The following is a 144,179-nucleotide window of genomic DNA, read 5'->3' as shown; positions in this document are numbered from 1 at the left end:
ACTGGGCGCAGCTTCTCAGACGGGGCAGACCAGGCAGGTGACGAGGTGGAGCTTCCTCCTGCAGCATGGTGCAACTAAAGAGACTATTCTGTTAAAAAAACTGAATTATCAGAGGCCTTGAGGGCGAATTAATCAAATTAATTTGATTAGTCGCCCTGCCCTAAATCAAGTCTATGAGGAATCTGTAAAATCGGGACCTACGCGGATGCAAACCGGCCGTGGGAAATAAGCCCTTAGGAACAGGTTGGTCCACAGCTATTTCCAGCCTCAAGCAAAAGGAGGGAACATGGCTGCAGAGACAAGTTAAGAGATGCTTCTACTACAGGATGCTGCAACTACTGGAATCAATTCTTAAAATATGATGGATTTAGCCAAGGTTGTTTTCCGTCCAAGATTGTGGCACCTGTTGCAAACCAATGTTTACGGCAATAAGCAAAACCTTTGCCTTCTGCGCGCCAACTGTAAAGTAATAAAATTTATTATCCATAAAATGAATAAACTCTTCTTGCCACAAAAACCGACCATGATAATCATTCAAAAAATTGGTACACTTTAACTGTCTTTTTTTCGGGTAATCTGAACTCCATTGCATCAGAGTTAATAGTAATGCCAAGGAAATCTAAACATGTGACTGGACCCACTGTTTTCGCTAGGAGATCACCAGAATTATCTAAAATCTCACTAAATTTCTCTATAACCCGACCACAATCCGTACTGCCTATCCAAATATTGTTGGATACCTCCTATACCAGCCTCAAAATAAGAGCAGGACAAGCGGCATCCTATGGGTAAAGGGCAGCATAGAGTAGTGACAGAGACCCTGATTCCATCAATGTATTACTTTCAATGATCAGTAGTTTTTATAAAATTCACTTTTTGACCTGTAGCCAGTATTCATGAGCTGCGGCTAGCCCCGCCCTTCTGCCGATGATTGACAGCTTTCTCCCCACAGACAGTTTCTTCCCTATGCACAGTATGGGAAGAAAGCTGACAATCATTGTCAGGAGGTCACAGATAGCTGCAGCTCATGAATACTGGCTGCAGAAGATAATAGTGAGTTTTATCAAAACTACTGCTCATTGAAAGTAAGTAATACAGTTATTAAATCAGGGTCTGTGGCACTACTTTATGCTGCTCTCATGCCAACCTAGCATTGATCATAGTTAACAGTAAATGTCTAATAAAGAATCTAACCATGTGTTCAAAAGTGGCATAGGAGATCGATGGTTCTTATCAATATCAGCATTGAGTTATCCACCTTTTGGAAATGAGAAATGATGTGCAGTATAAGCCTGAAAGAGTCTAGATCTTTTTTTTTAGGGACCAGGCCAAGTGGTGAAATTTCGATATTATCAAAAGGAGCATGCAGAAAAGGAACTACCATTTTACCTTCATTAATTTCCTTAGCATTTTTGATTGACTAACTTCAAATCATGTCAGAACCTAAACAGCCAAATCCATTAAAAACAGGTATTCTGAAAACTTTCTCAAAACCATCAATTATGAAAAGGGTCATCTGTCTGTCCGGATAATCCTCTAGCCACGGATGCATTCTTTCCAGACTCATTGGCGTCAAGACTCTTAAGAAACAGTTCTCTAGCGAAGACGGCCTGACACAGTTGCTTTTTGAATACACTTAGACACCGGATGATTTCCTGTGCAGTAAGCACATTGATGCCGGCGTCGTGAATTGGTCACAGCTTTGCATGAACTATAATTATATGCACAGCATACACCTTTCTTAAAGTTTTGTATTCTTAGTTGTTTGTGGTCTCGCTTGGAACTTCTGTGGTAACATTAAAGGTGTTGTCCGAGATAAAATGACTGTGTAAATGCTTGTAATTTATTAATGTAAATACATTTACAATATACTTACATTTTCCAAAGTGGCCCATCTTCCAGATCCTGCCGTGGGATACCTGACGGATGATGTCACTCTCTGGCCGCTGTGTTGAACTTCAATTTTTTCCGGGTATACGACACGTCACTTGTGACGTGCCGTTTAAGGGCTGTTCTGCTGTACAGCCCGTAACGCGCATGTGCGGTCCCTGCTGTTCTCGCGGTCCCGCTGTTCTCGAGATAACAGCAGGGACCGCGCATGCGCATTATGGGCGGTACAACAGAATAGCCCATACACGGCACGTCACAAGTGACATGTCGTATACCCAGAAAATAATTGAAGATCAACACAGCGGCAGAGAGTGACGTCAAGTACCCCACGGCAGGATCTGGAAACGGGGCCACTTTGGAAAATGTAAGTATATTACAAATGTATTTAAATGAATAAATTACAAGCATTAACACATAGTCATTTTATCTTGGACAATCCCGTTAAGATCAGCCACAAGCCCTATTTGTCGCACCTTTTTTTCAGTCTTAGATGCACTGCTATTTTCTGGCGAACAGTTTCGTTGCACGGGAACAAAGCCTTTCCACTAAAGTTATGGTAAGTTTCCAATTCTATATCCAAATACCGGAACATTTATCAGGTCTGAGGTAACATAACTGGCCACTTCTGACTGGGGCATCCTTTCAATGTTAGGTCCTAATTTCTCCTGACCTTTTCTTGATCTGGCTCCACTGCTCCTATTACTGACTTGTCTCGCAGGGGAAGGTGAATAGGCTCTTCCCCTCCCTCTTGACCTTCTCCTCACGGAAACTACTGCAGTCTCCCCCTCAACTCCATCACAGACCTCTCTGCTCAGTCCTTCTCTGTGATGCTCTGCACAAAGGGAAGCTCCTGTATCTATTCTAGGCACTACTGCATAGTGACCAATCACTAATACCCAGCACCTGTTTCTATGCAACTGGTCCGCAACATAAGACAGTACAATTACTTTCCCCTTTCCTTCCTGCGCAGAGGAGCAGGATAGGAGGACATCACAGCCGCTGACCCCATGAATGTCCCCAACAAGGGGATGGGTCAGCGCCTGACTTTAAAAGGGTTATCTGGGACTAACAAGTAACAAACAAGTGACATTTATTTTTGTTTTATTTGCAATGAACACAGTAAGTGCTTGTTATTTACAATACTTAACAACTGACAAGTCTGTAAACATATACTGGAGCCAATTAGTGGACTGCGTTTACTGCCACTTCTATATATGTTTATATGGGAGTGTGCCCACAGACTCCTTTATTGCTCCAGATAGACAAATACAGGAGTGACTGTAGATGCATTTCTTGGAAACCAAACGGCAGTACAGGCCGGACCCGGGAGAAGGCGATAGGGGGAGGCCACCATGAGCAGGGATATAGGCAGGGAAGGAGTTAAGGGAGTTAGGAGGGGTGGTTAGGAGGTAGTGGGAGCGGAGCTTAGTGGGGCGAGGCTGGGTGTATTTAAGGGTGGGGAGAGAGGAAAGACGCCATTACTGAGCAGAACAGTGAAGCTTGTGCACTGTCTGCTGCATTGAGGATGGAGGCCCTACTTACTCAGCTCCGGGCGGCCGTGGCAGAACGAGGGATGGCGTGGCTGGCTGAAGGGCTGGGGCTATCCGGCCCGTTGTCGGCAGGTCCGAGCTCGGCAGTGAGCGGAAGTGGAGAGGAGCTGTTGAGGCCTTCTGCTCCAGTGGCAGGAGCAGTGGATGTGTCGGCTTGTGGATCCGGGGCTCCGGCGGTGACGTTATTTCCTCCTCGGCGGCGGCGGTCCCGTCGCACGAGGCCTCCGGAGTGCTTGAGCCCTGATGTCCTGCCGCGAGTGAGGCGCTGGGTAAGGAGCCCCTCAAGGGATCCTCCAGGCCGGGCTCCCCGCTCTGCTGCCAGGAGCAGGACAGCCCGGTTTGAGAAGAATCCTGTTAGCCGGCCTGGCTCAGGGGAGGTGGGGGGGCAGGCTCCCTTGCATCTGGGACCGCCCTCTGCCTCCAGTCGTCGGGATCCTGGATTTGCGGTGGGCCGTGCTGGCGATGATCCAGTCGGGCGGCCCGCCTGTCTTCTGGATGAAGGACCGGTTTCCAGACGTGTGCCACGGTTGGTGGTGACACGGCGGGCAGGTGGGCGGCTACCTGCGGGCCACGGGATGGACGAGGCCCCCAACCGTCGGGCAGAGAGGCCCAGTTCGTCCGCGCTAGTCCAGAGCACTTCCATGGAGAGTGGGGAGTGTCGGTTGTGTGGCGCTTGTCCGGGTGCGGCCGGTCCGGATGAAGCTGCCGACTGGGAGGTCGGTGGACAGGATTGAAGTCTGGATGAATCCTTCGCCCCGGCTGGTGAGGACACAGCACCTACGCAGCCCGGTGAGTTGATATCCCCTACATTTTCATTGCCTGCTATATTTCGGTCCCCGGGGGTGGGGGGTGGGTTTCCACTTGCGCCGACAGGGTTGCCGGGGTGTAGCGAGGGGTCGTTCTGGTGGTGGGGTGTGTGATGGGGTGAGATTCGTGAATTGTTGGGTTGTGTGTGGGAGCTGTTGGTGCGCTACAGGGGGGTCGTTGGGGTCCCCTTCTCCTGTTTCGGCGTGGGTGCCGCCATCGGTTGGGCCTGCAGTGGGGGATAGTACGTCGAGCGGTACTGGGAGTGTGGCTAGGGAAGCGGGTGTGGAAGTGTCGGTGCAGACGGAGACGGATGGGGCGGTTGATGAGGTGCGGTTGGATTATAAAGCGAAAGGTGAAGTGTATGTCTGCTTTGAGGGCCCGTGAGGTGCGCATCTGAGGCCTGAAGTCAGGGAAAAAATATGGAAGGACGAATACGTCTAAATTTTTTCATTGTTGCCGTTAGAAAAGTTCAACTTAGATAAAGGAAAATGGTTGGAAAGTGAAAAGGAGAAGGAGGAGAAATGACGCTATCGCTTGATTCCCCAAACTTTTGTTAATTGGTTGCAGGCGTTTGCGATTTTGGCAAGTGTGATAGGTCAGAAGACGCCGGAGCATTGTTCCGGGCTTTTTTGTTATATGGATGCTATCGGGGAAGGTCATCGAGCTTACGGCGGGCAGACATGGCTGTGCTATGATGAGCAGCTGCGGCAGCACAAAGCTGTGCGGCTTGACATTAGATGGGATAATAAGGATATAGGGTTGTGGTTGCGGGTCGTGGCTCCGGTGCGTTATGGCCAGTCCTATCCTGCGGGTGGGGCCGGTTCAACCTTCTAGTGGGGGGGTCAGGTGGGGCTGAGGGAAACCCGGGTTATGCTGGCAGTTTAATGAGGGCCAGTGTAAGTTCGGACAGGGTTGTAAGTTTAAACATAGCTGTTCCTCCTGCGGCGGGACTTCCCATGGGTCTGCGAAGTGTTTTTGGAAAGGTAAGGGACGGGGGGCAGGTGGCGTTATTCAAGGGCCTGACTCCGGCGAAGTGGGAAGAAATGGAGCCTTTCCTAAATAGATTCCCTGATAGAGTGCGGGCGATTTTGTTGTTAAATCGTTTTCGGGTTGGTCTCCGTATCCCTGCCCCCTCTCATAAGGTTCCGTTTTCCTTGTGTAATCTGCGTTCAGCGTTGCAGTATGCCGGGGTGGTTTGGGATAAGTTGCGGAAGGAGGTTGAGTTGGCAGTTCCATTTGTGGATTGCCCTTTGTCGGATTTAGTGGTATCACTGCTCGGGGTGGTGCCCAAGAAGGAGCCGAATAAATTTCGGCTCATACATCATTTGTCTTATCCGCGGGGACGGTCGGTTAACGATGGGATCTCTCATGAACTATGGCTTTTCGCCTCCTCCTGGTACATTCTGATAGCATAATGCTGTTAGGGTGTTATTGGGACGGGGCTTTTTTTGCGGATCGCTGCCTCCCGATGGGTTGTTCGATTTACTGTGCATAGTTTGAGGCCTTTAGTCCCATCCTGGAGTGGGTTGTCTGTGATGTGGTGGGCATCTCGTCGGTCATACACTACTTAGAGGATTTCCTATGTGTTGGTCCGGTGGGTTCCTCGGTTTGTTCTAATTTGCTGAGCACGATTGAGTGGGTGGTGAGGAGGTTCGGTGGACATCTGGTCCTGGACAAAACAGAGGGGCCTAGCTCCTGTCTGGTATTTTTGGGAATCACAATTGATTCCTTGAGGCTGGAGTGCCGGCTTCCTAGGGATAAGCTTGAGGCTTTGCGGGCGGAGGTGGATCGGGCCAGGCATTTGCGAAAGATCTCCTTGCGGGCGTTGCCGTCCTTGTTAGGCAAACTCAATTTTGTTTGTCGGATTATGCCCATTGGTCGGATTTTTAGTATACGACTGTCAGGAGCGACGGCCGGGGTGACGGCCCCACATCATTTTATTCGGCTGAATAAAGAGCTCAGGGCGGATTTGGCGGTTTGGTTTGAGTTTTTGAATAAGTACAATGGGATGTCCTTTATTATGTCCCCAGTGGTGAACAGTGTTGATTGGGAGTTATTTACAGATGCGGCAGGGGGCGTGTGTTTTGGTGCTTACTGCAAGGGGCAGTGGTGCGCTGCTCGCTGGCCGCACAAGTGGGTGGATTTGGGATTGGTGAAGAACCTTGCTTTCCTTGAACTCTTTCCTATTCTGGTTGCGGTGGAGATTTGGAGTGAGAGGTTTCGGGATAGCAAGCTCTGTTTTCATTGTGAAAATTTGGGGGTGGTGGTGGCCATTAACAATGTGTCGGCTTCTTCCCCCTGGTCGTCCGGCTGTTGAGACACTTAGTGTTACGTTGCCTGTCCCTGAAAGCGTGGACAGTTGCAGTTAATGTGTCAGGGGTCCAGAATGACATCGCGAATTCTCTTTCTTGCTTGCAGTGGGATCGTTTTCGCTTTTTAGCTCCGGAGGCGGATTCGGAAAGGGATCTCTCACCCCGAGTGGCTGTGGGGGCTGGGTTACGAGCCGCTGGAGGATTGATTCGGTCTTCTCTTGCACCTGGGACTTGGTCTGCTTAGGACTCTGCGTGGCGGGATTGGGAAGGTTGGCTGGCGTCTCTGGATCGTGTAAGGACGGATGACGATCGCGTGGTAGCGCTGCTGGTTTTTCTGGGACAGGTTTCTATCGCGGTCTGGTCCAAGGTTAGTCGTTTTGTGGTAGTCCTGGCCTTTGGTTTTTAGCTCTGGGGGTGCAGGGATATTACAAAAAGTTTTTGGGTTGGCCAGGCCTTGAAGGGTTATAGGAAGGGGAGAGTGTTACCTGATCGTCGACGCCCTGTATCTTTCGTGTTATTGGAACAGTTGTGGGGGGTGTTGGTGGATGTTTGTTTTTCTGAGTTTGAGGTGACCTTGTATAGATTGGCGTTCTCGTGGGAGTTTTTTGGGGCCCTGAGGTTGGGGGAGCTGGTGGCGCCTAGCACTAAGAGGGCTGGGGGGTTGCGGATGGAGGATGTAGTACTGGCAGACAGGAGTGTGGAGTTCTGGATCCGGCATTCTAAGACGGAACAGGGTGGACGCAGTAAGCGCGTGGTGCTAGGGGCAGCGGCGGGGGCCAGGATGTACCCGGTCGCATGCTTTGTGGGTTATAAGGATGTTTGGCCGGTTGTGAGTGGGCAACAGTTGTGTCATGTGGATGTGTCCTTTCTGTCCCGTTACCAGTATACTTGGGTTTTGCGTAGGTGCCTTGGGCATTTGGGGTTGGATGTGTCCTTGTTTTCCCCCCATTTCTTTCGTATTGGGGGGCCGACGGAGGCGGTGTTGGGGGCGGACGTGGTAAAGCGGATAGGTCGGTGGGATTCCCGCCGGTTTCAGATATATGTGCGCTCACAGTTTTTATGATGATTATGTGTGTGCTGGTCTTCACCCCCCATTTTTTTCCCCTCCTTTTCTTCCTCTTTCAATTCATATGGTTCCTTTTATTGCATTTCTGCTTTTATCATCTTAGGTCTCCCTTGCTGGTTGGTGTGGATTGTCGGGCTTTCTTACGTGCATTGGGGTGCTGAGCTGGCCGATGTTCGTCCGGACGGGTGGCAGTTGGGTTTTCGGCGGGAGGCGGTATTGGTTCGGTGGCTGGGGAGTAGAGGGATGGTGTGCAGTCGGGTGTTGCCTGATGTCCATAGGTTTGCCCAGATGGATAGAGCCCCTGATGTTCTAGTTTTGCACATGGGGTGTAATTATTTGGGTAGTCGTCCTTTTCAGGAATTGATTAGGGACATTATGTATGATCTACTTAGGTTGTGGTCCAGTTTCCCGGGGGTTCGGTTGGTTTGGTCTGAAATTGTACCACGTAAGGCATGGCGGCATGCTAGGTCTGTGGTGCGTTTAAATAAGGCCCGGGTAAAGGTCAATAGGGCGGTTTCGGGGTTTGTAGTGAGGAACGGGGGCATCTTCGTGCGTCATTACGACTTTGAAGATGGCCAAGGTAATTTTTGGTTGGGTAATGGTGTGCACCTGACTGCTGTGGGGATTGACCTTTGGACTCTGCACCTGCAGGAGGGGATTGAGCGGGTGGGGGCTCTCATGCTTAACGTATGTTCCTGTGGCGGATTGAGGGTCCTTGGAGTTGGTGGCAAATTGCTGAGGGGGGGATTCATCGGGGGTATGGTCCCATCCTAATTTATTATGGTTCTGTGGTCTGGTCAATTTGGGCTCCTGCCGGGTGGTGTCCCGGGGAGTGGTTGCAGTTTAGGTCAGCCAACTGCAGGTATGACGGTGCCCCTGAGCCTGTAGGGTGACGGCTGGGAGTAAAATACGATGCAGGTTGGCTGTTTTTGTTGACAGACTTTTGTAGCTCCAAGGACTCCCTTTCCATTGTTATGTTTATATGTAAATTGTTGTTTCCATTATGTTTGTTTGTAAATAAAATTGCTGCTGTGGCCAAATTTTATCCAACCCAAGTTGTCAGTGTTTTTCCTTTTAGGCGAAGGGTGGAGGAAGGTGGAATGGCCACTAAAAGGGGGTGAGGTAGTAGGCATAATAACATTACTCTGAGAGTGAACGCACTCTATAGTCCCCTTATCATGTAGTATATTACAAAGTGTAAAACTCCTAGTGTGCTTATGGAGCCTGTAAGGCAGCACACAGAGTCCCTGTAGCTCATTCACACTGTATTATGGAGACATTCTCCCCTAGAAACAATACACAGTAATACCGCATCTGCTGAATGTTTGGGGTGAGTGGTGTATATAGACTCTGGTAGGTATGTAGGCTCTGTTCACATCACGTCTGAGCAACGCGCCGGAGCTGTATGTCGGGAGTATTTTCCAACATATGCCACTGACGTAAGGCTCTGACGTATGCCTCCGTAAGACTGCCCACTTGTCAATTTATTAATAATTTAGCATATATCGGCTGATTGCAGACGAACCAAGGTACATGCAAACACGAAGTGAACGGCGCTGGAATTAGAGGAACGGCTGCAGGTATGGCCACAGACGAACATTTCTTGGGACATTACAGGTCGTCTTTAAAGTGTTTACACACAGTGCAGTTTAACCCCTCAGTGACCAGCCTACTTTAGGCCTTAATGACCAAGCTATTTTTTTTAAGTTTTTACATTGTCTCATTCAAAGAGCTATAACTTTTTTATTTTTGCGTCGACATAACTTTATAAGGTCTTGTTTTTTGCAGGACAAGTTGTATGTTTTAATAGTACCATTTTGGGGTACATTTATTGATTAACTTTTTTGGGGGGAATAGAAAGAAAACCACAATTTTGCCACTCTTTTCGCATTACTTTCAAATTTTATACAATACAAAATAATTGTTAATCAATTACTTATTTTAACTAATATAATAATACTACATTACTATAATAATGCTACATTATTATAACAATACGACATTACTATAACAGTACTGTTACTACAATAATGCTACATTACTATAATGCTACATTACTATAACAATGCTACATTACTATAACAATACTACATTGCTATAATAAAACTACATTACTATAACAATACTACATTACTATAATAATACTAGACTACTATAATACTACATTAGAATAAGAGTACCACATTACTATAATAATACTACTATAATAATGCTACATTACTTTTACAATACTACATTACTATAATAATACAACATTACATTACTATAACAATACTACACTACTATAATACTACATTAGAATAACAGTACCACATTACTATAATACTACATTGCTATAATAATACTACATTACTATAATAATGCTACATTACTATAACAATACTACATTACTATAATAAAACTACACTACTATAATAATACTACACTACTATAACAATACTACATTACTATAATAATACCGCTAGGTTTAAACTTAACAGAGTTTTCTCCACATGCTTATTTTAACAATCCGGTTTAAGTGACGCTAAATGCAGTCCGGCAGCTCAATTGGCAGCATTTGGCAGACACACGAATGTCAAGATTGGTCAGCCCCTTTTTAGATAGTGCCACATTGCCCTCTGTAGATACTGCCACAGTGCCCCCTATAGATACTGTCACACACCCACCCGTAGATAATGCCACAGTGCACTCTGTAGATGCTGCCACAGTGCCCTCTGTAGAGGCTGCCACAATGCCCTCTGTAGATGCTGCCACAGTGCCCTCTGTAGATGCTGCCACAATGCCCTCTGTAGATGCTGCCACAGTGCCCTCTGTAGATGCTGCCACAGTGCCCTCTGTGGATAGTGCCACACACACCGCCAGTAGATAGCTCCATTGGGGCTTCCTCTAGGATTTCCCGACGCTTTGGCCGGGGATTCCTCTGATGGAGGTGCCCCTGTCAGTGGATCCTCCTGGACGAGAATGTGATGTCAGGGGAAACCCCAGAGCCGGTGTCCCAGAGCAGAGCACTAGTATAGGCTCTTTAAGGGTCCAGCTCAGGCTAAGATTCTTAGCTTTAAGACCTAAATCGCAGCTCTAGCTGCTATCTAGCCTGTTAGAGCAGATTGAAATGGGAGCTGAATATATTTGCAGCTCTAACTTCAGCCTGTGTTGAGGAGAGGGGGCAACCAACGACAAGCAAGCAGCGTGCTGCAAGAGGAGAAGAATATGTAATCCTCCTTTCCCTGTATGGCTGTAGATGACTCCAGGGGGGCGGGTAACATGAACTCTTATTCATGTTATCAACCCTCCCCCTTATTAATCAGAGAGCATACTTGCTCTCTGTCACATATGGGGGAACTCTTTTTGAGAGAAAGAATAGAAAGATGAGAAGTAGTTCATCTAATTACCCATCTGTGCCTCTTTAGTAGTCAATCTGGGCGTTTACCAGGATCGGATCGTGGCGTCAAATAAGTCGCACCAAAATTCAGTGAAAAAGGTTGTGTGTATAAATTAATAAGTTGTGTTTTATACAAGTTATGCTATGCACTCGGTGACATCTGTGACTCTGTGACTTATTGTCTTCACCACATCAAGCAGTGTTACAACAAAAACATACAAAATAAACCCTAGGCCGTCCAGCCTCTTACTAACACATTCAGTGTCCCTCACTACGAGACACTGAGCCTTGTGCCCAGCACCTCACAACATAGGCAGCTTTACCTTACACGTTGGTGCCTCACAGGCTAGCATGCCCGTCTTCCCCAGACTGAGAGCCCCTTAGGCTGGATTCACACGAGGTCATTACGTCTGTAATTGACGGACGTATTTCGGCCGCAAGTCCCGGACCGAACACAGTGCAGGGAGCCGGGCTCCTAGCATCATACTTATGTACGATGCTAGGAGTCCCTGCCTCGCTTCCGGACAACTGTCCCGTACTGTAATCATGTTTTCAGTACGGGACAGTTGTCCGGCAGCGAGGCAGGGACTCCTAGCATTGTACATAAGTATGATGCTAGGAGCCCAGCTCCCTGCACTGTGTTCGGTCCGGAACTTGCGGCCGAAATACGTCCGTCAATTACGGACGTAATGACCTCGTGTGAATCCAGCCTTACACGTTGGTGACTGTCACAGGCTAGCATGCCTGTCTTCCCCAGACTGAGAGCCCTGTGTGAACTGCACACACCTGAATTAAAGAGCCGTCTCAGGTGAAGCCTAACTAAGCTCAGCAGACAGCCCAAGACATGGACTGTCTGTATGGAGTGGAAGCCGCCTTTCTTCACACTCCAGCAAACCAGGCCCTATTCCAGGTTTTACTCCCAAGCAACAGCAGAGAAAACCCTCTCTGTGTTACATTTTCCATGGTTGCTTGAAACTCGACAGTTTCTGCACTGTCCAGTAGCTGCACTACGACAGCTCTCAAAAAAATGTAGATTTTGGTAGAATAGCATCTGTTTGCCATGTGTAGTATATATTTTTAACACATTTGTGGATGATGGCCAAATATTGCATGGCCGCTGTTTTAACATTTTTGAGAGCACAAGTTCTTGTTGATGTAGATCATTGTGCTATATATTAAATTTGCACACCTTGTTGCATTATTTTTACATTGTTTTTACGTAGACCTCTACTTGTATGAGTTTTAGGAGCAAAAGTATGTTTTCATTTTATTTTTTTTACTGATTCCCGTTGTTAGGTATGTGAAGATAGACATGGCTGCTAACAGCCAGGTTGTCTACCCTCAGGAAATATATAGTGTTTGGGGCACTCACTTTTAAGGTGTGTAATGCCCGTATATATGTTGTTCCTTTTTTTTTTATTTCCAGCTTAAAACCACATTTTTGGTCTCTTCAATTCTGGCGATTTTATGCAAATATGTGCATGTAAACATAGACATAATGTAAAGGATCTGTCAGGTACAGCTTCTGTGTCAACGACCATAGGTAATCAGTCTGCACCTGCTTCTATGTCTGTGAGAGTGACTCTATCTTCCACCACTCAGGATGGCAGGCTTAGGAGTGGGAGAGCCTATCGCAGCCTGGCCAGACAGAGCTAGCTCCCGCTACTCCTAAGCCTGCCATCCTGAGTGGTGGAAGATGGAGTCAGTCTCACAGACATAGAAGCAGGTGCAGACTGATTACCTATGGGCGTTGACACAGAAGCTGTACCTGGCAGATCCTTTACACATAAGTGATATATATGAACTTTGCACATATTAAATGTTTTCTTTTTTTTTTAAATAATTTTTTGGTGACTTTTAACTACAAATATACATTTTTATGCATTTTTTTTAACAAAAATTACACTTTGACACAAAATTGCATGACGGTGCCTGTGTGTAATTTTGTATCCAGAGTACCATTTTGACAATGTGCCTGCTGTCTACTTTTAGAGAACATATAGGTATGTGGGTTTAGTTTGATTTTATTTATTTTTTTGCAAATTAGGTTTTATTTGTACATGTCAAAATGTGAAAATTGCCCTCACTACCAAACTTGCAAAATTTCCAAAAACCTTTGGCAGAGAAAGGGTTTTTACTACACAAAACTGTGCTGTATGAAGAAAGCTAAGGGGCGATAATACTATGTGAAGCTAATATAGAGTTCTATGGAGATTTTTAAAGCGAAAGAATTGCTGTTATATAATAAAATTTCCCTATGTCTAAGGCCTGTTCACATATGTCCGTTGCCCCATCAGTTTCCCTCCGGTGTGTTGCCGGAAAGCCGGAGGGAAACTGATGCTAGAACGGATCCCATAGCTTTGTATGGGTTCTGTTCTGGCTTATGGGACATACGTTGTTCCACCGTACGGCGCCGGCAGCGTTTTTGGGTCCGGCTGCCAGGAAGGTCAGGCGTTGTATTCTATCTAATCCATTGTTAGCCGGATGAATGCCGGGTGCTGCCGCATCCACCTTAATGCATCACCCGACGTGGGAATCCCTGGCCAGAGCATTGTCGACGCTCTGGATGGGGAGCAGGAGCTGCCACCCACGCCCCACCTGTAGATAGCTCCACCCATGCCCCCCCTGTAGATAGCACCGCCTCCATGTATATATCGCCATCCCCACAGATAGTGCCACTGTAGCTCCCTCTGGACTCTGCTAGACGTGGATATGGACTCTATCATCTCATCATATCAGCAGATGCCATGGAAATAATCAGCGCTCTTTACTATAGGAGGCGCCCTGCTAGAGACTTGACCCTGGGGTTGTATTGTACAGCTGTGTGGGCTGCCTGCACAGAGAGGCCCCCAGGCTGCCTGCCCCTTTAAATAAACTGTTTCCTATAATGAAAATATCATCATCATCATCCACAAATATTATTGCATGTTTCATGGCCCTTGTGTCTAGAACCAATGGAGCCTGGATTGTGCTGACAGCGCAGGCAGGAATCTCATTATGGGTCTCTAGAGAGATCACCCCCAGGGCCGGATTTAAGGGGTGGCAAACTGGGCAATTTCCCAGGGACCCCGTCTTCTAAGAGGTGCACTACGGACGGGACCCCCTGGAAGCAACCAGAATTTATCATTGACCTTCAACCTGCTCTAAAATGAACCCCTTCACTGACTTAAACTAGGGAGTTTACAATTAAGCATTTAATTCAGGGCTGGCATGGATGGCACTATCTACAGGGCGGGCACTGGGGATTCCGCTTCTGGAGGAGCCCCTGACGTCACTGTCCATATGGACAGTGATGTCTGGGCTCCTCTTGCACCGCAATCCCAGGCTAGAGTTTTTAGACCCTAGACTACCTTTTTGGTAGACCATTGTGGTAAAAACTCATGTTAAAAATGGATGGTAAAAACTGATGACAACTAACGACAACTGATGGTTTTGTAGTAAAAATTGTGAAAAAGCCTGTCAGTAACTGAGGGTAATTTCACACTAGCGTTAGTATATGTTTACCTCTCTTCCTCTAATCGAAAGATTAAACGGAAAGCAACGGTTCTGTTAGAATTACCATTTATTTCAATGGTAATTCTTTTGTTTCAGTTGCTTTCCGTTTTTCTCCATTCGCTAGGTTTCGGTTTTTTTTTGATGGAAGCAAAAGTGAAGTCTGCAGAACTTTTGTTTACATGAAAAAAACGGAAACCTAGTGAATGGAAACAAACAGAAAGCAACTGAAACAAAAGAATTACCATTGAAATCAATAGTAATTCTAACGGAACCATTCCTTTCCATTTAATCTTTCGATCCTCTGTTCCTCTGACGGAAGAGAGGTAAACGTATGCTAACTCTAGTGTGAATTTAGCCTGATACATTTTTGCATCACTTTTTGCATCAGTTGTAATCTGAGATTAAAAGAGAGATAACAAAAACAAACTGATGCTGATACAACTGATATATGTGAACGCAGAGTAAAAGAGCTTTTTTTTTTAAGTCATACAATTAAATATCTTTTAATAATAGAACACTGACACATAATCTTGACAGGAAAGCAGCAGCTACCTGAGAAAGTGAATGGCAGAGTCCTGACTCAGTGATTTTAAAGCAACAATAATACACAGATAGCAGCACTTTTGTATCCGTGACCTACAGCAATGTTAAAATATGACAGCAGTTTTATCATTAATGACTATAAAAAAGACTTGCGATGCAAATCTCAGCTACAACAAGCAGGAAAAGCCCCCAGAATCTCCAGGAGTGAATTATTGGGGGGAGGGGAGGTTGTTGGCAGGGGCACTAACAACATTTGCTGTTCATACTCTGCTATGAGGATATAATTTACTCACAATTGTCTGTCTTGTGTTTTCATACAAAACTTGTTATTTTATGTTAAAGTTTAGGTTATAATTAATTAGTTTTACACTATAGTAGTATTTAGTATAGTACAGTAATGTACAGTAGTATTAGTTTACAGTAGCGTATAGTTTACAGCTGTTACATTAAAAGGGGGTTTCCAGTCCCTAAAAATTGATGGCCTATCCTCAGGTGCTTGAAATAATTGTCTTCTGTTAATCATGGTTACCTCCAAGGAAACACGTACAGTCATCAATGCTTTGTATCAAAAGGGCTTTACAGGCAAGGGCATTGCTGCTTGTAAGATTATCCCTACATCAACGATTTATGAGATCATCAGGAACTTCAAAGATAGAGGCTGTGAGGAAGGCTTCAGGGCACCCAAGAAAGTCCAGCAAGTGCCAGGACCATCTCCTAAAGAGGATTCAGCTATGGGATCGGTTCAACACCAGGCATGTATTAGTATATCTGCACGCACAGTGAGGCAAATGCTTTTGGAGGCTGACCTGGTGTCGAGAAGGGCAGGAAAGAAACCACTTCTCTCCAAGAAAAACATCAAGGAAACACTGACATTCTGCAGGAAGTACATGGACTGGACTGCAGAGGACTGGGGTAAAGTTATTTTCCTTGATATAACCCTCTTCAGACTGTTTGGGACATCTGGAAGAATGGTTGTCTGGAGAAGAAAAAGGTAAGCGCTACCATGAGTCCTGTGTCATGCCAACAGTAAAGCATTCTTAGACCATTCTTGTTTGGGGTTGCTTTTCATCCAAAGGAGTGGGCTCACTCACAATTTTGCCTAAGAACACATCCATGAATAAAGAATGGTATCTAAACATCCTCCAAAAGCAACTTCTCCCAACGAACCAGGAGCAATTTGGGGATGAACAATGCTTTTTCCAGCATGATGTCACAAGGCAAAAGTAATAACTAAGTGGCTCGGTGAACAAAACATTACAATTTTGGGTCTGTGGCCAGAAAACTCCCCAGATCTCAATCCCATTGAGAACCTGTGGTCAATCTTTAACCCTTTCCCATCACAACCATTTTTTGGATTTTCGTTTTCATTTTTTCCTCCCCACCTTCCAAAAGCCAAAACGTTTTTATTTTTCCAAAAGGGGAGTCCCCGCTACTGCTAGCATCACATAACGACCATCACATGGATTGCTTTTTCTCAAAAAAGGCAGTTAAAAACTGATCCATTGAGTTCTATAAGGACCGTCGGGCCGTGAAAACTTTTTTGACAGCTAGTATTCACTCTCTGTTTAAATAAAGGCTGTGTGAATACACCCATAGAACTTCATTGTTCTGACGCACGTTAAAAAGACGTTTTCCACGGTCGTGTGAATATAGCCTTATATTGTGGTAAGTGCTGTGTATTTTGTGCCAAAACATGATTGGATTCTGTCATAGCAGAGCAGAAAAAGCTTTGGCAGGATTAGATCAAATCCCACAGTTGGCACAAAATATACATCTCTCATACCAGCCACTAGTATGAAATGTTAAACTTTATTAATAAAGGTTGAAGGGGTTATCTCATGAATCATTTTCAGACCAAAAGTCCAGAAATGCTGTTAATAGCGGTTTTAAAATAATTAGCATTATTTTTTTTAGCATATAAAAATACCTTTGTTTGCTTTTGTGTCCACCTTGGCGCTGCTGCTAATCTGTACTGTTGATGGAGAGGCTTTGAGCTGAATCATTTCCTTCCCTATCTGGCAACTGACAGCATAGTCCCATCTTACTTTCCCTGCAGATAGGTAACATGGCATCTAGAGTAGTGAAGGCAGTGGAGGATCATCATAAGGGTGGATATACATTACCTACAGCCGGGATGTGATGTGTATTCAGAATCCTGACCACTTGTGTAGCGTCTCTGTGAGATTTAAAGCAAGGCAAACGGAATCTCGTTTGAAATGACAGGTTACATCGCAATCTCGCGAGATTACGCTTGCCGTGCTGTAAATATCACAGAGACGCTACAGAAGTGGTCAGGATTCTGTATACATATCACGTCCTGGCTGGAGGTAATGTATATCCACCCTTATGATGATCCTCCACTGCCTTCACTACTCTAGATGCCATGCTACCTATCTGCAGGGAAAGTAAGTTGGGACTATGCTGTCAGTTGCCAGATAGGGAAGGAAATGTATATTCATTGTCATGACACTGCAGTAATGTTATAGTGTGTTTATGTGGCTGCACATAGCGATATAGCTATATCGCTATCTGCAGTGTAACTGAATGGAGAGAAGTGTATGACGCTGATTGGTCACTAAATGGTCAGCGTCATACACTTCTCTCCACAACGCCCACTTGGCCATATAGTAAAACACGCCCAGTTGTCCATTGAGAAACTCATTAGCATAAAGCTAATATAGGTCATAACTCCGTCAAAAATGATCGTTTTCCTAAATAAAAAAACACTGCTGTAATCTACATTACAGCGCCGATCACATCATGTACAATATAGGCCACTTATAATGTGGTGACAGAGCCTCTTTAAGGGCTATGTACACCTATTTTTACATATATATATATATATATATATACATACATATATATATACACTACCGTTCAAAAGTTTAGGGTCACTTAGAAATTTCCTTATTTTTGAAAGAAATGCACAGTTTTTTTTAATGAAGATAACATTAAATTAATCAGAAATACACTCTATACATTGTTAATGTGGTAAATGACTATTCTAGCTGCAAACGTCTGGTTTTTAATGCAATATCTACATAGGTTTATGGAGGCCCATTTCCAGTAACCATTACTACAGTGTTCTAATGGTACATTGTGTTTGCTAACTGTGTTAGAAGGCTAATGGATGATTAGGAAACAATTGAAAACCCTTGTGCAATTATGTTAGCACCGCTGTAAACAGTTTTGCTGTTTAGAGGAGCTATAAAACTGACCTTCCTTTGAGCTAGTTGAGAATCTGGAGCATTACATTTGTGGGTTCGATTAAACTCTCCAAATTGCTAGAAAAAGAGAGCTTTCATGTGAAACTCGACAGTCTATTCTTGTTCTTAGAAATGAAGGCTATTCCATGCGAGAAATTGCAAAGAAACTGAAGATTTCCTACAACGGTGTATACTACTCCCTTCAGAGGACAGCACAAACAGGCTCTAACCCAGACATGGGCAAACTACGGCCCGCGGGCCACATACGGCCCGTTAGGCTTTTTAATCCGGCCCGCCGAACTTGTCCAAATCATAGTAAAAACCTCCTTTTTTTTTCCCCTTTCCCTGCAATGCCCACGTTTTCCCAATAGATGGCACACTCAAAACACATTGACCGTTGTCCTTAACGCCGAAGGACGGATATATCCGTCCTCAGCAGCTGCTAGTTCGCGCAGGAGGACGGATATATCCGTCCTGTGATGGCGCGGGTACTGCCAGTGTACCCACGCGATCAGCGGCAGGAGCACGGCTGTTATACACAGCCTGGCTCCTGCTGCAACTGCCGGAATCGAAGCGCGCTCCGATTCCGGCAGTTTAACCCATTAAATGCCGCTGTCAATAGTGACAGCGGCATCTAATGTGTTTGACAGAGGGAGGGAGCTCCCTCTGTCACCCGATCGGCGCCCCCGCAAACAAATCGCGGGTCGTCGTCGGGTTTCCATGACAGCCGGGGGTCTAACAAAGACCCCCAGGTCTGTCTTCCGCAACTGCCTGTTTGGCGATGCCGGAGGCATGACCTAACAGGTTGCCTGTCAGTTTTACACTGACAGGCAATAATGCTTTGGTATACTAAGTATACCAAAGCATTATATATGCGATCGGCACATCGCATAGTGAAGTCCCCTGGTGGGACTTAAAAAAAAAATGTCAATCAGTTAAATAAAGTTTGTTGAAAAAAAATAAAATAATTACAGTCAAAATCAAATAAAACTACTTTTTTTGCCCAAAAAGTGGTTTTATTCAGTAAAAGTGTCAAAACAAATAACACATACACATATATGGTATCCCCGCGATCGTAACAACTTGACCAATAAAATGAACACATTAATGAAACCGCCGGATGTACGGCGTCCAAAAAACCCGCAAAAAACAACGGCAAAATTCTCTCTTTTCTCCCATTCCCCCCATAAAAAATAAAATAAAAGTTAATCTATAAGTCCTATGTACCCCAAAATAGTACTAATGAAAACTACGCATTGGCCCGCAAAAATCAAGCCCACATACGGTCACATCGACGGAAAAATAAAAAAATGATGGCTCTTGGAACGCGGCGATGCAAAAACAAGTAATTTTTTTCTAAAAGGGTTTTTATTGTGCAAACATAGGAAAACATATAAAACCTTTACATATTTGGTATCCTCGTAATCGTGCCGACCCGTAGAATAAAGGTAACATGTTATTTATGCTGCATAGTAAAGGGCATAAATTTATAACGTGAAAATTAATGCTGGAATAGCTGCTTATTTTCAATTCTCTCCTAAAATAAAGTTAATATAAGTTAATCAATATATTGTAAGCATCTAAAAATGGTGCAATTACAAAATACAACTCGTCCCGCAAAAAACAAGCCCTTATACGGCTATGTCGACGTAATAAAAAAAAAGTTACGACTCTTGGAATGCGACCATGAAAAAACAAAAAAAAAATCCTTGGTCATTAACGTGCAAAATGGCCCGGTCATTAAGGGGTTAATGTGGCGCGTATTTCTCTTTATTTCACTTTCATTTTCACTTCGTTTCACGTCACCATTAAGCCCTTCGGTTTTCAAAGAGTACAATATCAGCCGTCACTTTGCCACGAAGCATGCAAACTATGCTAGCAAGCAGTCAACACAAGAACGGGCGGCTACTGCTCAGAGGTTGGCAGCTAATTTACAGAGTCAACAGAACTTTTTTCTTGATAAATCACAGTGCGTATGTTATTTTAATCTATTTACATTTCCTCCTCCCAGTATCTGCGAAATAGTATGTAAATGCCATATCTTGCATATTCCTTGAGACAAATTTATTAACTGATAAGGGCTATTTTTCACATTTGAAAGACAGTTAATAAATTGGGTTGTAGTGTTCTTACTGTGCTATGAGGTTTGCACACACTACATTTAATGCTTTAGTATATCCGGCCCAAACACTCCCTCCAAATGCTCCTGGCCCGGCCCCTCTGTCAAATTTTAGAACCCATTGTGGCCCGCGAGTCAAAAAGTTTGCCCACCCCTGCTCTAACCAGAGTAGAAAGAGAAGTGGGTGGCCCTGCTGAACAACTGAGCAACAAGACAAGTACATTAGAGTCTCTAGTTTGAGAAATAGACGCCTCACAGGTCCTCAACTGGCAGCTTCATTAAATAGTACCCGCAAAACGCCAGTGTCAACGTCTACAGTGAAGAGGCGACTCCGGGATGCTGGCCTTCAGGGCAGAGTGGCAAAGAAAAAGCCATATCGGAGACAGGCTAATAAAAGGAAAAGATTAATATGGGCAAAAGCACACAGACATTGGACAGAGGAAGATTGGAAAAAAGTGTTATGGACAGACGAATCGAAGTTTGAGGTTTTTGGATCACACAGAAGAACATTTGTGAGACGCAGAACAACTGAAAAGATGCTGGAAGAGTGCCTGACGCCATCTGTCAAGCATGGTGGAGGTAATGTGATGGTCTGGGGTTGCTTTGGTGCTGGTAAAGTGGGAGATTTGTACAAGGTAAAAGGGATTTTGAATAAGGAAGGCTATCACTCCATTTTGCAATGCCATGCCATACCCTGTGGACAGCGCTTGATTGGAGCCAATTTCATCCTACAACAGAATTATGCAAGAACTATTTAGGGAAGAAGCAGGCAGCTGGTATTCTATCTGTAATGGAGTGGCCAGCGCAGTCACCAGATCTCAACCCCATAGAGCTGTTGTGGGAGCAGCTTGACCGTATGGTACGCAAGAAGTGCCCATCAAGCCAATCCAACTTGTGGGAGGGGCTTCTGGAAGCATGGGGTGAAATTTCTCCCGATTACCTAAGCAAATTAACAGCTAGAAGGCCAAAGGTCTGCAATGCTGTAATTGCTGCAACGGGAGCATTCTTTGACAAAAGCAAAGTTTGAAGGAGAAAATTATTATTTCAAATAAAAATCATTATTTCTAACCTTGTCAATGTCTTGACTATATTTTCTAGTCATTTTGCAACTCATTTAATAAATATAAGGCCTCATTTACACGAACGTGATATACATCCGTGCGACTCGCGTGCTTTTCACGCGGGTCGCACGGACCTATACAAGTCTATGGGGGCATGCAGACAGTCCGTGAGTTTTGCTCAGCGTGAGTGCGCTGAAAAAAACTCACGACATGTTCTAAATTTCTGCATTATTCGCGCATCACGCACCCATTGAAGTCAATGGGTGCGTGAAAACCACGCACTTCCGTGCGAACTGCGTGATTCGCGCAAGAGCTGTCAAACTCTGAATGTAAACAGAAAAGCACCACGTGCTTTTCTGTTTACTAACATCCAAACGGAGTGTCTTAGAGATGAGCGAACCGTCCGAACCGAACCGAACTTCACCGGGTTCGGCCGAATAGTGAGGGGTCCCCCAGACTCCTTGGCTGTATGGGGCCCAGAAATTTCTGAAGGCGGCCCTGGCTACATTCACACAACAGTGAAAAAAAATGTCCATTAAAAACTGATCAACTGTCAGTTTTTCGTGGCCGTTTTGCATCAGTGTGTCTCTAAATTTTCACTCATTTCCAGTCCGTCTGTCCGTTTTTAATGGCCGTTTGACATCCGTTTTGCATCAGTTTTTCATGGCCGTTAAAAAAACTGATGAATTTCATTGGTCAGGCTTTTTTTGTCTCAATCCCCTGAAAACACCCAAAGGAAGGTCACATGTTCACCTAGACACTATTTACAGCCTTCCTGTATATGATGCCACACACCTCCGTGTATATGATGCCACACACCTCCGTGTATATGATGCCACACAACTCCCTGTAGATGATGCCACACAGCCTCCCTGTAGATGATGCCACACAGCCAACCTGTAGATCATGCCACACATCTCCCTGTATATGATGCCACACACCTCAATGTATATGATGCCACACAGCCTCCCTATATATGATGCCACATAGCCTCCCTGTATATGATGCCAAACAGCCTCCCTGTATATGCCACACACCTCCCTGCATATGATGCCACACAGCCCCCTTGTATATGATGCCACACAGACCCCCTGTATATGATGCCACACACCTCCCTGTATATGATGCCACACAGCCTCCCTGTATATGCCACACAGACACATTGTAGATGCCACACAGCCTTACTGTAGATGCCACAGCCCCCTGTAGATGCCACACAGCCCCACTATAGATGCCACAGCCCTCCTGTCTATGATGCCACACAGCCTGACATGAATGCCCTACATACTCACCGATGCAGCGCTGTCTTCTTCAGGTAAGGCCTCTCGTCTTACATGATGACACATACTCACCGATGCAGTGCCGACTTCGTCTGGTCTGGTCGCTAGTCTCGCGGGATCTGCGAAGGCGATGACGTCATCGCGCCGCCTTCGCAGAACCCGCGAGACTAGCGACCAGACCAGGACAAGTCGGTGCTGCATCGGTGATTCGGTGAGTGTGTGTCATCGAGCCGCCGATAGCCAGCAAGGGAACTAGTAGTTCCCCTGCAAATCCCCATCCCACAGATCAGTTTTTAACGGTTGTTACATGTATTGACAGCTGTTAAAAACAGATCCATTGACTTCTATGGGGGCCGTCAGAACAGCCAAAAATAGGACATGTCCTATTTTTTGACGGCCGTTATTCACTGGCCGTTAAAAAAACGGCCGTGTGAATACACCCATAGAACATCATTGTTCTGAAAATGGCCGTATGGCGGCTGTTAAAAGAACGGCCGTCACACGTCTGTTTATCACTGTCGTGTGAATAAGGCCTTAGAATGCCAAAACCTCACTTTTACTTTCTTAAATATTCAGGTTTCAGATTTATTAACGTTTTGGATTTAACGACAGCGCTGTAGTTGCTCAATAACAAAATTAATCCTCAAAAATACAACTTGCCTAAAAATTGTGCACAGTGTATAGCGAGACCGCCCTGTAGATACTACCCCCTTGTAAATAGCGGCACCACTCTGCTATAGATAGCATCTCCCCTTGCATATTGCACCACCCCCTTGTAGATTGCACCCACCCCCCTTCTACTAGATAGCGCCACTGTAGCTCCCACCAGGAGCTGAATCCCCAGTCATAGCGACAGCAACCTCAGGCCGGGGATTCAGTTCCTAGTGGCAGCTACAATGGCGTTGTCGACAAGGATGGGGTTGGGGGGGGTTCGGGGTGCGATCTACTTGTGGGGGTGCAATCTACAAGGGGGAGGGGTGGTGCTGAGACCTACAAGGGTGTGGTGGTGGTGCTACGATCTACAGAGGTATAGCGTTCACCTGAGCACTTCTGCCACTTTGTTTTCGCGATCGGTGGTGGTCTCAGTGCTCGGACCCACTATGACATGTCAGAATTTTTTTAGAAGTTTAGTTACACATTAAAGTGGTTTTCCCATGAGGGACATTTATGACATATCCACAGAATATGTCATAAATGTCAGATAGACACCTCTTGGACCCGCACCTATCTCAAGAACGGGGCACTAAATCCAGATCTACATCTTTCTGTTCTCACTGCCTCCCAGCCAATTCCTGACTTCATGGTCGGGAGTTACGAAAACAGCGTAGCTTGCATGTTACTGTAGCATCCATTACCGTGGGCCGTCGGGTTTACTCACCTCCCGACGCCCGCAGCCATGGATCGGTGAGCACTGGCCCCTGTCTCCTTCCTAGGAGACACCAGCGCTCACTTCCGCTCCGTCCTGCTGTGTTCCGTAGGGCGGGCGCGCTCGCGCACAGCCTTAAAGGTCCAGCGCGCACACAAAAGGATCGTCATCATCATTTCCTGGTCTATAAGAAGGCCCCAGGCCTTCTGATCCTTGCCTGAGCGTTGTTAGTCTATCCCAGTCTGTCTCGCAAATGGTCCCTTAGTGTTTCCCCGTTCCAGTTGTTACCCGTGCCCTGTTACCTGTTCCTGTATTCCGTATTGTTCTAGTTCCTGTGCCTACCAGCGTTGGAGTCGTGTCTACTGCACCTGCTGTCGTTTGCCACGTCCAGTGTCGTCTGCCACGTCCAGTGTCTTCTGCCACGTCCAGTGTCTTCTGCCACGTCCAGTGTCGTCTGCCAAGTCCAGTGTCGTCTGCCACGTCCAGTGTCTTCTGCCACATCCAGTGTCTTCTGCTACATTGGATACTGCCCGCCACGTCTGGCGCCACCTGCCGCACCAGCCTCCATCCATGCTGAAGCCACAGCCACCGTCTGGACTAGTTCAGGTACCCAAGCATCGCTGTCTGCCATTGATTTTCGTATAGACTGTGACCTGGTCAGCTGCCTCCCCGCTACGGCGCAGCGGCCTAGTAGGTCCACATACCCTGTGTTCGTGACAGTACGCTCAGGCCATGAAACCCGCTGGCCAGCCCAAGACCGCAGTCCAGAAGATACAGACAGAGATGCATGACCTACACACACGTCAGGATCAACTCCTTGAGGCGGTGAATTCTATCCTGGTCCGCTTGGATCTACTCGCTGTTCCACCTCCGGTTCTTCCTCCTGAAGCGGTTGCTGTGCCACTGCCCGTTGCTCCTCCTGTTTGTTCCGGATCCACAGTTCCTCTGCCTCTTCCTCCTCATTACGACGGTGATCCCAGAGCATGTAGAGGATTTCTTAATCAATGTACGGTTCATTTTAGGCTACGGCTTCATCTCTTCCCCTCCAAAGAGGCCAAAGTGGCGTTTATTATCTCCCTCCTCGCTGGCTAGGCCCTTGCATGGGCAAACCCAATCTTGGAGCAACAAGGACCTGTATCCGCGGACCTAGCCTTGTTCCTGCAGTCCTTTCGTGCCGTATTCGAGGTGCCGGGTCGAACATCCTCTGCCGCAGGCACTCTGTTGACCCTCAAGCAAGAAGGCTCCACAGTAGGGGAGTATGCTATCTCCTTCCGTACCCTAGCAGCCAAGCTGGCATGGAACAAAGAGGCACTGGTGGCGACCTTCTGGCAGGGACTGTCCTCTCACATCAAGGACGTACTGGCGGCCCGCGACCTACTTTCTACCTTGGATGCCCTCATCCTGTTAGCCACCCGGGTTGATATGAGAATCCGGGAGCGCTCTCAAGAGGTTCGACAGGAGAGCCGGGTCCACAGACCAGCACCCTCGGTCCAGAGACCACTATTGTCTTCTCCTAGTGCGCTACCTGAAGAACCCATGCAGGTAGACATAGTCCGGTTATCTGAACAGGAAAAGCAGCGCAGACGCTCCCCTGGACTATGTATGTATTGTGGCCTTAAGGGTCATTTTGTGCGCCAATGCCCACAGAAACCGGGAAACTCCAGTACCTAGGGTTGATTGGAGGTGAACTCTAGGTGAAACGTCTCCAAACGTTAAAACCTCTTCCAGATTATCGATTCCTGTGGCCATCGTCACTGGAGAAACATCACATCCTTCCTCCGCCTATCTTGACTCTGGAGCGGCTGCTAATTTCATCCAGCAGGATCTAGTGGATCGTTTTCGTCTACCCACAGTCCGTCTGGAGAGACCCCTGGCTGTTGCCTCTGTGAATGGTCTACCTTTGCCTGATCCGATCATGCTCATCACAGAGCCGTTGACACTACGGGTCGGAGCTCTTCACTCAGAACAGATCACCTTCCTGGTACTACCTAAGGCTATCAATCCTATCCTGCTGGGTCTACCATGGCTCCGTCTACACGCCCCGACCCTTGACTGCAATTCCGGAGAGGTCCTTCAATGGGGTTCCAGATGCCATAGCCATTGCATGTCACAAGTCCGTCCTGTTGTGCCCCCTCTGCCTCAGTCACTTTCCGGTCCACCATCTCAGTATGCCAGTTTTGTGGATGTCTTTTGCAAACGAGAGGCTGAGACGTTGCCTCCACATCGGAATTATGACTGTCCCATTGAACTGGTTCCTAATGCTTCTCTTCCCCGTGGACGAGTATATCCTCTCTCCTTGCCAGAGACTTTATCGATGTCAGCCTATATCAAGGAGAACTTGGAGAGGGGTTTTATTCCTCCCCGGCTGGGGCAGGCTTCTTCTTCGTTAAGAAGAGAGATGGATCTCACACTCATTTCCGAGCTCTTTGATCGCATACGAGGAGCCAAAAAATTTTCTAAGCTAGATCTGCGGGGGGCGTATAATCTAATCCGGATTCGCCGGTGTGACGAATGGAAGACGGCATTTAACACCCACGATGGGCACTACGAATACCTAGTGATGCCCTTCGGACTTTGTAACGCTCCCGCAGTATTTCAGGAGTTCGTTAATGATATCTTCCGAGATCTCCTCTATATGTGTGTTGTAGTTTATCTCGATATTTTAATTTTCTCCCCAGATCTGATGACCCATCGGAGGCATGTTCGTCAAGTTCTTCTGCGACTGAGGGTATGTGCACACGGTGAGAGGCTTTTACGGCTGAAATGACAGACTGTTTTCAGGAGAAAACAGCTGCCTCGTTTCAGCCGTAATTCCTCCTCCTCGCATTTTGCGAGGCTTCTCTGACAGCCGTAAATTTTGAGCTGTGCTTCATTGAGTTCAATGAAGTACGGCTCAAATTACGTCTGAAAGAAGTGCCCTGCACTTCTTTTGACGAGGCTGTATTTTTACGCGTCGTCGTTTGACAGCTGTCAAACGACGACGCGTAAATGACAGGTCGTCTGCACAGCACGTCGGCAAACCCATTCAAAGGAATGGGCAGATGTTTGCCGACGTATTGTAGCCCTATTTTCAGACATAAAACGAGGCATAATACGCCTCGTTTACGTCTGAAAATAGGTCGTGTGAACCCAGCCTAAGAGAGAATCGCTTATATGCCAAGTTGGAGAAGTGCGCCTTTGAAAAGAGGTCTTTGCACTTCCTGGGCTACGTCATCTCGGATTAAGGTCTTAAGATGGACCCTGAGAAACTAAAGTCTGTCCTGGAATGGCCACGTCCTCAATGCCTAAGGGCCATACAACGGTTCCTGGGATTCGCCAATTTCTACCGGCAGTTTATTCCGAACTTTTCTTCTCTGATGGCTCCCATCTCTACCCTTACCAAGAAGGGTGTGAAAGCCAAGGTGTGGACTCCAGAGGCAGAGTCCGCATTCATTAGCCTCAAGAAAGCCTTCACTTCAGCTTCAATCCTCCATCACCCTGACGTATCTCGGCAGTTCTCACTGGAAGTGGACGCTTCTTCTGTTGGTGCTGGTGCACTTCTGTTCCAGAGGAGCTCCAAAGGAAAGGCAGTGGTATGTGGCTACTACTCAAGACTTTTTTCTTCTGCTGAGCGCAATTACTCCATTGGAGATTGGGAGCTACTGGCTATCAAATTGGCTCTGGAGGAGTGGAGACATCTTCTAGAAGGCGCAGCTCACCCCATCTTGGTCTACCCCGACCACAAGAACCTCACCTACCTTCAGTCCGCTCAAAGACTGAAGCCTCGTCAAGCCAGGTGGTCGCTGTTCTTCACCCGTTTCCAGTTTCTGCTCCACTACCGTCCGCTGACAAGAATGTGAGGGCCGATGCCCTGTCCAGATCATTTGAGACGGAAGACACGGTGGAGTCCCTTCAGACTATCATAGACCCATCCTGCGTTGTCACCGCTAATCCTCTGCAGCTTAGAGACATCCCTCCGGGGAGAACTTTTGTTCGGTTGGCAGACGGGAAAATAATTCTCCGCTGGGGACAAAGTTCTAAACTGGCTGGGCACGCTGGTGTCCATAAAACCCAAGACCTGATTGCTCGTCACTTCTGGTGGCCCACGCTACCTAAAGATGTTCTGGACTTTGCCTCTTCTTGCATGGTGTGTGCCTCTAACAAGGTGACTCCCTCCAAGCCTGCCGGCCTGCTTCAACCTCTGCCCGTACCCAGTGCCCCATGGCAGCACATTGCAATGGACTTCGTCACAGACCTTCCTCCCTCAGCTGGATGCAACATCATCTGGGTGGTGGTGGACCGGTTCTCTAAGATGGCACATTTTATCCCGCTGACCGGCTTACCTTCTGCTCCCCAACTGGCGAGTCTCTTCATTCAGCACATCTTTCGCTTGCATGGCTTGCCTCTTCACATTGTGTCCGACCGGGGGGTTCAGTTTACCTCTCAGTTCTGGAGAGCCCTCTGTAAACTCCTGGATGTGAGTTTGGACTTTTCCTCTGCCTATCACCCCCAATCCAATGAGCAAGTGGAGAGGATCATGGAAAATTATCTCCGCCACTTCATCTCTTCACAGCACGATAACTGGGTATAGCTTCTTCCGTGGGCCGAGTTCTCATACAACAACCACACAAGTGAGTCCACCACTTCCACTCCGTTCCACATTGTGCACAGTCAACATCCTAGAGTCCCTCTTCCTGTGTCGACTCTGCATATGGGGACTTCCTGCAAATCTGGCAACAGACCCGGTCCTCTATTTTGCTGGCAGTAGATCGCATGAAGCGAAAGGCAGATACTAAGAGTAGAGAGACGCCTCAGTATCTTCCGGGGACTAAAGTCTGGCTGTCCTCTCGGAACATACGCTTGAAGGTACCTTCATACATGTTTGCTCCCAGGTTCCCTGGTCCTTTCGAGATTCTGCAACAGATCAACCCTGTCTCCTATAAACTGTGGCTGCCTCCTACCCTCATAATCCCTAACTCCTTCCATGTGTCCCTCCTGAAACCAGTGGTCCTGAACCGCTACAGAAACACTTCTAGTTCCAGAGTTGCTCCCGGCGGTCCTTCTGATGTATTTAAGGTAAAGGAGATCCTGGACTGCAAAAGGGTAGGAGGAAGGACTTTCTATTTGGTGGACTGGAGAGGGTTTGGTCCTGAGGAGAGGTCCTGGGAGCCAGAAGAGAACCTTAGTGCTCCTGCTCTTATTAAAAAGTTCCTCTCTCGCTCTGGTCCCAAGAAGAGGGGGCGTAAGAGGGGGGATACTGTAGCGTCCATGGCCGCGGGCCGTCGGGTTTACTCACCTCCCGACGCCCGCAGCCATGGATCCGTGAGCGCTGGCCCCTGTCTCCTTCCTAGGAGACGCCAGCGCTCACTTCCGCTCCATCCTGCTGTGTCAAGTAGGGTGCGCGCGCTCGCGCACGGCCTTAAAGGGCCAGCGCGCGCACAAAAGGATCGTCATCATCATCAACTGCCATGATTTCCTGGTCTATAAGAAGGCCCCAGGCCTTCTGATCCTTGCCTGAGCGTTGTTAGTCTATCCCAGTCTGTCTCGCAAATGGTCCCTTAGTGTTTCCCCGTTCCAGTTGTTATCCGTGCCCGGTTACCCGTTCCTGTATTCCGTATTGTTCTAGTTCCTGTGCCTACCAGCGTTGGAGTCGTGTCTACTGCACCGGCTGTCGTTTGCCACGTCCAGTGTCGTTTGCCACGTCCAGTGTCTTCTGCCACGTCTAGTGTCTTCTGCTCTATCGAATACTGCCCGACACGTCTGGCGCTACCTGCCGCACCAGTCTCCATCCGTGCTGAAGCCACAGCCACCATCTGGACTAGTTCAGGTACCCAAGCATTGCTGTCTGCCATTGACTTTCGTATAGACTGTGACCTGGTCAGCTGCCTCCCCGCTACGGCGGAGCAGCCTAGTGGGTCCACATACCCTGTGTTCGTGACAGTAACGCTGTTTCCGTAACTACCATTCAGTTGTATGGGACTTACGGAAACAGAGTAGCTTAGCGAGCTACGCTGTTTTTGTAACTCCCAACCATGAAATCAGGAAGTGGCTGGGAGGCCGCGAGAGCAGAAAGAGGTAGAACGGGGTTTAGGGGGCTCCGTTCCAGAGATAGGTGTGGGTCCCAGAGTTGGGAACCGCATCTATCTGACATTTATGATGTATCTTGTGGCTATGTCATAAATGTCCCTCGCCTCAAGGGGAAACTCCCTTAAGTAGTCAGACACCCCTCCCCTTGTAGTAAAACAACTCAGGGCTGTATGGGGGCGATTATATTGCAAGGGGAGGTCAGATTGTCGGACTGACTGCTGGGGGGTCTGAGTGTCTGACTCTGATAACTCTGTGGGGGGGGGATATACCTCTGTTAGAGACCTCAGCAGTTAGTCGCTCAGACCCCCCCTATAGAGCCCCCAGCAGTCACTCAGATAATCTGACCACCCCTTGCAATATTTTAGTAACTACTGAGGGCTCTATGGGAAGGGGGGATTATACTGAAAGGGGGGGGGTCTAAGCATATAAGTGACTGCAGAGGATTCTATGAAGGGGGGTATAATGCCCCCAATCCCCCATAGAGCCCTCAGTATTTATTATACAGCAGGGGGGGGGGGTAGGATTGAGCGTCTGACTGCTGAGTGCTTTATGGGGGGAAATTATTATCAGTTAGATGGACCCCCCCCTTGCTGTATAATTAATCCCTCCCTAGTGTCGGCTGATCAGTTTAAAGTTGGCTGGGCCAACACTAACCTCACCGCATGACCACCGCCCTGCTTTCCTTTTCCTCTCTGGCGGTGCGCGCATCGTCAGAGGGGAGTGATCTAACTTCTACCACTAGCAGATGTGCCTATCGTGACGCACTTCTGCTAGCCCTATCCCACCCCTGCAAATGCGGTCCCTCCCCTAGGGCCAATTCTAGCTTTTCTGCTGCCTGAGGCGAAAATTGAAATGGCACCCCCAGATTGTCAATATGGCATGAAAAGGTAGGTTTGGAGGCAGGACTATGTGACTCTTCAGGATGCAATCGAAGAAAGAAACTGCAGCATTCAAGCATGCTTGATAAAGACCCATTTATGGGTTGAAACGTTGCAAGTGTTTTTATGCTTGGTGAATAAATCAAATACACTTCTTTAGATTATCTTGAGTGCTGCAGTTCCTTTCTTTGATTTCATATTGATTGTCTCCCTTGGACCTGGGAGTCTTTGATGCGTGCACCATTCATGTTTGGGGAGTTGTACTTTCACACTGAAGAATTTTTTGTGACTGTGCTGCTGTTTTCCTGAATATCTGACTCTTCAGGATAGCGCAGCCGCCCGATGACCCTTTAATGAGTAATTAGCATATAGTGTGCGCCGTTTCAAAAGTTGATTTTATAGATTTTGCTGCATCTGAAAAAAACATACAGGGGAATGTTTGGAAATATTGTCGGGTCATTTATTACTGCATGGTGGTGGTACAAAGGGTTAAAACTACCTGACAGGTTCCCATTAAATATACAATGAATTGAAAACAATTCCATCTGCCCTGCAATTTTGTTATTATAAATATATCCTACATAATTACAGCATCAGAACCAAGCACTGACATATACAGTTCCAGAACCAAGCACAATACATATATACAGTACCTCAGCCAACCTTAATACATATATACAGCCCAGGACAAAGCTCATACATATATACAGCACCAGAATAAAGCTCAGTACATATATACAGCACCAGAACAAAGCTCAGTACATATATACAGCACCAGAACAAAGCTCAGTACATATATACAACACCAGAACAAAGCTCAGTACATATATACACAACACCAGACCAAAGCTCTGTACATAAATACAGCACCAGAACAAAGCTCATACATATATACTGCACCAGAACAAAGCTCAAATAATATATACAACACCAGAACCTAGCTCAGTATATAAATACAGCACCAGAACCAAGCTCATACATATATACAGTACCAGAACAAAGCTCCGTACATAAATACAGCACCAAAACCAAGCTCATACATATATCAAACACCAGAACCAAACTCAGTACATAAATACAGCTCCAGAACCAAGCTCAGTACATATATACAGCTCCAGAACCAAGCTCAGTACATAGATCATATAGTGACTACAGTACTGATTAGAGGTAGAATAAACATTTACATTAAGTGACTCACCGGTGACGTCTTTTCAGATTCTAGTTGCTCTTTTCTCATTTCTTCTCCATCCGGTCCAGACCTCTATGATGACTTCTCTTGGCCACAGCCCATTTCTGCAGTTTGCTGCACAGATGTCTTCAGATGTCTTCAGCTTCTCACTTTTCAAACGATTCTGCACCTAAAAACGAAGATAAAATTATCGTGGTGCCACACACTACGCCCCTAAATATAGAAGCACAGTACACTGTGTCCCTGATCATAACAGCATCATACACTGTGTCCCTTATTATCGTAGCGTAGCAACATACGCTGCGTCCCACAAACACAGTGCTTCCTGTAGATATTGCCCCCCATAGAGTCCCCTGTAGATAGTAACCCCTGCAGACAGGGAGCAAAAAAAGACCCTCCTCCTCCTCACATGCACTCTGCACTGTGAGGAGGAGAGAGCGTGAGCGACGGAATACATGGCCATCACTCAGGACACATTCCGGTGATGGCCGTGTATTACCCGGCCCCATAGACTTCTATGGGAGCCGGGCGGCCGGGTAAACGGGCGAAAATAGGGCATGTCCAATTATTTGACGGCCAGGTTTCCCGGGCCGTCAAAAAATCGGTCATGTGAATAGCCCCATTAGGGGTCTATTGTTCCTAATGCAGCCATATTTTAAGCAAGTCGCATTTTTCGTGGCTTTTTTTACGGCTGTTTTTGGAGCTGTTCCATAAACGGCTCAAGAAGTGACATGCAATTCTTTTTGTCTTGAAAAACGCCCGCGTAAAAAAAGGCACCGTCGGAACAGAACGCCGTCTTTGCCATTGAAATCAATGGACAAAGGTTCCGCTTCCGATTTTTCGGCTGTTAACGGCCTGAAAATAAGCTATGTGAACATACCCTTAGGCCCTGTTCACACAGACTTTTGACATGTTTTTTGACGCAAAAGGCAGCGAAATCATTTTCCGTGGTATTTTTGCCCGCGGCGTTCAATGGTCGAGGGCAAAAAACGCGGCAAACGGCATGCAGGCAGGTCAAAATCTGCCTGCAAAACACTCAGTGTGAAGAGGGCCTAAGGCCTCATGCACACAAACGTATTTTTTTCCTCCCGTAAATACTGGTCCTTGGTCACACGTATTCGACCCGTATTGCACCAGAATTTACGGACCCAGGACCGTAAATACGGGTCCGGTGTCACCAGTATTCCACCCGTATTTACGGGCACGTTTTCGCTGAAAAAATTGTACTGCAGGATAAAGAGAAGGGGCAGCCCTTTCCGTAGTCAAAGTAATTCATACTTACCCGGCCGTTGTCTTGGTGATGCGTCCCTCTTTCAACATCCAGCCCGACTTCCCTGGATGACGCGGCAGTCCATGTGACCGCTGCAGCAATCACATGGGCTGAAACGTCATCCCGGGAGGCCGGACTGGAGGAAGATGCAGGGAGTTCTGGGTAAGTAAGAACGTCTATTTTTTTTACACGTTGATCTATATTGTGATCGGAAGTCACTGTCCAGGGTGCTGAAAGAGTTACTGCCGATCGTTTAACTCTTTCAGCACCCTGGACAGTGATTATCCCCTGACGTCGCCTAGGAACGCTCCCGTAATTACGGATACACACACGTAGTCACTCGTAATTATGGGAGCCCCATAGACTTCTATGGGCCTGCCCGTACCATAATTACGGCCTGAAATAGGACATGTTCTATATTTTTCAACGGCACGGGCACCTTCCCGTAAGCATACGGGGAGGTACCCGTGGCCAATAGAAGTCTATGGGCCCGTAATTACGGGTGTTTTTATGTTCGTGTGCATGGGGCCTAATACAGGATCTCTTGGAACTATCCAGCAGCAGGTAAGGAAAATGTGCTGACTGGATTGTGTGTACCAAGATGTCTGACATAGGTGGAGTGGGCAGCCTAAGGGTCTGTTCACACAACCTATTTTCGGCCGTTTTTCGGGCCGTAAACGCCCGAAAAATCCAAACATCTGCCCATTGATTTCAATGGGAAAATGGCGGTCTGTACCGACGCAGCGTTTTTCGCTGCGTTTTTTGACGCGTAAAAAGACGGCCGCGAAAAAGAAGTGCAGGACACTTCTTGGGACGTTTTTGGAGCCGTTTTCCATAGACTCTATTGGAAAAAATTCCAAAAACGGCCGTAAAAAACGCAGCAAAAATCGTGAGTGGCACAAAAAATGTCTGAAAATCAGGAGCTCTTTTCTCTTGAAAACAGCTCCGTATTTTGAGACGTTTTTGACTCTGCCTGATAAATGTAAGGGTATGTTCAAACGCAGTGAAAGGGGTGGGGAGGGAGATGGGTGCCTGTACTTAGATCAGGGATAGATGGAGGCACAAAGGATAATGATGATTATTAGTGTGTTGGACAGCGTGCAGGGTGGGAGTTGCCTGGAATTAGAGCAGGGAAGGACCTGTGAACATAGAGGGGCGTGGCAGTATGCAAATAGTGAGATGCTTTGGAGGAAGAGGGGATGCAAGCTGTCTCCTCAGATGCAGTAGGGGATCATGGGTATAGTGGGTTACAAGACAGGAAACAGCCAGGACCAGAAGCAAGGGACATAAACAAACAGAAAGAGCAGCAGTGACGATGGAGATCAAACAGAAACTGGTTAGAAGTTTAATAGGGGAAGGCAAACCAAGGCTGGGGGACACTTTTAGAATTATTTTTTTCCAGGACAACCCCTATAAGGCTATATTCACACGCGTAAAAAACACGTGTAAGTCTGTCCGTGTGCGTTTTGCATCAGTGTGCTTTGCGTGTGGCAGGCGTTTTCACGCACTCGCAAGCACTTTTTTTTTTATGTAATTAATGCGTAAATCACGGACAGCACACGGATGTGGATCCGTGTTCTGCCCGTGGTTTTCACTCACCCATTTGACTTAAATGGGCGACTACGTGCGTGAAAACGCACCAATATAGCACATCAATGGGTCAATTAAATCAATGGGTCCGTGTGCTGTGAGTGATTTCCACGCACAGCACACGGACAAGATTCACGTTTGTGTGAATGGGCCCTAAGACTTATGTATTTATATCATGGGTCACCATAGATGGGAGAGAACGTTTTTTAACCCCTTCCCGACATCCGCCGTATATATACGGCGCACGCCGTGTGGGGGAATATGGAGAGGGCTCACGGGCTGAGTCCACTCCATAGAGCGAGTGTGTCGGCTGTGTGTTACAGCCGACACTTCCGGGTTACGAGCGGGATCGCGCTTTAGCGCGATCCCACTTGTTTAACCCGTTAAATGCCGCGTTCAATAGAGATCGCGGCATTTAAATTACTAAAAACAGGGGGGGCGACCCCCTGTAACGTCTCAACGGCACCCCCGCGGCGAGATCGGGGGGAGCCGTTGGTTCACACGGCTGCCTGGGGGTCTGACGAAGTCCCCCAGGTCCGCCATCTTGGTACTCCTATGAAGCTCTGCCTCCGGCAGGGCTTCATAGGAGACTGTAAGAATCACGATATACTGCAATACATTAGTATTGCAGTATATCGTGCAAGCGTTCTAATGATCGCTGGTTGAAGTCCCCTAGGGGGACTAATAAAAAATGTAAAAATGAGTTAAAGTTTTTTTTTGTGTAAAAAAAATTTTTTAATTAAAAGTTCAAAAAAACCCCCTTTTCCCATTTTCCCCCTAGAGCATAGTAAAAAATTAAATAAATAAACATAATTGGTATCGCCGCGTCCGTAAAAGTCTGAACTATCACAATATATCATTATTTAACCCGCACGGTGAACGCCGTAAAAAAAAAAAAATTGTAAACGCCAGAATCTCTATTTTTTGGTCACCTCATCTCCCACAAAAAATGAAATAAAAAGTGATTAAACCGTCACATTTACACCAAAATGGTATTAAAAACTATAGCTTATCCCGCAAAAAATAAGCCCTTATACAACTTAAGCTTTATTTTTCCGTCGAAGTTACGGCTCTCGGAATTTGGCGAAACAAAATAAATTTTCTTTTTTACACTTAGGTTTTTACTTGTAAAAGTAGTAAAACATAGAAAAAACTACACATATTGGGTATCGGCGTAATCGTATTGACCCATAGAATAAAATGAACATGTTGTTTTAATTGTACAGTGAATTCCGTTAAAATGGCGCGCAAAAAACTATGGCGGAATCACTGTTTTTTTTCATTTTCTACCCCACAAATAATTTTTTTCCCCGTTTCCTAGTAAATTATACGGCACAATAAATGGTGCTACGAAAAACTACAACTTGTCCCGCAAAAATCAAGCCGTCATAGTACTATATCGACGGAAAAATAAAGGCGTTATGGCCTTTGGAAGGTGGGGAGGGAAAAACAAAAATGAAAATCTGAAAAAGGGCTGCGGCGTGAAAGGGTTAATAGAGATAGTTTTGTACATCTGGCTACCTGGATGTGTGTAAATGTTTTGCAGCAGATAGCATCTAATGTCCTTTATATGCCCGGGTAGGATGTCCATAATACACCTGCAATCAATCATTTACTACAGAATAGTAAAATGTATATGTTAGATGCATGCCATTACTAACCATGCCTAACACAGGACATTGACACTTCTCACATAACTGCCATTAGGATAAACCTGAATGATACCGTGGCTATGTTTAGCCCGATCTTTTTTTTTCTTTTAAGGGTATGTGCACACGGTGTGTTCAGGGGTATTTCAGGGCGTTTACGAATACGGATGTAAACCACGTCATCTGAAAGAGGCCTAACTCACAGTTCAGGTATGATCGTATAGTTTTATAAGTTAGGATTAGCTTTGACTATGTCCCTTCGAACGTTCAATTTAAAGTTTCTCATTCTAGGTTAAGCAGTTGATTGGCTGGTATATCCTTTTTCTGTAGAACGTTTAAAAGGTGGTTTTCAGATATTTATGTAATTTTTTTTTACATCGAATAAAGGTACTTATCAATATTCTCACATTTTTTTATATCCCTTCTAAAGCTCTATTGCAGGAGTGGTCATGTGATTGCGCGGGACTGTGTTTTTTTCCATGACGGATGACGTAACGTACATCCATCACTTGTCCCCACTCAGTAAAAGCACTCCCAACATCAAATATGTACCATACAGTGAAGGAAATAAGTATTAGATCCCTTGCTGATTTTGTAAGTTTGCCCACTGTCAAAGACATGAACAGTCTAGAATTTTTAGGCTAGGTTAATTTTACCAGTGAGAGATAGATTATATATAAAAAAAAAAAAAGAAAATCACATTGTCAAAATTATATATATTTATTTGCATTGTGCACAGAGAAATAAGTATTTGATCCCCTACCAACCATTAAGAGTTCAGCCTCCTCCAGACCAGTTACACGCTCCAAATCAACTTGGTGCCTGCATTAAAGACAGCTGTCTTAAATGGTCACCTGCATAAAAGACTCCTGTCCACAGACTCAATTAATCAGTCTAACTCTAACCTCTACAACATGGGCAAGACCAAAGAGCTTTCTAAGGATGTCAGGGACAAGATCATAGACCTGCACAAGGCTGGAATGGGCTACAAAACCATAAGTAAGACGCTGGGTGAGGAGACAACTGTTGGTGCAATAGTAAGAAAATGGAAGACATACAAAATGACCGTCAATCGACATCGATCTGGGGCTCCATGCAAAATCTCACCTCGTGGGGTATCCTTGATCCTGAGGAAGGTGATAGCTCAGCCGAAAACTACACGGGGCAACTTGTTAATGATCTCAAGGCAGCTGGGACCACAGTCACCAAGAAAACCATTGGTAACACATTACGCCATAATGGATAAAAATCCTGCAGTGCCCGCAAGGTCCCCCTGCTCAAGAAGGCACATGTACAGGCCCGTCTGAAGTTTGCAAATGAACATCTGGATGATTCTGAGAGTGATTGGGAGAAGGTGCTGTGGTCAGATGAGACTAAAATTGAGCTCTTTGGCATTAACTCTACTCACCGTGTTTGGAGGAAGATAAATGCTGCCTAGGATCCAAAGAACACCGTCCCCACTGTCAAGCATGGAGGTGGAAACATTATGTTTTGGGGGTGTTTCTCTGCGAAGGGCACAGGACTACTTCACCGCATCAATGGGAGACTGGATGGAGCCATGTACCGTCAAATCCTGAGTGACAACCTCCTTCCCTCCACCAGGACATTAAAAATGGCTCGTGGCTGGGTCTTCCAGCACGACAATGACCCGAAACATACAGCCAAGGCAACAAAGGAGTGGCTCAAAAAGAAGCACATTAAGGTCATGGAGTGGCCTAGCCAATCTCCAGACCTTAATCCCATCGAAAACTTATGGAGGGAGCTGAAGATCCGAGTTGCCAAGCGACAGCCTCGAAATCTTAATGATTTACAGCTGATCTGCAAAGAGGAGTGGGCCAAAATTCCATCTAACATGTGTGCAAACCTCATCATCAACTACAAAAAATGTCTGACTGCTGTGCTTGCCAACAAGGGTTTTGCCACCAAGTATTAAGTCTTGTTTGCCAAAGGGATCAAATACTTATTTCTCTGTGCACAATGCAAATAAATATATATAATTTTGACAATGTGATTTTCTGTTTTTTTTTTTTATATATAATCTATCTCTCACTGGTAAAATTAACCTAGCCTAAAAATTCTAGACTGTTCATGTCTGACAGTGGGCAAACTTACAAAATCAGCAAGGGATCAAATACTTATTTCCTTCACTGTACATGGGGAAAGCCTAGGTTTCTAGAGCTACTCAATCCATTACAAATGTACCGCACATGGGTACTACACTAAACAGAGCAGTGGGAAAGAAGGCATCAAGGGAAGCATACAGACGTGCTGGGAACAGAAATACCGGTAAGACATTTTTTGTTCACAAAATATTTGCTCCACTACATCTGCTAACACAGTCTAGTAGATTTAGGACTTTTTTTTTTTTCAGAGCCTGTAAAGTTATTTTAATGTTAAACCCGTTTATAGCATCTCTTCAGTTAAACAGGCTCTTGAGGGCTACAGAAAACATTTTCATGTCTACGATTCAAGAAGACTGATTACTTTTGAAGTGTTTAGCATGGTTTGTTAAATGGTTTGTCGCCGTCAGGTTGACCAGCCAGGATGGTCGCACCCCCAGAACCTCTGCATGGTGGAAATAACGGTTCGTCCCCCTCTAGGTTGGGCAGATTTTAGCTGAGCAATCTCTTCCTTCAGGGCTTGGATGGTATCTCTGATAAAAGACCTGGAAGGCAGCTTGACTCATTTCTGGCTTAAGCTGGAGTTCCCTCCTCAACAGCCCTTGGGAATAAACACTTGCGGTATCCTTTTCCCACTGTCAATGGCCTCACATATCACATCTGCTAATGAGGCATCTTCCTCCAACCGTATAAAGGGTCTAAAAGGCTAGATATCAAATAATTCCGCAAAGTATGGTCGGGCTCAGTGATGGCACCCCTATTGATCTTTCTTACATAGTCAGTTCAAAGAGCAAGAGGGCCCACAAAATACTCCTGTATGTTCTCCCCTTCTCTTTGGCTGAGTGTATAGAACTTTTTTTCTCAGATCAGGCACAGGCGTATTTTCTTATAGTGTTTTGAGTGGTGATGATGCGATCAACATCAGCTTACTGGTTTGGAGGAAGCACCAATACTACTTTGCCTGCATCCCATTCAAGTAGGCTCAGGGTCAAGTCTGCCTGATGTGTAATAGGGATTTGGCAGAGGTGGGCAGCAGCACGAAAGTGTTCTGTCCAGTTCACCAAGGTCACATTCACTCCATTAAATTTGGCCAGTGAGCATGGACGTACCTGTCGATATCAAGGGGACTCTGCTCGCAGCACCAAAGTGTAAAGCTGTAGTTTTTATATCAGGCAAGTTGGAGTTAAATTTACACCACTACTGTATTCTTGTCAAGGATCTTTTTATATTCAGAGTGATAAATCGCCACTTCATAACTTAGTGTAATGAAGTAACATCAACAATGAATTTTGGTAAAAGAACAGTCACTTGAAAATATTTTTATAATAACGGATTTGAACTGTAGAGGGCTGCAGCACAACAGACCTGAAGTATGAAACACAGGAGTCTTTTTCTAGCTATGCTCCTCTTTTGGGACACTTAGTTTAACTATGATCACAGTCCTGGATTGTAAATTTTTAGAGAGTAATCCAGGATCTCAAGCTTCTCTCTTAGATTCCTCATAGATGACCCTCTCACGTCAAGCTTCTAACATGGCGTCTGCCTCTCACACAAGAATAATAGCGGTTACAACTTTATTTTTTAACTCCTTCTCTCCAACTGACACACAGCACATAAAGACATTGGAGTCTCAACTGTTTCTGTCCTGCTACCACTCTCCTAATTCGCCAGGTCCCTCTAGAGGGGAGGAGCAGCAAGCAGGACTTGACCGAAGTCACAGCTCCCATCAGCCAAGTGCAGTTGGGCTGCGCCCCATTAAAACCAATGTAATAAAACTAATACATAAGAGGGAACCATTACAAAAGGAGGGGGCATGATCCAACCTGTGCAGCATGGCTACAGGTAGCCTACAGTCTAGGAGTCCTTAGTAGAGTATTACACACTTTTAGACGTGTTAGCACTTATTAGGTGATTTGGTCACTCAGTAACTAGTGGAAAGGTGATCTATTGCTTCATTCAGAGGTGTAACTAGTGCTTATGGAGCCCCCTTCCATTGCAACAGATACACACATACTTATACACTTATAACAACACATATGAATGCACATACAATATATGGGCAAAAGTCTTGGGACACCTCTCAATCATTGAATTCAGGTGTTTAATTCAGTCCCATTATCACAGATGTATAAAATCCAGCACCTAGCCATGCAGTTTGCCTCAACAAACATTTGTGATAGAATGAATCATTCTAAAGAGATCAATAAGTTCCAGCGTGGTACTGTAATAGGATGTCACCATTGCAGCAAGTAAGTTGCATCTCAGAGACAAAGTGGCAGATTATGTAAAGTTTCAGAGTGGGGTTGCGGAGTACTGAGGCACACAATGCATAAAAGTCGCCAACACTCTGCTGACTCAATAACTGCAGAGTTCCAAACCTCCTCTGGCATTGACATCCGCACAAAACCTGGGTCCCGGGAGCTTCATAGCATGGGTTTCCATGGCCGCGCCGATGCATGCAAGTCTATCACCAAGCACAAAGCTAAGCGTCGGCTGGAGTGGTGTAAAGCATGATGCCACTGGACTCTGGAGCAGTGGAAACATGTTCTGTAGAGTGACAAATCACACTTCTCTAACTGGCAGTCTGATGGATGAGTCTGAGTTTGGCAAATGCCAGAAGAACATTACCTGCATGGCTGCATTGTGCCCACTATAAAGTTTGGTGGATGATAATGCTATGGGATTGCTTTTCAGGGATTGGCCAAGGCCCCTTAGTTCCTGCAAAGGGAAAACTTAATGCTTCAGCATACCAAGAAATTTTGAACAAATGTATGCTTCAGACTTTGTGGGCAAGGCCCTTTTCTGTTCCTGCATGACTGCGCAATGCACAAAGCAAGGCCCATAAAGGCATGGTTGGGTGAGTCTGGTGTAGAAGAACTTGACTGGCCCGCACAGAGCCTTGACCACAATCCCATCAAAGAGGTTTGGGATTAACTAAAACGGAGATTGCGAGCCAGGCCCTATGACCTCACAAACGCTCTTCTGGATGAATGGGCAAAAATTCCCACGGAGACACACCACAATCTTGTAGAAAGCCTTCCTAGTAGAGTGAATGCTGCTTTAGCTGCAAAGCGGGACGAACTCCATATTAATGCCTATGGATTTAGAAAGGGATGTCATAAAATCTCCTGTAGGTGTATTGTGTAGGTGTGCCAATACTTTTATCCATTTAGCGTATACACATAAAAAAAAAAAAATCATACACACATGTACAAAAATGACACATGAATACATCTCTTAATACACACACAAACTTCACATATATCAACACATACTCATACACGAAGGCACATATATAAATAAAAAATACAAATGTACACAAATGTACAAAGATACACAGGCAGTACGGCACTGGCTTCATGCGGTTTGGTATTAATGGCTTACACAGGATTACTAAAAAAAAATTGGAAGATTTACTGCTTGTTTACTTAAAGGGGTTCTCCCATCTTGGACATTTATGGCATGGCAACAAGATATGCCATAAATGTCTGATAGGTACAGATCCCAGAGGTGGGCCCTATATCTATCTCTAGACCAGAGCCCTCTGACCCTTGTCCTACCTTCCAATCTCCGATCTCTAGAACAGAGTCCAAGATGGGAAATTGAATGATAATCTTAACGAAGTAATAAAAAAAATATTTTTCATCTATAATAAAAGAACCTTGGCAATTTCTTGCCATCAATACAGTGCATGCGTTTTAGTCAGTGGGAAGAACAAACCGTATTTGGCCTACGGTTACATAACCCCCAGTGTTTAAAGAACCATTACAACAAAATGTAAAAGCTCATTTTGAGGTGGAATCTGAATGCACATTCTACATGTCAAATTTACTTGGTGTCTGGAATCAATTTAGGGACAGACATTTTGATTTAGTGAATACCCATTGCCCCTCTCAATTTTCTATTCAGATGACCAAATCTCTAAGTTTCTCTTCTCCAAGAGACAATGATTCCGATTTTGTGAATCTGAAATATGCCAAATCCATTCTCCCATCTTATATAGAGGAGCACATAGGTCTTCTCCATCAATTCCTCAGAATATGAATGTTAAAATTAGTCAATTCTTTTTATGCTCATCCCTGGTAGACTCAAAAAAAGAAAAATATTGGGAAAAGGGGAACACAGCCCAATGATTAAATTAACCAGTTACTGGTTAACGAATTACCGAACGTAGACAACAGTGTCCCATTCTGGCAGTGAGGGTCTGAGTTAGTGCAATTGCACACGACCAAGATCGGGCCGTGAAAAACGGTCCAAGTGTCGACTGGATTTCCCGGTCCGAGTGACCGGGACTGCTGGCATGATAGACATTTTATGATGCTAGGAGTCCCTGCCTCCGCACAGAACTGCCGTTTCATGCGGAACATCAGTCCTGCCGGCATGCAGGGACTCTTATCATAAAACATCTCTGTAACGTTCGCCTGTACTGTGGTAGGGCTGGGAAATCCAGCCGACACTCAGGCCGTTTTTCATGGCTCGATCACGGTCGTGTGGAAGAGCACTTAGGCTGTGATAACACATCACAGTTAATTGACGTTTTTTTCCAATATATAATAATTGGGGCAAAAAACGTGATGCGGCCGCAACGTGTGAACACAGCCTCAAAAGCCCATAATTGGCTATTAATGCACTTCCGGTCCATGGTCCCCCTCAGGTCTGCGTTGACATTAGCTAAAACTGTAAGAGCAGCAGTCAGGTGGCGTGCGGTCACGGACATTACCGCTGTGGCCAATGATTTGATGGAACGGTCGCATGTCAGTATGACATATCACATCTTCAGCCAATGGCAGGGAACCATGGACCAGTGGTGCTGGAGTGACAGGGAGCTAAAAGGAGAGTATGGTCTTTTTTATAAGGCATCACATATGTAACTCAAAGTTTGTTTAGAAAGCCTGGAAAACACATTTTAAAAAACCCAAAAACTTGTACTTTAGGGCCTGTTCACATCACCGTTATCTTTCCGTTGAGAGGTTCCATTGGAAGTTTTCATCAGAAACCTTAGAAACGTTTCCGTCACCGTTGAGAGCAATGGTGATGCAAACGGAAGCGAATGGTTTACGTTTGTCACTGGGTTGTAACAGGGTTCCATTGTTTTTGACAATCAATAGCGCAGTCGACTTCTAGAAGGCGTGCGGACGTTGAACCTTACATTATTGAATTCCGGAATCCACCTGTGCATTTTACTGAGGTCACTGAATTGCTGCCCGACTACTTTCTACACATGATGTAAGGTTCCTGTCGACCACTCATCTATGTCCCTCTTTGCAGTGGGCTGGAGTTATTAGACACAGCTTGTGACATGCATGCTGTTGAATAGTCTTCAGACTTTGTTGTGCCGTAGACCTACATATGTGCCTCTCCAGCATCCTGATTACAATTTAAAATAAAGACATTTTGGTGAAATACTTAAAAATAATGATATTTTGATAAGATAGACTAAGCTTTTCATATTCTTTATAATTGCCATTTCTGTTCAAGGGACCTGTGGAATGATATTCTAGCTCTCCAACAGATGGCCTGCATGTGACGTTAAATGAATACTTGTTTTACAATTTGGGATAAAGACAAAAATTCAGCCACCTTAATTTACAATTACTGTAAACTTCATAATTCACTGCTAAAATAGTATTTCTGCCTCAGTCAAAACATCCTTTTTTTGTTTTTTGCTGTACTTTGGAATACTAAAATGTGATGCGACACAAACAACTATGAGAACATTTGCAACATACAATAGGCTCAACAAAAACAAATTCTGATGGGTGAGCGGAACACAGGGTTCACATTTAAAGATTGAATATTTGCTCCTCTTTATAAACTTAACAGAATATAAAATTAGTAGAGGGATAAAGAAAAGAAAGAACATGACAGAAATACAATCTGGTCACTGATACAGAACAGATGCTCTATTTTTCACATCATCTATGCAGGAAAAGAGTAATAAGTGTCAAATTGACTGATAACCGGAAGCACAAGAGTCAGAAAAGAAATTACAAAAGTTTAATTCAAATGTATATTTATGTAAAAAATATAAAATGAGTATTAACACTTTCTGAAACAGTCTCTGTGGGGGGAAATTATTAATTCTACGCCAGTTTTCTGGCATAGAAAAGTCTCAAATGCCTCAAAAGTCAAAATTAGAAGCTCCTTAATCCAGCGCTCTGTAGATTAAAGATTTGAAACACTAGACTTAATAAATACCCCCCTATATGATCAGGGAAGGAATTACCTTTTAAATACAATTAATAACTACAGTATTATAGCGTTTTGTTCTCCAACAACATCCTGTATGTTTTATTATTTAAATGGAAACTAACTTTTCAAACAATTTATGCTACTCTAATAGTATACTGGATATACACTTCACGGACAAAAATATTAGGACACACCGCTTAATCATTGAATACAGCTGTTTCACTTAGTCCCATTGTCACAGGTGTATATAATCCCACACCTAGTCATGGAGTCGCCTTTACAAACATTTGCGAAAGAATGGGTCGTTCTAAAGAGCTCACGGAATTCCAGCGTGGTACTGTAATAGGATGCCACCATGAAACTTCTTCCTTCCTAGATATTCCACGATCAACTGTGAGTGGTATTAAGTAGAAACGTTTAGGAACCACAGCAACTCTGCTACGAAGTGGCGGATCACGTAAGCTACAAAGAGGGGTCACCGAGAGCTGAGGCGCATACTGCATAAAAGTCACCAACGCTCTGCTGACTCAATAACTGCAGAGTTATAGACCTCTTCTGGCATCAACATCCGCACAAAAACCGTGCGCCAGGAGCTCTATGGCATGGGCTTCTATGGCCGAGCAGCTGCATGTAAGCCTTACATTCCCAAGCACAATGCCAACTGTTGAATAAAGTGGTGTAAAGCACGGTGCCACTGGAGTCTGGAGCAGTGGAAACGTTTTTCTGTGGTGACAAATCACGCTTTTCTAGCTGGCAGTCTGATGGACGAATCTGGGTTTGGTGGATGCCAGAAGACCGTTACCTGGCTGACTGCACTGTGCCAACTGTAAAGTTAGTGGAGTGGGGGGGGGGGGGGGTGTCTTCTTTCAGGGGTTGGCCTATGCCCCTTCGGGAATTCTTAATGCTCCAGTATATCAAAACATTTTGGACAATTGTATGCTTCCAACAAATGTATGGGGATGAGCGATCGGAGTAACAAGCACTTGTCCCCATACTAGCTGCCTCGTTGATCGGTGCTAGTTTACGTCGGGCCGTGTAATAGCACCTTAAGATGGTTGGCAAACAAAGAAGGTAGACTCCAACACAACGGGTCTTTAAGCCTCAGACAGTTTTATTATGACCTCATGCAGAAAAGGACAAAACACATCAATAGTACAGGAAAATAAATCCTGGGTCCCTCACCATCAGACTACCGCCCAGCACTTACAAACACAATTTTGGTCTTGATCAGAACTTCTTGACTCCCACAGCCTGGCAATACCGGCTGCCCCCAGGCTTTTGTCTCTCTTCCTCCCCAGTCTGAGAGCAGCTTCTGACTGCCTTACTCTATTCTTTAAGGGATTTCAGACTGGGCCTAGCTCCCTCTGTAAACCACTTAGATGTGACCACGGCACCGAAGGTTAAAACAGTCATAATCGAAGGAAACTTTGATCGCTACCGTTAGAGCAGGAGCTGGGCTATCATCAGACAGCTGAGCACCCGCTCCAGCCTGCGCGTGGCACCCATGCAGGAGTTAGACTAGGCTGCCGTAAACCGGCAGAGGCCTAGCCTAAGGACTGTTAGGGACCGATGTGTAGAAGCGTATTGGTGGCCACCAACAGGTTAAGCCAAACAGCAGGAATGGATCCAAAAAGTAGTAATAGTATAAGGCCACACCACACCACACCACACCACACCACACCACACCACACAGTTTTTTTGAGCCAAGCACATGAAAAGAAAGGAGCTGAATCATTCTTTTCATTATACCTTTCCTCCTTTTGGATCTACTTCTAGCTCGGACTTAAAAAACTGAGCCAACAACTGCAATAAAACGGTGAACGGTGTGTGATCCTGGCCTTATAATGTGGTGACAGTCTCTTTAAGTGGCCTATTCCCTACATAAGGAGATCGGTGCTATAATGTAAGCGACAGCAGTGTTTTTTTTATTTAGAAAAACTATTTTTACCACATTAGGAGCGATTTTAGCTTTATGCTAATTAGTTTCGTAATGCCCAAGTGGGTGTGTTTTTACTTTAGACCAAGTGGGCGTTGTACAGAGGAGTGTATGACGCTGACCAATCAGCGTCATGCACTTCTCCCCATTCATTTACTCTGCGCATAGTGACACTGCGTTGTTCGCTATTTGCTGGCTTATACGGATACATTAATGTTACTGAAGTGTTTAGACAGTGAATAGACATTCATTCCAGCCAGGATGTATATTCACAATCCCGGCACTTCGTTAATGTTTCTGTGGTATTTACAGCAGAGCAAAGCGTAATCTACCTGTCATTTACAGCAAGATCTCGCGAGATTACGCTTGCTCTGCTGTAAATACCACAGAAACGTTAACGAAGTGCCGGGATTGTGAATAGACATCCCGTCCTGGCTGGAAGGAATGTCTATTTAGTGTCTAAAGTAACTTTCAGTAACATTAATATGTCAATATAAGACAGCACAGTGAACAACTATGCGCTGACTAAATGAATGGAGAGAAGTGCATGACACTGATTGGTCAGCGTCATACGCTCCTCTGTACAACGCCCACTTGGTCCAACATAAAAACACGCCCACTTGGGCATTAAGAAACTAATTAGAATAAAGCTAAAATCGCTCCTGAAGTGATTCCAGACTCGTTGTACAAGGAAAAGCTATTATGTTTTAAATTCCACACCATTTTCATTTATCTGTTTGCGGTCTTATGAAAACTACCCTTGTTTAAATCCAGATGATGAAAACCCTTGCAGACTTGATACTCATCACAGCTGAGAGTTTGCTACAATTGTATCCACTTTAGACCTGTGAGCTAAAAAGAACAGCAGCACAAATCTCTCTTGCCCTGATAGTTTGCTACAAAGTATCAGTGTAGGCAAAATGTATCAACCTGGGGTTTAGACTATTAATGCTGGATTCCCACAGTGCAGATTTTGAATGTATTTTTATTTATTCAAGCCAAAACCAGGAAAAGGAACCTGAATAATAATAACACTATTTCTATTTTTGCAGATGACACCAAACTATGTAATATAGTTCAGACTATGGAAGATATTCGTGAATTGCAAGCGGATTTAAACAAACTGAGTGTTTGGGCGTCCACTTGGCAGATGAAGTTTAATGTAGATAAATGTAAAGTTATGCACCTGGGTACGAACAACCTGCAGGCATCATATGTCCTAGGGAGCGCTATACTCGGGGAGTCACTTGTTGAGAAGGATCTGGGTGTACTTGTAAATCATAAACTAAATAACAGCATGCAATGTCAATCAGCTGCTTCAAAGGCCAGCAAGATATTGTCGTGTATTAAAAGAGGCATGGACTCGCGGGACAGGGATGTAATATTACCACTTTACAAAGCATTAGTGAGGCCTCATCTAGAATATGCAGTTCACTTCTGGGCTCCAGTTCATAGGAAAGATGCCCTGGAGTTGGAAAAAATACAAAGAAGAGCAACGAAGCGAATAAGGGGCATGGAGAATCTAAGTTATGAGGAAAGATTAAAAGAACTAAACCTATTTAGCCTTGAAAAAAGACGACTAAGGGGGGGACATGATGAACTTATATAAATATATTAATGGCACATACAAAAAATATGGTGAAATCCTGTTCCATGTAAAGCCCCCTCAAAAAACATGGGGACACTCCCTCCGTCTGGAAAAAGAAAGGTTCAACCTGCAGAGGCGACAAGCCTTCTTTACTGTGAGAACTGTGAATCTATGGAATAGCCTACCACAGGAGCTGGTCGCAGCAGGGACAGTAGATAGCTTTAAAAAAGGCTTAGATAATTTCTTAGAACAAAAAAATATTAGCTCCTATGTGTAGAAATTTACTTCCCCTTTCCCATCCCTTGGTTGAACTTGATGGACATGTGTCTTTTTTCAACCGTACAAACTATGTAACTATGTAATAGAATATATAAAGTAAGACCTTATAGGTCTGCTCTCCTGGATCCAATTCTGTGTTTGGCTTACAAAACGCAGGCAAAAGCAGCAGCAATTCTACATTGTGGGAACCCAGCCTTAGGCCTCATGCACACGCCCGTAATCACGACCCGTAATTACGGGCCCATAGACTTCTATTGGCCACGGGTACCTTCCAATATGCTTACGGGAAGGTGCCCGTGCCGTTAAAAAATATGGACCATGTCCTATTTCAGGCCGTAACAACGGCACGTGCAGGCCCATAGAAGTCTATGGGGCTCCCGTAATTACGGGTGGCTACGTGTGTGTGCACCCGTAATTTCGGGAGCGTTGCTAGTCGACGTCAGGGGATAGTGACTGTCCAGGGTGCTGAAAGAGTTAACTGATCTGCAGTAACTCTTGCAGCACCCGGGGCAGTGACTACCACTGGAGATAATAGTATTAAATATTAACTAAGGGCCTGTTCACATCACCGTTCGCTTTCCGCTCCGGGGTTCCGTCGGGTGAACCCCGCAACGGAAAGTTAAAGTGAAACCACAGCTTCCGTTTCAGTCACCATTGATATCAATGGTGACGGAAACATCGCTAATGGTTCCCGTTCGTTACCATTCCGGCAGGTTTCCGGTTTTCCGACGGAATCAATAGCGCAGTAGACTGTAAATACCACAGAAACGTTAACGAAGTGCAGGGATTGTGAATAGACATCCCGTCCTGGCTTGGAAGGAATGTCTATTTACGGTCTAAACTCTTCAGTAACGTTAATATGTCAGTATAAGACAGCACATAGTGAATAACGCAGTGTCACTATCCGCTGTCTAAATGAATGGAGAGAAGTGCATGACGCTGATTGGTCACTGATTGGTCAGCGCCATACACTCCTCTGTACAACGCCCACTTCGCCTAAAGCAAAAACACGCCCAGTTGTGCATTAAGAAACTAAATTAGCATAAAGATAAATCGCTCCTAACGTGGTAAAAATAGATTGTTTTTCTAAATAAAAAGCACTGCCGTCACCTACATTATAGGGCGATAGGGCACTTATAATGTGGTGACAGAGCCTCTTTAGCACGCGGACCCACACCGATCCAAACTTCATAGATCTCTGTGACATCAAAAGTTTGATAAAATTGCAGTATTTACATGATAAGTTTGTTTTTTCACCATTGTCCCCCACTAAAAAAAAATGAATCAGAGTCCAAAAGTATCAGATCATGACCCCTAAAACAAAACCTAAAGAGTAAACATTTAATAGATCAGATCTAAAATCTGAAAAACTGCAAGGTTTATTGGAATTCATTAGCAACATGGTTTTACAGGAGAAAAATCAAAGAAACCCATCAGTAACGTTCAACAAAGCTGTGCTCTATTATATACATAGTGAAGATGACATGATTTTTGTTGGTACATTGTTACAAATATGCATCAGGTAAGTACTTTATTTAAATAAAGAGTTAAAAAAAAAAAATCATCCAAGGCACAAAGAAATCAGCTGTAACTTTAGTAATTATTAATCACCAAGAATTCATTCTATATAGTGAAGTACAAAAACTTTAATGAAGAAGGTAACAACGAGTACAATTCATTTTTTTTTACATGTTTTGGACAACACAAAAAAAGTTACTTGTGAATGTCAGGTAAATATGAGGCAACACAAATTTCAGGAATTCATTGTGAAGTCAACGGTCAACCCACAGTGAGGTGAGGATCTTATGGAAAAGTGATCCGACAAGGCTTTCCTAGCGAGTATGCACATAAAATTAGAATAGCTTAAAAAGGTGCAGTGATAATCTCACCTCTAAAAAAGAAAAAATCTCACGTTATGGGAATATCTTCATTTCCAGTGGGGGCTACAACATTATACCACCCAAGAAGTTTGCAAGGATGAAGGAATGATCAGATTGTAAGACAAAAAGTGACAGTGAGGCAATTACAAAGACAGCATCACAAAGCCAAACATTAAAACGGAATATAATGGAGTCACCCGGCTGCACATTTCCATGGAGAAGCGGAGGTGTACTAAAATGTAGCACGTATGTGGAATTGAAGTCTATACAAAGTACTGCCATGGTCAGCATGCCAAGTACATGATTCCTCCAACAATAAGGTCATCAATCCCAAAATGTTTGTTTGCATTTCAGCAGCCCACAAAATGTTCTGGACAAACACCTGGAAAAAAAAATCTATTTACAAATAAAAGATTACTTGATTTTTAAAATGTATAAAAAAAATGCAGTTTTGGCACCACCTGTAAGGCAATGCACAAGAGAACTATTACATAATAAAAATGCACAGTGAAGGCTCAGGCCGACATGATGATTCTGTGTTACATGCCCCAGGATTGTGCAACTGTAAGGTGTCCAGATTTCATTCTGCTTCATTATATATATATTTATATCTTACAGGCTTGCAAGGAGTCATTGCAGAACACAGAATAAGGCAGCATGCATGCTTTAAAGGGAAAGAAAAATATACATTGTTTCTTTAAATAAACTAAACAGGCGAGAGAGAGAAAAAATGTCCTCTAGCTGCATTTCATAAAAGAGGATCTTTTTTTTTTTTTTTTTTTTTTAAACAATTCAAATTATTAAAATAGTCTGTTCAATGTCTGTACAAATAACATTCCTACAATTACAGTATACATACAATCAAGATACCTTCTCCATTGTGTGGCCTAGTAAATAGCAGATACTTTTGAAAATTTACAAGACATGAACATAAATAAAGCTAATAAAACTGGCAAAGTACAGTACTGGTCCGCCATTCATAGAGAGTCTTAAATCACTCCAAAAGCCATCAAGCTATAACAGGGTGAAGTCAAATGCAATCTACAGGAGAGAGAGTAGATATGATCATCATTAGTCTTGTGAAATACTGCGATTTATTACACTTTTTTTTATGAAATTATTTTCTAAGCTAAAAAGGCTCTTTGGGACAAACTATGTGGGCACAATATCATTTGTAATGTACTATACAGAGCACGTGGGTCTCAGAGACTGCAGGTTTTTTTTTTGAGAGGCTGCCGTCTTATCACCCCTGACTATAGTATGAAGGTGTGTGTGTGTATGTAAAAAAGAAAAAAAAAAAAAAAAAGTTAAATAACCAGTTTATAAAAAATTAAAAAAAACAACTGTGCGGAAAAACTTTTAGTATGGCCTCAAATATATACTTTAGACTATACGATCGTAGCCGTCGACATAATATATCATATTGAATTATCACCTGAAGGGTCCAGATGAACTCGAACGTTATGTTGCAACAGTATTCGGTTTTCAATGGCAGCTCAGGTGACTGACACATGAGCTGCAGTTGAGGCTAAACTAAAAAGCTCATACTATTGCAATTTGAGGCCTATGTAGACGAATGAAACTTTTTATTTTTTTATGGGAAAACCTACCTTCTTTATATTGTTAAAAAAAAAAAAAAATGGTCTCAATAGTGGAGTAATATTTTGCATGGCGAGTTCTACCTGTTAAACATTGAAACATCTTACCATATAATGACATGTTTTAGAAAAGGCCACAGTCTTTGAGATTGTTTTTTATGATGACATCAGTGACTGCATCAAATACAAACTGCACGTTCTTGGTATCTGTCGCACATGTAAAGTGGGTGTAGATTTCCTTTGTGTCCTTTCTTTTGTTGAGATCTTCAAACTGACACTGAATATATGCAGCAGCTTCTTCATACGTATTTGAACCTGGAAACAGAATTAATATATAATAAACATAAATATATATATATATATATAATAAATATATACATAATAAATATAAATATATAATAAATATAAATATATATATATATATATATATATATAATAAATATAAATATAAATATATATATATAATAAATATAAATATATATATATAATAAATATAAATATATATATATATAATAAATATATATATATATATATATATAATAAATATATATATAATAAATATAAATATATATATATAGATATATATATATATATAGCTATATATATATATTATTCACTACAAAATAACATTCACTACAAAACAACATGTCATGAATAAAGGGGTTGACAAAGAGTTAAACAGAAATTAAAACGAGCGACATCAAATGTTATAATCCGCTGAAGCAAGAAACAAAATAAAAAGCAACATTCCAAAGGATGAAATTTTGCGCTGTGCATCAACGCCTGAAAAAGACCCTCGGTCATGAAAGGGTTACGTTCTGATGACAGGCGCAAAACAATGGCTTCACATAGCTGGAGAGACTGGTGCTGCTGAGTTTTAAAGCAGTTCCGTCCTGTTTTTCCACTGATGCTGAAAACAAAGGGCTCATACAAATGGACCCGACAAACATTTGTTCTAAGTAAAATTCAGTAACATGTACTGTACATACAAAGAATTGGATTGTACGGAGTTAAAGAAACATACCTGCATATTCTGGATAACAAATAGTTAGTGGACTCCTCTTGATTTTTTCTTCAAACAGATCTTTTTTGTTTAGAAACAGAATAATGGAGGTGTCTGTGAACCACTTGTTATTACAGATGCTGTCAAATAACTTCATACTTTCGTGCATTCGGTTCTAAACAAAGGAGCAAGAAAATTAGAACTGCAGATCTCCAAAAAGAACATCCGTAAATTGTCACGATTATGCAATGCAGAAATTTGATAAAAGTTATAGAACAAAGGGTTTTTGCTTCATACATAAGAGAATGTTGATTTATAAAGATTTAAGCACAGGTTGTGTGTGGTATTACAGCTCAGCGACATTTCCTTCCTAAAATCTGAGCTCCAATTCCAGACCACTCATGGACAGGCGTGGCGCTGTTTCAGGAAGAAAGCAACCATGTTTCTAATCCGGTAAAACCCTTTAAATACAGGAGGCAGATATTCTGCCGCACAGATCTCCGCAGATGCAGCCATGAAGATTTATAGCAGGTATTGCCCACCATAAGTGGATTTCTTTAATACGGTGAGCACAGAACACTAGATTTAACCACAGAATGTACTGGCACAGTAACTCGACGGTCATGGAAATAATAGGTTCTTAACTATTCGAATTCATCATTGATCATGTTTGATGCTTTAAACGCATTAAATCCTATTAAGTGTCATTTTGAAACCTAAGATCTTTATTTGGAATAGCAGGTGTTATTGCCAAACTAACAGAAATGAACACAGAAATCCACTGACGCTACATAAGATCAACAGAAATATGAAGCTGCAAAATCAGTGTTTCCCAATAAGCCAGCTATACCTTGCAGGGCACAGCCGCTAATTCCTTATCAGAAGCTAACATGTCCACGAGGCTTATGACATTCAGCTTGGCAAATGAGGGCTCGAGGTGTTATTTTACACTGAAAGTAAATAGGTCACAAAAAATCCTCAGGACTACATTAAAAACGGTTTACAATTTTATAACTGAAGATTTTGTACACACTTTCAGAGGAATCGCATCTTTGCAGGTTGTCACGTTGAGTAATATGCTCTAAAACGGATTAGCTTCATTGTAACCAACGTAATTCATCCAATATCAGAAAGAAGCAGCCAGCAGTCTGCGCATGTGCAGCGTCCTCCCTGTCCTTATACTCTCCTACTAGCTTTCTTAGGCTTCGTTCACATCTGCGTCGGGGTTTTGTCAGACATGTCCGTCAGGGGAACCCACAAATGCAAACCATAGCTTTCCGACAGCATTACCATTGATTTCAATGGTAACACTTCCGTTGCTAATGGTCTACTACAGACTACATAGTTTTACTATTAATTCCATCCAAAAAAGTGGAAAACTTATGGAACGTAGACAAACAGAAACCATTAGCAACGGAAGTGTTACCACTGAAATCAATGGTAATACAAACGGAAAGCTATAGTTTCCGCTTGTGAATCCCCCTGACGGAAAGGTCTGACGGAACCCAGGAACGGAACCTAGACGCTGATGTGAACAAAGCCTCAGGCCCCATGCACACGACGGAAAAAAAATGTCCGTTAATTGCGGACCACGATTATGGACACATTCATTTCTATTGTTCACGGACATCTTCCTGTTGTTTCTAGTTCCACATTGTTTTTAGTTCTGTAGGGTCATACAATCTATAGGACCCTCAACCTGCACAGCCTATAAATGTATAAACAGGTAAATGGGGAGAGGTTCGACAACACTTTTCACGGTCATTCATGACAGGTCAATAAGAGCATCAAGTGGGAGACTTGCAACTCAATAGTAACACTATAAAACGCTGTCGTTTCTCTTGAAGCAAATTTGTGCATGTTGCTAAAATCACTACATATCTAGAAGTGTGACATTTTGCTGCCGACATTGTGACAAAACAGATTACAGTAAAATGTTAAATCAGAAACATCTGAAGGTGGCCGATAGCTGTAAGAAGTATAAGCCATAAAGCCCAGCAAATAGTTCTGTCCATGTAAATAGCATCGCCTGTCCTTCTTAACCTTCATACATACCATTTCTTCATCTTCAGCTAGAACCAAATCGTAATCACTCAGTGCCACACAGAAAATGATTGCAGTAACTCCCTCGAAGCAATGAATCCACTTTTTTCTTTCAGATCTTTGGCCGCCAACATCAAACATCCTGAAAAGAATGCAAGGAAAAACGATCAGCACAGTCACCGCTAAATGTGCTGATGAATCGGAGCTTTAAAGTCTTAAAAAAAACTAACTTATTTCTATCAACGTTTACCATAAACACATACATCTATGCTATGGGATTATTGGGCAGCATTCTTCACATACTATTATCAAGGACAATTTCACACTACAGACTAGATCTTTGAAGTGGACATGTTGGCGTGAATGTCTGATCTAATTAAAACTGGTCAATGTCATCTTGATTATTTTCTGCTATTTGCACGCTAAGCAAACAATGGGCAGAGACACAGAAGTAATGCTGAAAATACAATATTTCATTAAGTTCAGGATCCTCATCTCTTGGCCAGGGTGGACAGCGTTTAATAAAGGGCGTCTCTCCCTTTGGAGGACTGTTGTCCTGTATTACACAGACTACCCATTAGTATTATGGACACTGTGTAATTCTTAATTTCCCCTATGATGGCGCTGCAGGGAAATGTAACACCTACCGCCAGGTTGCCCTACAGATTACAGCTGATCGCTAAGAACCCGAGTAGGGGGAAACTTTATAATCTGCTTAATGTCAAGGGGACCTTCTAACAAGTAGGGATTGCGCAAAGCAATCACTTTAAAGCATATATTAAAGGGGTTATCCGGGGACCACCATTTTTAAAAAAATTGCTTTGGATTCATATTTTTATGCACAAAGAAGTCACTTACTAATGTACTTTAACTAAAAATTCGGTACTAAATGGTGCCGTTCAAACCCGGTGAATTGTTCCCGGAAGTCCTGTAGCTTTTCTAATATTGATGACGCTCCGACACGGCCCCAACGTGACTAAGGGCCCGCTTCCTGTGCTGTTCATGTCGGCGTGTTATCAATGGCATGGCTGCAAGGGGCTGTTACATTGCCTATTGCTGGAGTCCCCGAGCAGAGCATCAGCTAGCGGTTTGCTCGGGACTCCAGCACTGCTCCCAACATTTGGTCAGTGACTTCAGGGGTTTCCTACAGCTAGAGTTCCCGAGCAGAGAATCAGCTGATGCTCTGCCCAGGGACTACAGCACTGCTGCCACTGTCCATATATAGACAGTGACAGCAGTACGGGAGTCCCCGAGCAGAGCATCAGCTGATGCTCGGCCTGGGGACTCCCGTATTGCTGCCAACGTCACTTTCCATATATGGACAGTGACGTTGGCAGAAATGCTGAAGTCCCCAGGCAGAGCATCAGCTGATGCTCTGTTCTGGAACTCCAGCTGTAGGAAACCCCTGAAGTCACTGAACAAATGTCGGAAGCAGTGCTGGAGTCCCGAGCAAACTGCTAGCGGATGCTCTGCTCAGGGACTCCAGCAATAGGAAATGTGACAGCCCCTTGCAGTCATGCCAGTGATGACACGCCGATACGAACAGCACAGGAAGCCCTCAGTCAAGTGGGGCCATGTCATCCATATTAGAAAAGCTACAGAGCTTACAGTACATTTGTAAGGGACTTCTTTTTGCATAAAAATATGAATGCCTAGGAATTTGTAATAATTTTTCGTCCTCGGATAACCCCTTTAAGTATTTTTTTATTACTCAAGATAGACACTTCTTAATATACATTAAAATACAGTGCCTAATGCCTTTATACAGATTGAGTCTCTCGGGTGATAAAGGCATTCTAGGACAGTCTAAAGTCATACAAATGAATAGATATAGCTGGCTTAATGTATTGAAAATAGTTAAAACAAACCAGCTTCCACCTGTTCAGCACAGGTAATGAGCGTTCCCCATTATGTCTTCATTTATGACAGATCCTCTTATTACAGGTAGTTTTATGTATTGCAAACAGGTCCACTTCAAAGGGAAAGATTTTATTTAATCCTAAGGGATCAACGTGGAGACTATGGCTAAACATAATGTCCTAAAAGCTGGAACTAAAACCAGTAAAACAAAACATACGTTCAAATTGGAGATTATTAGGCTGGGAAAGAAAGAAACAAAAAAAAGACTGTGAAACACAATAAAACAAATCAGTAATTAAAATACAATAAAAGGAAAAACAGTTATGCCAAGGCACAACAAACACCCTGGTTCCCAGCTACCTGTATGATCGTGTTAAATTGAACTAAAATATAACTTTTAATGACTTAAATAAGACACTTACAAATAGGACATATAAGACACGTTTAAAAGTAGCCAATGTTAGCTAGCAGGATGTGGTAAGTAGGAATACGTAACTACAATATATTAGGTTAGTGCATGCGTGTATCGGTGCAAACAGCGGCTGCAGTACTCTGTGCCAGCACTAAATAACGAAGGGATTTCCAGTACAACTACTAGCCTAACAAAGAATTTAAACGCAAAGCAGCCCTCCCCCGGACATGTTTAGCTACAAACGTATCGTCCTCAGGGGTATAATGGGGCGAATGACGGCGTGCTCGAGTTTCCCGTCTCTTGAAACCTCGGCATGACGTATCGGAAGGTGCGTCCCTGTGTGGAGCCAATAGAAATGCCTAAAATGGGGCTCACCCCCGTCTAGTGCAATGGACATATGCGCTGTCCAATCAAAGGGACAGCTCCATCCAGTCAGTAAGCTCAGGAGGCGCATGCGCACAACAGCGGAAGCTCTGTCCTACGAGCGATTAGGGGAAAAAAAGTCCATATGCGCATGTCTAGGCACTTAGAAAAACCGTAGCCTGTGCTTAACACAGGCTACGAGGCTTAATAGTAAACAAGCGGCATACACAAGCTGCTCCCTCTTAGAAGGGTAAATTACTAAGTATAAGAATTTTCAGAATGCTCATGTCAGAATACTTTGAAATCCTGAGAAAATATAATAAGAAATGACTATGCATGCCCACAGCCATAGAGTCCCACAACTTATCGATGTATTGAAGTATAATATTTGGAGTCAAATGAACGACAAAAAGGTAAATTATAACAATTGCAGTCGAATGAATGACCCTGTTTATCGTGTTGAAAAGAATAACATTGTTGCGAATAGGCATTTTAGAAAATAAAAATAAATATTTAAAGAGGTGATGAAAAAAAGAGGACAGAAAAATAATAAATAAAATATCAGATGTGATTAGAGGCCTAGATGGAACATACTTTGACCATGCTGGTATTTCAATAAGTATAGACTCTATAGTAATGACCATAATGATAATAAAAATTCCTGGGTGATGAGTAGGAAGATTAATGAAGGATCAAAAAATTATTCTAAGACTAGAGATAATCTAAAAACAGCTAACACTCAAGTGTCAGAGTATGGCAGGTAAGTATTTTCAAAAGATCTTTTTTAAAGAAAAGCGACAAAGGTAAAACCCTCGTTAAGCCCATTAGGGCTCAGAAAATTTAGGCTATGAATCCATCGTGCTTCTTCAGTTTACTATTAAGCACAGGCTATGGTTTTTCTAAGTGCCCAGACATGCGCATATGGACTTTTCCCCCCTATTCGCTTGTCGGACAGACCATCCGCTATTGTGTGCATGCGCCTCCTGAGCTTACTGACTGGATGGACCTTAAGTTCCTTTAATTGGACAGCACATATGTCCATTGCACTAGACCGGGTCAAGCCCCGTTTTAGGCATTTCTATTGGCTCCACACAGGGACGCACATTCCGATACGTCATTCCGAGGTTTTAAGAAAAGCGAATCTCGAGCACGCCGTGATTAGCCTCATTATACCCCTGAGGACGCTAAATGTCGGGGGGAAGGGGCTGCTTTCCTTTTAAATTCTTTGTTAGGCTAGTAGTTGTACTGGAAATGCCTTCGTTATTTAGTGCTGGCACAGAGTACTGCAGCTGCTGTTTGTTGCACCGATACACCCATGCACTAACCTAATATATGGTAGTTACGTATTCCTACTTACCGCATCCTGCTAGCTAACATTGGCTACTTTTAAACATGTGTGTTATATGTCCTACTTGGAAGTGTCTTATTTAAGTCATTAAAAGTTTATATTTTAGTTAAATTAACATTACCATTTAGGTAGCTGGGAACCAGGGTGTTCATTGTGCCTTGGCATAATAGTTTTTCCTTGAATTTTCATTGCCCGCCAGCTACTGGGGTCTTTCTATTTTTCCATTGTAAAATACAATAAATGCTTAGAAATCACATGAATGAAAGTAATGTACTATATGCAGGAGATTTATCAAAACTGGTTCAAAAGGAAAAATGAAAAGTTGCCCGTGGCAACCAATCAGGCTTCTATTTTCATTTTTAAAAACCTCTGCAAAATGAAAGGGGGAATCAGATTGGTTGCTGTGGGCAACTACTTCACTTTTCCTTTGAACTCGTTTTTATAAATGTGCTCCAATGCTCTTCTAGAACTTAAACTGAAGAATAAGGGCTATTTCACACAGAGTATTTTGGCACTGGTTTTGACGCAGAAACCGCACCAAAAAATGCCCGAAATTGCCTCCTATTGATTTCAAGAAGCAACATGCCCTTTCTTCGGGCGTTTCTGTGTCTGATCTGCGCTCAATTGCCGTGGAGGAAAAATGCGGCAAATGTTCTGCCGGCAGGTCAAAATTGCCTCAAAATTCCTTCAGGGATCTTGAGGCAGATTTTTCCGCCTGCAAAAAAAACTCAGTGTGAACCGGGCCTAAGCTGGAATGTGCAAGGTTTATGTATAACTTGCCGTCTGCAGTCAAACCCTGCTTTAAATTAAGGGGAACGGTCATGCCCCCAGAAAAGGTTGTCTGCACTATACCTGTATTGCGCCTTGCCCGATTTCCGTAGCATTTATTAAAAGTCGCTAGGTGCCTCCGTGCCGCTGCAATCAGTCTCTGTTCCCCCGAAATCAGCCCATTAATTTCTGACAGAGCGCTTAGATTCACGCCTCCTTGCCGCTGGGCAGAGGATACCATCGATGTCAATTTACTCAAGATTTAGCACATAAGACGCCAAAGGAGGCACCTAGCAACTTCAAATAAACGGCGCTGAAGGAGTCGAGGGCAAGCAATACAGGTTTGGCGGCACATAACCTTTTCTGGAGACATGACAGGTCATCTTTACTGCCTTCTTATGTAGTATGACAAGACCACACAATTTTGCATTACAAGAGACTAGGTTAGGCCACGTGCCCACGCAGCAGATTTGTGGATTGGACAGAAATCCATGGAAATATTCCCACGTTACATGTTTATTTTGGCATGGATTTCTATGCAATTGGTGAAATCTGCAGCATGCCCTAAAATCAGTGTGGATGTTTTTTCGCTGCATGCCACACTTGCATGCATTGTACCATCATTCAGCAGCACTGAAAATCCAATACTGAATTATGTGCGCAAATTCCACTGCATTTATAGTAGCAGCAAAGAGGATGAGTTTAAGAAAATCATGCCCACGCTGCGAAAAGAAAAAGAAAACCTGCGGCGTAAACGTTAATAAATTGACCTGCTGTGCGGAGTTTTTCTGTTGTGGGTTTCCCCCATTGAATTCAATGGGGATGCAAAACCCGCAACAGAAAGCCAAGCGTTGTGACTTTTGCTCCGCAATGGCAGCGATTACTGCGCAAAAATTGCACCTCTGGGGGAAAAAAAAAACAAAAACATACTTACCCAGAACACTCTCCTCTTTCCTGCAGTACGGCCATCGGGGATGGCATTTCATCCCAGGTGACCACTGTAGCCAATCACAGGCTGCAGCATCCCATGGCTTGCAACCTCATCGTAGGAGGCCGGACTACGTGCAGAGAAGAGAGGGGGTAAGTATGGACTGCTTTTTTCCCCACCACAACGTGGTGTGTTTTTTCGGGCGGAAGGTTCTGCGGGTTTCAGGTCGGATACTCGGCGTGATTTTTACACAGCGTATCCAACCAGTGGGAACCTGGCCTTAAAGTTCCATCCATTATACCGGTTACGAATGAAAAAATAAATAAAATATATATATATATATATTTATTGTTGAGTGCCTCAATGAAGTACAGAGCATTGCTTGCGTCTTGCAGAATAATAATCTACAGTACAGTAAACAGATTGCAAACCCAAGGAACAGCGCCTGTCCACAATGGGGCTCCATAATATAGCTTCCTTATTACTAGCATCTACAGTTAAGGGAATGAGAAAGAACCATCTGGAAAGTCTTCATTTTTACTTCCGGTCAACATCCAATCTTGTTTTTGAAAGCATATACTTAGGTAATATATAGGTAACAGGATGCCACTGTTGCAACAAGTCAGCTGGTGAAACTTCTTCCCACCAATATATTTTACGATCAACTGTAAATTGTATTAATGCAAAGTGGAAGCGGGTAAGGAATCACAGCAACTCAGTCACAACGTGGCAGACCACATAAAGTTAAAGAGCGGGGTCGCCAGGTGCTAAGGCGATTGGACTACTTTTATGCACTGACTTTCCTAACCTCCTCTGGCATTAACATCAGCACAAAAACTGTGTGCCGGGAGCGTCAATGCTGAGCAGCTGCAGGCAAGCCTTACATCATCAAGCACAATGACAAGAATTGGATGGAGTGGTGTAAAGCGCACCACCACTAGAGTCTAGAGCAGTGGAAACGTGTTCTGTGGAGCTATGGATCACGCTTCTCTATCTGGCAGTCTGGGTTTGGCGAATGCCAGGAGAACGTTACCTGCCTGACCGAGTAGTGCTAACTTCGTTCCAGTGAAGGGAAATCGGAATGCTTCAGCATACCAATACATTTTAGACAATTCCATGCGTTTGGGGAAGGCCCTTTTCTGTTCCAGCATGACTGCGCCCCAGTGCACAACGCAAGGTCCATAAAGGAATAGTTGGGTGAGTGGTGTGGAAGAGCTTGACTGGCCCGCGCAGATTTTTTTCTGCAGCGTGTGGATGAGATTTGTTTAAATCTCATCCACTTTACTGCTACGGTAAATGCTGCCTTTCTTTTTGCACAGAATTCCGTTGCGGATATTGCGCCGTATTTACGCTACGTGGGAACCCGGCCTAAAAGTTCTGCTTACCATGAAATTGCCTAATATGCAATCTTCTGTAGCCTATAAGCCGAGGCGGGGATTTGATAACACAACAGCGTAAGAGAATTCCTTATATCCTTATTGAAATATTCTCTAGAGATCTTTCTGCAGAGTGTAATGTGCATTTGAACTAATGAAAATATATTTTTAGTAAGCAATTTTACTTGGGTATTCCTGGTTTTAATCCTCTACACAAATTGTAGCTTGTGGTGTTTCTTGAAGTAAATCTTACTTCCGTCTCAAAAATGATGTCGGATTTTCATTTTAGCGGTTCTATAATGACTAGAGACACCCTATAGACATTCAGCGCTGCATGTTTATAATGGCAATGACACCAGTGATACCCAATATTGTTAACACAGAGGACGGCACATATAGTTAGGCATTCAATACTGCACTAGCTTTTTTTTACAAGTCAGTTGAATGAGCATTTTTTTTCAAAAACTATTCATAATAAAGATGAAATGCAATTATTTGCACAGACTGAAATCTCTGCTTATAAAATGGTAATTTTCATCAATAGCAAGCGACACTTTCTAGCACTAGATACATAGTGACACATGAACAGTTGTATTCAGTGTCTAAATGTTTCAAGTCCCTGGATGATCATATAAGGGGAAGGGAGAGGGGAGGCGCTCAGGATGTTAGGGATTTGTGTATACAATGCTCATCTGTATGGAGGGGACAGGAAGGCTGGGTTCACATGGAGTTTTTTGCAGGAGGAATATCTGCCTCAAACTTCCGTTCTGACTTTTGAGGCAGATTTTGCTCTGCCTGCACGCAGATTTTCGCTGCGTTTTTCGCCAGCGGCAATTGAGCTCCGCGGTCAAAAACGCCACGAAATACGCTTTTTCTGCCTTCCATTGATGTCAATGGGAGGTCAGAGACGTAAATGCCTAAAGATAGGGCATGTCGCTTCTTTTTCCCGCGAGCCGTTTTTCCGCTCGCGGGAAAAAACGCCTTCACCTCCCATTGAAATCAATAGGAGGCATTTTCGGCCATTTTTGGCACGGTTTCCGCGTAAAAAAAACTCAGTGTGAACTGACCCTTACGTTGTTCTTTAACCCCTTGGAGACCGATACAATTTTTCTTTTTAATTTTTCCACCGTCACATTCCAAGAGTCATAACTTATTTTTTTTTTCCCGTCGACGACAAATATAATGTACTCTAGAAAATGGATACGGCACCAAAGGGTTACAAAAATTTATTTATTTTTTAGTCCCCCGAAGGGACTTTACCATGCGATTTATAGATCGCTTATGCAACGCTTCTGTATTGGAGTGTATTGCCTTTACCGGTGTACTAGTATGAAGCCTTGCCTCACAACGGATTGGTGCCCCGCAATTCATAGGATAGGTGGAGGGGGTGACGTTCAGGGAACAGAAGGCACTTGACGGGTTAAATGGCCAGGATGAGAGATAAACGTTGCATGCGGGTGTCAGCTGTTTAAAACAGCTGGCACATGCCGCATACTGTGATGACACACATCCGACATAACTGTACGTCAGATTTCACCGCTGGGTTAAGAAATATTTATATAAAATATCCATTAAAAAAACAAAACACTATTACAGAAAATGTGTTGTCAAATTTGCCACTTTCAATCAACATTATTGCATTTAATTACTATACATTTTTGTAAGTGGCTATAAAAGAAGTGCACACCTGTCCATAGGTTCTGTAGGGTGTTGCAGCTTAGCCACGTTCACTGCAATAGAGCGGAGCTGCAATACCAGACACAACCCATGGACATGACTGATGTTTCTGGAAGAAAAAAAAATAAGTCATGCTTTTTTTTATTCCTGTTCGACCACTTTAACCCTTTCCGTCTGGTAAAAACGGCATGCTAGCTTTATTCTGCAGGTCAATAAGATTGCAGTGATGACAAATTTATATCGTTTTTTTTTTTTCAATATTTTACTACTTTTACAAGGAAAAACTGGATTGTTAATAATTAAATGTGAGTTTTGTCGCCATAGTCTGAGAGCCATTTTGGGCACATGAGACTTTTTGATCACTTTTTATAGGAGATGAAGTGACCAAAAAAAAAAACAAACAGCGATTCTGCCGCTTTTAATTGTTTATTTTATTACGGCGTTGATCGTGCAGACTAAATGATGATATATTATAATAGTTTGGACTTTTACGGACATGTCAATACCAGCTATGTTAATTTTTTTTTTACATTGTGCTTGAGGGAAACTGGGAAAAGTGTTTGTTTTTTTTTATAAATGGAAAAAAAACCCTTTATTTTACTGCTTTTTTAACATGTCCCCCTAGAGGACTTAAACCAGCGATCGCTTGCACGATACACTGCAATACTGATGTATTCCAGTATATCGTGATACTGACGCTCCTTATTCCCCCACCAGACATGCGCCATACTATTTACACCTTCGGAAGGTTTTTTTTTTGTTTGTTCTTTTTTTAAATAAAAATGTCAGAGTGTGTTTGGTGCAACTTTCAAATTTGTTTTTAACAACAACTATTAACTTTTTGAGATACAGCTGCTCTGTATCCTGCATACAGAGCAGGTGTATTGTTCGCTGAATCCTGTACCCGTCAGTTCCATGGGACTGACGGCTTCAGTTCACAGACCTGACGGTTTCAGGTATTAGCGAACGATACAGTTGCTCTGTTCTCAGCAAACCAAAAAGTAAAAAGACATTTTAAAATCAAAACTAATTTGAAAGTTGCAAACACACTCAAATATTTTTATTATAAAAAAAACCATCAACCTTTCGAAGAAATACATAGCCTTTAAGTGAACCACCCATTTTACCTCATACTTTAGATTAATATTAATTAGCAAATTCAAACTGGATCTAGTGAGGACTAGACAATGACTGCAGCAGTAGTACACGTTACAGAATTGCAGAGTGCCATAAGGCAAAAGTCATGCCACACAGCTATGCCACTGTTGTCCAGTAGCTCTAGCTTATAGAGGCTCTCTCACCACATTATAAGTGGCCTATATTGTACATGATCTGATCGGTGCTGTAATGTAGAGTTATGATCTATATTAGCTTTATGCTAAGGAGTTTCTCAATGGACAACTGGGCGTGTTTTACTATATGACCAAGTGGGCTTTGTACAGAGGAGTGTATAAGGCTGACCAATCAGTGATCAATCAGCATCATACACTTCTCTCCATTCATTTACACTGAGAATAGCGATATAGCTATATCGCTATGTGCAGCCACATAAACACACTATAACTTTACTGCAGTGTCCTGACAATGAATATACATTACCTCCAGCCAGGACAGGATGTCTATTCAGAATCCTGACCACTTCTGTAGCGTCTCTGTGATATGAAGTGTAAATGAATGGAGAAAAGTGTATGACTCCTCTGTACAACGCCCACTTGGCCATATAGTAAAACACGCCCAGTTGTCCATTGAGAAACTCATTAGCATAAATCTAATATAGGTCATAACTCCGTCAAAAATGATTGTTTTTATAAATAAAAAAACACTGCTGTAATCTACATTACAGCGCCGATCACATCATGTACAAGATAGGGCACTTATAATGTGGTGACAGAGCCTCTTTAAAGTGAACCTGTCCCCTTCATTTGGGAACGCAAACCGCTCACATTGGCATTTAAACCAAAGAAATGATAGTCAGTCCTCAGCATTTCTATGTGTAAATAATGCACAATACCTTTGATATACATACATATTACTTATTACACAATACATTTGGTTTTAAAGTGTTCCTGTACCGAACGTCTAGTATCTCATGTGTGCACCTTGTTGTTTTCCTGTACCTCAGAAGTTCTTTGAAGCCAGGCTTGTATACAGGGTTGTTACATTGCACATCCGCCGAAGAGTTATGAACGCGGTGCACGCACAACATTTCTTTGAGCATGTTCTGGAGGCGGAAGAGATTTGTAACATCATTCAACTTGCTAGAGGTGGGATGGCTAACTCATTAATACGCCAGACTCCTCCTCGAGATGAAATTTCCATATCCGCTCCTTTACATACAGCGAGGAAACTATGAAATTAAACTGCAAAGCGACTGCGCGTTGTTTACACATAGAAATACTGAGGATCGACAATTATTTCTTTGGTCTACATGACAGTGTGACCGGTTTGTGTGCCTAAACAGAGGTGGCAGGTTCGCTTTAATAGTCAGTGACATGCAACTGTCAGCATTATAGGAATTGACGTTTTCTATGGAATCTATGTTTTACAAGGTACTACAGGAAAGGTTGGCTATTCATGCTGCTGTTTGGATGGCTTGCCCAGTACAACTTTTAAAGACAGTGACACTTCAATAAAGCTACAGAACGCATTCACATTAGAGACAGCTCATCTGGATCTTACTGGAAATAGGCGCACTGGTGTGCAAACAAATAACTAAGGAGGACCTATAAAATCTGCAAATGTACTTGTACTTTGGACAAGCCATTAAAAAAATAAAGCTAACATTCAACAAGCGCAAAGGAAGGCAGCATTGTCTTCTTAGGGCCTGTTCACCTTAGCGTTTCCCTTCCGTTGAGGGGTTGACTGCGCTATTGGTTCCGTCAAAACAACGGAGCCCTGTCACATCAGTGACCAACGGAAACCATTAATGTTTCCGTCACCATTGAGATCAATTGTGAGGGAAACGGAAGCGAAGTTTTCCATTTGCCTTTCCGTTGAGGGGTTAACCTGACAGAAACCTCCGAAGGAACTCCTCAATGGAAGGGCAACGCTGATGTGAACAGGCCCTTAAAGACATACCGTCAGGTTAGGCCATAACATTCTGGAGAGTGGGAAGCTGATCCCTGGGACTTTCACAGATTGAGTACAGAGGGTTCCCTACAGCTCCCCTGCACAGTGGCAGTACCTACCACCCGCTGTGCAGAGAATGGCAGCACAGCTCTATGTAACTGATGCAGGGAAAAGTGTGAAGGGGCTGCAGAATTTAATTAGTGTTGCAACCCCTTTATGTTGAGGATCGTGGTGGTCTCAGCAGATAGACTCCCCAGACAGTGGTGGCATATTCTAGCGATATGCAATCTCTTACTATAATGGGAAACTCTGTAATAAAGATTATGAGCAGTAATAGGCCAAGTAATTGCCAATGTTTATTGCACTTGGTATAATGCAAATATTGTCCAGGCACCGTAGGAATAGTAATAGCTGGTTTCAGATTTTACGTAATTATAGGGGTTATCCGACGTCTATTAAAAAAATAAAATGAATAGCCCAAATAAAGTCCATTCAGCCTCCCTGGAGTGTAAATTCTTTATAAAAAGTGTAACATTTCATCACCTACCCATTTCCCATATTACTCTCAGGCTGCTGTTATACTTCCTGCTTCTGGGACGGGACTAAGTCTTTCAGCGAATAGACTGCAAATCCCGGCGCCCTCCTCTTTCCCCTCCAGCTTTGGTTTATCCTCCTTTCCGACAGCATCTTAAGTTTTTCAGTCAACCACTAGCCCCATGCGTTTATGTGATCCTTGACGAGTAGAGGCAGACTAGAAGGAAAGGCGTCCCGTAGTCATGTGGCTCTGTGTTGATACTACAATACTTTCTGTATCACGTGACTGAAGAACGGGGAAATGGCGCATCTTTCATAAAATAAGTGATTTCATAAGTAGTCAATTTTTGGGATTATAAATATAATGCTAAATTTTATACCGGTGGATAACTATTTTATGAACCATACAACATGCATACACTTGCAGATTGAATTGAATTAAGGACATAATTTCTCTATATAAAAAAAAAAAAAAAACTTCTACAAAAAGATATAGTCTTACTTGAAATGAAGGTCTTTAAAGGTAAAATGTGTTTCCACTATGCCGGTAGTCTTCACTCTTGTCCTGAGAACATCCTGCTGAGTAGGAATGTAACTGCTCTGAGCTATCCTGTCCAAGTCATTGAGGTAACTATGTACAAAAGAAGAAAATAAATAAATGTCCCAATGTACATGTATTGGCATACTTTTACTGTACTTACTCCAATTCAAAATAACTTCTAGTTCTGTCCCGTAATGACTACATGGTAATTATAAATTGTGTTAAAAACAAACAAGACAGGGGAGATATAGATATATATATACATACATACACACATATATACACATACACACACGAGATACAATTAAAGCACACATTGTCAACTGGTTCTCAACAAGGTACTCGACCTAACTTCAGCATCATAATAGGGGAAGTGGAAAACGCTTTCTTTACAATATAAGCGCAGGTTTCACTTATATGTCATAAATGCCATTTAAAAGGAGTGGGTCATCAAAAAAATATTATTTAAATATAGTTTTTATGTTAAACATATTTAAGAATTTTTGGTGATTTTTTAATTTTCCATGTCATTATCTACATTAAAAAAAAGAATCCTGAAAACATGCATTTTTTTTTTTTACACTGGCCACTGAGCCTTACAATAGTCTGACACTTCCTGTTCTGTACAGATCACTTTTCAACAGTCATCTCATCATCACAGGCAGCATTACAATGAAAGGTAATACATCTATTATACAGCCGGAAGCAGATAACACAGGATTTACCATTGACAATAGGTGATGGATATCGCTCCCCTTCTATACCTACATTCATAATGACCTCTGCACGGGTCACAGAGCATGCCTAAAAAAAGCCACCATAGATGTCAATGGTTCAGCTCCAGACTATTGTTTCCTATGGTCTATGTGGCTGTTGTAAAGCACATCTCTAAATGTGCATAACAGAGCAAAAATCAGCTGATCAGGCAAAATGGCTGCCCCATAATCATGTAGAGAAAATAGAAAGAAAAAAATGATTTCAAATGACGCTGTTCACACCAGCATAAATAAGCCTACTACGTATGGTGGTACACCTTGGCTGACTGAGGTTTCCTGGCCTTCAACATCGTCTGGATAACAAATTCAGAGACCCTCGGACCTCAGATTCAACAGCCACGCCATTAAACGCATCTTGAAAAAAAATAAAAAAATAAAAAATCGGGAGGGGGCTTGTGGATCTAGCGAACCTTGGCAAAGAAGGTTCGGACAAAGCGGGAGACACACAAATGCATGTCCGGAGCCACCAGAGTTGAGGTAGCGCCTTCCTTATTGACTCTTTTGAATGCTAGTCTTTCTTGGCTGAGAAAATCCATTGACTAGTTATCCACTCCTGGTTCTTGTACTACTGACAGCGCTGTTACATAATGCTCCGTGTCCACAGAAGGATCCAAGAGGGTTCCCACAGAGTCACCCGAACCTTGGTGTCACATTGGTGGTTCAGGTAAGCAATTGCCGTGGAGTTGTCAGTCTGGATCCTGACTGGATGACGCTGGAGAAGGAGATTTCAATGGGAGAGGGCAAAAAAGACTGCCCTCAATTCCAGAATCTGCAAGGACGTCTCCTTCTACAACAATTGCCCTGAAATGTGTGGAGGCTAAAAATGGCACCCCACCCTGACAGACTGGCATCCATTATGATGACGAGCCACTAGATGTGAGAAGACGACTCACCCAACGTGACAGCCGGTGAGGTCTCCCGCCATTGCAGTTGACCAGGCTGACAATTGAAGTGCAGCTAAAAGGAGAGAAATATAATAAATAAAACTACGTTAAAAAAAATAGATAGGCCTGAAATCATGTTTACCTCCTACAGACACTAGGTAAAACTGAATTAGCAGTGTTTGTGGGAAGGGTATGACCTGCTTGGTAGGAGCCAAGACTTTCATACCTAGTGTACGCCTTTTATTGGCAGGGGCCTATACCCGTGGTGCGGTGTCCCCAATGACATTAACAAGAAATATATATTTTGGAGTATGAAATTTGAAGATAAAGTGTATACGCTCTAGCGACCTCCTTCCTTCCTCCATGCGGTGTCGCACACAAAGACAGCAGAGCATGCCGCAGGGAAGGTGGAGACTCGGGACGTAAAAACTAAAAGGAGGATATATCCACCAATATTTATGGGGGCATCATGCTGCATTCCAACATGCCCAAATATTTTTCCCCCTGGAGAGAACAGATAAGAGGGGTCTGAGGTGACATGAGATGGTTAGTTTATGCAGATAGGTTTGTCTAAATATTTATAAAGGTAATAAGGTGTAACATTTTACTCTGCAGCAGAAAATACTGCTCACGCAAAGCTACTATTTTTGTAACCATATACATCAACATGGACAAGGATAATCTGAAAGACCAAATATTATAATAAATGTCAAGACTAAAGCATTTTCACGAAGACATAACAAGGGCTTTGTAAGCTTCCTTTCAGAGATGGTCTTCAACATTGCTCAAATATTTTTGCATCTATTTTTAGAGCAAGTAAACAGTGCATCATGCATCAGTCATAGGAACAATTATGTGACCGAAATAAAGCAGTGGGTGGACAGAATCTCCAGCGCTATTTAAAACAGCCTCTGTCTCCACTCTTTGTTTTCTACTTCATTTTAGTGGACTCCTAGAAGATTACACAGAGCTGGTATGTCAAGTTCAGCGCCAAGTGGTTTTCTAATAAACCCACTATAGATACCAGCTCATCCGCTCTACAAGACTGCTGACAGAGATGTGTTAGTCATTAGCCTACAGAACCGCGCTACTGACCAAAACCATAATATTTTATTTTGTACTCCGTCTACGTTCAATCTACCACTTCAACAGTTCCTTATATTTTCAGAAGACAGGCATATTATTTTTTTTTCTTTTGGTGTTGGATACTGCACGAATCCGACAGATAAAGGAAATTGGAGCATGTTCGATCCAATGCCATATTATGGGGATATTCTCCCTTAGACGCATTGTTTCATGGGAAGAACCTCTTCCATATTCAGAACCCAATGGACTCTGGTACGGCGGCACATAGAGCCGCAGGGCACTCTGTGTGCGGATTAGCCTCCGGCACACAGCTTTATAAAGAGCAGCTTGGTGGCTTAGTACTTAGGCGTGCGTTTGTATGGGTTTTCCCCAGATACCCGATTTCCTCTCACACCTCAAACATACAGATCGGGAATTTAGAATGTGAGCTCCACTGGAGAAAGACTGAGTGTGACAACTTCTGTACAGCGCTGTAGGTGCTATATAAAAAAAGCATAAAAAAATCTAATCTAAAATATATACTGTAATGGAGGGGTAAAAATGGAAGACCGGTTCCAGAGCCGCCAGAAGAAACCTCCTGTGGATTATGGCACACAGTGGATTTCTCCCCTCTAGATTGTGGAAGTGAAATCTGTGTTGAAAATCCATGACAGAATTGACATTCTAAACATTTGAAAATCCGCAGCATACTCGATTTTCATGCTGATTTTTTTCTGCTACATTTGGATGGGGTTTTTAGCCCCTAACACTGAAGTGGTTGGTTTTCTAACCACCATTTTAAACAACCAATGATGAAAAAATTAACAAAAAGTTTAATTATTTATGTTTAACAACAAATAAGAAATATTTTAATAAATATGTAAAACTAAAAGGTGAAACATGAACATATGTAAATTCTTTGTTGCAAGACTTCCTTTAACTGGATGGAATGTGGTTTTATAAACTTGCCTCATACCGTCAAAATTAATTGAATCATTATTTAGAGCTGCAGAACATTGTGGCAGACAGATAATCACTAATAATCCATTTGCTTCTCCATCCCGTGATTGAAATAACAGATATAGGTCTGCCTAATGTTTAGCTTGGCTAAGTCAACTCCTCCAGGGAAAGCACAGATATACTAGTCAAGGTGACCTAGACCACATATCTGGAGTCACTGTGCAGGTAAGACTCGTGGCGGAACTGGCTAACATACTGACAAAAACTGAAACGTACTGAATGAAAGGACAAGAGGCTGAACTAACAAAACAATTATTTTCCAGCACAGCCAATGTTTAACACTTTTAGAGCAAGTACAGAAAGGTTTATAACCCAACATCTGAACACTTTTACACCCAAAATATACAGATTACCGACTTCGAGCCCTAACCACATGAATACATCAAGGTAGTGGACACACTCCTACTTGTCTGTTAAAGCTTGCAAAACTCCTTCACCATTCTAGAAAAAGTGATGAAAATCAACTAGTGTGGTTCAAAACGCGTAGAAGTTATTTATGCAACACAGACAAACGTGGTCAATTTTTCAAATACCATCTAGGACAGATAGTTGCACATACTGTACTTCTAACCATGTAATAGATAAAATATTGCTTGTAAATGGAAGATATTAGTACTCACTAAGCTGCAGAGTCATTCAGTTGGTATTCTCTCGATCTGTTAAAACAGGCCTGTACACCACCATCTTTCCATAAACGCTTGATGACTCCGGCCAGCTCAGCCGTCATAAAACCTTCCTCTGCTGCTCCAGCTAATACAAAAAGCTGACGTGCATCATCCTGTATAAAGCAAAAGCAAGACATTTATAGCTCATCTAAGATTATCTATAAATATATCTCACATACATATACATTCGTGTATAGAAGCATTTGGACAGTGACACATTTTTCATGGATTTGAAAAAAATCAACAAAAGATGTAATTAATTCAAGGGGGTTTGACAAAAATATTGAATTAACTGTTTAGCATATACAACTATTTTTTGTTTTACATATTCCCATCATTTTCACAGGCTGAAAAGTAAACGGAAAAACTAATTGGAATTATAAATAGAGATTTTTTTAATACTTGGACGTAAATCCTCAAAACAAAAGATGAGAACCATTTTTACCCCTTCCTAGCAATCTATTTTCCCAACTGTTTTTTCAAACGTAGGCCTCCTGCACTCGGACGTGCACATAATCATCATGCTCCCATTATAAAGTATGCGAGTACGGTCCATAAAATAAAAAAATAGGACATGTCCTATTTTTTGCGAGTCATTTCTACGGCCCGGACACCTTCCCATAAATTAACTGGAAGGTGTCCGTGGGCAACAGAAATTAATGGGTTCGTACTTTGATCCGCAATTATGGTCCGTAATTGCCGATCAAAATTACAGCCCTGTGCATGGTGCCTTACCGAGAGTCCTACTTTTAATGTAGATTCTTTTTTAATCAAAATAGTTACATTAACAGAGCTAATAACCACATCAATGTGCGGAAGATCTAGCTGCAACTGAAGCTACTGAAAAGTTCTCAACAACTTATCTGTATATAACGAAAATATGTATTTAAATGGACACTAACTTGTCAAAGAACTTATGCTAGTCTTTTAGTATATCGGATATAGATCAACTTAATAATTTACGGAGTAAAAATGTTGTTGTTTTTTTCACCAAAATTCATTTTGAAGTTACTGCCACTAGGTAGTGGCTCCTTTCCTGTAATCTGCTGTCCACCCCCTGTTGTCAAGCAAAGGTCGTCCCTGGTTACAAAGCAGAATTCATGGGCTGCAGAAGGTGGGGGATGCGTCACTTTGCTGCCTACCATACAAGTCTATGGAGAGGGAGGGAGAGGGTGTGTGAGTCAGCAAACAGACACACCGCATACAAGTCTATGGAAAGAGGAGAGACAGCAGGAGGAGGAAGCAGGAGCAGAGTGAGAAAGACTCTAAAGCCTCTAAAGTACTGAAATTGATTAGCCAACTAATATATCAGGTCGTTTGGTAAAGCCAATTCCCTCCAGTTCCTCCTCAGGTAGTTGGAAGTTTCTGCTGCATTATTTAGAAGCTATAAACCTATGGCATTAACGTCATGTTGATTACCTTCGTCCTGCTGAGGACCAAGAGAGGAGACTTGGTCTAGAGATGTATTTTTATCTTGCGTTTCCCCCAAAAGAGTAAAACCCCTTTAACCCCTCCATGAAAGCCATATACACTACCGTTCAAAAGTTGGGGGTCACCCAGACAATTTAGTGTTTTCCATAAAAACTCACACTTATATTTATCAAATGAGTTGCAAAATGACTAGAAAATATAGTCAAGACATGGACAAGGTTAGAAATAATGATTTTTATTTGAAATAATAATTTTCTCCTTCAAACTTTGCTTTCGTCTTGGAATGCTCCATTTGCAGCAATTACAGCATTGCAGACCTTTGGCATTCTAGCTGTTAATTTGCTGAGGTAATCGGGAGAAATTTCACCCCATGCTTCCAGAAGGCCCTCCCACAAGTTGGATTGGCTTGATGGGCACTTCTTGCGTACCATACGGTCAAGCTGCTCCCACAACAGCTCTATGGGGTTGAGATCTGGTGACTGCGCTGGCCACCCCATTACAAATAGAATACCAGCTGCCTGCTTCTTCCCTAAATAGTTCTTGCATAATTTGGAGGTGTGCTTTGGGTCATTGTCCTGTTGTAGGATGAAATAGGCTGCAATCAAGCGCTGTCCACAGGGTATGGCATGGCGTTGCAAAATGGAGTGATAGACTTCCTTATTCAAAATCCCTTTTACCTTGTACAAATCTCCCACTTTATCAGCACCAAAGCAACCCCAGACCATCACATTACCTCCACCATGCATGACAGATAGTGTCAGGCACTTTTCCAGCATCTTTTCAGTTGTTCTGCATCTCACAAATGTTCTTCTGTGTGATCCAAACACCTCAAACTTCGATTCGTCTGTCCATAACACTTTTTTCCAATCTTCCTCTGTCCAATGTCTGTGTGCTTTTGCCCATACTAATCTTTTCCTTTTATTAACCAGTCTCAGATATGGCTTTTTCTTTGCCGCTCTGCCCTGAAGGCCAGCATCCCAGAGTCACCTCTTCAGTGTAGACGTTGACACTGGCGTTTTGCGGGTACTATTTAATTAAGGTGCCAGTTGAGGACCTGTGAGGCGTCTATTTCTCAAACTAGAGACTCTAATGTACTTGTCTTGTTGCTCAGTTGTGCAGCGGGGCCTCCCACTTCTCTTTCTACTCTGGTTAGAGCCTGTGTGCGCGGTCCTCTGAAGGGAGTAGTACACACCGGTGTAGGAAATCTTCAGTTTCTTGGCAATTTCTCACATGGAATAGCCTTCATTTCTAAGAACAAGAATAAACTGTCGAGTTTCACATGAAAGCTCTCTTTTTCTAGCCATTTTGAGAGTTTAATTGAACCCACAAATGTAATGCTCCAGATTCTCAACTAGCTCAAAGGAAGGTCAGTTTTATAGCTCCTCTAAACAGCAAAACTGTTTACAGCGGTGCTAACATAATTGCACAAGGGTTTTCAAGTGTTTTCTAATCATCCATTAGCCTTCTAACACAGTTAGCAAACACAATGTACCATTAGAACACTGGAGTGATGGTTGCTGGAAATGGGCCTCTATACACCTATGTAGATATTGCATTAAAAACCAGATGTTTGCAGCTAGAATAGTCATTTAGCACATTAACAATGTATAGAGTGTATTTCTGATTAATTGAATGTTTTCTTCATTGAAAAAAACTGTGCTTTTCTTTCAAAAATAAGGAAATTTCTAAGTGACCCTAAACTTTTGAACGGTAGTGTATACGTTTCAACTGGTGATGCCACGTGCAGTTGTGACGTATATAAACGTTGGTAGACTGGAACTGGGTTTAATGAGTGAACAGTGCAAAATGGATGAACTTTTTTCCGTTAAAGTTTGTTTTTGTCCCAACCCCCTGAAAACACCACAGTGCCCATGAAGATAGTGCCAAAATGCATGCTTGATAAGGACCCATTCGTGGGTTGAAACGTTGCAAGTATTATTATGCTTGGTGAATAAATCAAATACACTTCATTGGATTATCTTGAGTGCTGCAGTTCCTTTCTCCGATTGCCGCTGTAGATAGCGTCACCCCCCTGTAGATAGCGTCACATAAGCTCCCTCCAGGAGCGGAATCTCTGGTCAGAGTGCTCTGGCCGGGGATTCCGCTCCTAGAGAGATCCTCGGATGTCACTATCCATATAGTGACTTCAGTGTGAGCAGCGCTGCACTCATGTCTGCCGGGGCTTTGAGAACCCCGGATTACATCCGCCCACCTGTAGATCGCATCACCTAAACTCCCTCTAGTAGCTGAATCCTCAGTCAGAGCGCTCTGGCCAGGTACTCTGCTCCTAGAGGGAGCCCCCGACGTCTCTCCATCCCCCTTGTAGATAGCACAGTCACCCCCTAGTGCAGATAGCGTCACCTAAACGCCCTCTAGGAGGGGAATCCCTGGTCAGATTGCTCTGGCCGGGGATTCCGCTCCTAGACTGGGCCCCTGCCGTCAATGTCCATATATGTAGAAAATGGACATCAGGCCCTTAGTGCGACGCTCCGAATTGGGCTCTGTTCAGATTAGCGTCATGGCTTCTCTTCATAAAGGAGTCACGGGAGCAAAGTTGGGTACATTTTAAAACAGATCCCATAAGGGGCCTTCCGGTTTCCAGTATTTACGATAATAGCACAGAAAATTACACTATTCCTGCTGTCATACTGTAAATACCAGGATCCATGATAGAAAGTGAAAAACATTTATGTGAACAGAGCCCAATTTATGCTCTATTTTTATTGGTGTAAAATTAATCACAAAGCTCCTTATTATACTTTTAGAACAGTAACTTGAAAATTAGCAAGCGTTAGAAATATACAGGCCACAGGAGAGAAAGCTTTTATGCGGTGTAGATTCAACACAATATTTCAAGGACCAATAGTCCTGACAGGTGCATATGGAACATAAGCAAAGCTGTTCTCCTTCCTTCCTTCCTTATTAGCATTAATGCACACAGAAGATAAATGAATCAAAACTCTCATAAATAATCAATAACGGTCAGCCTCTACATGGTTTCTTATCATCCAATATATTATAAAATCCTACATGTAGATTGGCTATAAGTGGTCAGATCCTGCCACTCTAGTAAATAAGTGAACAGGTTAAACATAAACCTGGCCATATATTAGTAAGGAAGGAAGGAAGGTAAATGGTCAAAGTTTGAATCATGCTAGTTTTACTTTTAGATGCTAAAAAAATTCTGTTTTGTTGCAGCTGCCAATTTTGCTTTACACCATCACTTTAAAGCGGTTTTTCCATCAGAGACATTTATGACATTCACGGGATATGTCATAAATGTCAGATAGATGCGGGTCCAACACCTATCTCTAGAACGGCGCCCCCTAAACCCCGTTCTGCCAATCTGTGTTGTGGCAGAAACAGGTGAAATCTGACCATGATCTAGAAAACCCTAAGTCCCATAGAAATGAACAGTAGTAGTTCGCATTCTACACTGCTTCCATAACGGCCATTCACTACTATGGGACTTACAGAAACCGCGTAGCTCGGCGGTTTCTTTAATTTATGGACGGAAATCACACGCTTCAGCCACAACACAGAGCAGTAGAAGCGGGTTTAGGGGGCCCTGTTCTAGAGATAGGTGCCCGGATGAGACATTTATGACATATTTGTGGACATGATAAATGTCTGATGGGAAAACCCATTTAAATTCTGGTCGAATGGATAGAATATTTGCTGATTAATGGGTTTTTGTTTTATGTCTGGGGTATAATATATATAAGAAAATTCCACAGCACAGTCAGCACAAGCTGCAACGTTTCCGTCCTGCTGTAGGACCTTAATCAAGCATGATAGCAGGGCGAAAACGTTGCAGCTTGTGCTGGCTTAATAAACCACCATTTTTTCCACTAGCACGGAGTGCTGTGGGACTTCCTTCCATATCTATCTATATCCCCTGGATCGGGACTACCTGCTTGCACCTCAGACCATCTTGGAACTGCATTTTGAGTGCTGCTGCTTGTCTGTCTGTCTGTCTGTCTGTCTGTCTGTCTGTCTGTCTGTCTGTCTGTCTGTCTGTCTGTCTGTCTGTCTGTCTGTCTGTCTGTCTGTCTGTCTGTATATATATATATATATATATATATATATATATATATATATATATATACACACACACACATATATATACACATACACATATACACATACACACACATACACACACACACACACACACACACATACATCCCCCAGAAATAAATCCTGCAGCACTCCAGTAGTAAAGATGAAAAAAGTGTGGTTTATTGTGCCAACATGGCAAGTGCAACGTTTGGGACGGAAAAGTTTTTTCATCTTTACTACTGGAGTGCTGCAGGATTTATTTCTGGGGCATCTATATTGTCTTTGGATCGAGACTGCTCGCTGGCACCCTCTATTACAGGATTTTTTTGCTTGGAACAGTGCTGCTGCTTTTCTCTGCTGATATATATATATATATATATATACACACACACACACACACACACACACACACACACACACACACACACACACACAGTCAGGCAGCACTGGCAGCGTGTGGGTGCAAGCTCTGAGGAACTGACCAAGTTCCAAGTATATACAAATCAAAGAGTAAGCAGCAACTCCAAGGTTCCAGTGAAAAAATTGGTACTTTATTTGCACGGGCAATAAAGTACCCATTTTTTCACTTGAACCTTGGAGATGCTGCTTATTCTTCGATTTGTGTGTGTGTATATGTCATCACTATAGGAGAGTCACATTATTGTCTGTAACCAGTGTGTATGAGTTATTTCCCTCTTTTCTTAAATGTCCGTGGGTGTATTTTTTGTACTTTTTCTCCATTTTCAACTATTGTGGGTGTACATACTTTGAGTATTCGCTTGTTGCGCGCCATGCCAATTTTACAAAAGTGACAAGAGGAGGTGCAGGCATATTGGGTATGGCTTTTGACATCAATCTGTCAATTTATTCAGCATGTTAAATCAATAAAGTGAGTTGACATCAGATTCTAAAGAGATAATTCAAAAGTGACAACCAATATGGCTGCACAAATGAAAAAAAAACAAAAAGTCTACCACAAAAAACAGAGAAATTACACTATCTCTGAAAGTTAAAGACAATTATCAAACATTGGCTAATTCTATGTCTTTTGGTTCTTTAAAGAAGGTGGATTTTTACACTTTGGTTAGAATTCTCTTTAGCGTAATTGTTGCAATTGCAAGGAGTGTGCATTCACAACCTGATTTGAAGACGTCCTCAGATTGCACTCGCATAATAACGGCCTTTATTTTTAACTATATACTTATGAAATTATATATGATGTATACTGAACAATAGGACAGTCGTCAAAATACAGTATGGCCACCTTTGTTCTATCTATAAAGCTCTCCTGCTCTCATGTCTTCCCAAATATCACCTCAATTTGGAACAGAATGGTGAAAGCGCATAACAATTACTTATTACACAAACTTTTTACCAGCACATTTCCGAACCGGATTTCTAAAACTGTATCCACTCTGTTACCCAATATGAATCTTCTGATCTTCCCACATACCCATGATAATACAGACACACAATGTTTCATTGATGTAAATCATGTAGCAATACTGACCGCTCTTGTCGGATCCCCAAAATCTATCTTCAATCTGCCCATGGCTCGAATAATGGCAATGATGGACTGTATAGTGTTACTGTATACCACAGCTTTGTACTGCTTGCATTCCTCTTCTGAGTACCCTGCTTCATGGATAATCCTGAAATGGAAAAATAATGTTACAAAACAAATTATTAAAGTTGCTCTATAGCAGCAATGCACAGAAATGATGAGATGATCTAAGAAGGCAAATCATACTTACTTCATCTGTTTGACAATTGTACTTTTCCCCGATTCTCCAGCACCTAAAACATAATAAACACAAAATCATCACATTAAACAAGATTAGAAGAGATTCCTTAATTCTAGAACAAGCGGATGAGTATTGAGTAGATTGTCCAGGAAATCATACTATGATATAAAAAATGATGATAAATAGGGCTCAAAAAAATGACTTTAGCCATAACAGTGTATCAACAGTTCTAGAAATCATTGAGATTGGTATAATGGCAGAAAAATTGACCGTCAGTGCTGTAGACTTTAAATGGAGCTTCAGGGCGCATGCTCGACTGCCGCTCCATTCAACTCTTCCTGATAAGCGGTCTTGCGGCTGGGGTACACACGGGACATCTGTTCTGGCGATTGGTTGTCATCTTAGCGGTCGGATCCCCACCGATCCAACACTTATCCAGGTGATAACGTGTTAGAAACTAAATACCATTTAGGTAAAGTGGGCAATTGTTCCTAATTTTACTCTGTAGATGTATGATCTCAAAACCTAGCAGGGACGGAAAAGTATTAGAAGTGTACTCCCTGCGGGTATGCGAGTACACTGCGAATATACATTCCGGTCCCCAGTCATGCGGATTACGAGCTTTTAATACATTTTTACAGCACTGCCAGGGGACCAGAGGTCTAACTTCATGACGGCATGACTCTACATGTGCCCAGCCCCGCTGTAGCAGTAGTTACTGTTTGTACATAGATTACAGCGGGGCCAGTCACAAGATGACTAGTCGTGTCGTCATGAAGCTAGACTGTGCCACTACACCTCCGGTCCCCCGGCAGCGCTGTAAAAACCGATTAAGATCTCATAAATCAGCATGGCGGGGGACCGGAATGTATATTAGTGTACTCACATACTGCAGGGGGTGCACTGCTAATAAAGGGGTTATGTGGGGACGGAAAATTAAGTACTGGCAGCTCAGAAATAATATGCAAAGAAAGCCACCTCGTCTGGAGGGGCATCTGAAAATTCACAGTATATACAGTAAAACCGACAACCACCTAAAAATGCAGTGAGAAATAGGGAACAATCTAAATAGGAAACAAAGTCGGATTGACTACTCTGACTTCTCAACAAAGGGGCCTTTCACAAGGGTCTTATTTGTGTTGTAATGAAGACTATTGAACAATGAGTGAAGAGAAGGTTGAAGTTATGCGACAACCCACATCAACAGTTACGTATTCACATTGTACGAAAGGAATCCGCATTCTCACCCCATACAGAACAATGACAACTTAATGCAATCAACAAACCACCATAAGGAACCGTTAACCCAAAAAAACAAGGAATGAACGAATAGAAAAAAAAAAAGGATAGATTGAACGACTATAAAGAGCGTCACGTATAAACATTTTCTAAGAAATGCTCACAGAGATAACCATAGCAACCAATCAGATTCAAGGGTTAATTTTCCCACAGCATCAATGAAAATAAATTATTAGTTGCTATGATCAAAGTAGACTTTTTTTTCTGAAAATAAGCATTAATAGTAGTAATATATAGTAGGTTATAATAGTTAGTAACGAGAATTCAACTAAGCTCATTTCCAAAAGGGGAATTTTACTTCTAAGGCCTGTTCACATCACTATTCCTTTCCGCTGAGGGTTTCCGTCGAGTTTACCCTTCAACCGAAAGACAAACTGAAACCTTCGCTTCCATTTCAATCACCAATGAACTCAATGGTGACGGAAACCTTACTAATGGTTTCCGTCTGTCACCGTTGTGACAGGGTTCCGTCGTTTTGACGGAATCAATAGCGCAGTCTATTGGTTCTGTCAAGAACAAGGGAACCCTGTCACAACGGCGACAAGCGGAAATCATTAGCTAGGTTTCCGTTGAGAGGTTAACCCAACGGAAGGGCAACGGTGATGTGAACAGGGCTTAAAACTCTTTATTTAGCGGCTACCTGCCAGAGAGCTGATCCCACTTACTACATCACACAAGCGTTCACCAGTAGCTGCTCTTGCAGCTGTAGAAGGCATTAAAATGCACCTTATATGTTGAGTACAGGTATATCTGAACTAGGTAGTAGAACTCCAAAGACAGTCTTGAAGTGTATTCTAAAACAGATGATAATGTTCACTAGCAATGCTGCCTGGATGTTTATTACGAAAAAAACATTACGCAAGTTCCGTCCCGCATTACACAACAGGTGGAGTCATATATAGACAAGTATATACATGCCATCATCTATTAATAAAATTAATTACACCTGTACACTAATACAGATTGGGTTATTTTCAAATGTGCTCTGTAGTGTTCGCTGAACTGGTTATAGAACGGGAAATTAAGTCAGCAATACTGACAAAGCTTACATCCACACATCTCCCTGTCCAGTAATGGATTGTACGCCATTGTGGTTCCAGATGTACACAATGTATGTAGGTTAACAAAGCACTTACCAAAAACAATTCGGACTGAAGGTTTAGTGCAAACATCGATCGGTTCAAAACCTTAAATGGAACGTAGGAGATGTTTGTTTTAGAAAAGCCGCAGCTCCACTCTTGTCCATGGGCTGTGTTTGGAATCGCAGGCGAAATGAGGTTGAACAGCAATACCAGAGACAGCCCGTGGACAACAGCGGTGCTCATTCTGAAAACAGAAACTGAATAGTTGAGCAAGTGAGAACTTTACCATTGCAACAATAGAAATACAACAAAACCATATATTTGTATGTGTGTTCTCCGCTGAGAGCATGGGTATTTTTTCCCGCGTAGCTACGGTAAGGTACAGTAGGTGTTTTACTGCTATGGTAAAATAATGCAGCAGCAAAACCATTGAAGACTCGCGTTGCAAAACGGTTCTTCATCCTCATGCACGTGACTATAATACGAATCTGTAATTTTGTACGGTCTAATGAGGTATACAGTTTTTTTTTCTTCAAAAAGAAAATCAGTGAGAAAAAAAAAAAAAAAAAAAATCAGCATTCCTTGCTTCTAGGGGTGAATATCGTACTTCACTGAGTCCCCATACATCGGCACGAAGATTGCCTATAGGTCTGTGCTAAGGACCCATAGGGACTCTGTCACGGCACGTTCACAGTTTTTTGGCGATGGTTTGGACGTGGAAACCGCGTCTGAATCAGCACCAAAAAACAGCCGAAATCTCCCCCCATTGCTTTCACTGGGAGGCAGAGTAGTTATGTTTTTTTTTCCCTGGTGGCTTTTAGCCGCTCGTGTGAAAAAAAATAAAAATAAAAAAAAGGCATGTACCTCTGACCTCCCATTGAAATCAACTGGAGGCAGAAAAAAACGCACCACTACTTTCCGAGTGTTTTTCGCTGGGTTTTTTGCCCGCGGTTCTTGCATTAGCTTCAATGTCCGTGGCCGAAAAACTGTGGAACTCTGAGGCAGATTTTTTTCTGCCTGCAAAAAAAAAAAAAAAAAAAAAAAAAGTGTGTGGACAGGGCAAAAAGTCCATACACATGTCACTGCTGAGCACATTAACCCCTAGGAATTCTTTTTTAGCCTTTCAAACCTACCTTGTTCTGCAGAAAAGCACTATTATTTTTGGCAAAAATATACAGAGGGAACATAAGATAAAAAACGATGCTACATAGAAAAGCCAAAACTAACACCAAAAAAAGTGCCTCAATAGAATAATTTGGTCAAACACCAAAGTCATCGTTTAAACACATATGTGGAAAATCAGTGTTAAATGACCCAAACATTTTAAAAATAAAATCTTTTTATTGAGACATGATAAAAATACGAAATACAGATAATTGCATCAAAAATGGATTTAAAATATAAGTCCTCACAGTAAAGAAAGTACTGAGTGGGCTACTGGCCATAACATCTATACCATACAGAAGTACAGGGTGGGCCATTTATATGGATACACCTAAATCAAATGGGAATGGTTGGTGATATTAACTTCCTGTTTGTGGCACATTAGTATATGGGAGGGGGGAAACTTTTCAAGCTGGGTGTTGACCATGGCGGCCATTTTGTATCCAACTTTAGTTTTTTCAATGGAAGAGGGTCATGTGACACATCAAACTTATCGAGAATTTCACAAGAAAAACAATGGTGTGCTTGGTTTTAACGTTACTTTATTCTTTCGTGAGTTATTTACAAGCTTCTCTTTGTTTACAGCTATTGACATGTCGCAGAGGTTAACACGTGAGGCGCGGATAGAAATTGTGTTGATGTCTGGTGAACGCAGTACCCGGGTCATTGCAGCAGATTTCAATGCAAGACACCCTACGAGACCACCCATCTCCCATGCTACAGTTTGCAAACTGCTTGCCAAGTTTCGTGAAACTGGTTCAGTGTTGGATTTGCCCAAATGTGGACGCATGAAAACTGTCACTAATGAAGAAACATCAGTGGCTGTCCTAGCTTCATTCAGCAAGAGCCCACAGCGTAGCACTCGCCGCATGTCACTGGAGAGTGGCATCAGTCGAACATCCCTTCGGCGGATATTAGCTACTCACAAATGGCACCCTTACAAACTCCTGCTGCTGCAGCATCTCAACGAGGATGACCCAGATCGGCGCACTGAATTTGCAGAATGGGCAAAACAAAAATTGGAACAGGACCCTCAGTTTACACAGAACATTTTGTTCAGTGATGAGGCAAACTTTTATGTGAATGGTGAAGTTAACAAACAAAACCACCGCTATCTGTCTGACACTAAACCACATTGGATAGATCCCTCCAAGACTGTTGGAACACAAAAATTGATGGTATGGTGTGGTATATGGGGTACAAAGATAGTGGGGCTATTCTTCATCAATGGAAACCTCAAGGCCACGGGATATCTGAAATTGCTACATGATTATGTGTTTCCCCCTTTATGCACTGAAGCTGGCACGTTCCCTGAGTTTTTCCAGAAAGATGGTGCACCACCACATTATGGGTGTCAGGTCCGAGCATTCCTAGATGAACAGTTTCCTGGAAAGTGGATTGGTCGTCGTGGGCCAGTTGAATGGCCCCCTAGGTCTCCCAATCTGACCCCCTTAGACTTTTATCTTTGGGGTCATCTGAAGGCAATTGTCTATGCTGTGAAGATACGAGATGTGCAGCAACTGAAACTACGGATACTGGAAGCCTGTGCTAGCATTTCTTCTGCGGTGTTGCTATCAGTGTGTGAAGAGTGGGAGAAGAGGGTTGCATTGACAATCCAACACAATGGGCAGCACTTTGAACACATTTTATAAGTGGTCAGAAACTTGTAAATAACTCATAAAAGAATAAAGTAACGTTAAAACGAAGCACACCATTGTTTTTCTTGTGAAATTCTCGATAAGTTTGATGTGTCACATGACCCTCTTCCCATTGAAAAAACTAAAGTTGGATACAAAATGGCCGACTTCAAAATGGCCACCATGGTCAACACCCAGCTTGAAAAGTTTCCCCCCTCCCATATACTAATGTGCCACAAACAGGAAGTTAATATCACCAACCATTCCAATTTTATTTAGGTGTATCCATATAAATGGCCCACCCTGTACATTGTAAATAAACAGCCATGGTAAGTCACATAACCAAATAAAGAACAGTGAAATAGACCATCAGAATCAGAAATGGCAAGGTAGCCAAAAAATGAATAAAAGAGAAGTTGACAGACCATGCAGATATACAATGGGGTAAAGAGTAGCGATGTGCCAGGAGCTCACTTACACCCAACGCATTTCGCCACCAGGCTTCGTCGGGGGGAAAAGACCACAGAATGCAGAATAGATTTTATTCTAGGAATGGCAAACATTAAAGGAGCACTAAATATAGAAATGAATGATAAAAGTAAACAGGAGATATTTTATCTGACCGACGTGGGAAGGTGTAGGCGGACTAGGGTCTGGAACTATTCAGTATGACAGGCAGAGGGATGTGATAGGTGGAGATTAGTGTGCAGAGAAGACAGCAAAGCATCATGGGACATGTAGGAAGGGATCCAAAGAACAGCGTGAAGTTCCACCGACAAACAGGCAGTCTTACAGCGTTTGGGGAACAATATGGATGTACTGGTACGAACATATTAGTTTATTTTTTAAGGTGAAAATAATAAAGTTACATTGGGTATCAAGGTTCTAGGGTTTTCTTTTTGCCCGACGTTGGATAACCCTTTTAATGATCTAGGTCTCCTAATGAAGACTGGACAGAGGCGGAGGCTCCTGCTGCAACCAGTTTTCTTACGCTCAGACAGGATTGTAAAGAGGAGGGGGAAATGTCTGATTTCCTGGAACACATATAGATAAAGAATTCTTTATATAGTGGTCAGTATTAATTGCAATATAAGACAAAATAGAATCAAAAGGAAAGCAGATTAAAGAGGCTCTGTCACCACATTATAGTGCCATATCACCTACCTAAGGAGATGGGCGCTATAATGTAGGTGACAGCAGTCATTTTTTATTTAGAAAAACTATTTTTATCACGTTATTAGGGATTTTAGCTTTATGCTAATTACTTTCTTAATGCCCAACTGGGCGTGTTTTTACTTTAGACCGAGTGGGCGTTGTACAGAGGAGTGTATGACGCTGACCAATCAGCGTCATGCACTTCTCTCCATTCATTTACTCAGCGCATAGGGATCCTGCTAGATCACTATGTGCAGCTACATACACACACATTAACGTAATTGAAGTGTTTAGACAGTGAATAGACATTCCTTCCAGCCAGGATGGGATGTCTATTCACAATTCAGACACTTCTGTAACGTTTCTGTGGTATTTACAGCAGAGCAAGCGTAATCTCACGAGATCACGCTGTAAATGACAGGTTACAGCGAGATTACGCTTGCTCTGCTGCAAGTACCACAGAAACGTTAGCGAAGTGTCGGGATTGTGTATAGACATCCGGTCCTGGCTGGAAGGAATGTCTATTCACTGTCTAAACACTTCAGTAACGTGTGTGTGTGTGTGTGTGTGTGTGTGTGTGTGTGTGTGTGTGTGTGTGTGTGTGTAAGTGGCTGCACTGCACATGGTGCATAGGGATCCTGCTAGATCACTGAGTAAACGAATGGAGAGAAGAAGTGTATGACGCTGATTGGTCAGCGTCATACACTTCTCTGTACAACGCCCACTTGGTCTAAAGTAAAAACACGCTCCCAGTTGGGCATTAAAAAAGTAATTAGCATAAAGCTAAAATCACTAATAACGTGGTAAAAAAAGATTGTTTTCCTAAATAAAAAGCACTGCTGTCACCTACATTATAGCGCCCATCTCCTTATGTAGGAGACAGGGCACTTATAATGTGGTGACAGAGCCTCTTTAAAGATGGGAGTTGCTGGTAATTTTTTTTGCCTATTTTGTATGTTTAGAATTATCAATTTAGATTTGATCGGTATAAGGAATAGATACTCTGTCAGAGGCACACAGGAGCCTCACTCAGCCAAGCCGTCGTCCAGATTAGTTTTACAGCGACAATATGCAGCTTCTATGTAAAGTGGTTACTAAGCAAAATTAAGAAAATATATATATTAAACATGTTTAATATGCCAAAATCCAAACATGAAATAAAAAAAATGAAAAAAAAAAAAGCACATAAAAAGGTTTACACAGCCTTCAAAGGGATTGTTCACTACTAAATGGATGACCTATTCATCAGTACATCGGTGCGGGTCAGACACCTGGACCCAACACCGTTAAGCCGCTCCAGCTATCTCTAGGCATCGGATGTTATGGCTTATTATGCTATGTACGGAGCCGGAAGCAGTTAGCTCCGTACATAGAATAGCACATTCATTTGAATTGGAGCAGAGCAGCAGTACAGCAGCTCAGCTGCTATTCAGTGGCCAGAGCCAACTGCTTCCGGAATGTACATCCAGTGCTCGGAGGCAGCTTAATGGTGCGGGGTCCAGGTGTCGGATCCCCACAGATCATGTACTGATGACCGGTGGATAGGTGATCAGTTGTCCAGTAGTGGACAATCCCTTTAATGAGTAATGTGTTTTCAATAGATGAAGTGGCATTGCTGCTGCCGTCACTGGTCAATGCGACAACGGTCAGGTAAAAGAGCTGCTGGGTCTTACTAGACCCAACACAACCTTGATTGTGACAATGGTCACATTACCATGGCATTTTTTTCTAGAATAACTAGGGCTGCTAAGAAAAAAAAAAAGCTACTGAGAAAATATTTAGTCTCAAAATAAAAGCGCGTGCGTGTTTATTTTGGGAGGATAACTAAAAACTATGAAAAGGGTTTGTCCACACGTAGCGTAGTTTAACAAGTCATCCACACGCTGTGAAAAAATTCCGAGCAGAAATTGACCTGCAGTATGTCAATTCCTACTGCGGAAAGTAGCCAGAATTGCTGCGTTTTTCAGGAGATGTTGCCATCTACTAGCATCGTGAAAAACGTAGCAGACTACCCACCATTTTCTGCAGTCAAAAAGGCAGGAAACGGTGCGTTTTTATCGCAGCGGAAAATCTGCTACTTTCTACTGAATTTCTGTAGCAACTCCGTTACGTGTGGACAAGCCCTATTACTTCCTCCCATTAAATGTCAGTAGCCCTAGACGGGATACAATTCCTTATCTTACTAGATCATGTTATAGATGTAGAAGCCCTTCTATCTGTCTGACTGCTCACCAGGTGATGCCATCATAGCTCTGCAGCCACAAGTCAACAACAGAGGATGGAGCAGGAGGAAGACACAGATTTTGTTTAAGAGGTTTTATATTTACCCATAATATTAGGGCGTATCTGCCTTTGCTCGTTCATTGGCAGAATACAGTATTGCACTGCACTGTATACAGACAATACAGGAAGGAAGTGTGTATCTCCAACACACTTAAATAGATAGCTGCAACATTTAGAACAAAAAAAACAAAAAAAACACTGGGGGAATATATGAACTGGTTTACGCCAGTTTTCTGTGGTAACATTTTTTGCCACACCCCATGGTTGAACTAAAATTTGCAACTTTACTTTTCCCGCCAATTCCTAAAGTGCTGAGAAAAGGGGGTGGGGTTTAGTTGAAGGACCCTTTGCCGAAACTAAAGATTTATAAAGTTACGCCAGAAATTGTTGTAAGTTATGACGCAAATCTACACCTGCTTATAACAGGCGTAGATTTTGCATTTATGTTGTATGGACAGACAAAAATGTGCCAAATATATTAAGAGGTGTGCACCTCTTAATATATTTGGCGCATTTTCTGCCAATATAAATTAGTTTAAAGAGGCTCTGTCACCAGATTTTCAAACCCCTATCTCGTATTGCAGCAGATCGGCGCTGCAATGTAGATTACAGTAACGTGTTTTTTTTTCAAAAACGAGCATTTTTGGCCAAGTTATGACCATTTTTATATTTATGCAAATGAGCCTTTCTTAAGTACAACTGGGCGTGTTTAAAGTTAAGTCCAAGTGGGCGTGTATTGTGTGTGTACATCTGGGCGTTTTTACTCGTTTTACTAGCTGGGCGTTGTGAATGGAAGTGTATGATGCTGACGAATCTGCATCATCCACTTCTCTTCGTTAACACCCAGCTTCTGGCAGTGCACAGACACACAGCGTGTTATCCAGAGATCACGCTGTGACGTCACTTCCTGCCCCAGGTCCTGCAACGTGTCGGACGAGCGAGTACACATCGGCACCAGGCGACAGAGGCTACATCGACTTACCTGCAAACGCCGATGCTGCTGCAGAATCAACTGTAGCCTCTGTCGCCTGGTGCCGATGTGTCCTCGCTCGTCCGACACGATGCAGGACCTGGGGCAGGAAGTGACGTCACAGCGTGATCTCTGGAGAACACGCTGTGTGTCTGTGCACTGCCAGAAGCTGGGTGTTAAAGGAACAGTGTTATCACAATTTTTTTTTTCATATGTTAAAGATGTTCGTGCTTTATTAAAAACGTTTATATTTATTTGTGTGTTTGTGTTTTACTTTTTCTTATTTTTACACTTTTTCTTCCCTATGGGGGCTGCCATTTTTTGTTCCATTTCTGTATGTGTCGATTAACGACACATACACACATGGAATACGGCAGCCACAGTCCCATAGGGACTGCGAACGGGTCCCGTCCCATCCACTTCTGTGTACGCCGTCTGTGTGGGAACAGCGCATGCGCCGCTCCCACACAGTCCAATTTGAAATTGGCGCCGTCCGGCGCCATTTTCCTGTGGACCGGAAGTCGCGGCTGGACAGTAAGATTACTACTTCCGGTCGCGGCTTCCGGACTTGTGCACTTGGACCAGCGGCAGCAGACGGAGCGGACGGGCCGGAGGGAGCCGCGGCGGCAGGAGCAGGTAAGAGATTTCAATGTATGTTCGTGTTTGTGTACGTTTACTACTGCATGTAAACCTACTACACTGTGTGTTAGCTCAAAAAATGGCGACACAGTGTAGGAGGTTAGACCGTTCAAACCCCTCGTTTATCCCGGCACTAGCCAGGATAAAGGAGGGGGGGGGGATGCTGAGAGCTCACTAGAGCGAGGGCTTTTTACCCAATTTTGCAATGCTGCAATTTTGGGAATAGCTCCATCTAGTGACCAGCAATGGGAAATATTATAAATTAGAATCTTATTTATAATATTTCCTGACTCGTGAAAAAAAAAAAAAAATTTGAACAATGTTTAATCACCTACACACTAAATGTTTAATTAAAAAAAAAAAAACATGTTTTTCTGGCAACACATTCCCTTTAACGAAGAGAAGTGGATGATGCAGATTCGTCAGCATCATACACTTCTATTCACAACGCCCAGCTAGTAAAACAAGTAAAAACGCCCAGATGTACACACACAATACACGCCCACTTGTACTTAAAGAGGCTCTGTCACCAGATTTTGCAACCCCTATCTGCTATTGCAGCAGATCGGCGCTGCAATGTAGATTACAGTAACGTTTTTATTTTTAAAAAAACGAGCATTTTTGGCCAAGTTATGACCATTTTTGTATTTATGCAAATGAGGCTTGCAAAAGTCCAAGTGGGCGTGTTTAAAGTAAAAGTCCAACTGGGCGTGTATTATGTGTGTACATCGGGGCGTTTTTACTTCTTTTACTAGCTGGGCGTTCTGACGAGAAGTATCATCCACTTCTCTTCAGAACGCCCAGCTTCTGGCAGATCACGCTGTGACGTCACTTCCCCAGGTCCTGCATCGTGTCAGACGAGCGAGGACACATCGGCACCAGAGGCTACAGATGATTCTGCAGCAGCATCGGCGTTTGCAGGTAAGTCGGTGTAGCTACTTACCTGCAAACGCTGATGCTGCTGCAGAATCAACTGTAGCCTCTGGTGCCGATGTATCCTCGCTCGTCTGACACGATGCAGGACCTGGGGAAGTGACGTCACAGCGTGATCTGCCAGAAGCTGGGCGTTCTGAAGAGAAGTGGATGATACTTCTCGTCAGAACGCCCAGCTAGTAAAAAGTAAAAAGGCCCCGATGTACGCACATAATACACGCCCAGTTGCACTTTTACTTTTCAACACGCCCAGTTGTACTTTTGCAAGCCTCATTTGCATAAATACAAAAATGGTCATAACTTGGCCAAAAATGCTCGTTTTTTAAAAATAAAAACGTTACTGTAATCTACATTGCAGCGCCGATCTGCTGCAATAGCAGATAGGGGTTGCAAAATCTGGTGACAGAGCCTCTTTAAGACTAGGATTTGACACGCCAGTCTTAATATATTCCCTCTTCTACAAACTTACATTCCCTTTACAATGTTAACATAGCCAGAATAAAAATGAAAAAAAAAAAAAAAAAGACACAAATTCAACTAAAAATAGTATAAATGGCTGGGTAGGAAGCAAAATGTCACCTGTGAAAATGTAACATTTATTCAATGTCACAAGTATCAACTACAAGGTCCACCACATTTACATTGAAAGCGCATTTTGAAAATTTCAGAGAGTACTTACTGACTTGAGAAGGGAATGCAAAGAACACCATGTCAAGTCATTCAATATGTGTCACCTTTAGTTTAAAGCGTACCTAACTTTTCAGGTGACTTTCAGAATAAGCTGTCATATGTGTGTACATGAGAAATAACACTATTTCTGGACATGGTATGACTTAGATTCTGCATTATTTAGCAGTTTTCCCCCTTTGGAGGCTCTAATACTCAGTTGTGTCTGAGCTAGTGGGCCGAGCCAAACTGCTATCATGTCTTCTATACACAGCACAAGAGGACAATCCTGCTCTCCTATCCCTATTTATCACATATATAGAAGCTGCGGCAGCACGTAGGAGACTAAACAGCAGTAATGAGCAGTGTAGCGGAGAATGTAAGGGTATGTACACACAGCCTATTTTCGGCCGTTTTTCGGGCCATAAACGGCTAAAAAATGTCAGGAAAATCGGAAAAAGAACGCCTCCAAACATCTGCCTATTGATTTCAATGGGAAAAACTGCGTTTTGTTACGACGGGGTGTTTTTTTACGCGGCCATTTTGAAAAACACCCAGTCGGAACAGAAAAAAAAAAAAAGACTCCTGCGAAAAAGAAGTGCATGTCACTTCTTGAGCAGTTTTTCATTGACTGTAGAAAAACAGCTCCAAAAATGTCCGTAAAAATGGCTGAAAATCAGGAGCCGTTTTCCCTTCAAAACCGCTCCGTATATTCAGACTTTTTTGCCAAGCGTGTCAACATACCCTAAGTGTTATTTTTCACCATAGTGAAAAACAACAACACTTACCAGGAAGCTGATACAGCAGCTCTGCTCGATAGACTTGTATTGGCAGCGTGTCTGACTCTCTCTCTCCATCTGCTCCCCTTAATTTCTCCATAGACTTCTATGGGCAGGATCTGAAGAGAGACACCCCCACTTTCTGCAGTCTGACTCCTCTGCTCTAACTAGGGACGGACTTTGCTTGACAACAGGGGGATATATATCAGGTATACTGTTAGATGATCATAAATTGTTCGAAAAGCTAGTTTCCATTTAAGTCTACAGCTGTACGAAGAGAAGCAGGTATCATTAGAATACCTTTCATATGGCCAACATAATGCATACATTCTGGACCATATAAGCTAATCCCATTAGTTGCCACTAGGCTTCTCTGCTTGTTTTCCTTGGAGGCAGAAGACGGTCAACTGGGATCTCTAGTTTACTTTGGACAAAATACCGTCCATAATAAAAGTTTAGTGGTTAAATCCGCAAGCCCACTAAGGGTACGTGCACACGCAAAAACATCTGAAAATACGGAGCTGAATTTCAGACGTTTTTTTATTTAAAGTCGCGTTTTTCGCTGGATTTTTAACGGCCGTTTTTCTATAGAGTATGAAAAATCCCTCCAAAAACGTCTCAAGAAGTGACATGCACTTTTTTCGCGGGCGTTTTTCAAAACGGCCACGTAAAAAAACCGATCCGTCGGAACAAAACGCAGTTTTTCCCACTGAAATCAATGGGCAGATGTTTGGAGGCGTTCTGCTTCCGATTTTTCGTCAGTTTACGGCCCGAAAAACGGCCGAAAATAAGCTGTGTGAACGTACCCTAAGGGTCCTCTTACATGGCCCGACAAAGGCCGTGTAAACAAACGCCGATCAACGAGACGGCTCTTTGATCTGCGCTCGTCTACTCCTTTCACTAGGAGCAATGCATGGGGATAGAGCGAACGTTCCTACCATGGCTTGTCCCCATACATTTCTATCTCGTCGGCAGCATATCTCCCTGTGATGCCGACAACGATAATATTTCTGGCTGCATAAACGATACAATAAGCCGATCAAAGAGCGTTTTCTCGTTGATCAGCTGATCGTTGTGCTGTTTACACAGAGCAATGATCAGGAACAAGCAAAAGGGCCTTAACATGCATCATATTGTACTTTTGTGCAGCGTGGAAACGTCTTTAAAGGGAAGGTGTCATGAATTAATTTTCTTTACTATTATATTGCTTTTAATAAAATATAAACAAAAATGTTATTTATTAGTGTTGTAACTTTAAACTTTTTAGTTTGTGCTTACTTTTACTTCTCTATGGGGGCTGCCATTATTTTTTTTCATCTCTGTATATGTCGATACAGAGATGGAATATGGCACATACAACCCCATAGAGAATGCGAACAGGAGCCGTTCCATTCACAGAATCGTACGCCGTCTGTGTGGGAACGGCGCATGCGCAGCTCCCACACAGACCAAAGCTAAGCTCGTTCGTAGAGCGAAATCCGGCGCCATTTTCCTGTGGGCCGGAAGCCGCTGCCAGACAGTAAGATGATGAATTCTGGCCGCGGCTTCCAGCCATATGTTCAACAAAGCGAAGGCCCAAGGAGCGTAGACCAGCGGAGGCGGCAGGAAATTTATGTTCGTGTATGTGATGTGTGTATTATGTTCGTGTGATGCTGTCTGCTGAGCCCTGTATCTAATCCTCCTACACTGTGCAGTCGCTCAGAAAATGGTGGCACACAGTGTAGGAGGTTTGAAGACATTCAAACCCCTCCTTCTCCTGGCACTAGCGAGAAGAAGGGAGGGGGGATTGTGTGAGGACACTAGAGGAGAGTGTGTCCACCCCAAATTTGCAGCATAAATCAATGAGGTTACTTTACCACAGTGACCATGCTGCAATTTTGGGAACTGCTCCCTCTAGTGGCCAGCACATGGAAATGTTATAAATTAGAATCTAATCTATAATATTTCCTGACTTGTGAAAAAATTAAAACAAAATGTGTAATCACTCAAATACTAATTGTTTAACTGAAAAAAATAAATAAAATTCTAGCGACACATTCCCTTTAAGATGGCCTAGTGAAGGCGGAAACTCTTGATCAGCGCAAGATTATAGATGCAAAACTACCTGTCTTTTGTGTAGACCAATTCTACATGCAAAACTGTGAAATGCTGATCAAAGGTGAACATAGACTTTGTAGAAGAAAAAGTGAACATGACAACAGGTTTTATCTTGCTTTCCAAAAGACATTTAAAGATAAACCGTATTATATTTTCATGGCTGCTGTTCTCAACAATATAAACAGGTCAAGCTGTAAGAAATTCCAACAACCCAATAAAAGTCATTGGACTGTAGAAAGAGCAACACATTAGCTGCAGCAAATCTACAAATGGCAGTCAAGCCTCTGCTATTTTACAGCCTCTACTTTACGAGTTACACGTGCATTGACCTTGGAAAACCCGCTCTCAATCTTTCAACATAAAAACACAAGTTTATTTTTTATAAAACTTTACGTTGCGATGAATCCTAAGTCTGTAGGACTACGTAAAAATAAAGCTTTTTAAAATACAGACATTAAGACAGACATAAAAGGTGGAGGTCTGGACATGGGGCGGTTTTTCATACTGATGACCGTCGGGCACCAGAAGTTATGCAGTGGTCGATGCCGGAAGCAGATGGCTCCTCCAGCCACAGTATAGTGGCTGTCCTGCAGTAGTGAAGCTCTGCACTTATTCAAGAGAATAGGAGCAGAGCTGAAGTAACCCAACACGGCCGCTATACAGTGTATGGAGCAATCTGCTTCCAGCATGGACCACTGCATAACGTCCGACTGACTCTGGGCACCGGAACAGCTGATGGGTGCGGGATCCAGGTGTCGGACCCTCACCGAGCATATACTGATGATATGAAAAACCGCTCCATGCCTAGACAACCCCTTTAAAAGGTGCTAATACACAGATAAAACCTATCCAAACCCGCTAATTTCAGCAGGATCATCTGACTAATGTGTATGGGGGCCACCTGACAGCAGATTTTGGGGGAAAGACCAGGCGTGTTGGAATTTTCCATGGGAGATAAGCCATTGCCAGGGAAGCTGGCACTAGACTATTCCCCTCTCCCAATAAATATGGAGCTTGGATGATTATGATGGAGTTGGAAGAAATAGTTGTCACACGATGGCCACCATTATGCTTCTACCTATGGGATCAGAAATGGACAAATTCCGACAGCAGTTTTATGTTAGGCCATTACTGGTGACTGCCTACACTTACAGGCTGGGCTGTGGAGTCGTAGTCAGTAGAAATGTACCAATTCTTGCTTCAAAATAAATATATTAAATATTATGGCTTAACATTGAATTAAGCTATTAAATGTATAGCGTGTTACATATTTACTCACAGGAATTTAGAAAATGTTTTTTCTTTATAAATTGAATTCCGATAAATATATATTATGTTCTAGAAGTAGCCCGATTACTTATATGATGTTAATGAAAAGCCGGATATTGCTATTTTACTACAGTAAATTTGTTATTACTAATTATTATAAATGAGCCATTTATGAAAGAGTCAGAGTTGGAGAAGGAGTCCGTGTCGGACAGTGGAAAAAATAGAGTTGTCGGAAGTTTGGCTTATCCACAGCCCTGCTTCCTGGTTAGGCTGACAAACAAACAGAAACCACAGGTAGTCGACTACGCTATTGATTCCGTCAAAACGACAGAACCCTTGCACAACTGAGACAAACGGAAACCATTGGCACCGGATCCATCACCAAATCAACGGTGATGCAAACGGAAACCTATGGTTTCCGTTTGTTTCAGTCAGGGCTCCATTCTGACGAAAAGCTCCAACGGAACGTCAGAATAGAGCCCTCACGGATATGTGAACGAAGCCTTTGTTTTATCACCATGTTTGACCTTTCAGGTCCAATTTAAGCTAATTTAAAGAATAGCTAAATGTTTGACAAACTTCTGACATGTCATAGTGACATTTCAGAAGTTTGAATTGCTGGGGGTCCGAGCACTGAGACGCCCACCAATCGCTAGAATGAAGCAGCTGAAGTGCTCGTGTGAGCGCTCTGCCGCTTCGTGGCGGTACGGCTTTTTCCAGAAATAAATGTATCGGAGAACGGGCTCATAGACTTTGTATTGAGTCCGTACACCGATACATTCATTTCTGGAAAAAGCCAAACAGACACGAAGCAGCTGAGCGCTCACACGAGAGATTCAGCTGTTTCGTTCTAGCGTTTGGAGGGGGTCTCCGTGCTCGGACCTCCACCAATCTAAACTTGACATGTCAGAAGTTTGTCAAACGTTTAGCTACACTAAGATATTGTACTCTACTAATTTACTGACACACACTACTCAGAAACTGCCGACAATCTAATGAGTATAGGGGTATTCTGACTGTCCCCAGACTGCAGATGTCAGAGGAGAGGAGGATCAGGCATGTTGGATTTCAAGAAGTGTCAGGCAGCAGCTTGTCTGCCGCTCTCCTATTGAATAAACACGTACGCTTAGTCGTGCCGAGTGTGTAAATAAACCCTCACACCACAATTCATATCCGTCATCATACGTTTTGGGTTTTTTCCATCAATAACCGTAGATTACTTTATAAACAATCAAGGATTTCAATTAAAGGAGATTATCTGGGTTTCCAAGTATTGCACTTTATTTATGACTCCCAAATTAAGTTTCAAATCTGGGCCAACTATATATTGCACAGTGTCTCCAAGATATTGGGACCTAGGTACTTCAATGGGCAACATTGTTTTCTCAACATTAGGATATTCCGAATGAATTACTTCTTTCACAATAGCCATCAAAAAGGGCAATTAAGCTGTTGTAACCGTAGGGCATGATACCGGCATCCAAAAATAGGTGTTTGGCTATGCATGATTTAACTCAATAACAACCACTACAATACATACAATTTAGATTTCTAGCAAGCATCGGCTTACCGGAAGGTGAACACTACTGCTTCAACATTTCTGCCTCTAAAGAGCCAAATCATCTTCACGAATGCCGAGCTAACGGATGCCAACTTAATATGCACGACTTGTAGGGTTGCACGATGCATCGAAACATGAAAGTTTAAAAATAAAAAAAAAAGTTAAAAAATTAAAAGTAATGTTTAATTTATAAAAATAAAAAAAATATTACATTAAACATTAACCCCTTAATGTCCAAGCCATTTTTTTTGCCATTTTCGTTTTACACTCCCTGCCATCTGTGAGCCATAACTTTATTTTTCCGTCAATGGAGTGGTGTGAAGGCTTGTTTTTTGCGGGAGGAGTTGTAGTTTCTACTGACAGTGATTAAAGTACCATACTATGTACTGGGAAACTGAAAAAAAAAATCTAAGTGGTGTGGAATTGGAAAAAAACGGATTCCTCCAGTTTGTTTTAGGTTTAGATTGTACGTCTTTCACCGTGCGGTAAAAACGACAACTTCACATTATTCTGCTGGTCAATACGATTACAGAGATACCACATTTATATAGGTTTTTTAACGTTTTGGCACAAAAAAAAGAAAAACTATGTTAGAAATAATATTCTGAAAGCCATAATTTTTTTTTTTTTTTTCCGTGGATTGACAGGTGTGAGGGCTTATTTTTTGCGACACCAGCTGTGGTTTTTATCAGTACCATTTTTTCGTACGTACAACTTTTTATTAAAAAAAAATTCACCGATAAGTTGACCAAAAAAAACAGCCATTCTGGCGTCTTATATTTTTTTCTTTTTACGGCGTTTACCGTGCGCATTAAATAATGGTATATTTTAATAGATTGGAGGCAGCGATACCAATTTTGTTTTTGTCTTTTACATTACTTAATAAAAAAAGGTGTTTTTAAAAAAAAAAAAAAACAGTATCAAAAAAACAATATCACTACTAAAAAAGTTAATTTTTTTACACATTCTATTAGACCCCCTAGGTGCCTTGAACCAGCGATCGTTGGATCGCTGGTACATTACACTGCAATACTAACGTATCACAGTATATTGTCATTTTTACAGGGAGCGCTTAATAGAGGCAGAGTGGAGGCAGAGTGAAGGCAGTCCTAGGGGCCTTCATTAGGCCCCTGGGCTGCCATGACAATCATTGGTGACCCATGATCGCGCTATGGGGGCGCGATGAGCTGTCAGAGGGGGCGCCCCCTCTATATAACGCCTCAGATGCTGCGGTTGTGATTGACCGCAGCATTTGAGCGGTTGAATCGCCAGGAACAGCACGATTGCTGTTCCTGGCCGTTAGTCCCGGGCGTCGGCTGTAAAACACAGCAGACACCGCAGGGTATGGAGCACACTCAATGCTTCTTCCCCTGCACCTTGACGTAAGTGCAGGTCAAGGTGCGTTAAGGGGTTCAAATAAGTCTCAAATACACACATTCGGTATCCTCGCGACTAACAAATTTAAAGTGTCTTTTATGATGTTAACGCTGTTATAAAATAAAAAATGCTTTCTTTCACTTATTAATGTGAGGCACGAGGTATTATGAATTTTGAACCTCCATTAATAATAATTAACCCCATCATGTACCTCACACATTAATCCAACATTGTCCATTATGATGAGGAACATGATGGGTTATTTACTATTAACGTGGGGCACACGGAGGTTCAAATTCATCACACCACGTGCCTCACATCAGAAAATGGAAGAACTTTTTTTATTATAATTATTATTGTTGGCAAAATATCATTTTGGTATAGAGTAAGGCTATGTTCACACACTTAACAAAAAACGGCTGTAAAATACGGAGCTATTTTCAAGGGAAAATAGCCTCTGACTTATAGCAGTTTTTGTATGCATCGGGCATTTTTTGATGCGATTTTTACGGCCGTTTTTGGAGCTGTGTTTCTGTTGACCCAATGAAAAACGGCTCAAAAAATGGCTCAAAAAGTGACATGCACTGTTTTTACGGGGCGCTTTTTAAAAATGGACGCATAAAAAACTGCCCTGTGGGAACTGAACGCCGTTATTCCAATGGAAATCAATGGGCAGATGTTTGGAGGCGTTCAGCCCCTGTATTTTCAGCCATTTTTCGGGGCGTTTACGGCAAGGCCATGTGCATGAGGTCTTAGGGTGTGTTCACATCAGCATTAGCTTCCGTTGATGGGTTCCACAAGACCTTTCCGTCAGGGGAACCCATCAACGGTAAGGCAAATGGAAACCATAGCTTTCCGTCTGCATTACCATTGATTTCAAGGTTAATACTTCCGTTGCTAATAGTTTCTGTTTGTCTCCGTTCCATAAGGTTTCCGCTCTTTTGACGGAATCAATAGCGTAGTAGACAGCACTATTGGTTCTGACAAAAATGGAGACCATTAGCAACGGAAGCATTACCATTGAAATCAATGGTAATGCTGACGGAAAGCTATGGTTTCCGTTTATGTGTTCCCCTAACGGAAAGTCTGACGGAACCCATCAACTGACCGTAACGCTGGTGTGAACAGGCCCTTACACACGCAGGCAGAAGCACAAATTATACTAAACCTATACTATATCTAGGATTCAGGTCTTCTTAGGCCTTACACATCAATTCGTTGCTTTAGTATGCGATCTGTTTTATTTAACACCTGACCCCTTTCATTTCTATGAGGCCATGCACACAATCGTTTTGCTGGGGTTTTTTTTGGGAGGAGGGGGGTTGCGGCTCTATGTGCCTGACCCGCACAACTCAGGGCAGGTCCTACACCGGTTAGTTTTTTCAGATCGCTCTCGCCAATTCTAGTCAATGGTCCATTAAAGAAACGGACCGCACAAGGAAGCCATCCATATGCGGTCCATTTCTTTGTATATTTATAAAAAGGACAAGTATGTGTGCATGAGCCCTTATTCAGATGGGTGATGTAGAACTCGTCTGTGTTTCATCGTGGAAACACTGACAATTTTATATCAGAGTTCGGTCAGTATCATGTCAGAATGCGTTCCATGAGCCAGTTTTTTCCTGTCTGGGTGGCATCAGTTTTTCACGTATGTTAAAGACGGACACTGCTCTGACAGTGCTTTCTGCTTTGTCAGCATCTGCTAGCAACACTTTAGAGAAAAACTGACTACACTCAGATGGAATACGTGTGCTGTGACCCTTTGACTTGAATGGGAAAGTAGAGCGACAATCAGACCAAAGTAGTGCATTCAGCGAATTACTCTGCACAGACCAACAGTCATTGTGAAAAATCTGACGCGTTCAGTCAGTTCTACACTTTGGCAGCACAAGGACAACGCTCGTCTGAATAGGCCCAATATTGCCCATGAAGTGCAGCAGAAGCTACATTCCCATATCACCAGCAGTCTATATAGTAAACCATAAGGCCTCATGCACACGACCGTAGCCATGTGCACGGCCGTGATTTTCAGGTCGGCCAGCAGCGGAGTGTCAGCCGTGAGCAGCCTGCAAATCGGGGGCCATGCACATGGCCGTGGCCATTATTTTCAATGAGCCCGGACCGCAGAAGACGGCCGTAATAATGCCCGTTCTTTCTGCGGTCCAGGCTCCTGGGCCATGCACGGACCATGAAAACCACGGCCGTGTGCATGGCACCATAGGAATGAATGGGGCCGCAGTTCTACGGTGGATTTTCGGGGGAACTGCGGCCACAAAAGCACGTTCGTGTGCATGGGGCCTAAAGCTGGTATTTGTTGCCAGGCATCTACTACTATTAGGATGCACAGAATAAACTTATTTTTAGTAAAAGTAAAGCCTAGAAAGCACAACTAAATAACAGTCTATTCTTTCGGGCCTAAACAGTAACATATTTTCTACTACTTTCTACTTAGTCGTCCAGACCGGAAACTAGCCATTAAAGCCAATGTTAAACATGTTGCGTGTTGGATTCGGTTGCTTGGTTACGATTAGCTAATACTCAATATTTAATCAGTTATCTCTGCTCAGTTCATCACCATGGACGTGTGCCACTAAACAAGCACATACTGCACTATTACCAAGGGTTGATAGCACACACACCAACAAAAAAACATTACACAGTTTTCAGCTTACAAGTCGAGCGTGCTTATGCAGACTACCACCACCATCAGGCAAACCCAGGAGTGACCAGAAAATATTAAATTATCAGGTTTAAATTTCACAATGAACCCCACAGTATGTACATAAGTTTGACACAACACAAACATAATACATTATTTGTTATTAGGTTACATATACTATTCTATGTAGTACTACTCCTCCTATTTTGCAAAGCCACAAGACATTAAGCTTGAGTTCACACGGGGCTGATACGCTGCGTAAAAGAACGCATCGTATCCGCCCTGTGCGCTGCAGGAAATTCCGGGTGAAAAACTGCACCAAACTCATTGTTTTCTGCAGCGGTATTGTTGTGAAGCCACTGCAAAAAAAAAAAATGCGAAAACGCCGAACACATAAGTACCGTTTACGCAAATACAATTGACTTGCTGCAGAATAAAATTCTGCACCACAGGTCAATTTCTGAGTGTTTTTTCCGCTCAGTATTTAGGCAGAGTGTGGATGAGATTTGTTTTATCTCTTGCACTTTGCTGCTACTGTATTTGCTGCGGATTTTTCATTGTGGAAAAACCGCAGTCTTTACGCAACGTGTGAACTGACCCTAAAGGCTATGTGCAACTTTGCAACAACACTATTTGATTTTCATCACTCCAATACATCTAAAATAAAAAATGAAGCAACTTTTCAAATAGCGTTTATAACAAATATCCTAAAATGTTGAATGTACAGCTCTATGGGTCTCCATGGTTACGGACTACAAACAAAAGCGGTGTGTATCATCCTGCAGACATGTGTTAGGCTGCGTTCACATCAGCGTTGGCTTTCCGTTCCGGGGCTCCGTAGGAGGTTTCCGTCGGGTGAACCCCGCAACGAAAAGTCAAACTGAAACAATAGCTTCCGTTTCAGTCACCATTGATATTAATGGTGATGGAAACATTGCTAATGGTTTCCGTTTGTCAGTTATGGCAGGTTTAAGTTTTTCCGACGGAATCAATAGCACAGTCGACTGCGCTATTGATTCCGTCGGAAAAACGGAAACCTGCCGGAATGGTGACAAACAGTGGCATATATTGCAGCCTTCAATTGGAGATATACATCAAGAAATCCTCCTGAAGTAGAACTCCAATGGAAAGCTCAAATGTGATGTGAACAGAGCCATAAAGAAAAAATATAAGTAGAGTAACTTTATACATATCATGCATTAGTCCAGACTGTCTGGCTGCATTATAGCCTATTTAACTTTACAGCTGCAGCTCAAATATCCCAGCATTCCTTGCTTGTCAAGTTTTTGCTCAAAAGTCGGTAATGTGCATTCACGGAAGGGTATGCTCTACAATGGCACTGCACAGTGTCGGATATCAGTTTGCTAGCAGGCAATGCACCACTCCTGAAGAAGCAGAGATCACCTGCAAAACATTGAGCTCCTGGTTCTATTTTTTTTTTTTACCAGTCTTTTGACTTCCCTATCATGCACACGATTGTTGTGCCACTCGGGCCGTTTTTAACAGCATCCGAATGGCACTCGATAGTCTTCACGTACCCATTCACTTTAGCAGGTTAATTAAGTATGTGAAAAATGGTCAGAGTCTCCGATCCGAAGAACATGTCCTATCTTTACTCGGATCACTGACTGGACTAGGACGGCACACTCGGTCATGTGCATGAGGCGTTCGGCATAAGGCTACATTCACACGGCAGTGGAAAAAAAGATGACCATTTTAACGGATCAACTGTCAGTTTTTCTTGGCCATTTTGTATCAGTGTGTCTCCAAATTTTCATCCATTTCCAGTCAGTCTATAAAGGACAGCTTGCCATCCGTTTTTCATGGGCGTTAAAAAAAGTCCCAACCCCCTGAAAACACCACAGTGCCCATGTAGATAGTGCCACAGTGCCCACTGTAGATGATGCCCACATAGTGCCACAGTACCCATGTAGATAGCGCCAATGTCCCCTGATAGTAGGGATGTCACGATAGCAGAATTTGGACTTCGAAACCGATACTGTGTGTAGTATTGCGATTTCGATACAAAAACGATACCTTGCCAACAGTAATAAAAAAAAAAAAGTTCTTCCATTTTCTGATGTGAGGCACGAGGTGTGATGAATTTTGAATGTGCCTTACATTAATAGTAAGTAACCCCATCATGTTTCTCATGTTTGTCATAATGGGTTAATGTGTAAGGTAAATGATGGGGTTAATTACTATTAATGTGAGGCACATGGAGGTTAAATCCATGTGCCTCACAATAAGTGAAAGTAGTTTTTTTATTTTATTTTTTTACAGCGTACACATAAATATCGCACGAAAATTGTACAGGTTATTACGGCTGCGCCAATACCGAATATGTGTATATTTTGTGTATTGAGACTTAAGCCGGATTCACACAAGCGTTTTCGGTCCGTGATTTACGGTCCGTATGTCTGCCGCATTTCTCAGACCGAACACACTGCAGGGAGCCGGGCTCCTAGCATCATAGTTATGTACGACGCTAGGAGTCCCTGCCTTGCTGCGGGAAAACTGTCCCGTACTGTAATCATGTTTTCAGTACGGGACAGTAGATCCGCGGGGAGGCAGGGACCCCTAGCGTCATAGATAACTATGATGCTAGGAACCCGGCTCCCTGCACTGTGTTCGGTCTGGGAAATGCGGCAGACATACGGACCGTATATCACGGACCAAACACACTCATGTGAATCCGGCATTAATGTTTATTGTGAAAAAGGTGTATGTGTATTTTATGTATTGAGACTTATTTTAATGTTTATTGTAAAAAAAGGTGTACGTGTATTTTTATTAATTTAACATCACTTTGTTTTTACTTTATTTTTAAACTTTAATGTACTGGCATAGATCTATATGCCAGTACATTAGCCTGTGTACGGATAGTATACAGGCAGTTGTTAGGACATACCTAAGTATGCCCTAACAGGAAATATGGTCAGACAGTCCTGGGGTCCTTCAAATGGACCCTGGGCTGTCTGCCCATATATGTTATGTCCCTCAATCGCGTCACAGGGATTCCTGTGATGCGATCCAAGTGGCATCCCCCCTTCTCATTTTCCCCTGAATGCTGCAGTCAGCTTTGATCACAGCATGGAGGGGGAATAACGGCGGAGATGAGGAGGTTTCTCTGATCTCCGCCGTGGCTGTGTAATACAGCCATTGCCCCACTCCTGACATTAAGTGCGCGCGCGGTCGGCCTGAGGTGATGCGGCCGGCACTGCACTAATGAGCGGCAGTTCAGGCGCTGAAGACAGAACATGGGGGGTGTTTTGCAGTGTGCCCGCCATGTTTGGTCTTCAGTGCCGCCGAACATTAGTGCAGCGCTGGCCGCATCGCATCATCCAGACAGCGCGCACTTGTCAGGACTCAGGAGCGGGGTGATGGCTGTATTACACAGCCGCGATCTCATACCTTCATGTCATGTGTTACTATACTTAGCTGTGCGGTGCCACAGCTTAGTATAGAAATACATGAAATAACGGTATCGAACCGCTTGGGGGGGGGGGGGGGAGGAACGGTATCGAAACAGTATTGAAGTTTCGATGCATCGTGCATCCCTAGTAGGTAGTGCCACACCCCCCCCCCATATAGTGCCAGTGTCCCCTGTAGATAGTGCCACACCCCCTATAAAGAAACAACCCCCCCTTGTAGATCACACCACCCACCTCTTCTGTAGATAGGTACACTGTAAGAGCGGAATCCCTCTGGACGGGGATTCCACTCAAAAACGGAGCCCCTGCTGTCTCTGTCCATATACGTGTCAGGAGAGCGGAATCCTCTGCCAGAGCGGGCCAGAGATTCCGCTCATAGACTGAGCACCTGACACCTCTGTCCATATTAGGGTTGTCACGATACCAGAATTTGGACTTTGATACCGATACTTTATATAGTATTGCGATACTCTATACCAAAACTATAATTTGCGGAAAAAAAAAAAAAAATTTCTTCCATTTTCTGCCGTGAATTTTGGACCTCCATGTTCCTCACAGTCATAATAAACAACATTGGGTTAATGTGTGAGACACATCATAAAAGGTTGCTATAGATGTTATTGCAGTCGCGACGATATTGAATGTGTAAATTTTATGTATTGAGACTTTTAATGTTTATTGTGAAAAACGTGTGTATTTTTTTTTAAATTTAACCCGTTAGTGACCGGCCCAGTCTTTTTACGTCGGTCACTAACGGGCTTTATTCCGATGCAATAGACTTTTTACGTTGCGGCATCGGAATAAGTAAACAGAGCAGGGAGCTGTCAAATCTCCCTGCTCTCAGCTGCCAGAGGTAGCTGAGGGCTGGGGGTGCCCCTGCTCTGCCGGGTGAGATCGATATTAGTATCGATCTCACCCGTTTAACCCCTCAGATGCGGTGCTCAATAGCGTGCACCGCATCTGAGTGGTTTTGGAGAGAGGGAGCGAGCTCCCTCTCATCCCACTGACACCCGGCGATACGATCGCCGAGTGTCTGTGTCTCCAATGGCAGCCGGGGGCCTAATAAAGGCCCCCAGATCTGCCTGTAGCGAATGCCTGCTAGATCATGCCGGAGGCATGACCTAGCAGATGCCGGTCCGTTTTAAACGGACAGGCATAATACACTGCAATACAAAAGTATTGCAGTGTATTATAATAGCGATCGGAGAATCGCATATTAAAGTCCCCTAGTGGGACTAGTAAAAAAGTAAAAAAAAAAGTTTAATAAAGTTACTTTAAAAAAAAAAAGTGAAAAAAATAAAAATGAAAAACCCACCTTTTCCCCTTACAAAATGCTTTACTATTAAAAAACTAAAATAAAGTAAAAAAAGTTTCAGGTTTTTTTCTATTCCCCCCCAAAAAAAAAAGTTAATAAAAGTTAATCAATAAATAATATGTACCTCAAAATGGTGCGATTAAAAAATACAACTTGTCCCGCAAAAAACAAGACCTTATACACCTATGTCGACGCAAAAATAAAAGAGTTATAGCTCTTGGAATGCGACGATGGAAAAACGTAAAAAATGGCTTGGTCATTAAGGTTTAAAATAGGCTGGTCATTAAGGGGTTAAAGCAGTAGCAAAAATATTATCGTTTAAAAAAAGTGCATATCAAAAATGGAAAATTTGAGCTGGACACAGGGGCCTTGGTCATGAAAGGGTTAAGTGCCACAGTAAATAGTAGAAGGTGCAATGAAACAAAGTAACTGATAGGATTCAAAACTTTAGGATATCTCACTGCAACCACAGCACAATAGTTCCTCCAATTGCAAAACACTAGAAAGGTTAAAGCACAAGGGAAAATCAGCTCATGACAACATGCAAATATTGAAAAACAAACTCCTGATGTATTATCCAATGCAAATACCTTTGTGACAGGAAAAAAAAGTTATGCAAAATATCGCAGCATACACCAAGTATAGTCATGGTTTTGAAAATAAAACCTATTTTACACTTGCACAATTGTATTTTGAATAATAACCAAATCAACCACCATAGGACGTTTCCCTAACCTTTTCGAGAGCGGGAAAAAAAATACAACTGCAAAGTACTGCGAGCCTCTTAAGTAATAATAACTTATATTTGAAATATTCTGGAAAAAAAACACCAAACATATATTATTTGAATAGATTAAAAATGTCATAATGTATCTTTGGAGATATATAGGGTTATATATAGGGTTGCACGATGCATCGAAATATCGATACTATTTCGATGCCGTGCACCCTCAAACGGTTCAATACCGTTAATTCATGTATTTCAATACGAAGCTGTGCAACCGCACAGCTTAGTATTGTAACACATGAATATAGTCAGAGCAGGGATGCGGATGTGTAATTCAGCCATTGCCCCACTCCTGACAAGTGTGTGCGCTCGTTCAGCATGAGGTGATGTGGCCGGCGCTGCACTAATGAGCGAAGGCACTGAAGAAAGAGAACATAGCGGGCGCACTGCAAAACACCCCTATGTTCTGTCTCCTGCTCATTAGTGCAGCGCTGGTCACATCACCTCATGCTGATCGTAAGCGCACACTTGTGGTCAGGAGCGGGGCAATGGCTGTATTACACAGCCGTAGCCCCGCTCTAATGACAGAGATCAGAGAAACATCTGATCTCCGCCTCTATTCCCCTAAATGCTGCGATCAAAGCGGACCACAACATTCAAGGAGAAAACGGGAAGAGGGATGCCCCTTGGATCGTGTCACAGAGAATTCCTGTGATGCGATAGAGGGACATAACACATATGGGCAGACAGCCCAGGGTACAGTGAAGGGCCATATTTCCTGTTATTAGGGCATACTTAGGTATGTCCTAACAACTGCCTGTGTAATGTCAGTACATTAAAGTTTAAAAAAAGTAATAAAATATACACCTTTTTTACAATAAACATTAAAATAAGCCTCAATACATAAAATATACACATTCGGTATCGTAATTACCGTAATAACCTGCACAACAAATTTGTAGCGTAATTTATGATGTATACGCTGTAAAAAAAGAAACAAGAAAATACAGACTTCTTTCAACTTATTGATGTATTATGAATTTTAAACCTCCATGTGGCTCACATTAATAATAATTAACCTAATGTTTTCCATTATGAACTGACTGAGAAACAGGATTGGGTTAATTACTATTAATGTGAGGCACGTGGAGGTTCAAAATTCATCACACCACGTGCCTCATCAGAAAATATCACTTTTTCTTTTTTTTTAATTATTATTATTGTTGGAAAAGCATCGTTTTGGTATTGAGAATCGCAACACTACACAAAGTATCGATAACGAAGTCCAAATTGTGGTATCGTGACAATTTTTAAACACACATCTTTTATACATTTATAACACTCATTATTTCAATTTAGCGCTGCTGCTTTTATGTATCCACTATACATAGAAGCTGCGTAACGCCGTTGTAAGTCAAATCAGTCAGTTAGCTGGACTGACGGCTCGGCTGACAACGGTTCCTGTGTGACACAAAATCCAATGAACAGTCCAATTTATGGTTATTGGTGTTAGAGCTAATTCATAGCAGTATTCACAATTCAGCCCCCCAGCGTTCCTTCCGGACTGCACAGATATAGATATTTTGCATTCTGGGAAGTGTAGTCTGTACAATAGGCACTGCACGGTCATCTGAAAAGTTAAAGAGGCTCTGTCACCACATTATAAGTGCCCTATCTCCTATATAAGGAGATCGGCGCTATAATGTAGGTGACAGCAATGCTTTTTATTTAAAAAAACGATCTTTTTTCACAACGTTAGGAGCGATTTTGGTTTATGCTAATGAGTTTCTTAATGCCCAAGTGGGCGTATTTTTACTTTCGACCAAGTGGGCGTTGTACAGAGGAGTGTATGACGCTGACCAATCGGCATCATGCACTCCTCTCCATTCATTTAGACAGCAGAATCGCGTTCTTACTAGAACATGATCTGCAGCCACATACACAGCGATTCTGCTTGATTAACGTTAATCCAGTGTCCTGATAATGAATACACATGACCATCCAGCCTGGACGTCATGTGTACTCAGAATCCTGACACTTCTGAATCTTTTCTGTGAGATTTACAGCAACGGAAACGAAATCTCGTTTACCTCCGTAATCTCGTGAGATTTCGTATCCGTTGCTGGAATCTCACAGAAAATATTCAGAAGTATCAGGATTCTGAATACACATGACGTCCAGGCTGGATGGTCATGTTTATTAATTATCAGGACACTGGATTAACGTTAATCAAGCAGAATCGCTGTGTATGTGGCTGCAGATCATGTTCTAGTAAGAACGCGATTCTGCTGTCTAAGTGAATGGAGAGGAGTGCATGATGCTGATTGGTCAGCGTCATACACTCCTCTGTACAACGCCCACTTGGTCGAAAGTAAAAATACGCCCACTTGGGCATTAAGCAACTCATTAGCATAAACCAAAATCGCTCCTAACGTTGTGAAAAATAGATCGTTTTATTAAATAAAAAGCATTACTGTCACCTACATTACAGCGCCCATCTCCTTATGTAGGAGATAGGGCACTTATAATGTGGTGACAGAGCCTCTTTAACTATTTGTCCCGCCGCGTTATTAACCCCTTCACGCTCCTTGACGTACTATTACGTCATGGCAGCTCTATCGTTCGCGCTCCATGCCGTAATAGTACGTCTTGCAGTTAGAACAGCGGTGCGCGCGCCCGGCGCGTTCATGCGCTGTGATAGCTGCTGTTTCTGACAGCAGGCTATCACGGCATAATGGGACGGGACCATTTACTATGGTCCCGCCTCGCCGATCGCCGCTATTGGCTAGTCAGTGAGTAACTAGCCAATAGCAGCGATCGGTCTCATTCAGCACAGCAGTGCTCGAGCCCGGCGTTCCTGAGCTGTGATAGCTGCTGTTTCTGACAGCATGCTATCACAGCATAATGGGCCGGGACCATTTACTATGGTCCCGCCTCGCCGATCGCCGCTATTGGCTAGTCAGTGAGTAACTAGCCAATAGCAGCGATCATTCTCGTCACTTCCTCTCTCTGACCTCACATCCTGCTGCAACCGCCCTGAACGCCCTGTTGGAGTTAGCGAGGCGTTGAGATCGGTTGTGAGCAGAGAGTCAGAGAGAAAAGAAGTGAAAAAAAGTTTCTAAAACAACGTTTTTTTTGCTTCCCACCACCCCATCCACTACCCACTCCTGTTCCCTTCCTCTTTGAGTTCTACCCACGTTTTTTGGTCAGTGATCTCCTATCACTGACCACTTTTCAGTCTTCAGGACCACATTTCTTGGTCCCTGGGGATTTTTTTTTCATTTTTTTCTATATAAAACATAAAACAAAAAAAAAAATATAAAAAGAAAAAAAAGAAACAAAAAAAAATAGTTAGTTTAGCCAATTTTGAAAATTTAACTGGTTAGTTTAGTATTAGCCCCTTCCCGCTCCTTGACGTACTATTACGTCATGGCAGCTCTATCGTTCGCGCTCCATGCCGTAATAGTACGTCTTGCAGTTAGAACAGCGGTGCGCGCGCCCGGCGCGTTCATGCGCTGTGATAGCTGCTGTTTCTGACAGCAGGCTATCACGGCATAATGGGACGGGACCATTTACTATGGTCCCGCCTCGCCGATCGCCGCTATTGGCTAGTCAGTGAGTAACTAGCCAATAGCAGCGATCGGTCTCATTCAGCACAGCAGTGCTCGAGCCCGGCGTTCCTGAGCTGTGATAGCTGCTGTTTCTGACAGCATGCTATCACAGCATAATGGGCCGGGACCATTTACTATGGTCCCGCCTCGCCGATCGCCGCTATTGGCTAGTCAGTGAGTAACTAGCCAATAGCAGCGATCATTCTCGTCACTTCCTCTCTCTGACCTCACATCCTGCTGCAACCGCCCTGAACGCCCTGTTGGAGTTAGCGAGGCGTTGAGATCGGTTGTGAGCAGAGAGTCAGAGAGAAAAGAAGTGAAAAAAAGTGAAAAAAAGTTTCTAAAACAACGTTTTTTTTGCTTCCCACCACCCCATCCACTACCCACTCCTGTTCCCTTCCTCTTTGAGTTCTACCCACGTTTTTTGGTCAGTGATCTCCTATCACTGACCACTTTTCAGTCTTCAGGACCACATTTCTTGGTCCCTGGGGATTTTTTTTTCATTTTTTTCTATATAAAACATAAAACAAAAAAAAAAATATAAAAAGAAAAAAAAGAAACAAAAAAAAAAATAGTTAGTTTAGCCAATTTTGAAAATTTAACTGGTTAGTTTAGTATTAGGGTTAGTTAGTGTCAGGGAACCGTCAAAAAGCGTAGTTAGGTATAGTGTCAGGGAATTTAGCGTCAGGAATCGGTCACCGTAGATAGGCTTAGCGTTAGGGATCCATCACCGTAGTTAGGTTTAGCGTCAGGGAAGCTCGGAATAATTAGATAGGTTTAGTGTCAGGCACCCGTCACCGTAGTTAGGTTTAGTGTCAGGGAAGCTTGAAATAATCTAGATAGGTTTAGTGTCAGGGAATCGTCGCCGTAGTTAGGTTTAGCGTTAGGGAAGTCCACATAAAATTTAGTTAGGTTTAGTGTTAGGAACCCTCGCCCTAGTTAGCTTTAGTGTCAGGGAAGTCCACTTGCTCTCTAAAAACAAAACACACATTTGTGCTAGTTGTGCTATCCTATTGCTCCCAGTTAGGGATTTATTTTTTTGCAGTATATAAATTTTGTCTTCGCACAACAAGCATGTCCCAACGGACATTTACTGCTGAAGAGGCGTATGCATTTCTGGCCTCCGACACAGACTCGTCGGATGGCGATACACTATTTTATTTGTCTACCTCCTCATCCAGCGATGAAGAGGAGGGACCCCCTAGGAGACGCCCCAGGACCACCACCATAGTAGAAATCCCTGAGAGAAGTGACCCCACAACAAGTGATACCCCTGAGCGAAGTGACCCCATTTGGACGCCCACACCAGACCATTATGAACCCCAAATCCCTGAGTACACGGGCAGCCCAGGCATCAAATTTAACACGGCAGGGTTCAGTGAGATGGACTTTTTCAAGTTCTTCTTCACTGATAACTTTATAGAGCTAATGGTCACCCAGACTAATTTATATGCCCAACAGTATATCACCAAGAACCCCAACTCATTTTATGCCCAATCCCAGAGGTGGACTCCTGTAAACGCAGCAGAGTTGGGCAAGTTCTGGGGACTGCTCTTGAACATGGGGCTTCTAAAAAAGCCATCCATTAGGACCTACTGGAGCACGGACATCCTATACCACACCCCGATGTACCGTATGGCCATGTCCAGGATGCGTTATGAGGCAATACTTCGCTTCCTACATTATGCCGATAATGAGCAGTGCCCACCCCGAGATGACCCCAGTTTTGACCGTTTATATAAACTGAGACCCCTATTAGACCATTTCAGTGCCCGGTTTGCCCAAGCATACACCCCCGAGAAGTGTATTTCCATTGATGAGTCCCTGGTACATTTTAAAGGGAGGCTTCAATTCCGCCAATACCTGCCAAGTAAGAGGGCAAGGTATGGCGTGAAGTTGTATAAGCTGTGCGAGAGTGCATCAGGGTATACATATAAATTCAGGATATATGAAGGGAAGGACAGCAGTATTCAGCCCCCAGAATGCCCCCCCTTACTGGGAATTAACGCAAAAATTGTGTGGGATTTGGTGCACCCACTGCTGGACCAGGGTTACCACCTCTACCTGGATAATTTTTATACCAGCGTCCCGCTCTTCAAGTGCCTCGCTTCCAGAAGGACTGCGGCATGCGGCACTGCTAGAAAAAATCTTAGAGGCCTCCCTAAAACACTGCTTGGGCAAACACTCAGAAGGGGTGAGAGCAGGGCACATTCTAGTAGCAACATATTGTGTGTCAAGTACAAGGACAAGAGAGATGTCCTTGTATTGACAACAATACATGGCCACACCAGTACCCATGTACCTGTACGAGGTACCAGTACAGAGACCCCCAAACCAGATTGCATCCTGGACTACAATAGGTACATGGGAGGGGTGGACTTGTCAGATCAAGTCCTGAAGCCCTACAGCGCTACGCGGAAATCGAGGGTGTGGTATAAGAAGCTGGCCGTGCACATCATACAGATGGCATTGTACAATGCGTACGTGCTACGTCGATGTGCAGGCCAGAGGGGAACTTTCCTGGAATTTCAAGAGGTGGTTATAAAGAACCTAATTTTTGGCGACCAGGAAGGAGGGGCACCAAGTACTTCTGGAAGCGAGGCCACACGCATCGTACCAGGGCAACACTTTCCAGGAGAAGTTCCCCAAACTGGCAAGAAGGGAAAAAGTCAAAAGAGGTGCAAAGTGTGCTATAAGAGGGGGATAAGGAAGGACACAACATACCAATGCGACACGTGTCCCGAAAAACCAGGGCTCTGTATGAAAGATTGTTTTAAAATTTACCATACATCCCTTGATTTTTAATTTACCCTGATGCACTCCGCACAGCTTATCCCCCTCATCTTTCCCTTTTGAGCCCTGCCATGTGCCCAAGCAGCAAATAACAGCCACATGTAGGGTATTGCCGTACCCGGGAGAACCCACATTACAATTTATGGGGTGTATGTCTCCGGTGGCACATGCTGGGCACAATATATCGGACACTGAAATGGCATATATGTATAGGAAATTGCAAATCTCACTTTGCACCATCTACTGCGCATTACCTTTTACACAATAACTGTTGGGTCAAAATGCTCACTACACTCTAGATGAATGTCTTAAGGGGTGTAGTTTTTAAAATGGGTTCACTTCTCGGGGGTTTCAACTGTACTGGTACCTCAGGGGTTCTGCCTACATGACTTAGCACCAGAAAAGCTCCAGTAGGCTAAATGGTGGTCCTTCCCTTCTGAGCCCTGTCGTGTGCCCAGGCAGCTAATAACAGCCACATGTAGGGTATTGCCGTACCCGGGAGAACCCACATTACAATTTATGGGGTGTATGTCTCCAGTGGCACATGCTGGGCACAATATATCAGACACTGAAATGGCATATATGCATAGGAAATTGCAAATCTCACTTTGCACCATCTGCTGCGCATTACCTTTTACACAATAACTGTGGGGTCAAAATGCTCACTACACCACTAGATGAATGTCTTAAGGGGTGTAGTTTTTAAAATGGGGTCACTTCTCGGGGGTTTCAACTGTACTGGTACCTCAGGGGTTCTGCCTACATGACTTAGCACCAGAAAAGCTCCAGTAGGCTAAATGGTGGTCCTTCCCTTCTGAGCCCTGTCGTGTGCCCAGGCAGCTAATAACAGCCACATGTAGGGTATTGCCGTACCCGGGAGAACCCACATTACAATTTATGGGGTGTATGTCTCCAGTGGCACATGCTGGGCACAATATATCAGACACTGAAATGGCATATATGCATAGGAAATTGCAAATCTCACTTTGCACCATCTGCTGCGCATTACCTTTTACACAATAACTGTGGGGTCAAAATGCTCACTACACCACTAGATGAATGTCTTAAGGGGTGTAGTTTTTAAAATGGGGTCACTTCTCGGGGGTTTCAACTGTACTGGTACCTCAGGGGTTCTGCCTACATGACTTAGCACCAGAAAAGCTCCAGTAGGCTAAATGGTGGTCCTTCCCTTCTGAGCCCTGTCGTGTGCCCAGGCAGCTAATAACAGCCACATGTAGGGTATTGCCGTACCCGGGAGAACCCACATTACAATTTATGGGGTGTATGTCTCCAGTGGCACATGCTGGGCACAATATATCAGACACTGAAATGGCATATATGCATAGGAAATTGCAAATCTCACTTTGCACCATCTGCTGCGCATTACCTTTTACACAATAACTGTGGGGTCAAAATGCTCACTACACCACTAGATGAATGTCTTAAGGGGTGTAGTTTTTAAAATGGGGTCACTTCTCGGGGGTTTCAACTGTACTGGTACCTCAGGGGTTCTGCCTACATGACTTAGCACCAGAAAAGCTCCAGTAGGCTAAATGGTGGTCCTTCCCTTCTGAGCCCTGTCGTGTGCCCAGGCAGCTAATAACAGCCACATGTAGGGTATTGCCGTACCCGGGAGAACCCACATTACAATTTATGGGGTGTATGTCTCCAGTGGCACATGCTGGGCACAATATATCAGACACTGAAATGGCATATATGCATAGGAAATTGCAAATCTCACTTTGCACCATCTGCTGCGCATTACCTTTTACACAATAACTGTGGGGTCAAAATGCTCACTACACCACTAGATGAATGTCTTAAGGGGTGTAGTTTTTAAAATGGGGTCACTTCTCGGGGGTTTCAACTGTACTGGTACCTCAGGGGTTCTGCCTACATGACTTAGCACCAGAAAAGCTCCAGTAGGCTAAATGGTGGTCCTTCCCTTCTGAGCCCTGTCGTGTGCCCAGGCAGCTAATAACAGCCACATGTAGGGTATTGCCGTACCCGGGAGAACCCACATTACAATTTATGGGGTGTATGTCTCCAGTGGCACATGCTGGGCACAATATATCAGACACTGAAATGGCATATATGCATAGGAAATTGCAAATCTCACTTTGCACCATCTGCTGCGCATTACCTTTTACACAATAACTGTGGGGTCAAAATGCTCACTACACCACTAGATGAATGTCTTAAGGGGTGTAGTTTTTAAAATGGGGTCACTTCTCGGGGGTTTCAACTGTACTGGTACCTCAGGGGTTCTGCCTACATGACTTAGCACCAGAAAAGCTCCAGTAGGCTAAATGGTGGTCCTTCCCTTCTGAGCCCTGTCGTGTGCCCAGGCAGCTAATAACAGCCACATGTAGGGTATTGCCGTACCCGGGAGAACCCACATTACAATTTATGGGGTGTATGTCTCCAGTGGCACATGCTGGGCACAATATATCAGACACTGAAATGGCATATATGCATAGGAAATTGCAAATCTCACTTTGCACCATCTGCTGCGCATTACCTTTTACACAATAACTGTGGGGTCAAAATGCTCACTACACCACTAGATGAATGTCTTAAGGGGTGTAGTTTTTAAAATGGGGTCACTTCTCGGGGGTTTCAACTGTACTGGTACCTCAGGGGTTCTGCCTACATGACTTAGCACCAGAAAAGCTCCAGTAGGCTAAATGGTGGTCCTTCCCTTCTGAGCCCTGTCGTGTGCCCAGGCAGCTAATAACAGCCACATGTAGGGTATTGCCGTACCCGGGAGAACCCACATTACAATTTATGGGGTGTATGTCTCCAGTGGCACATGCTGGGCACAATATATCAGACACTGAAATGGCATATATGCATAGGAAATTGCAAATCTCACTTTGCACCATCTGCTGCGCATTACCTTTTACACAATAACTGTGGGGTCAAAATGCTCACTACACCACTAGATGAATGTCTTAAGGGGTGTAGTTTTTAAAATGGGGTCACTTCTCGGGGGTTTCAACTGTACTGGTACCTCAGGGGTTCTGCCTACATGACTTAGCACCAGAAAAGCTCCAGTAGGCTAAATGGTGGTCCTTCCCTTCTGAGCCCTGTCGTGTGCCCAGGCAGCTAATAACAGCCACATGTAGGGTATTGCCGTACCCGGGAGAACCCACATTACAATTTATGGGGTGTATGTCTCCAGTGGCACATGCTGGGCACAATATATCAGACACTGAAATGGCATATATGCATAGGAAATTGCAAATCTCACTTTGCACCATCTGCTGCGCATTACCTTTTACACAATAACTGTGGGGTCAAAATGCTCACTACACCACTAGATGAATGTCTTAAGGGGTGTAGTTTTTAAAATGGGGTCACTTCTCGGGGGTTTCAACTGTACTGGTACCTCAGGGGTTCTGCCTACATGACTTAGCACCAGAAAAGCTCCAGTAGGCTAAATGGTGGTCCTTCCCTTCTGAGCCCTGTCGTGTGCCCAGGCAGCTAATAACAGCCACATGTAGGGTATTGCCGTACCCGGGAGAACCCACATTACAATTTATGGGGTGTATGTCTCCAGTGGCACATGCTGGGCACAATATATCAGACACTGAAATGGCATATATGCATAGGAAATTGCAAATCTCACTTTGCACCATCTGCTGCGCATTACCTTTTACACAATAACTGTGGGGTCAAAATGCTCACTACACCACTAGATGAATGTCTTAAGGGGTGTAGTTTTTAAAATGGGGTCACTTCTCGGGGGTTTCAACTGTACTGGTACCTCAGGGGTTCTGCCTACATGACTTAGCACCAGAAAAGCTCCAGTAGGCTAAATGGTGGTCCTTCCCTTCTGAGCCCTGTCGTGTGCCCAGTCAGCTAATAACAGCCACATGTAGGGTATTGCCGTACCCGGGAGAACCCACATTACAATTTATGGGGTGTATGTCTCCAGTGGCACATGCTGGGCACAATATATCAGACACTGAAATGGCATATATGCATAGGAAATTGCAAATCTCACTTTGCACCATCTGCTGCGCATTACCTTTTACACAATAACTGTGGGGTCAAAATGCTCACTACACCACTAGATGAATGTCTTAAGGGGTGTAGTTTTTAAAATGGGGTCACTTCTCGGGGGTTTTAACTGTACTGGTACCTCAGGGGCTTCTGCCTACATGACTTAGCACAAGAAAAGCTCCAGTAGGCCAAATGGTGGTCCTTTCCTTCTGAGTCCTGCCATGGGCCCAAACATCAGTTTATCACCACAAATGGGGTATTGCCGCACTCAGGACAAATTGGGCAACAAAATGGGGTGTTTTATTCCTTGTGAAAATAAGAAATTTTGAACAAAAATTACATCTTAATGGAAAAAAATATCATTTTTTTAATTCACAGCCCAATTCAAATAGGTGCTGTGAAAAAACGGTGTGGTCAAAATGATAACAACAACCATAAATGAATTCCTTGAGGGGTCTAGTTTCCAAAATGGGGTCACTTCTGGTGGGTTTCCATTGCTTTCATACCTCTGGGGCTCTGCAAATGCGACATGGAACCCGAAAACCAATCCAGCAAAATCTGGACTCCAACAAACACATAGCGCTCCTTTCCTTCTGAGTCCTCCCATGGGCCCAAACGGCAGTTTATCACCACAAATGGGGTATTGCCGCACTAAGGACAAATTGGGCAACAAAATGGGGTGTTTTATTCCTTGTGAAAATAAGAAATTTTGAACAAAAATTACATCTTAATGGAAAAAATATCATTTTTTTAATTTCACAGCCCAATTCAAATAGGTGCTGTGAAAAAACGGTGTGGTCAAAATGATAACAACAACCATAAATGAATTCCTTGAGGGGTCTAGTTTCCAAAATGGGGTCACTTCTGGTGGGTTTCCATTGCTTTCATACCTCAACACCTCTTCAAACCTGGCATGCTGCCTAAAATATATTCTAATAAAAAAGAGGCCTCAAAATGCACTAGGTGCTCCTTTGTTTCTGAGGCTTGTGTTTTATTCCACGAGCGCACTAGAGCCACATGTGGGACATTTCTAAAAACTGCAGAATCTGGACAATACATATTTAGTAGTATTTCTCTGGTAAAATCTTCTGTGCTACAGAAAAAAATGGAATAATATTGAAATTCAGCAAGAAAAATGAAATTTGCAAATTTCACCTCCACATTGCTTTAATTCCTGTGAAATGCCTGAAGGGTTAAAAAACTTTCTAAATGCTGTTTTGAATACTTTGAGGGGTCTAGTTTTTAAAATGGGGTGTTTTATGGGGGTTTCTAATACATAGGCCCCTCAAAGCCACTTCAGAACTCAAGAGGTACCTTAAAAAAAAGGCTTTTGAAATTTTCTTAAAAATATGAGAAATTGCTGTTTATGTTCTAAGCCTTGTAACGTCCAAGAAAAATAAAAGAATGTTAAAAAAACGATGCCAATCTAAAGTAGACATATGGGAAATGTGAACTAGTAACTATTTTGGGTGGTATAACCGTCTGTTTTACAAGCAGATGCCTTTAAATTCTGAAAAATGCAATTTTTTCAAAATTTTCTCTAAATTTTGCAATTTTTCACCAATAAACACTGAATATATCGACCAAATTTTACCACGAACATGAAGCCCAAAGTGTCACGAGAAAACAATCTCAGAATCGCTTGGATAGGTTTAAGCATTCCGACGTTATTACCACATAAAGTGAAATATGTCAGATTTGAAAAATGGGCTCTGAGCCTTAAGGCCCAAACTAGGCTGCGTCCTTAAGGGGTTAAAAACCCATCTAAACCATTAGGAGTGTGTCTGTTAAACAGGCTGTAATCCAGAACCAGTACAAGGTAAGTAATTCAGTGTATTTACAGTTACTCAACTTTCTATGCAGATTATATCTTTATATCAACTGTAAAACTATGTTCAAAGGTGAACATACACTTAAAAAAATTAGAACAATAGTTATTCCTATATCAGGACCAACCTACTTTTCACATTTTCCATGACGAGAATAGGGCTTCACATTTTACTCAATCCTAATCTTCGGCTTCTGTTCACACTAGCACTTTTTTGCTTTTCATCAGGGTTCCAGTGGTTTTTTTTAATGAAAAGAACAGCAGTCTGTAGTGATATGTTCGTGCAGTCAAAAACAGCAGAACTCCAAAATAAACATGACGGACCCCATTATAAGTCAGCTAGTATATAAAACACGTTACACGGGTTTGATAGCAATAGGAATGCAGTGGTCTGTTAATATATGTAAATGCTCCCTATAGCTGCTCCCATACAGTATAATGCCGCCTATAGCTGCCCCCACACAGTATAATGCCGCCCATACATGCCCCCACACAGTATAATGCCCCCCATATCAGCTCCTCCCACAGTATAATGCCCCCCATAGCTGCCCCCACACAGTATAATACCCCCATATCTTCCCCCACACAGCGTTATGCCCCCCATAGCTTCCCCCACACAGCATTATGCCCCCCATAGCTGCCCCCACACAGTATAATGCCCCCCATAGCTGCCCCCACACAGCATAATGCTCCCCATAGCTGCCTCCACAGTATAATGCCCCCCCTCCCTCCCATACACAATATAATGCCCCCCCCCCTCCCATACACAATATAATGCCCCCCTCCCTCCCATAGACAATATAATGCCCCCCTCCCTCCCATACACAGTAGTGACGTCATCGCGCCTGTCTGCACCGAGTAACTCACATCGCACAGACCGCAGGAGGAGAAGGATCCTCCATCCGGCGGGGGAACGGGGATAAGTAAGTATGTATGTTATTATTTTTCTATTTGGTCCGTACATATGGGGGCATTATAGCTACGCCACTAAACACTCACATCTCCGACCTCAGTCTTCTGGCTATGGGCGGAGCCAACTGGTGGTTGGGCTGTGGGCGGGGCTCTATGTGATTTTCGGAAACCATGTCCTTCTCGGTTATATAATAGATGGGACCTATCAGGATTTGTTATGATCCTTTGAGAACGGATCTTTCAAGTTCATAACAACATTTTTAATACACATGCAGGAGAAAGGAGGACTGAAAAATGTGTCACAGCATGCACAGTAACCAGAATAACTGGAAACAAGACGTTTGCTCAACCAACAATAACAGGTAGAAGTAACTGGAAAATTTTAGACACTCATCAATAAACTCCCCGTTGTTGAATATATCAACAGTCAGGACTTCATTTATGAAAAAACAGACTTAATTAGTATTTAAGGTTCTCACTTATTTGAAAAAAATAAAAAAAAAGGTTACATGAGAAAAACAACAATGTGACTTTTTTTGCAGTGGGGATTTTTTTTTTCTATAATGTTTATGAATATAGAAATTAAGAACCATAACTTAGGCCTCATGCACACGACCGTAAAAACTCCCGTTATTACGGGTCGTAATCACGACCCGTAATAACGGGCTCATAGACTTCTATTGGCGACGGGTGCCTTCCCGTTTTCTCACGGGAAGGTGCCCGTTCCGTTAAAAAAGATAGAACATGTCCTATTTCTGGCCGTAATAACGGCACGGACAGTCCATAGAAGTCTATGGTGCTCTCGTAATAACGGGTGGCTACATGTGTGCACCCGTCATTACGGCAGCGTTGCTAAGCGACGTCAGTAAATAGTCACTGTCCAGGGAGCTGAAAGAGTTAACTGATCGGCAGTAACTCTTTCAGCACCCTGGACAGTGACTACCGATCAGTATAAACCTGTAAAAAATAAAAATAAAAGACGTTCATACTTACCGGCAACTTCCTGCTTCCTCCAGTCCGGTCTCCCGCCCGTTGCCTTGGTGACGCGTCCCTCTCGACATCCGGCCCGACGTCCTGGATGACGTTTCAGGCCATGTGATCGCTGCAGCCAATCACAGGTCAATCACAGGCTGCAGCGGTCACATGGACTGCCGCGTCATCCAGGGATGTCGGGCTGGATGTGAAGAGAGGGACGCGTCACCAAGACAACGGCCGGGTAAGTATGAATTTCTTTAACTTTTATTACAGAAAAGGCTGTCCCTTCTCTCTATCCTGCACTGATAGAGAGAAGGGGCTGCCGATTAGTGCAGTGCTATTTAAACGTGCTCGTAAATACGGTTGGAATACGTGTGACACCGGACCCATATTTACGAGCACGGGTTCGTAAATACTGATGCAAAACGGGTGGAATACGTGTGACACCGGACCCGTATTTACGGGTGGGAAAAAATACGGTCGTGTGCATGAAGCCTAAGGTGCCACATGCACACAACCGTATTTTTGCATATCCGTAAATACGGATCCGTAGTCACCCGTAACTTATCCATATATACGGAACGGTATCCGCAAATACAGTCTGTAGTGCATCCGTATTTGATCAGTGTATACGGATCCGTAAAAAAAAGATAGCATAGCAATGCTTCCCTAAATACGGACGGATTACGGAAACAGATCCGTAGCCGTCCGTATATACGGACGCGCCCATAGGCTTCTATGGGAGAATCCATATCGTAATTACGGACAAGATTAGGACAGGTTCCATCATTTTTTCAGCACGGACACCCATCCCTAAAAATACAGAAAGGTGTCCGTGGCCAATGGAAATTAATAAGACCGTAATTACAGATGAAATATGAGGTCGTGTGCATGGGGCCTAACAGTGTAGAGTTGCTGGCATCATTGTGGGAATACTGCATAGTTTATGAGGGCACATTAGATCCATTAGTGTAAAGTAGGACAGAATGGTGTATTGCCTACTGCATAAGAATAGAAAAACTGGTACCCCCAAGTAAAAAAATAAAATAATAAAATGGTCTAGCTGATAGCATACATGATAGAAACATTAAACTAGCTCTGTTCACACAAGTCGGACTGGATACGGATTTCAGCGTGTATTATCTACCACTGACTATCCAAATCCCATGTTTGTGAATGGGGTTTCCGCAACATGTTCACATGAATACGAAAAATGAACACGCAGATTTTTTTCCTGCATTTCATGCAGGAAAATATCAGACAATTGAATGACAATGGGGCTAATACCCATGTGGATTTTGTGCACAATAGAGTGAAAGCCTCGGATTTCAGCCATGGAAATACACAACGAATTTAATGCCGAAGTGTGAAAAAGTGTGTATTGTTGGAAAAAGGTGGATGGGAAACGAATAGTCGTATAAGCTTTCCATCACCATAGAAGTCAATAGGGCCCATTAAATGATCCCAGCCATGACTAAGAACGCAGCTAGCGTTTGAAACGCGTAGGCTTCCTCAATCCTTTGATCTCTCTCCCAGCACTCGAGGACATCACTCCGATTGACCTCTTTTAAAACATCGTCATTAAACTTGGAACAAGTTTCTTTTTATCTGCAGCTACGCTGGATCCAACCCACCTGTTTTTCCTAGGGCCCATTACCTATCAGTAACATGGACAAATGGATCAGAACTTCAGTATACTGCGCTATACGACATAGTGAGGGGGGGGGGTCAACTTTTGTTTCCTATTTGGCTGAACTGACTTTTTGAAAAAACAAAATACATGCAGGAAATTTTTAAGTGGGCAAAATTTTTGTGCCGATCGTAAGGCAAATCATAGTAGAACATCGACATAATTATGCATGGCCCAGGAGCCTGTGATTTTCGGGTTGGCCAGAGACGGAGTGTCACCCGCGAGCCGCCAGGAAGTCGCGGGCCGTGCTCATTATTTTCTATGAGCCTGGACCGCAGAACACGGCCGTAATAAGACATGTCCGTTCTTTCTGCGGTCCAGGCTCATAGAAAATAATGGACGCGGCCACGTGCACGGCCCGCGACTTCCTGGCGACTCGCGGGTGACACTCCGCCCCCGGCCCATGGCTACGGCCATGTGCATTGAGGCCTACGGCTTCGTTCACATCTGCATCGGGGCTCCCTTCATGGCTTCCGTTGGAGCTTTCCATCAAGAGAAACCATTAACGGAAATGAAACTGAAACAAACGGAAACAGTTGTTTTTACGGAATAGCAGTCTACTACTCTATTGACTCAGTCAAAACCCTCACACAACGGTGACAAACGGAAACTATTTGCACCGGATCTGTCACCATTAAAATCAATGCTGATGCAAACTGAAACCTATGGTTTCCATTAATGGTTTCCACTGATGGAAAGCTCAAACGGAACCCATGAGGGGACCCCCGACAGATGTGAACGAAGCCTAAATCGGACCTTTAACAAGGAAAAAAAAAAAACGCAAAAACTGGAGGCTGAAGGGAAGTGCTGAATGATATCAACTGCTAGATGATATTTTCAGTGCTGCAGATGACTGATGTCACCCTATTTTCTTTTATTTATTGATATAGCGCCAACATATTCTGTAGAGATGTTCAGAAGTTGTCATCACTCATTGTCCCCAGTGTGGGTCACAAGCTAAATCCCCCCATCTGTGTGTTTATTTTTTTTGGGTGTGGGAGAAAACCCACAAAACCACACGGAGAGCTTACAAACTCTGCAGATGTTGCCCTTTGTTGGATTGGAACCCAGCGCTGCAAGACCGTTCTAACCACTGACCCTAGTCATATACGGGGTGATTATATAAATTGATATATGCACATCGAAACGTTATGTTACTATAAGGCCCCATGCACAAGAATGTGTTTTTGTGGCCGCAATTCACCCGCAAATCTGTGGGTGAATTGCGGTCCCATTCATTTCTATGGGCCCATGCACACTACTGTGGTTTCCATGGTCCGTGCATTGGCCCGGAGCCTGGACCGCAAAAAGATAGGACATGTCTTATTACGGCCACATTTTGCAGCCCAGGCTCATTGAAATGAATGCATACGGCCAGCAATTTACGGATGACACCCCGCGGCAGGCCGAGCCGCTACGGTCATGTGCGTGAGAACTTACAATAAAATCAAGCCAGCTCCTAGAATAGTCTACAGTCATTTATCCACCCCTGCTTTAGGTTTCCAATTCTTCACGCTTTGAGCCGTAGAAGATATTTTACATGCCCACTGCCACACTGGCCAAACAAACCACTATTGGCGTCTCAAACACTTGTTGTATTGATTTTCCAACATGTCAGAAAAGTGACAGCACATCCATCACTGGAGTACAGTAACGGAGGCTTGTCTTCTCATGCATCTGAAACATTAGTAGGACAATGCCCAAGAGCCAAAGCTAGAAAAATGTACAGCTAGTAGCAACACTTTCATAGTACAGATTCCACAGGTACAGCCATCCCATTACCACAGACTTGTTGAGTACTAACATGCGTCCACATTACCAAATCCGACAGTCTTACAACGTCACTCCCGCTATTCCTGTCTTCGCACCGCACACAAGCAACATACTGTAGAAATTATAGAGTTTAACTCCCGTTAAGAGATTGAACTAGTGTCCAAACATTATTACCTCAAAGTGTATCTGTAGAATTATACTAGTTAGGCAGTGAAAACATTCCTGCCGAGGAAGACTGAACATAAACACAGAAAGATTGTCTGCAATCTAGGCCTGTACATGTGATAGTCCAGAAAAGTCCCGTAAATTATGATGCCATAACAAAAAATGGCCGCCCAAGACATTTCACACATGCAGATCAACATGGTTTATTTGACATCAACTTACTTCAAGTCAATGTAACTTTCTTAGGCCTCAGTCACATGTGCGTCGCAGATACTGCCAAGATTACCAGAGACAATAGCGCAGCAAGCTGCGCTATAGTCTACGGTGAAGTCACGGAAACCTTGACAGAATCCATTAAAGTCAATGTGTTCCTTCGGCCGCCGGTGAAGTCAATTGTGCAACGGAACCGTTGCTTCCATTAGTCCTTTTCTGCTTCTCTGATGGATCAGAGTGACGGAATGACAACTCAGGTGTGAACATAGCCTTATCTACACAATCCCAAGTGTGAAAAAAATTAACCAGGCCACCAGGAGTAATGGCTGTTGGCCAACAGCTATTAACGCCTCCATTCCAATATACATTTGGCTTGGCAGTTTCATGACAGCAGAAGAGATAAATAGTTGAAAGACATCTGTTTTAAAGGGTAAAGCTGGGTTCACACGACCTATCTTCAGGCGTAAACGAGGCGTTTTACGCCTCGAATTACGCCTGAAAACACGGCTCAAATACGTCGGCAAACATCTGCCCATTCATTTCAATGGGCTTTACGATCTACTGTGCCGACGACCTGTCATTTTACGCGTCGCTGTCAAAAGATGGCGCGTAAAATAACAGCCTCGTCAAAGAAGTGCAGGACACTCCTTGGGACGTAATTTGAGCCGTTTTTTCATTGACTTCAATGAAGAACAGCTCCAAATTACGTCCGTAATTGACGCCTCGCAAAACGCGAGTACGAGCCATTAGGTCTGAAATGCCGGAGCTGTTTTCTCCTGAAAACAGCTCCGTAATTTCAGCCGTAATTGTCGATATCGTGTGCACATACCCTTAGACATGTAAAAATCTGACCAACAGATCCTTGGTCGGTGGACTGTCTGTAGAATTACTTGTCATGGATAAAGTCAAAATTACAGGAAATAAACGTTCCTAGATATCAACCCAAATGTTCTATAGGTGCATTGACACCCAGCTGCCAGGATCGGTCGGGCCCTTATGGGCACACGGTCATATCAACAGACACAGCAGGAGTCCGTTACATTGGAAGTTTTAACACATCTAGTGTGGATTTCATTTATGCTGAAGGAAGAATACCATTTAAACCTTAGTAATGAAATCCACATGTGCGGAAAAACACTGAATATGGAAGTAGAAATGAAGGTAACAGCTGGGGGGATTACCAATGTCATTTCCAGGTAACACAAACAAACTAATAGCACTATGTGGAACTACAGGACGACGGCTCCTTTCAGGTTTTTCTTGAATAGGGGAAAGCCTTTAGAGAAAAGGAGAGGATTTTCACAATTTAGGTCAGGTAAATACTGCCCCCCACCACCAGGGTTAGAGCCATTTGTTACTTTCTGCAGGCGTTAAAGCTCTGGAAAATCAAAGAGAGGATATTGTAAATGCTGGAAATAGCGCTGCTTGGTAACAGAGGAAATGGGCTACTGATTATTTCCGTACCAAGCCTCCATATACTCCTGGAAAAACAGCACCGCAATGGTGGATAATGGACTGCAGTTACCAAAGTCAGGTTGTATGTTCCGGCCAGTCCGCAACGGTCACAACCTCACAACCATGAAACCCTATAGGGAAACTTAGACATTCTTCTTTGATCATCAACTTCATCAATATAAAATACGTTTGATCACGACGGTCACGGACTACGTGCATTACACAAACAATATGGCCAAGCATCCAAAGGATTAGCATCTAGGGTTCCACTTTTACTAAAGAGTTCTTCTGGAGTAGAGATATACTTTGGGTACAACCAGGATTTCCATGTAAAATTAAAATCCTAACACACATCTATCTTTTTACACTCATCAGATACAGTAAAATTCCTTTAATGTGGCATCTAATAGTCCAGACATTCCCAATGTCCCTACGAATTTGCCTGCAGCTGATTAGTTGTAACTAAAAACCATCCCATGCATGTGAACGTGGTTGTTTCTGTAGGTGAAGGGATTTCTACAAGTTCCACTCAGATGAATGACAGTCAGAAACTTTCAGCAATCCAAACCTATTCATTGTACAATAAAACATTCTACATTCATATATCAATTCCTCACAGTTTAAGATCTCTGCTTGTAGTCATTGAATGGGAATGGTTTAAAGGACAAAAAAAAAAAATCTGTCCTGTCCTGTTGTGATCATACAGGTACACAGGCTTGTTACAGAAAAGTTATCGCAGCTCCATCTTGTAAGAAGCCGAGCTCCTGTGTTCCTATCACATGACGGGGTCCCATTCTCTAGAAATAAAATCCTATTAAATTAACTTATAAACAGAATATTTTACCTTTTTCAAAAGCCCAGCACTAGATTTCTACCAAACATGTCAGGCATTTAATCAAGACAGAACAGCCCTTATTTCCATGGACAGAAGACTTTCCACATATAAGCGATAGTTAGAAGCCACCGAGGTGTCATCTTCGGACATGTGAATAGCGGTCATTACACTCTGTAGAGACAGCCAACCAGCTTTTCCTGACACCTGAAGGGCAAGCATGAATAGCTGTGTAGTGTAATAGGCATGTAACACTACACAATGGCAGATTTGCAGTCCAGGACTTTAGAAAAGTTGGTTGACCACCCCTAAGGAAGCTGTAATAGTGGCCATATTTGTTGTCACCCAGCTTTCCCAGTTACAGATACTTTTTTTTGTTTTCCTAAACTTGATGACTATAGGTCTGGGGTTTTTTCCACCCCCATTCAGAGCCTAATGACAATTTCTCAAGGCTGTGACAAGAAGGCCCCTGGCACTTTCTACAACCAGTTGTCAAAAGAAACTTGGCATCACAACTTTCTCAAGATCGGAAAGGTGATGAATGTGACAGCAGTCAGCATTACATCTAGGGGGAAGGAGGGAGCAGACAGCACAGGATGGATCGGGGGCCACCACACCCTGCGTTATCCATTATGTTGTGCTCCGGTAGGGAGAGATGGAATTAGGAGACAATGCCGCACCCTTCCCGTGCATTATCCCGCAGTAAAATCACAGCCCAGAACACAATAGAACCGCAGCTGTCAGACACAGGCCTGCTGCTGGGAAGGATTAACGCGGGCCTCGCGGACAACAATAGACACGGCTGGGCTGTTGATCTATGGGAATGCGGTTGAGACTGTGGATGATCTGCGGGAATGTACCGCACCTACCCAGAAGCAGCAGCTTGACCTCCCGTGCGGCTTTCTCTCCATCCTCCCGCAGGTTCCTGTCGATCATCTTACTCCTCTCCACCGCCGCCTTGTCCTCCGCGCTCAGCGTACATCCCATGGTGACACCGCTGCTGGGACACTCTGCGCACACACACAGCCGGGAGCAGCGTCGCTCACCTCGGATCAGGCGGATTGGGGTGGGCGGGGGCCAGAAGGCGATAGAGCTGAATGGGCGCGGGGTAATGAACCGTCAATGACTGGCCGGAGGGGGGCGGAATCTACGCGCGATCTCAAGGGGAAGATGTTGTGGTAAATGAGGACTAATGATGCTGAGGAGCCGGCCAGACGCTCCCTCCCCAGGCTCCGGCTTCTACAGCTGTTGCTTTTCCCCTGAGCGTCTCTCGTTCTCCTTTACTGAGATGATGACGAAGCACCACTGCGCAGGCGCACACCTTCTGGACACACCCCTAAGGTAAAGCCTTCCACTCCCAACAGTACCCGGATTGAGTAAGCGGACGCTCCCGCCTCTCTCTCGTTATTGGATGGTGTCGTTAACGCAGCCCTCTTTAACTCTTAGCCTACCAGAATATGCTTTGCCGGATGCAGTAATTGAGGGCGTGCACAGATTGAGTGTACAGGAAAGGGTTAAAGGAATCTGCTGTCGACGTCATTACGCTGTGTGTTTATAAAACAGTCGCCGAGGCAAGAGCTGTTTTATTTGAATGTCAACGGTTGTGAGTGGACGTGCTGTGTGACGGGGCGCGGCTGCGGGCAGAGCGTGTGCATGTTAAGGTGCTGCTGCTGTAGTTGCTTTCTTATTCACGAGGAATGGAGTTTAGTGGTTTTTTTTATTGATCGGGAACTATGAAACACTGAACTATAATAATACATTTGATGACAGCCTGGACTAAATTTAAAGGGAATGTGTCGCTAGAATTTTTTTTATTTTTTTTTAGTTAGAGGCTCTGTCACCAGATTTTGCAACCCCTATCTGTTATTGCAGCATATCGGCGCTGCAATGTAGATTACAGTAACGTTTTTATTTTTAGAAAACGAGCATTTTTGGCCAAGTTATGACCATTTTTGTATTTATGCAAATGAGGCTTGCAAAAGTACAACTGGGCGTGTTTAAAAGTAAAAGTCCAACTGGGCGTGTATTATGTGCGTACATCGGGGCGTTTTTACTAGCTGGGCGTTCTGACGAGAAGTATCATCCACTTCTCTTCAGAACGCCCAGCTTCTGGCAGTGCAGACACACAGCGTGTTCTCGAGAGATCACGCTGTGTCGTCACTCACTTCCTGCCCCAGGTCCTGCATCGTGTCAGACGAGCGAGGACCCATCGGCACCAGAGGCTACAGTTGATTCTGCAGCAGCATCGGCGTTTGCAGGTAAGTAGCTACATCGACTTACCTGCAAACGCTGATGCTGCTGCAGAATCAACTGTAGCCTCTGGTGCCGATGTGTCCTCGCTCGTCTGACACGATGCAGGACCTGTGAGTGACGTCACAGCGTGATCTGGCAGAAGCTGGGCGTTCTGAAGAGAAGTGGATGATACTTCTCATCAGAACGCCCAGCTAGTAAAAGTAGTAAAAACGCCCCGATGTACGCACATAATACATGCCCAGTTGGACTTTTGCAAGCCTCATTTGCATAAATACAAAAATTGTCATAACTTGGCCAAAAATGCTCGTTTTTTAAAAATAAAAACGTTACTGTAATCTACATTGCAGCGCCTATCTGCTGCAATAGCAGATAGGGGTTGCAAAATCTGGTGACAGAGCCTCTTTAAACAATTATTTAAGTGATTACACATTGTTTTTTATTTTTTTCACAAGTCAGGAATTATTATAAATTAGATTCTAATTTATAACATTTCCATGTGCTGACCACTAGAGGGAGCAGTTCCCGAAATTGCAGCATGGTCAATGTGGTAAAGCAACCTCATTGATTTATGCTGCAAATTTGGGGTGGACACACTATCCTCTAGTGTCCTCACACAATCCCCCCCCCCTCCCTTATTCTGGCTAGTGCCAGGAGAAGGAGTGGTTTGAATCTTCACACCTCCTACACTGTGTGCTGCCATTTTCTGAGCGACTGCACAGTGTAGGAGGATTAGATACAGTGCTCAGCAGACAGTATAACACGAACATACATACACGAAAATAAATTACCTTCTCCTGCCGCCGCCGCCCCCTCCGCTCCTATTCCTTGCGCCTTTGCTTCCTTGAACATATGGCCGGAAGTCGTCTTACTGTCCGGCAGCGGCTTCCAGTCCACATGAAAATGGCGCCGGGTTTCGCTCTGCAAACGAGCTTCGTTTTGGTCTGTGTGGGAGCGGCGCGCACAGAAAATGGCAGCCCCCATAGAGAAGTAAAAGTAGGAACAAAGTAAAAAGTAGAACATGAGAACACAAATAAATAAAATTTATGTTTATATCATATTAAAAGCAATGATAAAAAAAATATATATTTCAGGACACCTTCCCTTTAAAGGGAACTTGTCAGTAGGTTTGGAGTCAGGAAGGCACCAGCATATGGTTCTGTTACATCCCAACTTTCAAGTATTGCAAACAGGGGTAACCAATGCCTTTTAAACCACGCCTCTAATCTCGCAAAATCCCCGCCCACGCAGATTCCCCCATACAGTATAATGCCCACACAGGTGCCCCCATACAGTACAATGCACCCTTAGCTGCTCCCATACAGTATAATGCTCCATTACCTGCAACAGGTTCCAAGTGGATAGTGCCACAGTGTCTATGTAGATAGTGCCACACTCCCTTTTAAGATATTTGTATATAGCGCTACCCCCCCCCTATAGATAGCGGCATTGGGACTCCCTCTCGGAGTGGAATCCCCAGCCAGAGCATTGGCCTTGCTGTGGCTGGGGATTCCTCTCCAGGGGGATCCCCTGACGTCACTGTCCATATATGGACAGTGACGTTAGGGGTTCCCTCTAGAAGTGGAATCCCTGACCAGAGTGTCAGAAATTCCCTGGCAGGGGATTTTCACTCCTGGAGTAGTCACTTACGGCACTGTACATATATGGACAGTGACGTCAAAGGCTTCCCTGGGCTCAGCGCTTAAATTAGCACTGCCTTGGAGTCCTCGGTGAGTGGAGGAGCACCCTCTGCTCCTTCGCTCTGTACTAATGCTGAAGTAGGGAGCTGACGGTTCCCTGCTTCAGCATTGGGTTCAAGTGTATCTGGGACACTGGGATATACCACCGGCCGGAATCCGGGACAGTCCCGCTGAATCCGAGATCTTTCGGTGTTCCAAACCTGTCTACCTCAAAAGCAGACGTTTAGTAAAGTACGTTACAACTTACTAAAAGGAGTCCAGCAGCATCGGGCGTCTCACATTGCACACGTGAAGCTGAGGACTACACCTCGAATTTCAGCGCAGTGTGCTGTCCTTGGTTTTTATGTGTACCCTATGCTGCTGCTGATCTCGTCATGGTAAATTCTAGCTGCCTTTACTAATCCCTAAATGTCTTTGTTTGAAGTAGGCAGGTTTGGAACACTTAGGGTATGTTCACACGGCCAAATTTCAGACGTATACGAGGCGTATTATGCCTCGTTTTACATCTGAAAATATGGCTACAATACGTCGGCAAACATCTGCCCATTCATTTGAATGGGTTTGCCGACGTACTGTGCAGACGACCTGTTATTTACGCGTCGTCGTTTGACAGTTGTCAAACGACGACTCGTAAAAATACAGCCTCGTCAAAAGAAGTGCAGGACACTTCTTTCAGACGTTTTTGGAGCTGTTTTCTCATAGACTCCAATGAAAACAGCTCCAAAAACGAGTTGGTAAAAAAATGAGTTGGTAAAAATGCGAGTTGGTAAAAAACGTCTGAAAAGCAGGGTCTGTTTTCCCTTGAAAACAGCTCTGGATTTTCAGACGTTTTGGTTGACTACGTGTGAACATACCCTCAGGGTATGTTCACACGCAGTGACCAGAAACGTCTGAAAATACGGAGCTGTGGGGGTGTGGTCTGGACGCACATTTTGGCTGTGTAACTTCTGAGCTCCGGAGCATTGAAGCCTAAAACGGCCTAACTAAACCCCTGCACCTGTACTCACAGTCGTCCGTCTGGCCCTGCCGATCCTCTGTTGTGGAGAGAGTCCGGTGTGTGGTGCTTGGTGCGTGTCGCTGAGCTGTGCCGGGTGCAGCGCCGCTTCCCCTGCTTGTCGGGATCCTCTGCTGCGCTGTGCTGGCGGCCTCATGTCCTGCAAGACGCGTGGGAATAGCTGTCCTCCTGCGTTGGATGCCTAGGATCGCGGCTCTCTGCTCCTCCTGCAGTCCTGCTTTTTCTTGGAGGTTACATCTACGAGACGAGTCTGTGAGGTCCATCTGCCACGTGTTGCCGCCATTTGAGGCCCTTCTTCCCGGATGTTGGCCATCTTGGATTCATTCCCTATGGTCCCGTTGCAGAGGGGGAGGCCTGCTATCATCCTCTGGGCTTGACCAGACCTGCGAACAACATCTGCATCAGGGTGAGATGACTCTTTGTGCCACTGTACAGCTGTGAAAAAGTACTTCTGCTCCATATAATTTCTTCCTGCACTTTCTACGTATTGCAATTGGGCCTGATTTTGCATAGATATACCTCTACAAGTGTTACTGCTTGATTGCCCTCAGCATATATCAGGATTTACTTTTTACATTATTTCTGTTACGGATTGGATCTGTGTTACACCAATATCATTATACCTGTTTGGATGTCCTTGACTTGTGCTGCCTATCTTGCTTGATACACGTGCTGTTTTTCGTTGGATACCATGAGAGGTACAACAAAGCGGAATGCTAAGGCTAAACCGGCCAAACTTACGGAATTCTTTACAAACTCTTCTTCTCAACGTTCTGATGTAAACAGGTGCATTTCTCTCCCTCCCTCCTCTCCTTCTCCCTCGTCGAGGGCAGACTCTATGGATAACGACGTACCAGAAGTCATTGACATGCAGCCGGCTTCAGAGGCTACCCTTAAGAAACTTTTGAACTCGTTTAGAGTTTCCCTGCAAGCTGACCTCAGACAGGCCATAGGGGAGTTAAGATCTGATATTCAGGCTATTGCTACGAGAGCGGATCACATAGAGAACAAGATGGAGCAATTTACGACATCTCACAATTTACTCATAGATGCAAACTCCAATCTGAAAGAAGAAGTGATGCGTCTTTCCAACAAAGTTTTGGACCAGGAGGACCGGTCAAGACAGAATAGTGTTCGTATTAGAGGAGTTCCTGAATCGGTCACCCCTGACCTCCTATCCCAATTTCTTGTGGATCTGATGTCTCTGGTACTACCTGACAAGTCCACCATGGATCTTCTGATCGACAGAATTCACCGGATTTCTAAAGCACGCCATATTGCATCTCATCTTCGTAGGGATACGATTGCCCATATCCACTTTTACCATGTGAAAGATGAATTTCTTAGAGCACTGAAGTCCTCTCCGGAATTGCCAGATCGATTTAAAGATATTTCTCTGTACCCTGATTTGTCTGCTGCTACTATGCTTATACGTAAGGAATACGATTCGTTGACCAAAATTCTGCGAAACAGTGGTATTCTGTACAAGTGGGGTTTTTTACGGTGAAACTCATTATTTCTAGGAATGGAACTCCACACGTGTGTATATCTCCAGCTGTGCTGAAAGAACTTCTACACTTATGAGGATTACTCAACTCTCCTCCGCACATCCTTCTCGTTCTACTGCTGCTCGTCCAGAATTTCTAACGCCTTTGTGGTCCGAAAACGTCGGCAGGACCGTACGACGACGACCTACTGATTGATGGACTCTTATCATCATATACAGGTTATATGTGAAGGCTTCTTGCTTTGTAGTGGGCTGTGAGTCCTCGTTTTGTCTCACTAACCCCTTGGGGATAGGTGACCAGACAGACTTTTGCTTCCTCATACTGTTTCCCTGAAAGAGGGAAAGTTGTGTTTATATTTTCCTATTGTTTGACATGATATACTGTCAAATGGGTTATGATTTGTTTTGGTTTTATGTCACGGTGCCCATGTTACTTCTTTTTCCCACGCGGGGTTTCGGCTCCTATGTAGACAGATTTCTTCCTGCTATTTGCATTTTATTGTTTTCTCGAAATGGGGGTTAAAATAGTCTCAATTAATGCTCACGGCTTAAATTCTCCATTTAAACGATCCCTTCTGTGGAAGGAACCTTTTTAAGTCTCATTGTGCTGTATTTTGTGTACAGGAGTCTCACATTTCTTCTAAAGATTTACATTTATTTCATAATAAGAAATTTCCGCATGTGTTCTTTGCTTCCACAGAAGTTAAAAAACAGGGGGTCATCATAGCCATTAGGGATACGGTTTCATTTAAAACCATTAATTCCTACTCTGATCCGCAAGGCCGATATGTAATTCTAGTTTGTGAAATCAATAATATAGCTTATTGTAATGACGGGGGTGGGGAGACAGACAAGTGAGCCCTAATCTACCCGCCACTCAGTCCCTGCCTATTTGCAACGACCCGCCCTAGGCGACGGGGTACAACTGGGCGACGGTCCCTACGCTCAATAAGTGCATGACAGACAAACAGACAAGGGTACACAGAGCTAGGGGGAGAAAGGGGCAGTTGCCCACGTCAACACCGTGAGCAACAAGAGAAGTGAACAAGCCGAGTCAAACCAGGAGAGTACGAGGTGCCAAACGCAGAGCAGAAGAGTAGTGAACAAGCCGAGTCAAACCAGGAGTGTACGAGGTACCAAATGCAGAGCAGGAGAGTAGTCAGCAAGCCGGGGTCAATATGAAGCAAGGACAATAGTACAAGAAGCTGCAGCAGGGCCAGGAAACCAAACGAGAAGAATCACAAGCAAAGGAGGAACAGGAAAGGCAGGTATAAATAGACAGAGGGCGGGAGCTAGCTCCGTCTGGCCAGGCTGTGATAGGTTCTCCCACTCCTAAGCCTGCCACCCTGAGTGGTGGAAGATGGAGTCAGTCTCACAGACATAGAAGCAGGTGCAGACTGATTATCTATGGGCGTTAACCCCGAAGCTGTGCCTGGCAGATCCTTTACACTTATACTTTGATTTCTATGCTCCAAATAGAAGACAAATTCAGTTTCTCAAAAAAATGTTGGCAAAGGCATCTGTCATTCGAAATGGGGGTTTGATTTTGTGTGGGGATTTTAATGTCATATGCAACTCTGTATTGGACAGATCTGTTGGTTCCCGTAGATTGATCCAAGATTTACAGGCTTTCCTCTGTGGAGGATCTTCATGATGTTTGGAGGTACCAATGTGCTTCTGAGAGAGATTATACATTTTATTCCTCCCCACATAAAATGTATTCCAGAATTGATTTGTTCGTGGTAGATAGAACAGTTCTAGCAAATGTCCAATCAACTAATATTGGTCTTCTGACTTGGTCGGATCATGCTCCAAATGACCTCATGATTTCTGACAAGTTTAACACTTCTCAGGGTTCTGCCTGGAGACTTAACTCCTTTCTTTTAAAATCCTCCTCCCTTCAGGCCTCTATAGGAAATTCCCTGAAATAATTTTTTGAGATTAATACAAACACGGTTTCTTCTCCAGAGGTTCTTTGGTTTGCTCATAAAGCTTATGTCAGAGGGTTATTTATTCAGGCGGCTTCTAGAGCGAAATAAGACTTTGAATTCTCTTCTTTCTAAGATCAACATTTTAGAATCACAACTCCATCGGAGGATTGTAGACGAGAGCTTAGAGAACACCGCGATAAACTTCGATTACATAACCTTTTTTTGTATGAAAAAACTTTAAAAAGATTGAATGGGAACTTTTATGTTCAAGGGGATAGACAGAGCAAAATTTTAGCTAATAGGGTTGAACACCATATAGCAAAGTCCAAAATTTCTTCCCTAAATTCTCAAGATGGGTCCAAGATCAATGATCCTCAGAAAATTTTGAATGCTTTTGCGGAGTATTACAGCTCCTTGTATAACCTTGTATAACCTTTCTGTCATTACTAAGGACACAGTTAGTGCCTTTTTGGATACCCTGGATGTTCCTACTCTGTCGGACGCCCAACTGTCCCAGTTAAATGCAGCTATTTCCCTAGATGAAATCCGCAGAACCATTCTTCAATCTAAACCTAATAAATCGGCAGGTCCAGATGGCTTGCCTAACAAATATTATAAATCTTTACTGAAAGTTGAATCCCTCATTTACAAAATACTTTTATGAGCATAGCATCTAACTTAGGGCCCCTTCCAGATTTATTACAGGCTACTATAATTACTTTACCTAAACCAGGTAAAACACCAGACACACCTGCTAAGTTTCGCCCCATATCTCTATTGAATTGTGATATAAAGCTGTATGCTAAAATTTTAGCGGTTAGACTGAAGGAGTGTTTGCCTTTTTTGATTGCATTGGATCAGGTGGGATTTGTGAAGGGTCAACAGGCAAGTTATGGAACTAGACGAATTTGGGATCTCATACAAATAGCTAAAAAATCTCTGAATCCCTCTGTCTTTATTTCTATGGATGCTGAAAAAGCATTCGATAGGGTTAATTGGAAATATTTGGAGGGTATATTGGACAAATTTGGGTTTACCTCCTTTATAAAAAAAAGGCTGTAGTAGCTCTGTATTCCTTGCCATCGGCTAGGGTCCTTTCCTCTGGATTTCTTTCACAACCGTTCCAAATAACAAACGGTACACGTCAGGGCTGTCCTTTATCCCCTCTCATATTTATTTTGTGTATAGAACCCCTGGCTGAAATGATTTGGAATTCCCCAAAAGTGACAGGTATTACAGTAGGTCAATCAGAACATAAAATTGGACTGTGCGCAGACGATGTTATCCTGTCTTGTACTTTGCCCGAGATGTCATTAGCTGAGATTCTACACATAGTCTCCCAATTTTCCTCTATCTCATATTATAAGCTTAACCCCTTCAGGACCCAGCCTGTTTTGGCCTTCAGCACCCAGCCGATTTTTTCAAATCTGACATGTGTTACTTTATGTCATAATAACGTTGGAATGCTTTTACCAATCCAAGTGATTCTGAGATTGTTTTCTCGTGACATGTTGTACTTTATGTTAGTGAAAAAATTTTGTCGATAATTTTGGTATTTATTTCTGAAAAACACCACAATTTAGAAAAAATTTGCAAAAATTAGCATTTTTCTAAATGTAAACGTATCTGCTTGTAAAACAGATAGTAATACCACACAAAATAGTTACTAGTTAACATTTCCCATATGTCTACTTTATGTTTGCATCGTTTTTTGAACATCCTTTTATTTTTTCTAGGACGTTACAAGGCTTAGAACTTTAGCAGCAATTTCTCTTATTTTAAAGAAAATTTCAAAAGGCTATTTTTTCAGGGACCAGTTCAGTCTAAGGTGGCTTTAAGGGCCTTATATATTAGAAAATACCCAGAAGTTGCCCCATTTTGAAAACTGCACCCCTCAAAGTATTCGAATCAGTATTCACAAAGTGTTTTAACCCTTTAGGCGTTTCACAGGAATTAAAGGAACAGTGTCATCACAAATTATTTTTTTATATGTTAAAGATGTTAGTGCTTTATTAAAAACGTTTATATTCATTTGTGTGTTTGTGTTTTACTTTTTCTTATTTTTACACTTTTTCTTCCCTATGGGGGCTGCCATTTTTTGTTCCATTTCTGTCTGTGTCGATTAACGACACATACAGACATGGAATACGGCAGCCACAGTCCCATAGGGACTGCGAACGGCTCCCGTCCCATTGACTTCAGTGTACGGCGTCTGTGTGGGAACTGCGCATGCGCCGCTCCCACACAGTCCAATTCGAAATTGGCGCCGTCCGGCGCCATTTTCCTGTGGACCGGAAGTCGCGGCCGGACAGTAATATTACTACTTCCGGTCGCGGCTTCCGGATTTGTTCACTTGGACCAGCGGCAGCAAACGGAGCGGACGGGCCGGAGGGAGCCGCGGCGGCAGGAGCAGGTAAGAGATTTCAATGTATGTTCGTGTTTGTGTGTGTTTACTACTGTATGTAAACCTACTACACTGTGTGTTAGCTCAAAAAATGGCGACACACAGCGTAGGAGGTTACACCGTTCAAACCCCTCGTTTATCCCGGCACTAGCCAGGATAAAGGAGGGGGGGATGCTGAGAGCTCACTAGAGCGAGGGCTTTTAACCCATTGTTGCAATGCTGCAATTTTGGGAATAGCTCCATCTAGTGACCAAAAAGGGGTAGTATTATAAATTAGAATTAATTTATAATATTTCCTGACTATTTCCTGACTCGTGAAAAAAATAAAAAAAATTTGAACAATGTTTAATCACCCACACACTAAATGTTTAATTTTTTTTAAAAAAACATGTTTTTCTGGTAACACATTCCCTTTAAAGCAAAGTAGAGGTGAAATGTACAAATTTTATTTTTTTTGCAGAAATAAATTTCTAATACATTTTTTTTTTGTAACACAGAAGGTTTTACCAGAGAAATGCAACTCAATATTTATTGCCCAAATTCTGCAGTTTTTAGAAATATCCGACATGTGGCCCTAGTGCGGTAATGGACTGAAGCACCGGCCTCAGAAGCAAAGGAGCACCTAGTAGATTTTGGGCCTCCTTTTTTTTAGAATATATTTTAGGCACCTTGTCAGGTTTGAACAGGTCTTGTGGTGCCAAAACAGTGGAAACACCCCAAAAGTTACCCCATTTTAGAAACTACACCCCTCAAGGAATTTATCTAGGTGTATAGTTAGCATTTTGACCGCACAGGTTTTTCGCTAAATTTATTAGAATTAGTCTGTAAAAATGAAAATCTACTTTTTTCTGAAAAAACATAGAAATTTTTAATATTTACAAGAAATAATAAAGAAAATGCACCACAACATATGTAAAGCAATGTCTCCCGATTACGGTAATATCCCATATGTGGTAATAAACTACTGATTGGACCCACAGCAAGGCTCAGAAGGGAAGGAGCACCATTTGGATTTTGGAGCATGGATTTTGCTGGATTGGTTTTCGTTGCCATGTCGCGTTTGCAACGCCATGGAGAGACCAAAACAGGGGAAACCCCCCAAAAGTGACCCCATTTTGGAAACGACACCTCTCAAGGAATTTATCTAGGGGTATAGTTAGCATTTTGACCACACAGGTTTTTTGCAGAATTTAGTGGAATTAGGCAGTGAAAATGAAAATCAACTTTTTTTCTGAAAAAGCATAGAAATGTTACATTTTACAAGGAATAAAGGAAAAAAAGAACCACAACATTTGTAAAGCATTTTCTCCTGATTACGGCACTACCCCATATGTGGTAATAAACTGCTGATTGGACCCATGGCACCGCTCAGAAGGGAAGTAGCGCCATTTGGATTTTGAAGCACGGATTTTGATGGATTGTTTTTCGGTGCCATGCCGCCTTTGCAATGCCCTGGAGAGACCAAAACAGTGGAAGCCCCCCAAGTTACCCCATTTTGGAAACCCCCCTCAAGGAATTTTTCTAGGGGTATAGTGAGCATTTAGACTCCACGGGTCTTTTGCAGAATTTATTAGAATTAGGCGGAGAAAATTAATATCACAATTTTTTCCACTAAAATGTTGCATTTTCTAATTTTCACAAGGGATAAAGGAGAAATAAACAACCAATTTTTGTAAAGCTATTTCTCCCGGGTACGGAAATACCCCACATGGGGTCATACATTTTTTTCATTAGAAATGAATTAACCCTTTCAGGACTGATCCATTTTTTTCTTTCTTATTTTCGTTTTTCACTACCCGCCTTCCAAGAGCCATAACTTTTTTCTGTCAGTAGAGTGATGTGAGGGCTTATTTCTTGCCGGAGGAATTGTAGTTTCTATTGATACCATTTAAAGAGCCATAAAAAGTACTGGGAAACTGGAAAAAAAATAGGAAAATATAGTAATATAGGAAAAAAATCTGATTCCATTTTTTGGGGTTTTAGTTTTTACAGCTTTCGCCGTGCGGTAAAAACGAAAACGACAGCGATTTTGGCGGTTTAAATTATTTAAGTTTTTTACGGTGTTCACCGTGCGAGTTAAATAATGGTATATTGTAATAGTTCGGCCTTTTACGGACGTAGCTATATCAATTCTGTTAATTTTTTTACATTACTTTTGAAGAAAAATGGGAAAAGGTTTTTTTTTAAACTTTTTTTTTCTTTCTCACTTCTAATAACTTTAATTCTTCTACACATTTTATTAGTCCCCTTAGGGGACTTGTACCAGCGATCATTGGATCGCGGGTACAATATGCTGCAATACTAATGTATTGCAGTATATTGTTATTCTTACAGGCTTCTGTAACCGTACGATCGCTGTTCCTGTCCGTTAGTCCCGGGTGTCAGCTGTAATACACAGCTGACACCCGCAGCATATGGAGCGGGCTCAGCACGTGAGCCCGCTCCATACATCACCCCCGCACCATGACGTGCTATTAAGTCATAGTGCTCAAAGGGGTTAATGTACAGCGGATGGTGTGAATATTGCAATTTTGCACTGATGTGTCATTTTAGTGCATAATATGTTGTGCCCAGTTTGTGCCACTGATGACAAATACCTCATAAAACGTTAAGCGGGTTCTCCCGGGTATGGCGATGCCATATATGTGGGTGCAAACTGCTGTTTGGGGACGCTGCAAGGCTCAGAAGGGAGGGAGCGCCATTTTGCTTTTGGAGCGCAGATTTTGCTTGGTAGTTTTTCTGTTTTGGGTTTCGCTGGTATTTCAGTTTATAATGTGGGGGGCATGTGTAATATGTGCGGAGAACATCAGGGCATAATAAGAGGGTATAATAATGCGGTAAATAAATAATAATTCATAGATGTGAGGCCAGCGTCGCACTGATAAATGGTTTCGGATGTTTTCCGCTTTTAGAAAACACTGCACATTTTGCATCGCCATATTCCTGGGAGCCAGAACGTCTTTATTTTTTCACCACCGGAGCTGCGTGAGGGCTTATTTGTTGCGGGACAATCTGTACTTTTCATTGGTACCATTTTCGGATACATGCGATTTTTTTTGATCACTTTTTATTAAAGTTTTTTGCAAGCCGGGTGACCAAAAACAAGCAATTCTGACAATGTTTTTTAGTTTATTTTTTGCGGCGTTCACCGTGCACTATAAATGACCATTATATTTTTTTCTGCGGGTCGGTACGATTACGGCGATACCATATGTATATAGGTTTTTTTTATGTTTTGCAGCGTTTGCGCAATAAAATCTCTTTTTTATAAAATTATTTATTTTCTGTCACCATATTCTGAGAGCCGTAACTTTTTTATTTTTCAGTTAAAAAAGCTGTGTAAGGGCTTGTTTTTTGCGGGACGGGTTGTAGTTTTTATCGGTATTATTTTCGGGTACATGCGACTTTTTGATCACTTTTTATTCTCTATTTTGGGAGGGGTGGTGACCAAAAAATAGCGATTCTGGTGTCGTTCTTTATTGATTGTTTTTGGGGGTGTTTATCGTGCGGGAAAAATAACATTATAGTTTTATAGTTGGGGTCGTTACGAACCTTGGTGATACCAGATATGTGTACTTTTTTTAACGTGTTCATTTTTTTCCTATAATGAAAGACCTATTATAGGAAAAAAATGAAGTGTTTGTTTATATAACTTATAACTTTTATTTTTACACTTTTTTAAAACATTTTTATTATCTTTTTTTAACTTTTTTCACTTGTCCCACTAGGGGACACTTAGGCTTGCAGCTTTGATCGCTGCTAGAGTACATTACACTACACACGTAGTGTAATGCACTCCAACTGTCATTGTGACGTGACAGTCACACTGACAGGAAGTCTCGGAGGAGCGGCCGGAGGCTTCCGTACATGGCAACCCGGAGGTCATTGTCTGACCTCCGATTGCCACGACAAGCATCGGTAGCCCCCACGATCACTTCGTGGGGGCTGCCGATGTGCTTCAAACCACTTAAATGCGGCGACGGCAATCCGTCGCCGCATTTATGGGGTTAATTGCCGAAATCAGCGGCGATGGTCCGCTAACCGGCAAGGCTGGAGTGTCAGCTGTCAGGGACAGCTGACCTCCCGGTTCTCGGACACTGTCCGTTAGGACAGTGTGCGCCGGGAACTACTCCGCAATAGTACGTCTGAATGCGGGAACTAACCCCTCTGCAGGACGTACTATTGCGGAGCAGCGCGGGAAGAGGTTAATGTCTCTAAGTCCCTGATGCTAGCTCTTAATGTTGATCCACTGCTTAAATCTCGGCTATCAACTCATAACTTGGCCTGGGCTACCTCGGGTCTCCCTTATTTAGGAATAAAACTATTTCCTACTCCCTCCCAGGTACTGTCCGAAAACTATACGGAGTTTTTAACCTGTCTACGGTCAGAATGTGTGAGATTGGGTAAATTCAATTTATCATGGATCGCTAGGATTAACTTAGTCAAAATGCTGTTGCTCCCCAAATACCTCTATCTCTGTAGAACCATACCTTTCCTCATACCTACACATATCACCTCACAGATACATAAATTGTTTCTTAGTTTTATATGGAACCATAAACGTTCAAGGGTAGTGAAACACCTGCTCTTTCGTAATGTTCGGGATGGGTGTTTGTGGGTACCAAACGTAGTAGCGTATAATATTGCGTCCATTATGGATCAATTATATCCTTTATTGTGCTCTCAGTCTACTTCTAAGTGGTCTCAATTAGAAAATGAGGTGTTACCTAATATACGGATGAAGTCGGTATTGACGGCTGTGTATATGGGAGTTCAATTGCCGACATTGCCTTTACAATCCATGATTGACCTATTGAAGACTTGGAAACCATATGCCTGTAGATTTAATTGGGTGTACATTCCCTTGGAACATATTCCTATACAGACTTTCTCCCTCCTGTCCCCTCATATACCTGTAGCTCCCTGGCATAGGGCAGGACTAGAGTCTTTCTCAGATTTCTATGAAGGTGGGTCTATCCGATCCTATGCAATGTTGGCTGGACGTTATGATTTATCGGGGATTCTTCATTTTCATTATTTTCAAATAAGACATTTATTACAATCATTGTCCTTCCCCCTGAAACCGCTTTCTTTTACTGCATTTTATAAATTTTTATTTGATTGGCCTGGTTTTTAGAAAGTTCTCTCCTGTATTTATGTTCTTTTGTTGTCTAAAGGAATGGAGTATAAAACCTCTTATATGGTAAAGTGGGAAAAAGAGCTGGGGGTTTCCTTTTCTGTGGATCAATGGGCTAAGGCGTCTAAATGGATTTTTCAACATACTAAATGTATTAATCATTTAGAACTTACTCGAAAAAATCCACCTCAGATGGTATTTTACTCTGGCCCGCTTATTACACCTTTTTGAAGGAGCGTCTAATATTTGTTGAAGGGGTTGCGCCCATCTTGGCTCTGCTCTTCATATGTGGTGGTCCTGCCCGACAGTAGTTCCTTTGTGGAAAGAAGTGTTTAATTTGATTTCCGAAATTGCTGGTATTCCTGTACCTAGTAGCCCGGAAATGGCCGTTAAAGACATAGGACTAAAGAATATCCCCTCGACATTTAGGACGGTTGCTCATCATATTTTATTGTCAACCAGAATTTCAATTGCTAGATCTTGGAAATCTCCCAGCTCTCCACTCATTTCTGAGGTTCTGAGACAAGTTAATAGTAATTATAACCATGAAACTATGCTTATTTACTCTGTTGGGGGACATGGGAGAGTTGTGAACTCCTGGCGGCCTTGGAGTACCTCCCAGTATCTTCTTTAAATATTTCAAAATATCTGTCATTGTCTTTCACAGATTTGTCTACAAATTTTTTGCTTTGTACATTGGCACAGTACTTTCGTGTCATGGTATTCGTGATGATGTCTGTTTAGTCTTCGATGATCTCACACTGTTTAGAGGTCATCGGTTTGTAACTTTGTAAAAACTTTGAACATTCAATAAAAATGTATTGTTTAGAAGATATGGAGCTGTTTTCAGAAGTTTTTTTAACAACTCGCGTTTTTCGCGAGTCAATGAAAAGACGCCTCCAAAAACATCCCAAGAAGTGTCCTGCACTTCTTTTGACGAGCCGTCATTTTACCTGCCGTATTTTGATAGTGACGCGTAAAATAAAGGCTCGTGGGAACAGAACATCGTAATTCCCATTGAAAGCAATGGGCAGATGTTTGTAGGCGTATTAGGG

At 43.2% G+C, this 144,179-nt stretch overlaps 1 protein-coding gene across 3 annotated transcripts; it reads right to left on the bottom strand.

Annotated features, from left to right (window-relative positions):
• Positions 1-50,171: 50,171 nt before the first annotated feature.
• On the bottom strand, positions 50,172-128,514 carry GNAI1 (G protein subunit alpha i1). 3 transcript variants are annotated; one of them, XM_075857352.1, is made up of 9 exons: positions 128,050-128,514; positions 79,889-79,931; positions 79,645-79,786; positions 72,597-72,754; positions 68,193-68,321; positions 55,368-55,497; positions 53,334-53,487; positions 52,418-52,624; positions 50,172-51,093 (listed from the first exon to the last, which is right to left on the bottom strand). In XM_075857352.1, exons 1-8 carry the CDS (start codon positions 128,165-128,167, stop codon positions 52,434-52,436), a joined length of 1,065 nt encoding a protein of 354 aa, XP_075713467.1. In that variant the 5' UTR covers positions 128,168-128,514; the 3' UTR covers positions 50,172-51,093; positions 52,418-52,433. The 3 variants fall into 3 exon arrangements, with proteins under 3 accessions (XP_075713467.1, XP_075713466.1, XP_075713465.1); XM_075857351.1 differs by having other exon boundaries at positions 50,172-51,752; positions 128,050-128,513; XM_075857350.1 differs by having other exon boundaries at positions 50,172-52,624; positions 128,050-128,513.
• Positions 128,515-144,179: the final 15,665 nt, after the last annotated feature.

This window comes from Rhinoderma darwinii, chromosome 3 (assembly GCF_050947455.1).
Source record: "Rhinoderma darwinii isolate aRhiDar2 chromosome 3, aRhiDar2.hap1, whole genome shotgun sequence".
NCBI lineage: Eukaryota > Metazoa > Chordata > Amphibia > Anura > Rhinodermatidae > Rhinoderma > Rhinoderma darwinii.
Note: the sequence above shows the minus strand (reverse complement) of the source record. Positions and strands in the feature narration are given on the sequence as shown.

Bases quoted from the DNA above. Each gene is read 5' to 3' on its own strand.
- GNAI1 (XM_075857352.1), bottom strand. From the start codon at position 128,167: ATGGGATGTACGCTGAGCGCGGAGGACAAGGCGGCGGTGGAGAGGAGT. The intron at 79,932-128,049 runs GTAGGTGCGGTA...ATTATGTTTTAG, and splicing joins GGTCAAGCTGCTGCTTCTGG to GTGCTGGAGAATCGGGGAAA. The intron at 79,787-79,888 runs GTAAGTATGATT...TTTCCATTTCAG, and splicing joins ACAATTGTCAAACAGATGAA to GATTATCCATGAAGCAGGGT.